General features: G+C 51.1%; 8 protein-coding genes across 12 annotated transcripts; 4 read left to right on the top strand and 4 right to left on the bottom strand.

Moving 5' to 3' along the window:
- Nucleotides 1-4,927: 4,927 nt before the first annotated feature.
- On the bottom strand, nucleotides 4,928-40,660 carry CDC42 (cell division cycle 42). Of its 3 annotated transcripts, none has more exons than XM_068414598.1 (6): nucleotides 40,587-40,660; nucleotides 20,869-21,010; nucleotides 15,085-15,157; nucleotides 12,491-12,600; nucleotides 12,188-12,385; nucleotides 4,928-6,346 (listed from the first exon to the last, which is right to left on the bottom strand). In XM_068414598.1, the coding sequence occupies exons 2-6, from the start codon at nucleotides 20,971-20,973 to the stop codon at nucleotides 6,257-6,259; spliced, it is 576 nt and encodes a 191-aa protein (XP_068270699.1). In that variant the 5' UTR covers nucleotides 20,974-21,010; nucleotides 40,587-40,660; the 3' UTR covers nucleotides 4,928-6,256. The 3 variants fall into 3 exon arrangements, with proteins under 3 accessions (XP_068270699.1, XP_068270700.1, XP_068270701.1); XM_068414599.1 differs by lacking the exon at nucleotides 40,587-40,660 and adding an exon at nucleotides 40,454-40,526; XM_068414600.1 differs by lacking the exon at nucleotides 4,928-6,346 and adding an exon at nucleotides 7,693-7,849.
- Nucleotides 40,661-46,014: 5,354 nt separating this feature from the next.
- On the bottom strand, nucleotides 46,015-50,554 carry C17H1orf50 (chromosome 17 C1orf50 homolog). The gene is made up of 4 exons (XM_068414603.1): nucleotides 50,417-50,554; nucleotides 49,305-49,391; nucleotides 48,213-48,344; nucleotides 46,015-46,944 (listed from the first exon to the last, which is right to left on the bottom strand). The coding sequence occupies exons 1-4, from the start codon at nucleotides 50,540-50,542 to the stop codon at nucleotides 46,762-46,764; spliced, it is 528 nt and encodes a 175-aa protein (XP_068270704.1). The 5' UTR covers nucleotides 50,543-50,554; the 3' UTR covers nucleotides 46,015-46,761.
- Nucleotides 50,555-50,806: 252 nt separating this feature from the next.
- Nucleotides 50,807-59,201, top strand: P3H1 (prolyl 3-hydroxylase 1). The gene is made up of 15 exons (XM_068414570.1): nucleotides 50,807-51,271; nucleotides 51,769-51,921; nucleotides 52,138-52,327; nucleotides 52,819-52,950; nucleotides 54,501-54,640; nucleotides 56,013-56,102; nucleotides 56,214-56,266; nucleotides 56,636-56,757; nucleotides 56,940-57,067; nucleotides 57,174-57,269; nucleotides 57,393-57,543; nucleotides 58,031-58,148; nucleotides 58,358-58,433; nucleotides 58,613-58,753; nucleotides 58,834-59,201. Exons 1-15 carry the CDS (start codon nucleotides 50,807-50,809, stop codon nucleotides 58,972-58,974), a joined length of 2,196 nt encoding a protein of 731 aa, XP_068270671.1. The 3' UTR covers nucleotides 58,975-59,201.
- A 2,391-nt stretch (nucleotides 59,202-61,592) lies between these two features.
- CLDN19 (claudin 19) lies at nucleotides 61,593-66,528 on the top strand. The gene is made up of 5 exons (XM_068414595.1): nucleotides 61,593-61,815; nucleotides 62,731-62,895; nucleotides 63,024-63,111; nucleotides 63,732-63,878; nucleotides 66,271-66,528. The coding sequence occupies exons 1-5, from the start codon at nucleotides 61,593-61,595 to the stop codon at nucleotides 66,317-66,319; spliced, it is 672 nt and encodes a 223-aa protein (XP_068270696.1). The 3' UTR covers nucleotides 66,320-66,528.
- A 5,697-nt stretch (nucleotides 66,529-72,225) lies between these two features.
- Nucleotides 72,226-75,018, top strand: LOC137671185 (claudin-16-like). Its single transcript, XM_068414596.1, has 5 exons — nucleotides 72,226-72,339; nucleotides 72,695-72,797; nucleotides 73,829-73,993; nucleotides 74,144-74,335; nucleotides 74,927-75,018. Exons 1-5 carry the CDS (start codon nucleotides 72,226-72,228, stop codon nucleotides 75,016-75,018), a joined length of 666 nt encoding a protein of 221 aa, XP_068270697.1.
- A 2,404-nt stretch (nucleotides 75,019-77,422) lies between these two features.
- Nucleotides 77,423-87,540, bottom strand: YBX1 (Y-box binding protein 1). 3 transcript variants are annotated; one of them, XM_068414593.1, is made up of 8 exons: nucleotides 87,243-87,540; nucleotides 86,817-86,880; nucleotides 83,283-83,316; nucleotides 80,856-80,945; nucleotides 80,328-80,630; nucleotides 79,839-79,921; nucleotides 79,466-79,743; nucleotides 77,423-77,800 (listed from the first exon to the last, which is right to left on the bottom strand). In XM_068414593.1, the coding sequence occupies exons 1-7, from the start codon at nucleotides 87,391-87,393 to the stop codon at nucleotides 79,497-79,499; spliced, it is 972 nt and encodes a 323-aa protein (XP_068270694.1). In that variant the 5' UTR covers nucleotides 87,394-87,540; the 3' UTR covers nucleotides 77,423-77,800; nucleotides 79,466-79,496. The 3 variants fall into 3 exon arrangements, with proteins under 3 accessions (XP_068270694.1, XP_068270693.1, XP_068270695.1); XM_068414592.1 differs by having other exon boundaries at nucleotides 77,423-77,805; XM_068414594.1 differs by having other exon boundaries at nucleotides 77,423-77,805; nucleotides 79,466-79,731; nucleotides 87,243-87,539.
- Nucleotides 87,541-91,425: 3,885 nt separating this feature from the next.
- PPIH (peptidylprolyl isomerase H) lies at nucleotides 91,426-101,551 on the bottom strand. The gene is made up of 10 exons (XM_068414601.1): nucleotides 101,467-101,551; nucleotides 100,820-100,884; nucleotides 100,140-100,163; nucleotides 99,585-99,629; nucleotides 99,117-99,159; nucleotides 97,042-97,134; nucleotides 95,401-95,488; nucleotides 94,564-94,604; nucleotides 93,182-93,270; nucleotides 91,426-91,561 (listed from the first exon to the last, which is right to left on the bottom strand). Exons 1-9 carry the CDS (start codon nucleotides 101,530-101,532, stop codon nucleotides 93,202-93,204), a joined length of 534 nt encoding a protein of 177 aa, XP_068270702.1. The 5' UTR covers nucleotides 101,533-101,551; the 3' UTR covers nucleotides 91,426-91,561; nucleotides 93,182-93,201.
- A 14,356-nt stretch (nucleotides 101,552-115,907) lies between these two features.
- LOC137671476 (coiled-coil domain-containing protein 30-like) lies at nucleotides 115,908-127,705 on the top strand. The gene is made up of 9 exons (XM_068415075.1): nucleotides 115,908-116,057; nucleotides 116,294-116,776; nucleotides 121,137-121,280; nucleotides 122,487-122,629; nucleotides 123,998-124,145; nucleotides 124,749-124,861; nucleotides 126,505-126,646; nucleotides 127,143-127,279; nucleotides 127,579-127,705. Exons 1-9 carry the CDS (start codon nucleotides 115,908-115,910, stop codon nucleotides 127,703-127,705), a joined length of 1,587 nt encoding a protein of 528 aa, XP_068271176.1.
- The last annotated feature ends 10,850 nt before the right edge of the window (nucleotides 127,706-138,555 follow it).

Below are 138,555 nucleotides of genomic sequence, written 5' to 3' on the forward strand. Positions count from 1 at the left end.
CCATGATAAATGATATTTTATTTCACCTCACTATAGTGAGCAGGAGTTGGTTGGTTGATATCAGCTTACAAGGGAAGAGGGAGGAGGTCCTGGACTTGCTAGTGCGTTATCCCTAGTTAAGATAACCTCGCCGTTGAGCTCAAGCCTGTGCCCTGCTACCAGTTTCTTGTGCAATCCTGGACAAGTCATTTAGGGCAGGAGTTTACAGGAGAGCTCCAGCCAACCGATGACTCCCTGCTCATGGTTTCTTTTTTCTCAGGCTGGGTTTCGGGAACTGTGAAAGGGACAGATCACCACCGGGACTAAGGTAACAAAACCAGCAGAAATACACTGCCAGGAGCAGGGGCCAGCTAGAACTCGTTTATCCGTAATCACTTTAGGATTCTTCTTTACAGTTTTTGAAGGAATACTCTCCTCTTTCATGCTTGATCTTCTCTATCTGTTTTACAACCCACTAGCAGGAAGCTCTCTGGGCACCCAAATGGTGACTTGCAGTCCTCAGACAGGAGACCAGGGGTTGAAGAGGGACCAACAGTGCAGAATGTTTCTCAGAGGCAGCAGAGAAGAGCATGGGCAGCAAGGGAAAGCGAAGCACTGCACCTCCCCAGCACAGGACCCCAGAAGCACCCCACATAAAATAGCTGTGCGGTGAGAGAGGCTGGTTCGTGTAAGTTAAGGCAACAGGAAGGCTGGGTCAGGGGCAGTGCTGACACAACAGCTCTCGCAAGTCCCACTCAAAAGTCTGTTTTTAAAAGGAGGCAGCTGCTACCAGCTGCAAAATGAGACCTAGATGGTGGCCAAGTAACAAGAGGACACTGCTGCCTCTTGGGAACACGCCAAAATCATCAGTCTGTTTTTAGCTGCATCTACAGCAGCAAACGGCAGAGACAGCAGGAGCAGATCTGCCAAGTGAAACCATACCCAACAGCAACACTGCACGCTCCTCAGGGGCCCTTCAAACCGACTCCAGCCGCGTCCCAGAGACCTAAACTCCATTCGCTGCTGGAGGACAATATCCGTTTACGTGCACATTCCAAAAACACCCAGGGATGTGAAATAGAGCACGTCGAGTGTGGACAGCTTGGAGAGTTGCACATCGATCTGACCTAACACACAAAAGTAGCTGCACCTTACCAAATTATTGCAGTCTACAACTACCTGAAGGGAGGTTGTAGCAGGGTGGGAGTCGGCCTCTTCTCCCAGGCAACTAGCGATAGGACAAGAGGACACAGCCTCAGGCTTCGCCAGGGGAGGTTCAGGTTGGACATTAGGAAGCATTTCTTCTCAGCAAGGGTCATTAGCCATTGGAAGGGGCTGCCCAGGGAGGTGGTGGAGTCACCATCTCTGGAGGGGTTTAAGACAAGACTGGACATGGCACTTAGTGCCCTGGTCTAGTTGCCATGGTGGTGTCAGGGCAATGGTTGGACTCGATGATCCCAGAGGGCTCTTCCAACCTGAGTGATTCTGTGATTCTGTGAAATCTCTCTTGTGGGAGTCCCCTAAGAAAGGAAGAGCAGACAGACATAACCCAAACAGAGGGAGTAAAAAAAAAACAGGACCATCCCCAGGTCAGATGAGACAGCACACTGCTTGGAAAGCCTCTGAGGCAACTGGCAGCGTTTGCCCACTGGTATATCACAGTTTGGGCAATGCCACGCAACAAACTGCTAAGGAGCCTGGGTGACTCAGCGGTGCTGGTAAACATGCAGTTGCTCCAAAAAGCTCTTCTCTCAGAGGTCTTATCAAATGTGCTCGTCTTTCCTTACACGATACCCTACGCTCACTTTAATGAGGGCCACACCTAGGTAAGTATAATGCACAGCGCTGACGGCAAGAACCAGCACATTACTGGGAAGCAGAGAGAAGAGAGGAGTAAAGAATATGGCTGAGCAAATGAACTCCCTCCTGGGAAAGCCGCAGAGCTCTGTCTGTCTCACTGATCTCCCAAACACGTTAAGAAAAGACGACCCCAGCTGCATGTCTTGTTCAGCAGCACCACTTCTTCCAAGGCATGACATAGTTCCCCTTTGCCCCACAGGGAAACAGGCATGGGAGAGCCAAGAAGCAGCTCATGTCTCCAACATGTTCCCGATAGCACAGCACAGGGAACCTTAGAGAGGGGGAAAACAGACAACCACTAGCTTAATACAATCTTAGCACCAGTCTGAGTTATAGCAGCTACGCAGAGACCATGCCTGCACCAGGAGCTACAGCAATAGCAGGGTTAGTTAGATCAGCTTATGCACAGTGGGAAATTTCCACGTATTAACTAAATCAGCAAGGGAGGGACTGAGCCTAAGGGTGTGCTTAAGGTTATCTGCTGCTTGGGAAAGCAACTGCTGCCCTGGAGCACTCTTCCCACCAGTAATCAACCCTGGAGTCCAACCTCTTGGCTTGGATTTCTGATGCAAATATGTCCCTTACAAGAGAGGCAGGACTTTTCTCCACATCAAGTACTTGTCTATTTAGTCCTCAATTTCCATATTTCAACTCTGTTGACAACAGCACAGTGGAAAAACAAACTGATTCATGCTATTTGTCACCACAGCATACATGTGTTTACCTGATACAGCTGAACTGGTCAGACTGTGTGCGCTCTCCCCACCTCCTCCCTAAGCCTCTACACCAGATCTGCTCTCCTGTCTCCTCCCTTGCAGTCTTTGGCATCAGCTTGACCATGAAAAACAGAGAGTTGAGTCCACTGGTTCAGCAGGAAAGTATCCTGCAAGATGTTATATTTTCCATGCAATTAGTGCATGTAATCATCTTCCCTGTACAGCTTAACGGAGCTAACGTGAAGGATGGTGTAGGAACATGCAGCCGAGGCAGGGAAAGGGGATGATCAGTGCTTCACAGACAACAAGCAGCTGGTAAAGATACAGAGCCACTTGTTCCGAGTAGCCACAGAAGCAAGAGCTCCACTCACTACCTGCTTTTAAGCAAAACTGGTTTAGTAATTAGGAACTAGAGGTTCACACAAAAGCCAACCAAAAACCAGAAATCACTAACCCGGTCATGCAGGGTAAGTGGCTGTTTAATAGGAGAGTTACACAAAAAACAATTTCATTAAGAGATTGCTGTGCATCCCAGCTATTAAAGCAAGAAGCTGCTCTTCAGTTTCCATGCAGCCTTCAGTCCTTGGAGCAACTTTCATATGCCTCTCAGATGCCTTCCCATCAGAGATTTCTGGCCCTTTACAAGAGACATCACTAACACATGCAGCAGTTGGCTGAGGCAGCCACCCCCGACCCTCATGTACCTTTTGTGCTAGTGAGGCTACTACAGGTACGTAAGAATCCTCACAGGTGAGAAAATACAGCACTGAGCTGTGCGTGCATCTTCAGATAGGCGAGTCCTCTATTGTAAAAGCAGTAACATGAGGCAATCCCAGCTCATACCACATACCAGCTTGCCACACCAATATCAAGGGAAGTGCCAAGTCTTCCCACCTGCCTCCAAGACCCTTGCTTTCAAGCCTGCTAGCTGAAAATGGCACTCCCAGGAGGGGAAGCAAGCTGTGGGTTGGCCTACTTTTGCCCCTGGGTGGTGGGTGCCTTCAGAGAGAGAGACCTCACTGCTGAGCGCCAGGGAGAAAGGGCATGGTGTTAAACAGCCCACAGGCTAAGCTGTTTGAGCTTGTTTAACCAACTCCAGCCTCTCGTCCTCTCTCCGGACTGGGACAGCTATGTCCTAGCAGGTTCATGGAGCTATCAGACAGACTTCTGCAAGCTGACGCAACACCGAGAGGAAGGAAGCAGCACCGCTCCTTGAAAAGGATGTTTTTCCATCACCCAGTGCCTCCAGGATTCCCTCTAGAGCAGAGTTTAACCTTGCGGCACCGATTTAACAGAATGGACTTTATTGCTTCGCTAAATGGACCTGTATGAAAGGACTGGCACAGGTCACTGCCAGAAAAATAGATGCAGAGGGACCGGATATCTATAGGCAAACCCCACGTAAGGATGCATTCAAGACAGAAGCAACCTGACAGGGTAACCCTGCTACTTAAAGCAGAAGTCCTAAAGGGTTCTCCCTCCACTTCAGAAGCAGTTTCCTGCCTGATTTCATGCAGGCAATTCCTTGGTCACCAGTCTTGCTGCTGGCTTTAGACATATGAATTAGGTTTAGGCAATTAGAAGGTGCAGGAAGCCCTTTTCAGTCTGCTGTAAGCACACAGAGCAGCCACCAAGCATTACAACTGGGAGCCACAGACCTACAGCCAAGCCTCCCCACACAAGACAGCAATTAAAAACTGAACTGCGAAGTTGAACAGCAGCACTAATCACTACAAAAAGTGAAAAGCACCCATTTTACACTAAACTTTTGGATTACAGCACCCACAAGTCAGCTTCTTAAAATAACAGTGACCTTTAATGAGGCTCTTTGGAATATGTTTTAATAATTAACACAAATTATGCATCAACAATGTAAGACTTCACCATTTCTTTGGAGAATTAACAAAAAAAGTGTAATAAATCCTGTGTGGTTTTGAGAGGGAGATAGGTATGATGTCATTTGTCCCTTTAGGGTTTGTGCTATCTGCCCATGAACAGGGAACAACAGGAAACTTCCACAAAGACCAGCTTCTTGACAGAAGAGGCGCAAGAGCCCAATAAGCCCCAAAAGCCAACTGTTAATATTTGGCAACATGCACAACAAGTATTCCCTTCGTTAAGAACCACCGTGCCCTCTCTTCAGAGTTGGGTATGACAGCAAAGAGTCTGCATCAAAGATCAGAGCAGTCTTGACAGAACCGAGGCCAGCAGCAGAGATGAGGGAAGACATGAACCGACAGGATTAAGCATTAAGGAAAGAACCAAACTAACTTAGCAAGGAGGAGAGCAGGGCTCGCAAGGGATAAAAGCCATATTTACAAGTCCTTCACACTCAAGAGAAAGGCACGGGAAATAACTACCCTCAGGCAGGCTTGTGAAGATATTTTATGTTTAATACATCTGAAAAGAATGCATATACAAAGAACTTAGACATGAAAAAGCATTGGTTCAACACTAATGAGTCTACAAGAAATTGGAATTTTGGAAGATGGAGAAGATTCCTTAAGTCTTAAAAAACTTTGAATTTGCAAGCCAAAATGTATTTTTGGTAAAACCCCTACGACACTGCAGTCAGTCTATGTAAAGACCCTGCACACAATGCTCAGCAGGCTGGAGGTCATCTTACAAGTTCAAGGTTACTTACAAGCAAAATGCAGAAAAAGGGGATTCCCTTAACTGGTCCCTATATGGTGCCACACTAACCACTAGAAACCCCTCCCTGCAGTTCCTTCCTACTGACACAGGTCTGTCTTTCCACCCCTCCCTGGAGGATGCCAAGCCATCCAGTAAGAAATGCACCACCAGGGCCAGCTCCAAAACTCGTTTTAACACACGCCAGGTCCTTTCAGAGTGTTCAAACCGCAGTGTATGTGCTGGTCGTTGTAAGCGTTTCTCTAATAATTAAGGATTTGCAGAAGATGGATCTGTTAAAAGCCAACTGAATCAGTTGGGCATGCTTTAAATGGTGCAGTTATTTCTTCATCACGGGGCAAAAGCTTATGACATCAAGGTTAAGGAAGAGCCTGGCAAGCTAGTTTCAAGTCTGATGGTGCATCCAGAGAAAAGGATTCTCCTATTCCTAAGGCTTCATAACTTAGAGGGTGGGGTAGAAATTTAGGACCTGCACAGTAGAAAGCGAGGGGAAGAGATACAAGGCAACTTCAGAGGAGATGCAGACACATTTTCTACACTCCTCCTTAGAGGAGCACCAGCTTGGGACATTTTACTTTCCTCTGTTTGTCTTTAGTACTAAAGTCTGCTCACACCAGGCTGCTGGCTGGCTGCGGAACAGCCCTAGAAGTTCTTGAAACCAGAACCAAGTCTTGCTAGACTGGCATAAGGGACAAGGCTTCAGTAAAACAGCCTAGAATTAGTCTGTTACAGAAAGTCATCACAAGCATGCCTGGATTTTAAACAAAAAATTAGAAACAGTAAACAAAATAAAAAACTAGTACTGATCAGTGTTTTCTGATAATATATAATTACTCAAAATTAACTAGTTTAACTGAATTGAGGGGGCACTGGGGAATAAACGCTAACATTCTCATCTCACACAGGGATCGTGTGGGGAGATGGGAGTGCAGGGCATTTGTCATTATTGCGAAAACAAATTTTAAAATTTGTATCTTTAGTTTGATTTAAACATTGCTTCTAGTATGACATCAAACACCAGCTTTGCAGAAGGGGCTCTGGAGGGACGTTCATAGCAGCACACACCTGCGAGTCTTCTTCGGCTCCGGAGGCTCCAGGGCAGCCAATATCGCTTCGTCAAATACATTCTTTAGGCCTTTCTGAAAAGGGGCAAAGAGAGAAAGGGGCGGTCTCATTTTTGAGTTGTCACACAAACAAAACCACAGAAAGCCAAGTGGCAGACAAACCCCTCTAATGAATCGAGGCTTGCCATCTACAACTCCCAGCGTCTCCTTTGCCAGGCTCCCTCCAAGCTGTGGTTAGCAGCTCCTCAGCACAGCATCTGATTGTCTGAACAGGAACACGAGTCCTTTGAGACCAGACCAGTATACTTCACAAGAAGCAAAACACACGTAAAGTCATTTCCTTAAGACCATTTTTATGATCAGTTGGCTACTAACACATTTCACATGCTAATGACAAAGCAGAAAGTGCTGCATTCAAATGGAAGAGCTCGATCTGGAGCACGCCGGGTACAGCAGTGCAGACACCCGTGTGTCAGGGGAGAGAAGAGACAAGGCAAGCATGCAACGATAAATCGGTCCGGTACACGCTCTGGTCAGGCTTCCACCCCAAAGACCTGATGGTCAGAAGCAGCCGGGTAGAGCCCAGAAGCTGTGCATGGTATCAGAGAAGTCACGATGGGAGGAGTACGAAGCGGGTACTGTACATTGCGTTTTAAGTGTTAAAGTGAAGCCAGAAAGTGCAAATCGGAATAAAGCTTCATCAGTCATTTATACAAAACAACTGCAATTTTTAATTTCGAAATTTAAAGACAAGCTACAATTGATGTTTTCTCCTTAAAACAATAAAAATCAGAAGCATGATAGTAAGAAGCAGCTTTACATCTTACAGTAACAGGCTTTAAGGGTCTATTATTGAAATGAAGACTACCATGTTAGTGAAAGCAAGAATTTTAACAGTTCATAAAGCAGTAGCAAGTACATTGATATTTCCTTCCCCCCAAGGACTGACAAATACTCCACTACAGCACAGACAGCCAAAGCAACAGCAACAGAAAAACATCTCACTGCACAAAGGAGAACCAGAAAACCCTTCACATTACAGCGAAACTTGCAGATCACCGTTTCATGTACTTTTGTCATGCAAATACAGTTAACAAGAGTCACAAGTAGAAATTGAAAAACACGCATCGTTTCTTCCAGTTGGATTCAGGAAGATCAAACATCACGTCTTATTCTTTTGATCTTTCTTTAAATAATGATGTAACCAGATCCTTTCCCACAACAGCCTGAATTATAAAGCTACCCACATCTGGCAACCCAAGCAGCAGAGAGTTAAGCGAGTCCAGTTCATGTTCCACGGTCACAACATTTTACTAAAGACCTTAAGCATTGTTTTCAGTCCAAGAGCTAATACAGAGGTTGCTCTAAGATGGTAAGCAGACACAACAGCTTTCAATCAACGTGGTTTTATTAATTTATTTTTTTTTTTAACCAGGTTTCTACAGTAGTGGGACAGAGGAAGCAGCAGCAAGAGGGGAAGGAGAAAGTTTAGAATATACAGCACTTCCTTTTGGGCTGAGTTTCCGGAGGCTCGAGGGCAGCTAGGATAGCCTCATCAAACACATTCTTCAGACCTCTCTACAAGACAGAGGGGAGGAGAAAAAACAGCAGCCAGGTTAGAGGATTAGAGAAAAACAAGCAGATACAAAGAGCATTCAGGATAGACCAGGCTGAATTCACAGAGGCAGTAAACAGATTTACTTTGCAAAAAAACCAAAGTAGATCCCAGGAGGAAATCTCATTTAGATGACCCAGAAGTCAATGTCAGAGACAGACAGAACATGTGACGGACCACGTTAGACAAAATGAACACCCAGAAGGGCAGAGGCACAAACACAGCGGCAATTGGCAAGAATATGGGGTGGGAGGGGCCACACAAATGATGGTGGTTTCCACTTAACTGCTGAATATACACTTAGGGAGTTTACAGGGGAATATCCACAGTGGAGAGCAGCTTGCCCCACCACAGAGATCCAAAAGGTCAGGCAAACCTTTTGTAGTCCCCCACTGTGGATAAGCAAGCACCTGAGATGCACAGACTTACTGCTCCCCCCTGGCAGCTAGTCCAGGGCAAAGGCTCCCAACAACTCCTCTGCTTTGTGAATTCAGCCCCTGAATAACTGAGGATCTCCAGATGGCTGCGAAAACAGGATCTGGGATCGCAGCAGTGCCGCTCTGGTAAGCCATCGCCACCTTCAGACATCGGCTATCAGTCTTTTGAGACGCGATGCAATACCTTACCAGTGCTGCTGTTCGGGAATTCAGCGTCAGCACGGAAACGGGGCATTTCAGTTATTCAGTTTAGTTATCAAAGCAAGTATAATCACTCAAGTCACAGGAAGCCAGAAACGGTGTTAGGATCGGAATAACTGAGCTCCAACACCAGACGAGCAGTCACAGAGCTGCAAGGAGCCTGCAGGGATTACACCGGAGCACCAGGCATGCGCCGCGTTTGCTGTAAGCACAGCAGGAACGCTGCAGCGTGGTACCACTCCCACACAACTCTGCCAAGTTACACATGCACACCAGAAGCGAAACCTGGCTCAGTTGATGCTAACTGGACTCGCCTAAATCTACTGTCATGAGTGCAACCTCCATAAATTCAGAAGAACTGCTTTATCCCAGCCAAAGAGAAAAGCTTAACTTACTTCCTGTAAACAACTGCAGTCTTTGCAAAATTAAGGTTATTTTTTTTTCTTTTGAATCATTCAAATGTAACTGGTTTCTCCCTCACAGGTTAGACTGGATGCGTCCCTTTTAGAAAGTCTTTAATCTTGTTTTCCTGAAGCATATACATGGGAGATCTCTAAGGCAATTCCATCTGGAAGCATTTAAGTCCATCATTTTACATGCAAGATCATACTTGAAAGAACAGAAGTTAAGGACATTACCATGTACAGTCATTCTGTACATCCTCCCCAGCAACTTTTTTTTTTTTTTTTTAAAATGAGTTGCAACCCAGGCTGACAAAAGAGTTAGAGACTTCAAATAAATAATGCCTATGTGAAGTCGGAGTACTAATTAGATTTTCTTTCTCCGCGAGAATAAGTCTGTAGTATAAATTCAATTATGGACTGTTAGATAGATTAAGAAACCAGGCAGGGCAAGAGTCAAGAAAATATGCTTCCTTAATTCTCCTACTGGGGGACTCTTCTTTTGTCTTCCCATTGCACATGAGAAATTAATTTAAGAGAATAGAATTTGGGATTTGTTTTAAAGGACCTAGCAAAAAACTGGGGTAAGGGAAGAAGAGAAAAAAAACAGGACAAGGAGAAAATTGTTGTGCAAATGGAACTGGGGTGACAGATGATACAAGAGTAACCCCGTGAAGGGAACTCTGTGCGATACCACTGGCACCCAGGCCTCCACACTCCAGCTAAAGTGACACGGCTCCTGTGCTGCACTGGGGAACAGGCTGAGCTCAGGCTCCCTTTACCCCCTCCATTCATGTACAGTTTAAGACACTTTATAAATCTGACTGTTTCAAAACCATCAACCCAGCATCAGGGGGAAAAAAGGAACTGAATTCAAAGTTCTGCCTTGTGTTAGGTGCTAGCATTGAGCTTCAGAAAGTCCGCTCAGACATTTAGCTCGTGAGTGTAACAGAAGCAACAGTCATTTTAGTTGTAATCTGTTCGTCAGTCACCCTTTCCTAACAGCAAAGTGTATTCCACTTCTTACAGTGGTATTGGGTGCTATTTTGTACAGAAAAGTTGAAGACAGACATTGAAAGTGCCTTCATCACAAAAAGGGATTCCACAGTCTGAGGAAAGGGGGGCTAGAACTGACTCCTCAGTACCACAGTCATCCAAACTCGGGGAGCAGAAGGTACTCTCTATTTCTTCTGTAAAGACTCAAACTCAGCCTCTTTTGGGCTCACCTAATACTTTCAGAACATCAACTCTTCCACACAAGCAAATTCTTCCTCCCAGGAAAAAAAAAAAACACGCTCTGGCTCCACGATTTTATGATTACTTGCTACTGTGGTGTCAAAGTCATTTGTAAATTAGTTGGAAAGGAAAAAAACCACCCTAGACTGCTGAGGTGAACTGTGTAGACAGAAGCCAAGGTAAAGAGAGACTGAACCACCCAGCTGAGTCTAGCTTCAGTTGAAACCAGCTACTACAACACTGCCTTGCAGGTAGGAAAACAACCCTCCTGGCTAGGAAAGCCAGCCAACTTCTGTGTTTAGCAAGCTGCCAGCTAGATCACTGCCGGGATCCTCAAACAACCCTTCGCAGATAATCTACATTTCTGTTTGGCAGCTATTACTGACAGACTGAGGAAAAGGTGTTTTGTGAGGGGAGTCAACAATAAATGAAGGAAGAAGAATAGAGCAGATGCAAACCAACTAGCCTTCCAGGTGAGAAAGCCTCTGAACCTTCCTCCCAGGTTACTCTTGATTCCTAAAACCATCAAGGGGTATACAAGCACTGGAAGAAATTCAGGCTGAGCTTCCAAGTGCATAAAGCTGTTCTCTGCAACAGATACAGTTTAGTCTATCTGGAAATAAAAAGATTGGATAAACATTGACATTTTTAATCATATCAGCTCTTACTCTGGTAATTCTGAGTGCTTCCATGCAGCTTGAGCAGACTAAACAAGGCAAGTTTAAAGCTACAGAGGAAAGGGTCTCAGTGGGCGACACAGGACAAAAAGTCCTGGTATGTATTTAATCAACTAGCAGGTTCTACAGCCTAGTTAGCAGCAGCATTCAGGATGTGCCAGACACCATTCAAAATGGTATTTCAGGACTGAACAGATCTAAGAACTACTGCTTAAGCACAAATAACCCTCAGCTTGTGTGTGGGCAATAAGGAAGCACAGCCAAGACCACCTTTTGATCAGGCATTCCCAGGATGAACTGCAGTGTGCACCACCTCCAGTGAGAGTGTCCTGCACAATTCCATCAAAAGCCTCTTCCTTCTCAGCAAGCACTCAGGCAAAGCTTTGTTACAAAAAAAAAAAAGTCTCAGGATCCCAAATGGAAGAGTCAACATGCAACCTGGGCAAAAAGGTGCAAGATAAGCAGAACTTCAGGCTTCATGAAGTTTAGCAATAAAGCTTTGTGCTCAAGATACTAGAGATGAATGCACAATAAAAATGAAGAGTGAGGGACTTGATAGTGTGCACCCCTACTTCCATGCACACCAGGCAGGGACAAATTCTTCACAGAGCAGCATTAAGGAAATTGTCAATTCTGCAAGAGTAGGCAGGCAAGGTTAAGTTCCCAGGGCATCCAAAGTCAAGGCAACCAATGGCTCCCATCCACCCCACCCTAGTACTCCTAACTTAAAGAGAAAGGATAATCGGGTTTCCTGGCCTCAAATCAGCTATTTTAGTTGGCTTTAGATTCATGTTCACCAGTTAGTTCGCACAACATCACCATGTTTATGTCTGAAGAACTATTTCATTGTTATTTTCTGTTTCAACAGAACTTCCACCTTAAGGCAGACACAGGAAAGATCCCTCACCACCGACTGCACAGGAAGAGAAAGCTCCTCTCAATTACGAAGGCTTCTAGTCTTAGAAGTACCAGAACTGACTTTTCTGAGAGGTTTTTTTCCTTTGCCTGCTCTCTTCAGTAGTGAGCTGCACTGTGTCCTAATCCACTTACTGTCCATTAACACACCATCTAAGTTTTCAATAGCTATTTTTCTCCAACTTAAAAGCAAACACAGCAAGCACATCTTCCTCCATCTCCCCTCTACACTATGCCTAATCTTCACAGGCTCATTTTCTTTGTACCACTGCCAACTCCTTGTGCCTTAGACCAACAGGACAAAGAGAAAGCTACAGTGTCAACAGCAGAAACAGAGCTTATGCCCTTTCACATCCATATTGAGCTGTTTTCCCCCTAACTGAAAAAAAAGTATGGAATATAAGCAAGCAAAAATGGTCAAGACCAACTCTTACCTGCGTAAGTGCAGAGCATTCCACGTATTTGACAGCCTTCAGGTCCCGGGCCAGTTTTTCAGCCGTCTCTGGAGTTATGGGCTTCTGCTTATTCTTGGCAAGTTTCTCAATTGTTGAGGGATCATCTCTTAGATCAATTTGGGTCCCAACAAGCAGGAAAGGAGTCTTTGGACAGTGGTGAGTAATTTCAGGTACCCACTAAAGACAGAGAAGACAATATTTGTTACTAACCACCTAAAGCAAATCCTGACATATTTCCAAGATCACTGCGGCAGCTCCCTTTTTACACAGAGTTCAACCAACCTTTTCTTTCACATTTTCAAACGAAGAAGGAGACACCACTGAAAAACAGACCAGAAACACATCTGTCTGTGGATAGCTGAGGGGTCGTAATCTATCATAGTCTTCCTGACCTAAAAGTGGAGAAAGTTAACGCAGTATTAGACCCAGACAATTAATTACTGCCCTTTACAGGTGGTTAAAATGCATATCCCAGCACAATAGCATTATTGTGATTAATCCTAACTCTTAAGCAAATAGACATGCCCCAAAGCCAAAAATTCAAAAATCCTAGTTTTTAAACCCAGAACTCATTCAGTTGCTACGTAACAACAAGCTGCTTAAAGTCACAGGAGAGCTGGGAAGTCTGATAGGAGTACGCTCTGATAAATTTTTAGATCAAACGCCCTCAGACTGTGTAACACTTTGCTCAGTTATAACGAAAAGTTGCAGAACGTGGATCCAGTTATAGATGAGGTCTTCTGCACCTAGTCCATTCATTAAAAGTATTATGCCATCAAACTTCATTACCCTGCAAAAACCCTGCGGTTTGGAGGGGGGGCGGCAGGCAGGAAAAGCAGTTTTGTTCACTAGAATGTTCTGACTTATGCTTGTGAACACTTGGTGAAGTGTCCTCCGAGCAGGAAGAGGAGAATGCTGCTGTTACAGGTGAGAGTGTTCAGGCTGTCCAGCAGCACTCCCCTAAAAACACACGAAAGTCCCAGCATGGGCTGTGCTTTGGAGGAAGCCAGGCTCTTCCCTTTGGGTCTGTAGGACAGCAATCAGTCCCTACAGGGCACCATTAGCGCTGACCCACCAGCCCAGCTCTGCCCGAGCTCATTCTTAAACTTTCTCCTGCTCAATTCAGTAGCACTCTGCTTTTACAGAACAAACTTGGCACTAAAGGAGCTGCTGTACTCACTGGCAATCAAATGGGAAACACTTGTACACAAAATGCCTCAGATTGTCCTGTATGATAGATGAGAGAGCATCAGTTGCAAAGACCTCTGAGATCTTGAAGGAGATGACTCAACACCTGGGACATCTCAGTAGAGGAAGATCTACAGTTTGAAGTCAGAGTTCTAAACAGCTTGTTACAGCTATCATGCTTGGCTGGACACAGAAGAGCTAAGCACGGACCAAAATCTTTGTCTTCACAGTACAAGTTCAACACAAAGACTTTTTTGGTTTGATTTGACATTTAGTAATAGAGGTTTTATCCATTGTTAAATTCTGTAACTTGTGGCTACTATTTAGCAAAAAGCAGGTGACCTTTAAAGAACAACAGCTTCCCACTTCAGAAGCCCAGCTCCGGAAGGAAGGCCTTTGTATTCACAAGTGCGTAGAGTTACCTACACGCACTAAAGCCACTTGGTTACGTTTTCAGAATTACTCGCTGGATTACTGCTCTCATGTTGATAGACAGCACATGAATATACATATCTACACACACAACAGTCTCCAGAGGACCTCAGCAGGAAAACAGGCAGAGAAGGACCTAACACAGCTTGTACCCGTGCAGGCACTAGAACGCTGTATTTGAGACCCATCTAAGCACTGGTCCCTACAGGAGCCTACACAATATGTGTCAGGAAGGAGCCTCTCTTCTCTACTTAACTCCTTATCCATGACCTAAGGAGTTTGCAATAACTAACACACAAATCACATTTGGGAGAAGAATGTGAAGAGCTAATTGAAGCTATAGCATTTCACTGGAAGCCTAAGATCATTTCATTAATCAAGACAGACATTAATGATGCATCTGTAAGAATACAGCTGGAAACAGTCAGATTAAGTTCTATCAAGACAATTTTCGGTAACAGCTTATCAACTAAGCTCTTTGGAAGGACTCTCTTGAAGGAGAGTTTACAAAACCAGATGCTGCCATACCCCTTTGGGATTATTACAGGTTGGGGACTGGGTAACTAGCAGTTGAACCAGTTTCTACCCTTTCTTGCTAAATTTTCACAAGTGCAAAGCAATGTGTGGAGCTGTTTAATCATTGTACGTTTCTCCAGCCAGAAACTGAGATACAATCTAATAACCATAAACAAAGAAGCCTGCAGATTTATTGCTAATTTTAAAAAGCCCACAGTGAGAGGGCTTATGAAACTCCACACATCCTGATTTCATCCATGTTAAGAATGCAGAGACGTGCGATATGCACATCTAAAATGTTCTAATGTTAGTCATTCTGTCTTGACATTTCGTCAAAAAATAGGCTATTTACTAAACAAAAACCACATACAACCCACATATTTTATTCAACACAATTTGCTCCTTTAATTTTGTTTGAAAACATGGAAACCCCTTATCTTTCAGGTATCACCTAGATAAGAGGTGAAAGTTTGAAAGCTGTCATCTGGTGTCACAAAATAAAACAGCTCTAAAAGAAGTGGAAGGTTTTCTTGTTTTGGTTTGGGGTTTTTTGTTGTGTTGTTTTGTTTTGTTTTTTAAATAAACTCAATTTAGCAACTCCCCAAAGGTCAGGAATGAAGAATCAAGAAAGATTTTCCCCTTTCATTACAAAAAAAAAAAAAAAACCTATGTCTTTATGTTCAACATCACCTCAGCTAAGTCTTGGGCAGTTACAATGACACAAGCACTTGGTTTCTCACCTGCAGTATCAAAGAGGCCTAGGGTGTAAGGCTCTCCTCCAATCATCACTGTTACAGCATAGTTATCGAAAACCTGTTAAGAAAAGAGAAACACATTTAAGAGGACGTGAATAAGCCATCTTTCAAAACCATCATCCTACTCACCTTGCCAGACCACCTCCGATTTGTACAAGAGTCATCTGCACAGGATACCAGAAGCCATTACAGTGCTGTTACCATTAAGGCTGTTAACAGGACAATTCAATTTGGAATAGGGATGCAAGAGCTGTTTCCATGAGGTACCTAAAGCACAGGCACACTAGGTCCACCACTGCATGTAACAGGGTAAAAGCCACTGAGCAAAGCACCTGCACCAGCTCTTGCCTGCAATTGCAAAGAGGTTTCCCACATTGCCACAGAAATGTCAACCTTCACACTTGGTCTGGCACAGTAAACACGTCCCCACAAAGACAGAACCGATAAACTTCAGCCCTGCCCTTGAGGGCACAGAGCTATGGGGCTGCTTCTCACAGGACCCGAGCTCTCTGAAGTGCATCTTCCTAAACATCTAGGGAATTCAATACATCTTTTCAACAGGAATTTATCCTCCATCTTTGGAGGAAGTAAGACAGTTGGTCAAAAATCAGTCTGTCAAATTCACTCTCAATCTAAATGAAGAATCTAGCTCCAGAAGACCGAGTTATATTGTCTCTGTGCAGCATCTGGCACAACAGTCCTGTCCTCAAGGGCAAACTCGCTGCACTAAAAGCTAACACTACCAAAAGCTAACACTACCAAAAATGCTTCCCCCAGTAACTTGTTTACAACAAAACTGAGCATGAGGACCTTCAACACCCACATACTCAGCACTAAGGAGTATACTGAGATCAGTATCCTTAATTTTAATAACCATTTTATCTTCAGAACCGCAATAGACAGAATTTCAGAAAGTACCTTTAGCAAAAAATACTTCCCCACTGTAAAAAAAAAACAAGCTTGTCCTTGCATACTGTGCTGCAAGGTTACTCAGAGACAGCTGAGATCTTTGAATAAGGATAGGGAAGCTCTGCTTCAACACAAAACTGAAGTGTGAGCAGCTCCCGCAGCTGAAGTAAACTTCAACATTAAAGAGGCTGGCAGTCATCTGAAAAGCTTTTCATGGAAGTGAGGGAGGGAGGGATGTGGAGAAATAAGCAGTCACATGCACCTATTACCAGGGCTTTAGTAAGAGCTTAGATCCTTGAAAAAAAATCCCACTAAAAACTGAGATAAGACCAGCAAGACAGCACTTCAAAGCTGAACTTCCAGGAGTTCAGATCTGTCTCCTTTCCACCTGACTGTCCTGGTTAAAGCAATACCTGACACCACACTGATTTTTTCAACTTTTCACAACTCACAGCGACTGAGAAAGCAGCCATGGCCACAGCATGCTTGCATATCCCCAGGAACATCAGATAGCAGCAGAAGTCCACCTCTCATACTATTTCGGATTAGCATTCAAGATTTTGCAGTACTGCAAGAGATTTCAACGCTCATGTCCATGACCTGCAGCCCAATCCTTTACACATTGCACGGAGTTTGCCTTACTGAACACCCCAGAAAGTGTCCAGCTACAAATAAGACCTTCAGGCTGGAGAAGGGTGAAAGGCAATTCACAGAGCATATTCGATACACCATGACTACTACTTCAAGACTCCAAAGGACAGGTCAGGATGAGAACTCATCTATTGCTAGGTACAGAACAAGAAACCAGCATGCTCCGTGCTGAAGGTCAGAGCACTGGGCCCCTCACTTCAAGAGAGATGTTGAGGTGTTGGAGCGGGTCCAGAGGAGGGCGACCAAGCTGGGGAAGGGTCTGGAGGGTCTGACCTATGAGGAATGGCTGAGGGAGCTGGGGGTGTTTAGCCTGGAGAAGAGGGGGCTCAGAGGTGACCTTATTGCAGTCTACAACTACCTGAAGGGAGGTTGTAGTGAAGTGGGAGTCGGTCTCTTCTCCTGGGCAACTAGAGATAGGACAAGAGCACACAGCCTCAAGCTTCGCCAGGGGAGGGTCAGGTTGGACATTAGGAAGCATTTCTTTTCAGAAAGGGTTATTAGCCATTGGAAGGGGCTGCCCAGGGAGGTGGTGGAGTCACCATCTCTGGAGGGGTTTAAGAAAAGACTGGACATGGCACTTAGCGCCATGGTCTAGTTAACATGGTGGTGTCAGGGCAACGGTTGGACTCGATGATCCCAGAGGGCTCTTCCAACCTGGTTGATTCTGTGATTTGCTTTCAGATGTCAGAAGACAGTTGGCAGCTTAGCTCCCCAAAGATATCCCCTCATTTTCACCCAGTGAACAGGAAGTCAATACTACTACTTGTAGCTGCCCTTTAGGAGGATTAGGATGCATTCTCCCTCATTAAGATTTTTTTTTTTAAGCTCCATATCTACAAAATGGGATTCTTTAATTTTTTTTTCTTTAAGGTACAGCTACTATTGAAAAGGTCTAGGGTTTAGCCCTAAGGCAGCCAGGGTTACAAGTCTTCAGACAAACCTGGCAACTAGAGTCTCATAGCATAATCCACAGACAATTTCACCCTCAATTGTGCCAAACAGCCTAAAGACCCGAGCAACAATTAGCCCAACAAGAAGTTTCAATTCCTGCCAGTGCCAGACAGCCCGTTACAGCAGCTGGCACGAGCTTCTATGTTACAGGACTCACCCCTGATCCGCCACTACCCAAATGTTGCCAGTGCCTTCCCACAGACATGTCCCTTGCTGCTTTTTCTGAGAAGAGCAATGACGTCAAAAACACGAGGTGACAAACCATGTGCAGTACCAGTATGAAACCCATCTCCCACTGGGAAATATCCTCAAAAAAGACAAACAGCTGCAAAACACAGAGACAAGTGAAAGAAACTCATCTATCAGTCTGAACTGGTGCATTCTCCATGGATGTTCTGGCCACCTCGCTGCACAAATACACAGGGCAACAGCACAGGCAGTGCACACCAGCCACCCCAGTGCCCACACACACAAAGCTCAGTTTGAAGCCAGATTATTACTACTTTGCTAAAGCATTCTACTAATTGCTTTGTGCCCTGTACCACTGGACACCCTCAAGGAAGAAGGGTGCCACCCTGTGAGAGAGACTTCACAGCAGCTGCTGCAGCTGGATTCCTGGTGTTTGTTGGTACACTGGCCTTGAGCTACCACCAGTACTTACCAGGTTCTCAAAATCAGAACTTTATCTCCAGGTTCTCTTCCTGCTTAAAGATTTTTGTTAAGCAGTTTGAGTCCTACCCACTCTAGGGTCCTTATTCAGCCACAGACAGATCTGAGGACATTAAGGTTTGTCATAGAATCGTGGTTGGAAAGGACCTTTAAGATCATCATGTCCAACCATTAACCTAACACTACTAGCCCACCACTAAACCATGTCCCTAAGCACCACATTTACATGGCTTTTAAATCCCTCCAGGGATGGTGAGTCCACTACTGCCCTGGGCAGCCTGTTCCAGTGCTTGACAACCCTTTCAGCAAAGAAATTGTTCCTGATCTTCAGTCTAAACCTCCCCTGGCACAACTTGAGGCCGTTTCCTCTCGTCCTATCACTTGTTACTTGGGAGAAGAGACCAACACCTGCCTCCACCCTCCTTTCAGGCAGTTGTAGAGAGCGAGAAGGTCTCCCCTCAGCCTCCTTTTCTCCAGACTAAACATCCCCAGTTCCCTCAGCCGCTCCTCATCACACTTGTGCTCCAGACCCTTCACCGGCTTTGGACTCTCTCCAGCACCTCCATGTCTTTCTTGTAGTGGCTCTCAGACAGCTTGCTTTCATTTTGGGAACGTATTTCTTTGCCCATTTATTACTAAAAAGTATTAGCTGGAATATCAGAGGTTACTTACCAGCTTCCAGAGTACAAAACATGCCTCCAGGCCATCCACAGAATTAGGAATAGGCCTGTGATATCCCCAGAACAGTGAGTTCCTCAAGCCATGAAGTTCACAGGTAAATACTATTCCAGAAACATGGGACAGTTTTAAAAGGCACTAGAAATAAGCCTTAGCATACCCTGAACACATTTTACTGGCAAGTCACTTACTTTTGAGCAGCTTTTCCACGTTGCTTCTTAGCAGGGATTTATAGACAGTACTACCATCCAGAGGACAGCAGACAAACTCTCAAGCTTTTAAAATACACATTTTAAGATTATAACATTTTTCAACATAATGAAGGGTCATTTCACTAGGGATAAGTATAGAAACACTCACTGCCTGAACTCACTGACCACTTTCATTTTGTCTTGACCATAAAGAATAGCTTAAATAGGGCAAGCAGACTTCCACAGGTTCAGCACAGGATGTGGTTGTCCTAGAAGGATCACAGCAGGATACTTGACACCACTCTCAAAAACTTGAGAACGGCAAAACGCAACTTCTTCTCTACCAGCCCATAAGAGAGGACCACCATGAGAGAGGCTGAACTTTGGGTCTCCGTACCTACAGCGCAACCCTCAGGTTCCTAACACGTGGCCACAGCATCCAACCTGAATACTCTCAGGTTTGGGAGTCCTTTCATCTTTAGTTCTTGATGTACAACTAAACACAGACAGTTTCATTCTGTGGAAGTCTGACTTATTCTCAACGAACCTCAAATTTGGCAAGTTGAAAATCTTTGGATAGTGTTCAAAGCCAATACCTCAAGAAGAGGCAATGATGTTCACTGCAACTCCTTTTCCACAAAGAGGACATCTTTATAAAGTAACTATTCCAAAACAGCTATCAGGCAGAGCCACCTGGCATCTCAGAGGAGCCATCTGTTCTTTTAGGTTGCTTTATAACAGCAGAAAAGATTGATCCTCTTACTGGCAGGTGTTCAACATCTTTGCAATGCATTTCCAGATCCAAATTTGTCTGATGTACCTAGGTAAACTCTTCGATTTGCATATGTGTAGAAGATGGCTTTTTCAGGTCCATAACAGAGAAAACTAGTAAAAAGAGCACCTATATGTCAAAGTCTCTTGCAGCAACCTCACTAAAAAACTGAACCACCTCAGTGTAAGTATGCTGATCCTGCATATGCAACATTAAGAAAAGCACTTTTCTATTAGAAAGATAATGCACATGCCTCAGGCAGTCAGCAAACTGCTCCCGACTTGATCTTTAGATAATTCAAGGGATTCAGTAGCTCAAAAAACTGAGTCTGTAAAGCTCAAGAAAAGGTTACTTAGAAATAGTCAAGGACTACACACAAAGCTGGCAAATCTTCGGAAGTACAAATGAATGAGACTGCACTGTCTAACTCCAAACATATTTCTCACGCGTAGCTGAAGTTAACTAGCCACACTCCACAGTTCACTGGACGACCTCTGGATCTTCAGAGTTGCAAAGCAACATAAAACACTGATTTCCCTAAAAATGAAGATGTAGCAAGAACTGAGAGAGCTAGCTGGAAAGCAGGTGTTCCTGCTGTGTGCTCTCCACTTAGCAGTCCTAACAACTGCAAATAATCTTGTTCACAGAATCCAGCTGGTGGCCATCAACAAACACTTCTGTTTGATTCTGCAGAGCAGTCAAGCAGCAAGAACTGACCAGAGAGAGGAAAGGCATCCCAGCACCACCAGGTAAGATGAAAGATAAGCAGCAGCAGTGCATCAGACTGATCATTACTTTTCCATGATGTATTAGTCAGTCTCCAACAGGAAAGCAGGCTGTAAGAACAAGTATTAAGGCGTGCACACCACAAAGGTCAGTTAGGAAGGAAACTCATGCTGCCCTATCCCATCATGCCCAAAGAACAGCTGGAGCCATTCTCACACTTACCGTTGGTACGTATTCCGATGGGAATTTATTTGTTGTATAAGAAATTAAGAGACAGGTTTTACCAACAGCACCATCACCCACGACTACACACTTGATCGTCTGCATAGCTGAAGTCTACTAGAATATCAACTCCAATGAAAACCTAGAAGAAAGAAAAAAAAGAGATAAAGATATTTAGATGTTTCTCATACTCACTAGATAGCAGTACGTGTCACTGATGAGCTTTGACTGGAGCCCAAGCCACTAACAGCACGTTTGGGATCTGAAAACAAGACATTCCTAAATTAGCTGGGTAGATCTGTTCCCTCCATCACACACACAACAGGGAGCTGCTCATTTTCATAAATGCAAATAACTCCTCCCTACAGCTAGACCCCTCCCACTGCATACAATTGCCAAACACCACCTAAGAATATGTTTGGCGTGGTCACTTTTCTACACTGGGAAGAAGGACTAGGTAAATTCGGTCACTGTAATATACAGCGTGATTTTTGGCTAGTTACCTAGAGGTGGGCAAAAAGGGTCTTTAGGCTTTTCCAGACTGTTTTTAATGCTTGGAAGCATCCAGCCTCAGATGCACTGAAAACTGGAAATGTAAGCTTGGGTCTTGATAGCTGCTAAGTAACACACATGCCTCCCAAGAGATCTCCCCTCTGGAGAGCACTTCAGTAAAGAAAGCTCAGCAGGAAACACAGTACTAAGAGCTTCGAAACTAGTTTGTGGGATAAAAATAAGCGGGTACAGACAGAAGCAAATATGATTAATTCCTCCTCCCCTCACCTTTTTTAAGGCCTAAGTACAGTTCTACAACCTTTTAGTTAAAGTTGTTCCTTAAAATGTACCTTTATCCCCACTTTGAAGTGGTTAACCACACTGAGCAGCTCAGCAGGGCATCTGGTTCCCAAGGAATCCTATCACTCTCCAGACATTACAAAATCACAGTGCACCCACCTACTTCAACACTGTCCCAGCACAGACTTTAGCACATGAACTAAATCAGTATTTGCCATCAATAACTCCTCCAAATGTTACCTACCTCCAGTGCCAGACACAGCTGCCCTTCATTAATATATTACTTTAATTAGAAAAGTACCTCTGGCCATTCATTCACACACAGGTGTGAAATCCCCACCCCAGCAAGCCTAGTGGCAAAGCTCCCACTGACTTTCAACACTTCCATATTATTGGAAGTACTTTTATTTACAGCAACAAAGACTTGCAAACTGAGTCACCCACTTCCAGGGTCTGGGGGGAGAGGACAAGAGACATCCACTGCAGCAAATTTACCCTCAGAACGGTGGCGATGCTTTAGCCTAGCAAGGATGTTGCCATGGCAGTTCTGAGTAAGTGCGTTAAAAAAACACAAATTGACCCCTACTGAACTCTGCATTTGCTGGGGATTTCACTTCTTGGAGTGATGTGGAAGAAATACAACGCAATTGCAGGTTTTTGAGCTCTCTGGTCACAGCTAGCAACATTATTTCATCCTGCACATCACATCGCCACACTTGCAAGGAAAGGTAACTGTTAGCAACTCAAAACAAACCTTGTATCACTAACTTTTCTTCACATGCTGCAAGGACGCTCAACGATTTGGACAGATCTTGATAATAATTGATATTTTGATAATTTGGACAGATTACCTTGATAATAAACATCCTCAAAAGTTCCTAAAAACCGTACTTGTAGGGGAATAGTAATCACCATCATTCCCACAAGCCACAGAGATCCACAAGCAGTCAATTTTAGGAAATGACAGCAGACTCTTTCTCAGAGCAGGACACCAGCCAGCATTAGGTACGTCACGCACTCAGGACGCTGCTATCTATCCATCTTCATCTATACATCTGCTTTCAACATATACAGAGGTGATGAAGGATTTGCGAGGGCATCAGGCATTATCACCAGTCCTCTACTTGGTGCCATATTTCAATATCAAAATAACAGAATCTGTTGATTTACGCAGCAGACCTCAGTTTCACACAGCAATGTGCACAGCGAAGCCGTTATCAACAGGCTCTTCATTAATACTACAAAAAGCTCTGAAATTTGGCCCTGAAGCAAACACACATTTACTCAGAAGGACAAAGCAGTCGTTTCCATTTCAAAAGACATCTTCTGTATTCAGGTCAGCTCAACTGTTTATATCTAAGTAATATTATGCCTCACCTGCTAAGGTGCTCACATAGTTCTGCCTTGCCACACTGGTGGCACTGATCACAAATTAAAAGTTACATTTTAGAATAAAAATAAAGTCACCAGAAAGAAAGCAGGCGATGGAACAGAGCAGCTCAGTCCCAAATTAAGAAAGGCTTCATGCTCAAAAAAAAGGTGGAAAGGGATGAGTCACTTGTTATGTAGATTTTAAAAGGAAAACACATAAAACCAGGTATCAGGCCCAGCTAACCAACTCAAGAGCTCCAGCTAAAACCAGCCTAAATTACCAGCGTGCCTCCCTAGCTCGCCAGCCTTACCCATGCACTAAGGCACCAGCATCTGCCTTTTGGGTTGGGATTTACAAACACAGGCACTCAGCTGCGTCGCTGCACAGCACAGGTAGCAGCCTTCGTGAATCCCTTTCACAGTTAATAAATTTAGTACAAAACAACTCTCCAGACTGCGTTTTCCAGCCACATCTTGTATGCTTTTTCAGTTTCGACTGGAATTCATCACACTGCCCACCCAGCCTCAGGAAATCTCTGCTCCAGCTGTCCTGACTCACCTCAAGTGCTATCACAAGAGGACCAGCCCATCCATCTCCAGGTTAACAGCACTGTGAAACCTAACCTCACTTTCCACCCTGCCCTCCCACTGGCAGACACCTCCTCCTCCCTCTGCATTCCTCCCCTCCCTTCCTGCTCTATCTCCTCCTCTATCTCCTCCTCTACCCTCTTGCCCCAATTATTTGTATTTCCTTGTTTACCCATAATTCGCAGGTTACACATCTGCTTCAAGACAGCCTTTTTCCAGAACCTGGAATCATAGAATCACAGAATGGTTTCAACTGGAAGGGACCTTAAAGACCATCTAGTTCCAACCCCCCTGCCACGGGCAGGGACACCTTCCACTAGACCAGGTTGCTCCAAGCCCCATCCAACCTGGCCTTGAACACTGCCAGGGAGGGGGCAGCCACAGCTTCTCTGCGCAACCTGGGCCAGGGTCTCACCACCCTCACAGCAAAGAATTTCTTCCTAATATCTCATCTCAATCTCCCCTCTTTCAGTTTAAAACCGTTCCCCCTCGTCCCATCACTCCATGCCCTTGTCATAAGCCCCTCTCCAGCTTTCCTGTAGCCCCTTCATGCATTGGAAGGTGCTAGAAGGTCTCCCTGGAGCCTTCTCTTCTCCAGGCTGAACAGCCCCAGCTCTCTCAGCCTGTCTCCACAGCAGAGGGGCTCCAGCCCTCTGAGCATCTTCGTGGCCTCCTCTGGACTCGCTCCAACAGCTCCACACTGTAGGAAAGCACACTAGAGGAAAAATCCAGACTCCGAAGCACTTCCTATGCATTGCAACAACCAATCTACGAGTAATTATAAATCTTAAAACGCTGTATATGCACTCGTACAAGAAAAGTTCACATATGCCTTTGTAGAAAAAAAAAAAAAAAGGAAGTTTTTTTACTACTTTACTCTTTAAAACTCACTACTCCAGAGAGTATCAAGCAAGCAACAAAATGAAAACACAGTATCAGAAAACACATCAGATCACATGGCTGTACTGCAAACCCTTGGTTTTTTCCTTAGACACAGACACGTCCCCACACTGGCTCTGGGAGAGAAGCTGCTGTACTCCAGTAAGGGCTCAGGTCAAAGACTCCAGCTAAGATAAAGCACAAGCTGTACACACACGCCTTGCACACAGATTGCATTATTCCTGCAACAGCCCATTCTGATTCCTGCAGTGAACTATCAACTCTATCTACGTAACTACTCTGTACAGCAGAGAACACCAGCAGTTCAAATTAAGAGTATTTCCTACAAAAGTACTGCTTACTCTCACCCTGCACCTCATTCACTCCTAAAATAAAGGGTTAGCACGGTCCCCATCACCGATGCAAACGTGTACCACCCTGCACTGGGGTGTTAGCGTGAGGCAAAGGCTCTGAACTCAAACCACACACTGCCTTTTCCTACCAGCTGACCAAATCTCGGAGCTTTCTGGCAGTGGGAACAAAACAGAGTGCAAATAAACGGAGGTCTCACTCTGGAGCATAAAGCAGAACCTGAACTGCACAACAGGGGACCGGGAAAAGCCTGAGGGGGTTCATTTTGGTTTTTTTTTTTCCTAAATGAAGTAATTAACAAAATTTACCACGAAAAACATTGAATTGGCCCACTCTTAAGTTCTCTATGTACCAAGTGACTACCACAGCTCTCACACAGTTGCCCCCCCCACCCCATGAGACACTTCAGGATTACATCTTTAAATGACCAAAAAGCATTCGAGCACATCTTTAGGTAAAGGGATCCCCTCACCCTTTTCTTTTTTAAATGGATACATAACTTCATCTTTAAATACTGCAATAAGATAGCCTAAGTTTTAAACAGATTGAGAGTCTTAAGCACAGGCCCCCAAAGTCTTACCAGTGGGAAAGTGGAATGGTTGAATAAGTTATTTTACTTGGATTAGTAGGCTTTCTAGATTAGCTGGATGAGCTACTTTATGTTTTCCGCTTCTAAGAGGTCCACAGAACACAGCTGAAAACAAGCTCATTCTTAAGGAGCTTAAATGCACTATCCTGGGACTTACTCTTCCATAGGAAAAGCTTTAAAGACACGTACATCATTGACATGGTTTAAAAGTCATTTACTCCAACATGAGATATGACTAGAGAGTAACTCATCCCCGGAATGCAACGCCAAGGGAGGGAGAGACAAAGAAGTTAGAAGGGATTTGGGTTTGTTCCCCCTCCACAGTGGCCTAATAAAAGGCAGTCGACACACACAACACCCAGCAGGCCTAGAAAACACTCCAAGGTGTTGTAAGTATCTGAGGGAATTGAAACAAGACTGGCAAGCACTGAAGTCATCCCAGTCTGAGTGCAGCGAGTGGCTTTTGAGCCATGTATGTCATCGTGAGCCATCTGGCCAAGCCCAGAGAGGAGAGCTGATAAAGACCTGGGAATGTAACGCAAGTCAGTATGACTTAGTTCTGTTCAACGAGATCTAAAGATTTCTTTTAAAGAAGACTGAATTAATTTTTTCAAGCCTCTTTGCATTCTAATCATAAAAACTCCAGTGCTTCAGTAAAGTACATGTTAACCGATCATACTTTCAATATTTGTTGGATTTTAACCTGTTCAGCACATGATGACACCAGCAGGATTTCACAGTATTCTGGAGAGCTAGGATCAAGCATCCTGGAAACCAGAGATTACAAAGCCTTGTAAACTTTGTCCTATTCATCAGATGGCCCTTTTCCAGACTCAACAGGCTCATTTTACAGAATTTTGCTTTAAAGCTCGGTTACATTTTTTTATAAAAAAGACATCTGACCTGCATTTAGGATTAATCCCAAAAAGTAGTTACTGGGAAATGCAAGTGTTGCATTGAACAGTTAACTGAAGTCTCCAGTGGGATGTTGTGCATAGGCAATCCCTCCTAGTGCAAAGGAAAATGGGAAATTCCACAGTTTTTCCACACAGGCCTGTACACACACCAGAAGACACCGACAGATCACAAAAGGCTGAAGAAATCCATGGTGCCTATGGCGGGTTCCCATTTACTAAGCACAAGTTGCAAGAAATGCTGTCCCAAAGGCATCCCAACACTGAGGACTGCAGCCCCTCTTGTGCAAAACTAATTTTCCCATTTTAACAGCAAGCGTATGAAATGTGCTGTTCCTATGGGAGCTCCTTAGTTTTAAAAACTGCCTGTAATGCAGAGTAGTCACAATATATTCTAGCAGCACCCTGACTGTGAAGAATTAAGTGAAATTTTGTGGGTCTTTGTACACAATCAGTGTTCTCTCCTAATCCAAGAGGTAAGAACCTGCAGGATCTTGCCTTCACTCTTGCCGTACAAGCAATTTGATACAGAAACCACAAGCCTTCAAGCTTGCTAAGATTCCTTTTATTTTTAAGCTACTGAAGTCTGTTTTCAGGTTAAAATGTGTACATTCTCCTAGCCAAAGGAAACCGAGCTGTCAAATCTGTCTACACATCCTGCACCAGTTTCCTGTCGAGCCTCAGCAGCACCACGACTTCCTCTTTCAGGCGGGACTGAAACTGCTGCCATTTCATCACAGGTACCTGCTACACGCAGCCTGCTGCAAGCAACTGCCGGCTGATGACCAAGAACCATTTCACGATGCTCTTTAGTACACTCCATTAACTCACGAGCCGAAGCTTAACCAGCCCGTCACAGCCTGAGATCTGTTTGAGTGCCTGCTCCACACTGCAAGAAAACAGCCATTTCTGAAGATTAAAATTAAGACTATTTTTTTTTCCCCTCAAACAATGTAATTGTACAGTAAACAGGTTATTCACCTAACTCCTGTGGGCTCAAAGCACTCAGGAGTCCCCAGTGAAAGGAACAATATTCACAGGATTTTAATCATGCTGATCTCTGTTAACTGCTTCTACCCTTCCACGCTACTTTCATTTCACAACTTACAAAACCCACACATTTCTAAATCAAGTATTTGCTAGTATTTGATAATTTGTTTCTAGGTTAATTACATCCATTTAAAGGCACCCTTGCTCTACCATTTCAAGCTACTTGCCCTCTGCCACCTCCTCTATCCCTACTACAAACTAACACTTTTGCTTTTCAAATTGACATGTCTCCCCAGTCAAGGGCACCTAAGACAGATAATCAGCTACTATAAACCAAGCAATGGTGTTTTCCCCACCAGAGATACCTACCAGCACTAATTGCACACCGGGATCACAAACCTGGCACAGCAAACACTTCATTGCAAAGATCTCTGCACGCAACCCCCCAGTTCTCTGTAAAGATCGCAAACCACTAATGAAGAGACCGCACGAGGTCAGCTGTCAAGCTTGGAGTTAAACGACCTTAGACCTCTTGGTACACTGATATTGTCACACACATGACGCAAAACACCCAGCAGAAACCGCTCTCTGATTAAGAGATGAACTCCAGAAAGAGCAGCAGGCACAGAAGGCAAAACTGGTTTCAAGAGCAGTGTTACCATGGCCAGTATTCTCCTCTGCAGCCACACAGCAGCCATTTACGGACGTTACTTACATCTTCCAGCCCAAAGGCCCCCTTTCAACCCGCTAGGAAGCTTCTCCATGGAGATCTCACCCCAGAACTAAACACATCTGCCAGCAATGTGGTAAATGAAATTTAAAAGAATATATTACGCTTTAAACCACCTAATGGCCAAGATCACCTGCCTGTCTTGCCCGCAGCTCAAACTACTGCGGGCACACAAGCGATATACACAAATGTGTTTGCTCCCAAAGTTTCAAGTTGAGCTTAAGGCCTGGGTATTTAATTTCTTAAGGAGAGCTTAAAAAGGCTGTTAAACTTCAAACCAGCACAGCAGTTGCACTCCCTTAGAATCAGGCAAAACCTGCAAAAAGCAGAGGGATGGACTCAAGAAACAATTTTGTACCACATCAGTTCAGGATCTTGAAAAAGAGATTTCTTTTTAAGTGTTGTTTTATTTTTTTTAACTGCCACTAACAATTCAGACAATCCTTTAAACCCTACCTCAGAATTTGCACTCCGCAAGGAAGACAGGCTCCAGAAAAGTGTTGCTATTTGGTTTATATGGAAGGTGTCTAATTATGAGATGTACGGCCAAAAACAGCTTCGTTGTGCTAAGCTGGTGTCAAGATGAACACAAGAATTCAGGTGAAGATCCAGCTCTGCAGCCGGCAGGTCTCACTCTGAAGTTGAAGAGACTCCCAGCAGCCTGCCCACACTCACAGTCTCAACCTGGTGCTGGATGCAAGAATGAGAACCATCTAGGCAGGCCCACACGAGCAAGCTGTATGAAGAGGCACGGGATCACCATCACCAACACACCGGGACCAGCGCCATGACAGACCTAATTTAGCTCTCGGGCTGATGTCGTTCTTGAAACCCACAAAATTTGCTACCATTATGGGAATCCTTGTTCGAGATACAGTATGTGTCTGGGATCTTGGAGCATCCCTAAGTCTGCCACTCAACAGAGCCTGTGTGTCCCAACACTTATGTGGTTTTGAAGCACCTGTTTCTGGACAAGACACTATGAATTACCAAGGCAGCAGTACAAGATCTCTTCTCAAAATGCAACTGAGATGAACTGATATCTCCTACACTTAATGCAACTTTCTTTTTCTAATTATGTGAGAATGGACAGCTACTTTGCACATCTTTGTAAAGGCTCCTCACAACAAACTGGTGAGGCAGAGACATACACAAGATAGGAAGTGAAGACAGCTGGGTGGGGGAATTTTAAAAGCCTGAACCTAAGCTTCCAGCAGTACATGTTTCAAGTTCTACAACTTCAAAAAAAAAAAAAAAGGGGAAAGCCATGTCCCAAGCAAGCTGCCCATGCAGCCCGGTCGGACAGAGACTATGACTCAGTGGGCCCTTTGCTGCCACACCAGTTACACCACGGCGCAGCCATGCCTACATCTGCCCACCTGCTTTAGCACCGGCATCGCCCGTCTATCCAACTTCACGGCCCAAAACAAGCACCTTAACTTTATGAACTCAACAGAAAAAAGCAAAAGTGTCACCTTCTCTGTTATCACTCTGGTTAAGGCCACAATGCCAAAACCAGCCGTCAGCACTAGGAAAACCTGCCCCAGATTAACCACTGGGAAGTATGCAGGGCTTACACGAAGTCCTTTTCCATCAAAGGCATTTTAATCTTACATTATTACTCTCCACTTTCAGACTCTACAGGAAGCTGTTTTACTCTGCCATGCAACAAAATCCTGTTCAGTATTTTAATACCACATTTAAAAACCTATCTTTCTTCGCTTAGTTTCATACTGTTAATATTTAAAAATACAAGCTGTACCTATACTCCTGTTTGCAAATACTTCCAAATCACGGCGCACACCAGCCTCGACGTTTCTCTCCCTATACCCACGGCCAACAACACTTAACAGTGGTAAAACACACACTGGCAGAAGTTCCTCTATTTTGAGGCACATTTTTGCATAATGGGAAGCACCCTGCGTGTGCATCAGTTGCAACAGATCACCCCTCATTCCTGTTATGCTCAGGGAATGGGACAGTTGTGGGTGCTCCATGCACACAGCCTGAAGGGTGCTTTGAGGATGTCGTGTGTTTGGGAGGGGGGGATATAGCTCAAGCCGAGTAGCAACATACTGTCTGAGGACTAAAGAGATGAAGCTTGGTTAAAAAAACATTCCCAAAGAGGCTTTTCCCAGCCACTGAGCTACCGTGGTGTTTCTATTCAAATTAATGAAGTGGCTGGAAAGCTCGCTCACACCAGGACTGAAGCGGGAGAGGTTGCCCTGCACTCACCAAACAGCAGCTGGAACCACCCTCCCTTGCACAGCAGAAGGCAGGCCGTGATCCTGGCCAAAGCAGCAGGATCAAGAGCCTGCTGGGCAACTGGCAGCTTCTCAGACGTAGGGAAATGGCAGAAGACACTCTAGAAGAAGTAACAGCCCCCACTCCAGGACATGGAGAAGGAGGATCCTTCCGAGAGGAACTAAGCCTTTAGCTCAGCAACACTTCACAAGCACAAAAAAAAAAAGTCACAGAATCACAGACTGGTTTGGGTTGGAAGGGACCTTAAAGATCATCTAGTTCCAACCCCCCTGCCACAGGCAGGGACACCTTCCACTAGACCAGGTTGCTCCAAGCCCCCTTCAACCTGGTCTTGAACACTGCCAGGGAGGGGGCAGCCACAGCTTCTCTGGGCAACCTGGGCCAGCGTCTCACCACCCTCACAGCAAAGAATTTCTTCCTAATATCTCATCTCAATCTCCCCTCTTTCAGTTTAAAACCGTTCCCCCTCGTCCTATCACTCCATGCCCTTGTCAAAAGCCCCTCTCCAGTTTTCCTGTAGGCCCACCTTCAGCTACTGGAAGGTGCTAGAAGGTCTCCCTGGAGCCTTCTCTTCTCCAGGCTGAACAGAATCACAGAATGTCAGGGATTGGAAGGGACCTCGAAAGATCATCTAGTCCAATCCCCTGCCGGAGCAGGATTGCCTAGACCATATCACACAGGAACGCGTCCAGGCGGGTTTTGAATGTCTCCAGAGAAGGAGACTCCACACCCTCTCTGGGCAGCCTGTGCCAGTGTTCAGTTACCCTCACTGTAAAGAAGTTTTTCCTCATATTTATGTGGAAACTCCTGTGTTCCAGCTTGCACCCGTTGCCCCTTGTCCTGTCAATGGATGTCACTGAGAAGAGCCTGGCTCCATCCTCATGACACTTGCCCTTTACATATTTATAAACATTAATGAGGTCACCCCTCAGTCTCCTCTTCTCTAAGCTAAAGAGACCCAGCTCCCTCAGCCTCTCCTCAGAAGGGAGATGTTCCACCCCCTTAAACATCTTCGTGGCTCTGCGCTGGACTCTCTCTAGCAGTTCCCTGTCCTTCTTGAACTGAGGGGCCCAGAACTGGACACAATATTCCAGATGCAGCCTCACCAGGGCAGAGTAGAGGGGGAGCACAACCTCTCTCGACCTGCTGACCACACCCCTTCTCATACACCCCAGGATGCCATTGGCCTTCTTGGCCACAAGGGCACACTGCTGGCTCATGGTCATCCTGTTGTCCACTAGGACCCCCAGGTCCCTTTCCCCTACGCTGCTCTCCAACAGCTCTGTCCCCAACTTGTACTGGTACATGGCGTTGTTCTTGCCCAGATGCAGGACTCTACACTTGCCCTTGTTATAGTTCATTACATTTCTCCCCGCCCAACTCTCCAGCCTGTCCAGGTCTCTCTGAATGGCTGCGCAGCCTTCCGTTGTGTCAGCCACTCCTCCCAGTTTTGTGTCATCAGCAAACTTGCTGACAGTGCACTCTATTCCCTCATCCAAGTCATTAATGAATATATTGACTAGAACTGGTCCCAGTACCGACCCTTGAGGGACTCCGCTAGACACAGGCCTCCAACTGGACTCAGTCCCATTGACCACTACTCTCTGGCTTCTTTCCTTCAGCCAGTTCACAATCCACCTCACTACCCGATCAGCCAGACCACACTTCCTCAGTTTAGCTGCGAGGATGCTGTGGGAGACCGTGTCAAACGCTTTACTGAAATCGAGACAGACCACATCCACAGCATTACCATCATCTATCCACCGGGTTACGTCCTCATAAAAGGCTATCAAGTTGGTTAAGCATGACTTCCCCTTGGTGAAGCCATGCTGAGTGCCCCTAATGATCACCCTATCCTTGATGTGCCTAGAGACAGCACCAAGGACAAGTTGTTCCATCACCTTTCCAGGGATGGAGGTGAGGCTGACCGGTCTATAGTTACCCGGGTCCTCCTTCTTGCCCTTTTTGAAGACTGGAGTGACATTCGCTTTCCTCCAGTCCTCAGGCACCTCTCCCGTTGCCCACGACTTAGCAAAGATGATGGAGAGTGGCAATGACTTCCGCCAGCTCCCTCAGCACCCGCGGATGCATCCCATCAGGGCCCATGGATTTATGGACGTCCAGATTGCTTAATTGGTCCCTGACCCAGCCCTCATCTACCAAGACAGATTCCTCCTCTATCCTGACTTCTTCTGGGGCCTCAGGGGTCCGGGGCTCCTCAGGACAGCCTCCAGCAGTATAGACAGAGGCAAAGAAGGCATTCAGTAACTCCGCCTTCTTTTTATCCTCTGTCTCCAGGGCCCCCACCTCATTCATCAGTGGGCCTACATTGCCTCTACTGTTGGCTTTACCTGCAATGTATTTGAAGAAGCCCTTTCTGTTGTCCTTGACCTCTCTTGCAAGGTTTAATTCCAAGGAGGTCTTAGCTTTCCTAGTTGCCTCCCTACATCCTCTGACAACAGACTTATATTCCTCCCAAGTGGCCAGCCCCTCCTTCCATGATCTGTACACCCTCTTCTTCCACTTGAGTTTGCCCAGCAGTTCCCTGTTCAACCATGCAGGTCTCCTGGTACCCTTCCTTGACTTCCTACCTGCTGGGATGCTCTGATCTTGAGCTCGGAAGAAGCAGTCCTTGAATGCAAACCAACTATCTTGGGCCCCCTTACCTTCTAGTACCCTGTCCCATGGCATTTCCCCTAGCAATTGCTTGAAAAGGCCAAAGTTGGCCCTCCTGCAGTCCAGGGTTGTGATTCTGCTAGCTATTCTGTTTCTGCCACATGAGATCCTGAACTCTACCATCTCGTGGTCACTACAACCAAGGCTGCCCTCAACCTTCACCTCTTCAACCAGACCCTCCTTGTTAGTGAGGATAAGATCCAGCAGTGCTCCTCTCCTAGTTGGCTCATCCACCATTTGCATCAGAAAGTTATCATCAATGCACTGGAGGAACCTCCTGGACTGAGGATGGCTGGCTGAGTAGGCCTCCCAGCAAATATCAGGGTAGTTGAAATCCCCCATGACAACCAGGCCCTGTAATTGTGAGACTGCTCTCAGCTGCCTGTACAAGGCCTCATCACCCTCCTCATCCTGATCCGGTGGCCTGTAACAGACACGCACAACAGTATCACCCCTGCCAGCCTGCCCCTTAATTCGCACCCACAAACTCTCAACTCGCTCCTGATCCGCCCCTGGATAGAACTCAATACATTCTAGCTGCTCACTCACAGAAAGAGCAACTCCACCACCTCTCCTTAGTGGCCGGTCTTTCCTGAACAAGACATAGCCATCCATGACCACATTCCAGTCATGCGAGGCGTCCCACCAAGTCTCTGTAATTGCCACTAGCTCACAGCCCCCCGACCGAACACGGATTTCCAACTCCTCCTGTTTATTCCCCATGCTGCGTGCATTGGTGTACAGGCATTTCAGGGAGCGAGCTGAGCACACCGATTTCACCCTGGGGGGATGGGAGGCCTCCTGGTCTACCTCAACACTAGAGCGTTGCCCCAGTGGTGCAAGCCCAGCTACTACCCCATCCCCCTTCGAATCTAGTTTAAAGCTCTCCGAATGAGCCCTGCTAATTCCTGTCCCAGAGCCCTTTTGCCCCTACAACATAAACCTTTCCCATGTCTTACTATCAGGCCTGGTGTCTTATAGAACCAGCCATTATCGAAATACCCAAAGCCCTGCCTGCAGCACCAGTCTCGTAGCCAGGCATTTATAGAGAGAATCCTACTATTCCATCCCACGTCATCACCTGAAAATGGAAGGAGGGAGGAGAAAACAACTTGTGCCCCAGACTCTTTCACCAGCCGTCCTAGGGCCTTGTAGTCTTTCTTCATCCCCCTCAGACTACGGGATGCAGCTTCTTCCCCACCTGTCTGGAAGATCAGCAGGGGGTAGTAGTCTGTGGCCTTCACCAGGTTGGGGAGTTTCCTGGTGATATCCCTGATTCGGGCTCCAGGCAGACTGCAGACCTCCCTGTGATGGGGGTCAGCTCTGCATATTGGGCCCTCAGATCCCTTTAGGAAGGAGTCTCCAACCACTAAAACTCTTCTCTTCTTCCTTGTGGAGGAGGTAGCTATACGCCTGTCAGGTTTTTCTGACTGTGGTGGGACCTCTGATATAGGTTGCCTCTCTACCACATCCCCATTGGACCGGCTGTATTCCACCAAGGCCTCATATCTATTTCTCAGAGGCACCTGGGGAGGTGAGGTGGGCAAGGACGGCACTCGCCTTTTGCCACGACCGTAAACCTGCCTCCACTCACTCCTTTCCTCTAGGTTATTGTTTTCCACCTGAGAGGGGCAGAGTACAGGGGCCCCTCGATCCTGGGAGCTCTCTGGCAGGTGCTCCCAGTTTTGTTGCAGGCAGGGCAGAGCCTGGCTCCACCAGTCTATCTCCATTTCAGCCTCACGAATGCTCCTAAGCCTTTCTACTTCGGCTTGAAGCCTTTCAACCTGGCTTTGCAGCTGTGCCGCTCAGCCGAGCAGATCATCTACCTGCTCACAGCGCACACAGCCCCCTGACACCACAGAGACGCTGTAGCATTCCCTGCAGCCTGCAACGTGCACCGTTGCCTCCTTCCGTGGGAGCTCTGTCTGGGTTCCCACATCCATTCTGGTCTTCTTCCGCCGGGTGGAGACCACTGTTCTTTCACTGAGCTGGTAACTCAGCTGAGCTGGTAACTACCTCCTGGTGACCCCCCTGGTTCACAGCTTCTTGGCACCTTCCTCGCCTTGTGCACTGGGAAGGAGTCAGCGCCCTCCCCAACGAGCTGCAAATGGCTGTGGCCTCCCCTGCCCCAGGACACACACAGTCACTGCCTACTCACCCTGTACCCTCTGGGCAGGGACTAGTCTCTGTCCTCCCAGAGGCTTTTTATCACCGGATCAAAGGGGGGTGGTGCCTCCGGCTACGCCCCCCTCCTCTCCTGATTCGTTGCCGGGAACTTCCGGGTCCAGACGGGACTCGGGGCTGCTGCTCGGGGGGGCCCAGAGTACAGAAACTGCCCGGTACAGCCCGATCTCGCCCTCGCCCCGCACTCACCTCAGTCGCGGCTGCCGCTGCTGTCGCTGCTGCCGACTGACTGTTTGTTACGGTTTCACCGCGTTTAAATCGCCCGCGGTGCCTCCGGCTACGCCCCCCTCCTCTCCTGATTCGTTGCTGGGAACTTCCGGGTCCAAACGGGACTCGGGGCTGCTGCTCGGGGGGGCCCAGAGTACAGAAACCGCCCGGTACAGCCCGATCTCGCCCTCGCCCCGCACTCACCTCAGTCGCTGCCACCGCCGCCGCCAACTGACTGTTTGTTACGGTTTCACCGCGTTTAAATCACCCACGGTGCCTCCAGCTACGCCCCCCTCCTCTCCTGATTCGTTGCCGGGAACTTCCGGGTCCAAACGGGACTCGGGGCTGCTGCTCGGGGGGGGCCCAGAGTACGGAAACTGCCCAGTACAGCCCGATCTCGCCCTCGCCCCGCACTCACCTCAGTCGCTGCCGCCAACTGACTGTTTGTTACGGTTTCACCGCGTTTAAATCGCCCGCGGTGCCTCCAGCTACACCCCCCTCCTCTCCTGATTCGTTGCCGGGAACTTCCGGGTCCAAACGGGACTCGGGGCTGCTGCTCGGGGGGGGCCCAGAGTATGGAAACCACCCGGTACAGCCCGATCTCGCCCTCGCCCCGCACTCACCTCAGTCGCTGCCGCCGCTGCCGCCAACTGACTGTTTGTTACGGTTTCACCGCATTTAAATCAACCGCGGTGCCTCCGGCTACGCCCCCCTCCTCTCCTGATTCGTTGCCGGGAACTTCCGGGTCCAAACGGGACTCGGGGCTGCTGCTCGGGGGGCCCAGAGTACGGAAACTGCCCGGTACAGCCCGATCTTGCCCTCGCCCCGCACTCACCTCAGTCGCTGCTGTCGCTGCTGCCAACTGACTGTTTGTTACGGTTTCACCGCGTTTAAATCGCCCGCGGTGCCTCCGGCTACGCCCCCCTCCTCTCCTGATTCGTTGGCAGGAACTTCCGGGTCCAAACGGGAGCTAACTGCTCCAACGCACCAAGGTGAACCGGAACACGCCCGTGTCAAACCCAGCCCAGCACACAGCCCTCCCACAACAAGCCCTTTCGCACTCAGCTGTTTACCAACCACAGCTGGCCCAAGGCAAACAGCCACATCAGTTGATGAAGTGGCAGATGCCTGCCTGCCATACATCCAAAGCTGCAGGAGCATTTTTGTCATTTTTTTTTTTCCCCCCCCAACACAGAACACTCATCATTGGCCAAAAACACAGCACAGCATCTTTCGACTTGAGAAGAGCTGAGCAATTCAAAACAGCTTGTCACAAACCAAGACAATTCTGGCAGCGCTCGCTGTTGCTGCGAGTCCGGCATCACAAGGGACAGCGATCCCCTCCCGCTGCACAGTCTGCCTCTGGGCCTCGACTAGTCCCACTCGACCACACAGTTTAAGGTTTGCTCTAACACTGTATTAGCTTGGTAAAAAACCTTCACCCTGCCATAGTTTAGTCTGCACTTGGAGAACACGCACTGATACCAGCAACCTGACCACAGGCACAGAAGTCTGATACAGATGAGCCGGTATCTGCACACCAGCTCCAGACAGAAGCGCTCAAAGGAAGCCCCTGCGTTACTTTTTAATAAAGGTTTTGTTCTGGTTTTTCACGAGACAAGAGAACAACACAGGGAACAACTCTCATGCTAGGAATTATGCCATAACATTCAAAAGTAATGGGGTGGATTAGCAACACGAGCTTAAAACAGAACAACAGGTTGTAAAAGTTTTTGCAAGACCTTCATTTTCTCTTTATAAAATCTTGTTTAGAAGTCAATGCATCTCAAGAAAAGGACAGCTGCTTCACTGCGGAGAAAACAGGCCAAACAGTATTTTGAAGTTTTAAAACTCTTTAAAACAGAAGTCACTATCTGAAACTCAAAAGGGAAGATTACAAATATCAATTACACGACACAACATTGAAACTCTGCTTTTCATATTCACTATTTTCAGTTTACTGCACACCCATGACTGGATAAACAAACCCAGTTCTTCCACCCAACAGCAGCCTAAAGGATCCATCACCAGAAGCTGGGAATACCTTGCCTTAATGCCATTTTTGTCACTTATCTCAGGCATTTACCTGCACACCATCAAAAAGATGCAGCAGGGGCTGGAAGAGGCAGCTAACCCCTGCATATGGATGGCCGTGCACACCCAGGGATAACTTTGTGCCAGGCTTTAGCCCTAGGAGATACTCTGGTGAAAGGGTTTTACCTGCCATTTCTAGGGCTAATCTTTCTAATGGATACCCTTAGCTAGTATGGTGTGAGTTATTTTAAACAGCACTTGAAGGAATCCATCTAATTAAACGATGATATGCTGCAGAAGTGTAAAATACTTTAAATTTCTTTAAAAACTTCAGCATAAAAGCTTCTACTCAATACATTTTATTTGTCATATATTAAATACTAAAAATAGAGCTTTTTTTATCTGCATTTAGCATGATGGGGTGAGAGGAGCCAAGGCAGAAGTCTACAATACACTAAGTGGTTAAGAAGAGCTTCTTGCTACCTGGAGTACCAGAAACCAATTTCACTTCCATTTAATTTGACAGCACCTTCATCTTCTAGAAAAAAAGGTGTTGTTCTTTCCTCGGGAACAAAGCCTCAAGAGCGAGGATAACTACACCCCCCCCACAATTTCTCCTTACAAGCTATTACTCTAGAAGCTGGGATCATTGGAATTCATATCATCAAGCCTAATGACAGCGTGGAAGCTCAGCTGACCGCAGAAGGAAGGCAGAGGAAGGAGAAGGCTAAAATACACAAGCCCACAGATTACTTTTAAAAGCTGTGAGCGCTCATATTAGCATAAAACAGATTACACGCACCTCAACTGCAACGATGCACGTTCGTTGACTGTACCAGTTCTCAGGAGCCAGGAGCACAGCTGGAACCCAGCTACATCGATACGCTGTATTAACTTTGAAGCTTGGAGGTAACAGATCGCTCTTGAAAAGACTTTAATTAAGATGTCCGGCTGTGCTCATAAGACTTGGAAGTTTATTTTAGTACTACAGCTGCATTTTGAGCAGAAGGAACTTTTACATCAGGATTAGCGGTCAGCTTCATGCTGCACTTCGCATCAGCCTTTCAATATGCTTTACAGGAAAGTAAGAAAAGCACAGCTGCTCACTCATCAGGGAAATCCCGAGGAGTTTCAGATAGGCTCCATTTCTCTTTACTATTGTTCTTTCAGTAGAAGATCTACGGTTTCCATTTTAGATACTCCAGACACTCTAGGACTTCCAGAACATTTCTATTTAATAGTAAAAACACATTAAACCTCCAAAACTGGCCAGCAGTTTCAGGCAAACAAATAACCCCCAAAGCAGGACATATAATGAACTAAGAGCATCAGTTGCAGGTCGTAAACAACCAAGTTCAAAGTATGCAAATCTAATGATTAAAATTTCTGCCTAGAACACGTTACTGCAAACATGTTTTATCTTGCATGGCAGTAGTTTTTATTCCTTGCCAAGATTTAAAAATCCTTTTCCTCATTGTTACTGAAGCATACAACAAGTGAACACTTTAAATACAACATCGTATCTACAGTTAGCAATATACTGATTCAAGTCTTACGTGCGCCCTTAAGACCTGCTTCAAATACACATTTGCCTCTATTGCCTTCCCCATAATCCTACACTAACAAGAAGGAACAGTTTACAAAGCAGAACAACTGATTCTCCACGTACAGCTAGCTGAATACAAAGGCTTTCTATCAAAACTTGGTTTTGCATAAGACCCTTTTGATAACTGAAAGGGAAAGCTTTAAGTGCTTTACTGAGTTATTCCGATTAGCAATACGAGGAGCCTGATCCAGGTTTTAAATACCCTTCCAAAGAAAAGGACATTTGGGGCACTGCGATTTAACACTTTTAATAAAGACAGCTAGCACCTCCTTTCCTAAGAGAGGAGAAACACAGATGAACACGAGACAAAGAATCACAGATGGCCAGACCGAACTACTTCTGAGTACACAGTTACCATCTAACATGGCCTCCTCGTTAAGGCCTCATCTTCCCAGTGCTATTGTCAAAAGAGGGTAGCAAAGCCGCTCTGGCTCCACCAGTTGCGGTACTCACACAGACACGGCAAGAGGAATTCTGACCATTTTGCAATTCTCCATTAAGCCCAGGTTTCACAACGTCGGTTGTTACGTTCGCAGCTACCTGGCTATACGAGTGTCTCCCACTGTTGCCACCACCTGCAAGTCCTACCCGCTTATAGGAACAAAGCGCTACTAAAGTCCTGATCAGTAAAACAAACCTTTAAAACACAGCGAGGCGACACGCCGCAGTAGTATATACAACCTGATGAGATTTCAAAGAGAAACTATGTCAACACCAGCCCTCGAAGCAGCACTGCCTCCTACCCTAGCCAAAACCAGCAACATCATTGGCACTGTGTCACGACAGCTACTGGACGGTCTTCAAGTAACTCAACGACCTGGCACCTGGGGAGGCAAAAGCCAAGAAGCGCCTCCCAACTCCTTCCCCTGTAGGAACTGACTTTCTGCAGCGCACGCAGCTTCAGCAGAGCCTTTCGCAGCGCCTGCACCCCCGCTGCGGCTCACGGCCACCGTGGGGCCCGGCGCTGCTCGCCTGGAAGCAGCCAGAGAGCCCAACCCGCAGCCCCACCAACACAAGCGGACCCCCGGGGTCTTCCCCACAGCCCTCGAGCGCAGCCGGGGAAGCCGCAACCGCCGCAGGCAGGACAGGGCAGGGCAGTGCCCGCGGGGAGCGAGGCCCGGGCCCCCGCCACGGCTGATGCGCCCAGCCCCGCAGCGGGAGCGCTTCCTGCCGCCGCTGCCCAGCGCCGAGGGGCCGGTCCCCGCCCGCCACGCCAGGAAACGGGGGAAGGGAGGAGAAGGCCCGGCACCGCCGCCCCCCGCCAGACCCGACCCCGCAAAGGCCGAGACCCCCCACAACAGTCACCGGGGGGGGCTCCGAGCGAGGCCGCACCCCGCGCCCCCCCCACACCCCGCTGGCGGCTGCCCGGGGAGGCCCCGCATACACACCCCGCAGGCCCCGGGAGGGCGGCTCCCGCACGGCGCGGACACCGCGATGCCGCGCCGGATGGCGGGGAAAAGGGGTGTTGGGGGGCTGGGGGCGTCTCGGCGGCCCCGCGCCCGCCCCGGCGTAACCGCTCACCTCAGAGTCTCCGCCGGGCGTTGGCAGCTCGCTGCGGGGTCTCCTCGGCTCGGGCACAGGGGCACGCCGCCGTGACGTCACCACGCACGGGCGCCGGGCGGGGCGGAGGCGAGGGGCGCGGCCGGCAGGGGGCGCTGCTCGGCTGTCACACCCCGCCCCACCGGGGCCGCGCGGGGCGGAGCGCGGGTGGCGGCCGGCCCGCACCGGGAGGATCCTCGGCCGGGGGGGGATCCATGGGCCGTGCCTGCAGCGGGGCCCGTGCAAGCATACACCGCCCTGCATGTACCCGGGGGCTGCAGGACCCCCCACCCCGCACCGCCCTGCACGTACCCGGGGCCTGCGGGACCCCCCGCACCGCCCTGCACGTACCCGGGGGCTGCGGGACCCCGCACCCAGCACCGCCCTGTATGTACCCCCGGGGGCTGCGGGATCCCCCGCCCCGCACCGCCCTGCACGTACCCGGGGACTGCGGGACCCCCCGCCCCGCACCGCCCTGCATGTACCTCCGGGGGCTGCGGGACCCCCCGCCCCGCCCCGCCCTGCGTACACCTTGGGGGCTGCAGGAGCACAGGGAGGGCACAAGGTCTCCCTTAAAGGGTGCACGTGCACCCCTGCATCACGGTTTCCAAATTCCCTCAATTTTTTCTTCCCTTTTTTTATTCTTTTTTTCCCTTCCTGGAGCTGAAGCAGAAACAAAAAGGGCCAAAGAGCCACCACTGCTCCTGTTGGGAGGCTCCTCCTGCCTGGGAGCCTCCGGGGTGCAGTGGGCACTCACGGGGGGTTATAACCAAATCCCCCTAAACTCCCTAAATAAATTAAAATCAACCCTTCAGGAACAAAAGCGTAAGAAGAAATTCTCCGGGCGTTGCCAATTTGAGAAGCAGCAGCCAAAATCTGGCCTGAAACAGAAAACTTTGTTTAGAATAATTCGATTTTTCAAAGCCAGGAAGACCTGTCGGTCTTGTAGCGCAGCTCAAGAAGGTGACGTGGAAGCAGCAGAAAGACCATGGTTGAAAATCCCTGCTGTGGGCAGCTGAAAACTATCGGAAAACCATCTCAAAAGGCTGAAAACCATCTGAAAAGGCTGAAAAAACCCTCTATATCATTTTTAATTTTGCCTGCAGTGCCTGGCCCTGGTTCGGTGCCTCGTCGTGCCATCGAGCCATTAATAAATCCATCTCTCAGGACCAGAGGAGGAAAAGAAGGGTCACAGCAGCCCTAAGAGTGAGCAAACATTGGCTCTGGGGACATGCAGGAGAGGGTCAGACGTTAAGAGCATCTTTCTGCTGACCCTTATAAACGAGCCCTGGTTTATCCGCACGTCCAAAGACGGAGCAAAAACCACTCTGCCCGACGTTAATGACGTCAGAAGCACAACTCTGTCTTCTCCTGCAAATATTGTCCATCCCTGGGGATTTCGGGGTGAGCCGTTGCCTTCAGACCAGGTTCATTGCTGCCCCGAGTGCTCACAAAAGGAATATTTTCAAAATGGATTTTCAAGATGAAACCGTGATGGAAACCAAATCTTGCAGGAGACAGCTGATTTTTAACAGTTTTTATCCAGAAAATGCATATGTACTGCAGCAGGAACAGCGGCCGCGAGCCCACAGCCTCTGGTCCTGCCTCGTTCACTCCTGACCTACCTGGTTGGCCCTGCAAGCAAAGCAGAGGGCACACACTCGCCTAAATGAAAGGCTTGAAAAACCCGTACCTCATCCATGGACAATCCCTATCCTCTGACACGGCAGCCTGGAGGAGAAGGACCTGGGAGTTCTGGTGGACACCAAGTTCACCATGAGCCAACAATGTGCCCTTGGGGCCAAGAAGGACAATGGTGTCCTGGGGTGCATGAGGAAGAGTGTGGCCAGCAGGTCGAGGGAGGTTACCCTACCCCTCTACACTGCCCTGGTGAGGCCACACCTGGAGTAACTGTGTGCAGTTCTGGGCCCCCCAGTTCAAGAAAGACAAGGAACTACTGGAGAGAGTCCAGCGGAGGGGTACGGAGATGGTCAGAGGGCTGGAGCATCTCTCTTATGGGGAGAGGCTGAGGGAGCTGGGGCTGTTCAGCCAGGAGAAGAGCGAGGGGGGATCTTATCAATACTTGCAAATACCTTTGGGGCGGATGTCAAGAGGATGGGGCCAGACCCTTCTCAGTGGTGCCCAGTGACAGGACAAGGGGCAACGGGCACCAACTGAAACACGGGAAGTTCCATCTGAATATGAGGAAAAACTTCTTTACTGTGAGGGTGCCAGAGCCCGGGCACAGGCTGCCCAGGGAGGGTGGGGAGTCTCCTTCTCTGGAGATATTCAAAACCCGCCTGGACACGACCCTGTGCAACATGCTGTGGGTGACCCTGCTTTGGCAGAGGGTTGGACTGGATGATCTCCAGAGGTCCCTTCCAACCCCAACCAGTCTGTGATTCTGTGTCCAAGTGACTCTTCCCAGATGATTTTTGGATGGAATCCCTGTGCTGTCAAGCCAAAAACCCATACAGGCAATGGCTCGGGAGAGGCTGAGCTGAGCAGACAAGATCATAAACCTGGAGGGGCTCGAGGAGTCCTCCTCCACCAAGCACCATCTCCTCGGTTCTCCGGAAACTCATCCTCACTGCAAGCATTGCAGGAGGCTCCAGCTCATAGAATCACAGAATCGTTTTGGTTGGAAAGGACCTTTAAGATCATCGAGTCCAACCGTTAACCCAGCACTGCCAAGCCCACCACTAACCCATGTCCCTCAGCACCACATCTACACGGCTTTTAAATCCCTCCAGGGATGGGGACTCCACCACTGCCCTGGGCAGCCTGTTCCAATGCTTGACAACCCTTTCAGGGAAGAATTTTTTGCTGATCTCCAATCTAAACCTCCCCTGGCGCAACTTGAGGCCATTTCCTCTCATCCTATCACTTGTTACCTGGGAGAAGAGACCAACCCCCACCTCGCTGCACCCTCCTTTCAGGCAGTTGTAGAGAGTGATAAGGTCACCCCTCAGCCTCCTTTTCTCCAGGCTAAACACCCCCCGTTCCCTCAGCTGCTCCTCATCAGACTTGTGCTCCAGACCCTTCACCAACTTCATTGCCCTTCTTTGGACTCTCTCTCATCTTTCTGCAACCAGCTCCATCCTTGCCCGTTTTCCACAGGACGGGTTGCTTGGCTCTGCAGCAGCACCTTCCAGTATTTCTGACGTTGCCTCAGCTCTTTGGGTTTAATTAGATCAAAAACCAGCTGTGATGGCAACACTGGGTGAGCTGTTTCGGGGGAACGGTTCCCCCTTTCCAGCATCACCTCCCAACACCACAGCAGCACCCTTCAGCAGCCTCATCCCGCGCAGTGCAGAGAGCACCAAGCATGAGCCCACCATCTCCATCTCTTGACTCTTGATACCTTCTGTGTATTTTCATACAAAGCTACGGCCATAGTGGTTTCGCTCTTTTGAGGAAAATCCAAGAAAAAGACTCGCCAACGCCGAGAGGAACTGCAGGACACCGGGGAGTTATGGGATACGGAGGGTCAGGGGTGTTTGCTGGAGGTGTAGGAAAGCAGGCGTGAAATCCCACCAAAGGCCAGTGCCAAAATCACAAGCTACGGAGGTCTATGAACATCCCCCCGATCCCCTTGAGCATGTCATCGTACAGATTTTAATGATGGGAAACAGGGATAAAACTGGGCCAGGAACCCCCTCTCCCTAGAGGAGAATAAATCAACACATGTGAAGATCTCTGATGTTGCTGTAATTAGCACCATGGCAAAGCCCATGCAGTAATTAACTTCCTCCCTTCCAAGTTAAGATTTAATAACATGCAGTAAAATAAGACCTGGGGCGATAAAACAAGCAGGGAAAAAAAACATCAAATTAGACACTTGTGACTCGATAACGAATTAATTATACCCTGGCCTAATAATAATAATATATTGCTTTTAATCTGCCCTTGTGCTCCAAGTGCAGGAGGGTGAGCCAGGAAAAGGTGCTTGAAATGTCCCACGTTGACTCCAAGGACCAGGTTTCTGCCAACCAGACGCTCAACCATGATGGGATGGGGATGAGCTGCTGCATCCGGCAGAGCTGGGAGAAGAAAATCTAGGACAAAAAAAATCCTGGGCTGCCAGGGACCTGTCTCAAACCTCCCACCCCTCTGCAATCCCAGCAGGGAACGGCTCATCCCATGGGGAATCGGTGCTGCCAGCAGCCTCGAGCATCTCTCAGGGCAGCTCCCAGGGTGTGCCAGGGGTGTGGGGACGAGAAGCGAGGGAGACTGGAGGCTGAAGGAGAGGCTGTGCCCTGCCAAAGGGGGAATAAACGGCAGCGGTGGCAAGACCCAGTGATGGTGCTGGTCCCCAAGGGTCTCTTGGGGATGCAAAGAGGTCCTCCCTCCCCTTGGCAGAGTCACTGCAGCACCTAACCCAAAGCAGTAGGTTCAGAAATCAAGATGGAGAGGCGTAAGTTGAGGGCGACCTGGGAGAACACGGTGCTGCAGCATCCTCCTTTACAGGACACTGGTGGGGCACCTAAACCCCTCCCAGCTGCAGGTGAGGGCCAGGAGGAGCAGGACACTTTGGGAACTCAGTGTAAGACGAACAAATCAATGCTAGAAAGGGAATAAGGCAGTTTAGAGGAGTTACGGAGATTATTTTGAGAGCGTACGCATGAACCAATCCAAGCCTGACAGACAGACTTAGCCCTGAATCGTGTCAGGCATCACCCAGCAGAGCTGAAGGCAGCGGTGTCTTCCTTGGCAGTGGGTAAGGAGAGATGGGGCAACACCTGGGAAGGTCACTTGAAGCTGAGTGATTGCCTGGAACAAGCAAGCCGCAGGAAGGTGAGGGACCACTGCACCCAAGGCCAGGCCATGGGGAACAGAGGACATCACTCTTCCACCACCACCACCACCTTGGAAGTCAGGAGAGCCGAACCACAAACGCAGGTGGAGGTGGCGCTTCTTGGTGGAGCCCACCAAGAAGCGCCACCTCCACCCTTGGTGGACCCAGACCTCGGGGTCACAATTCCCCTGCACAAATGGTCCCCCAACCCTCACACATCACCAGTGGAGGAGGAGGCTAAGGCCAATGTGCACGTGCAATGACTTGAGCAGCACATAAGATCACTACCTTGTCATCTCAGGGAGGTGAACAAGTCATGGGAGGATCCGACTAGATCTGACGTTACATGCCGGGATCCAACCTGGACACCTCCTTCTCCATCAGTACATTCCCACCTCGGCTCCTCGCTGAGCAGGCGAGCTCCTGGAGGAGCCCTGTGCACCTGGGCAGAGGAAGGACATCTCCTCAGCAGCTCTGATCTTTGCCTCTCCTGTTCTTGGTGGAAAAAGAGAAGCTGGAGATGTCCTACCAGCTCCAGGTGCCATCGGGTCTCCCTGGTAAAGCCAAAGGCATGCTTCCCATGCAGAGAGGACAGCAGGGCTGTCCCAGGGGTACATTTGAGATCAAGATTGATTTATTTTCTCCACTGCTCTGGCACAGAGGCATTCAGTGTCCCTACACATTCCTGTCTCACCCTGGCAGCTCAATCACTCGAAGCCAAGGGGAACACACGAGGACTGTGAAACACCCACCTTTTGAAGAGCACCTGAAGCCTGCATGGCACTTTTGAGGACACTATTCCCAGAGAAGAGAGCTCCAGGTCACCCCGTGTGACAGACTCAGGGGTTTGGACTAGCTGGGACAGAGACCAACACTCTGGTCACAACAGACCCTTCTGCGCAGGGTTTTGACCGCTCTTCCCAGGCCACAGAGCTTCCTAAATATGGGCATTTTAAGGAGGGGCAACATCCAGCCCTGAAATCATTACCTGCCACACGTAGTCACAGTGAGGGACACCAGAGCCGGACAGGTAGGACATATTTTACAGCATTATCACATCTGCCCCAAGCATTTTTGCTTTTTGCCCCAAGCCCTTTCAGAATTGACTCCACCTGATATCATCTGCCTCTCGCTACAGCTTGGCACAAGTCAAAGAAATAAATTACTCAATCACTAGAAAATCCAGTAAGACTGAACACAGAATTAGTCTCGTTAAAGCCCAGAGCAAGTACTGGCGGTATCAGCATTTTTGTTTCTTGGTCTCTTTCCTTGCTCTGCCTTTGGCAGCGTGTTCACACAGTGTCCTCACGTGTCCTCACGCAGGGACTCTGCGCACAGGGTCCCGTACGGTCACTTGTGTCACTTGGTCAGGCCCTGGAAGTTGGGCTCAGTACACGGGGGCAGCGCTGCCTGCCGGCTCAGCAGCTTGTCCAGGATGTTTATTTCAGCATCTCGTCTCTCGATGTCCTCAAACGGAGTCCAGGACATGTCGTGCTGGAGCTTATAGGCACCGAGAAATTCGTGGGGACTGGTGCCCCATTCCTGGAGGAGAAAGGAGAGATTCATATCACCGCTCAGTTTCACAGAATCACAAAATTGTTGGGGTTGGAAGGGACCCCTGGAGATCATCCAGTCCAACCCCCTGCCAAAGCAGGGTCACTCACAGCACGATGCACAGGGTCGTGTCCAGGTGGGTTTGAATATCTCCAGAGAAGGAGACTCCACACCCTCCCTGGGCAGCCTGTGCCAGGGCTCTGGCACTCTCAGAGTAAAGAAGTTTTTCCTCATATTGAGATGGAACTTCCTGTGTTTCAGTTTGTGCCCGTTGCCCCTTGTCCTGTCACTGGGCACCACTGAGAAAGGTCTGGCCCCATCCTCTTGACACCTGCCCCTAAGGTATTTGTAAGCATTGATAAGATCCCCCCTCAGTCTGCTCTTCTCCAGGCTGAACAGCCCCAGCTCCCTCAGCCTCTCCTTGTAGCAGAGATGCTCCAGCCCTCTGACCATCTCCGTACCCCTCCGCTGGACTCTCTCCAGTAGTTCCTTGTCTTTCTTGAACTGGGGGGCCCAGAACTGCACACAGTTACTCCAGGTGTGGCCTCACCAGGGCAGTGTAGAGGGAGAGGATAACTTGGACCTGGGCTGTGCTGTCCCTCAGCCCCAACCTCTGCCCATGCTGGATAGCCCTACCACCTTTGAAGCAGTCCCAGCTACGTGACCATCCCATCTTCTAACCTAAAAATAGGCTCAACTACCCTAAGTCTAAGACCAGCTCAAGCTACAGTGCTGCTGACGCAGGGACGCTTGGGGATACAAGACCTCCCTGGCCCGCACAGATCTCCTCTACGTGCTCGGTGCTTTGCTCTGAAGCCTTCACCCTGCACGTAAGAAAACGGTGGCCTGGAAGGAGGATACCTCCAAGACCACCCCTACCAAGGTGCAGACTGACACTCCCTGGGCTGAAGCACCTAGGGAGGCCATGCTGCTCAGAGAGCCACAGCGGACAGGGAAGGCCCAGGGCACGTTGGCAGTTCGTTACTTCCAGAGAAAGAACTGCCGGGACTGAAAGGCAGAATTGAGGTCCACACACCAAAGGTCTTCTTGCCCACCATCCACCAAGAGCTAAGAGAACTTCATAATACAGCTCTAACACCAGCAGAGTCGCTCAGACCAAGGACAAACGCCAACTGAGCAGGAGCCAACAAATGCCTCCATCAAGTTGGTGCTTTTGTCTGAGGTCCAGAAGTGCCCAACCACCGCAAACATGTTTTTTTCCCTTCCCTGCTTCCTCAGGGGCTGTTACCACCCACCTTGGGAGACAGGATGGAGAAGTATCGCTGGCCACTCTCCCGTCTGTACATGTAGTAGATGTTTCCTGGCTTTTTCACGAGGTTGCAGGCCACATGGTGCAGATCAGCATCTCTGTTAGCTTCATCCAAGACCTGAAAATCAATTTTAAAATTCCCACGCTTGAAATAAAATGACAGCACAGTATTGCCTCTCAGCCAGAGGCCAAGACACATCGCTTGACACACCCCTCGCGACGCCTCGTCCTCCTCGGCGCATGTTTGGCTTCACGTGGCGCACCTTTACTTGCCCCAGGAAGCAGATGTTTTCCAAAGAGACAAAGTTTTTTCCAAGTTTACCCTGTCAGCTGGACCTGCATCCCTCCACAGAGGTGGAGATACCTCCAAGTATCAAGGACCTCTTCACCACAGCCCCAGGTTCAGCTCTGTGCCTGACCCCACGACGTGCTGGACTCGTTCCTGGTCTCTGTACACAGCTGCTGGACCCTGGGGACTTCCCTGCTGCGGTCCCCAAGGGAAGGGACAGCAAACAAAGGGGAATTCATCTCCCCAGCTCCACCAGCTGACTGCTCCACAGCTCCGGCTCCACCAGTTAACGATTATATGACATAGTGGCCCCGATGGCAGCGGGCCAGTGGCAGTGACTGGCAGATCCTTTCCCACTCATGCTCTGAGATTTCACCCCCAAGGGTGAAGTCTGAACTGAAGAGGACAGCTGAGCCCCGCTGGGCTCGCTGCCGGAGCCACCAGGAAATGAGCTGGGACAAGCTGGAAAGCCAAGCCCATCGTGAGGTACCAGCTCATCTTCTCCCAGGGGCTCACATCCAGCCAGAGCACCGTCATCACCCCACTGCGCCGAGTCCTCCCGGGAGCACAGCGCACGTGCTATGGTGACAGGAGCTGCCTGTCCCAAAACCAGTCACCTCTCTGTCCTTCCTGATGCCTGCACTGGTTTTGACTAGCCACCCTCGTTCCTCTGCCTTCACAGAAGTCCTCCCCGATGTGCAGAGGACTCAGGGAAACCACCAAAAACAACCCTCCCGTGTCCCCAGCTGATACCAGACAACAAACCCTCGTTATTTTCCGCGTCCTCACCTTCCGTGCCTGCTCCTGCAAGTACCGAATCTGCTCAGCGATGACGGTCAATTTATTGCAGGCGTTCGCTCGGATGAAGTCGTCCGCCTGCAAGGAAGAACGAGGTCTGGTCAGGACGGGGAAGAGCCCGCGGCCCTTCGGACCCTGCCGTGCTGGGTGTGCGCTGGGGAAACGGGAGTCGTGGGCACCGTCGGGGCTTTAACGGGGCTGTGGGTGCCCTGCGGGGGGCTGGGGGGCAGCCGTGGCACCCCCAGGCGGGGGGGGTGACAGCTGTGGAGCAAGGACCAGGCACTGGGAGTGTCTGGACATGCTGGGTGGCAGTGGAAGGGAGCAGTAGGACATACTGGGAGGCACTGGGGTGGACCGAGAGGTGGTGGGATGCACTGGGAGGAGGCAGTAGGACTTACAGGGAAGCACTTAGGTGGACTGAGAAGCTGCTCTGGGGAACACACTGGACTAGGACGTAGTACTGGAAGGCACTAGGATGTACTAGGAGGCACTAGGGGGATAGTAGAACATTCTGGGAGGCACTGGGATAGACTGGGAGGCAGTGGGAGGAGCAGTAGGACATACCAGCAGGAGCTGGGGTGGGCTGAGAGGCACTGGGAGTCACTGAAGGGTGACTAGAGCACATCAGGAGGTACTGGGATGGACTGGGAGAGTGGGCGGTAGGACACACCTAGGCACACTGGGTTGGGCTAAAGGCAGTGGGACATACTGGGAGACAGCAGAGTGTACTGGGATGGACTGGGAGCTTAGTGGGATGTTCTGGGAGTCACTGGGGGGCAGCAAGGCACAGCGCGAGGCACTGAGGTGCGATGGGGGGTACTGGAGGCCTAAAGAGTGCGGCCCACTGCGGAACACGGGACGGTACCGGGGCATACTGGGACGGGACACTGGGACATGTTGGGAGGCACCGCGAACCACACCGGGAGACCGACGGGGACACCGGAGAGCAGCGGGACGTGTCGGGAGGCACCGCAGACGCCGCCGGCTGAGGAGGCCTCGGAGACAGCCGGGAGGCAGCGGGACAACGTGTACCCGCGCGGCCCCGGGCGCGGCCCGGGCGCGGCCCTGCCGCCGCCGTCCCGCCGCCGGGGCCCGGCCCTCACCTGCTGCACCTGCCGGGCCAGGGCCACCAGGTCCCCGGGGTCCCCGACGCGGGCGGCGCGGCCTGCGCTGCCCTCCACCAGGGCCAGGCCCGCTCCGCCTGGCTCCCCGCCGCCCTCCGCCGCCATTACCGGCCCGCCGAGCCCCGCCCCTTCCGCCCCTGGGGCGGAGCTTCCGACGCGGCGGGGCGTGACTACGGACGGCACCGGGGCGGGGCTACGGGCGGGGCGGCTGCGGGGGCGCTGATTGGCCGGCGGGCGGAGCGAGGCGGGAGGGGCGGGGCGTGGTGCTGCCCGGTGCCCGGTCCGGGGGCGGGGCGTCCGCCGGGGCGGGGCGGGACCGGGCGGAGTGGGGCGGGGCGCGGCCCCGAGGCGCGGCCCCGAGGCTCAGCCATGGCGCTGCCCGCGCTGCTGCCGGTGCTGGTGCTGCTGGCGCGGGCGGCGACGCCACCGGAGCCGGGACCAGGGCCGGTAGCGGTACCGGCCGACCCCCCGCTGCCCGCCCAGCCCCCGGACGCTCTGTTCGCCGCCGGGGCCGAGGCGTACTCTCGGGGTGACTGGCCCGCCGTGGTGCTGCATATGGAGCGGGCGCTCCGGGCCCGGGCGGCCGTGCGCTCCCGGTTAGCGCGGTGCCGCCTGCGCTGTGCCAACGCCACGGCCGGACCGGCAGAGGGGACCGAGCCCCAGCCCGAACCGGTGCTCCGCGACCTGCTGTTCTTCCGGGGGCTGCTGCGCCGCGCCGCCTGCCTGCGGGGCTGCGGGCCCGCCGCGCCCTCCCGGTACCGGCTGAGCGACGAGATGGACCGGGAGTTCAGCAAGCGCAGCCCCTACAACTACCTCCAGGTCGCCTATTTCAAGGTGCGGGACCGGCGGCAGGACCGGGACGGGGCGGGGGGGGGCAGGTTCCGGGGGCGGCGGGACCGGCAACGACCCCGGGAAGGGGACGGAGCTTGTCCCGGTGCAGCGGGATCCGGGATGGGGGGGGATGCCCGGAGGGATCCCGGGACCCGCGGCGGGAGGTGTGGGGGGAGGGGGTAGGAGCGAGAGAACCGGGTGGGGGCGATCCGGGGAGGGTGGTCCCGGGACCCGGGAGGGGTCCGGTTCCCCGCCCCGGCGCGGTGGGGGGTGTCGGACGGCGGCCCCGGGTTCTGCCCGTCCCTCCCCTTCCCCCCCCACCCCGCAGTGCCACGTCGGAGCTCGCTGGAGCCGCCCCCCGTCGCCTCCCTCCCTCCTTCCCGGCTGCGGGACCCCCTGGCCACCGTGATGCCCCGGGGACGGGGGTCCCCTCCGCACCCCGTGGGGGATTCACACCACGGGGCGGGCCCCTTTCTCACCCCCCACCCTGTCCCGTCCAGATGAACCGGCCGGCGCAGGCGGCGGCGGCAGCGCATACCTTCTTTGTGGCCAACCCCGGGCACCAGGAGATGAGGCAGAACCTGGAGTACTACCAAGCCATGGCGGGGGTCCGCGAGGACGACTTCACCGACCTGGAGGCCAAACCCCACTTGGTGAGACCCCCCACTGCCTTGGGCGACCCCTCCCAAAACACCCTTCCACTGCCAGACCTGGGGAGGTCACACCGCAGCTGTTGGCTTGGCAAGTTCATGAGGTGCCACCTTGGTGCTGGAGGTCCATCCCCATCCCATGGGGACAAGGCACCCCGGGTGCTCCACCGCAGGGAGCGGGGCGTTGAGCCCCCACCATCATCTCTCATCCCTCCACAGACCGAGTTTCGGCTGGGTGTCCGGTTTTACACGGAGGAGCAGCCGGCTGCCGCCATCCTGCACCTGGAGAAGGCACTGGAGGAGTATTTTGTGGCAGACGCCGAATGCCGCGCGCTTTGCGAGGGACCCTACGACTACGAGGGCTACAACTACCTGGAGTACAATGCAGACCTTTTCCAGGCCATCACAGGTAGGAGCCGCGTGTGCTGTGTCCTGTCTCAAGAGTTGGGGACAATCCTGGGAGGTGGTGGTCCCCAAAGAGGTCCCCAAAGACCTGGAGGGTGGTGGGTCCCCAAAGAGGGCAAACCCCGTCCTAGGTTTCACCAGGAGGAGGGTGGCCAGTAAGTGTCAGGAGACGTTTGCCCATGCTCAGTGCTGGGGGTTATGCCCAGGAACCCCCCAAATTCCAGAGGGATGTGGAGAAACAGGAGAGGGACCAGCAGAGGGTCACCAGGACACAAGGATGGGAGGCTGAGGATGGCCACTCTGTCCCCAGACAGCAGCACAGCCCCACCACCGGTCACGCAGAGGTGGGCGACCACCATCCTTGAGGGTTTCCACCACCAAAAAAGCTGTCAACAGCCCTGCTGCGAGCAGGAGGTTGAAGTGGAGACCCCTCAAGGTCCTGTCCACCACCCCTTGGGCGACCACTAGCAGCAACACAGGGTTTTTCTCCACCAGATCACTACATGCAGGTGCTAAGCTGCAAGCAGGGCTGTGTTACGGAGCTGGCCTCCCAGCCTGGCCGGGAGAAGCCCTTGGAGGATTTCCTGCCCTCGCACTTCAACTACCTCCAGTTTGCCTACTACAACAGTAAGTAGCTCATTGCCCTGTCCTCTGTTGGCCATTGGAGCTGGACATTGTGCTCTGCACAGGCTGTTCTTCACAGGCTGAAATCATAGACTCGCAGAATGGGTTGGGTTGGGAAGGGACCTTCAAAGATCATCTAGTCCAACCCAAGATGCAGGGGCATCTTGCACTAAATCAGGTTGCTCAAAGCCCCATCCGACCTGATCTTGAATGCTTCCAATGATGGGGCATCCACAACTTCTCTGGGCAACCTGCTCCAGTATCTCACCACCCTCATCATAAAAAATTTCTTCCTTGTGTCCAGCCTAAACCTGCCGTCTTTCTGTTTAAAACTGTTGCCCCTTGTCCTGTCACTACAAGCCTTGGTAAAAAGTTGTCTCGTTCTTTCTTGTAAGCCCCTGTTGTGTATGGAAAGGCTACAAGAAGGTCTCCCTGGACCCTTCTCATCTTCAGGCTCAACAACCCCAACTCAGTCTTTCTTCATAGAGGTGTTCCATCCTTCTAACCATTTTTGTGGCCTCCTCTGGAGTCGCTCCAACAGCTCCATGTCCTTCCTGTGCTGTGGACCCCAGAGCTGGCCGCAGCACTGCAGGTGGAGTCTCACCAGAGCAGAGTAGAGGGGTAGAATCCCCTCCCTTGACCTGCTGGCCACGCTTCCTTTGATGCAGCCCAGGATGTGGTTGGCCTTCTGGGCTGTGAGCGCACATTGCCGGCTCACGTCCAGTTTTTTGTCCACCAGTATCTCCAGCTCCTTCTCCACATGGCTGCTCTAAACCCATCCATTCCCCAGTCTTTACTGATACAAGTGCAAGACCTTCCATATGACCTTGTTGATCTTCATGAGGTTCACACCACCTCACTCCTCCAGCCTGCAACGTGCCACAGGAGAGCTGGATCTCGCTGCGCTTGGTTGCAGGAACCCTCAATGTCATGTTAGATGCTGGGTTCTGGGGCAGCTTCACTTTCCAAGTGAAATAACAGCCTAGAGAAGCATTTTTTTGTGTTTCCTGCCAGCTATCCACCTCTTGTTCCAAACCACAGAGGCATCCTCCCCCTCCAGAACAGTTAGTTGTAAACTTGGGTGTATTTGCCTGAGTTATTTTATTTTTCGTTCACCTCCTTAGAAAAATCTAAACTGTTTCTGTGCAAACTTCTCCAAAAGGAGGGAAAAAAAAAAATGAAGTCCAAGAAGATTGAAAGGCTGCAATCCTTTGCGTGAAAGTGGGTCAGGGTGCTTAAGTGGCTGAAAATTGCTGGTTAGCCTGGAAATGGGTGGGTCTTGCTGCCTGGAAATAGGCTTCAAGATGTTTTCCAAGCGAGAAAACTACCCAAGTAGTGGCCCTGATTTCTGGTCAGATGATTTCTGAAGGCAGGAGAGCACCTTGAACTCTTAATGCTGCCTTCATGGCAGCAGTTATCTTTGCTCCAGGGTATCTGCCCTACTTGGGAGACTCTTTGGAGAACAAGGACTTTCTTGTTTCTCCTCCATATCCGTGTTTGCTCTGTCCCTGATGCTCTTGGACGTGCCGTAACAGCCCCATTTCTCTTTGCAGGTGGGAATTACGAAAAAGCCATTGAATGCGCCAAAACGTATTTGCTCTTCTTCCCAAACGACGAGGTGATGAACCAGAATTTGGTGTATTACACCGCCGTCCTGGGGGAAAACCTGGCAGGACCCATCCAACCTCGAGAGGTGAGTGACCGGCTGGGATGAGCCATTGCAGGGACATCTTCTCCCCTCCTGGGGCTCGTAACCTTTGCAGAGGTTTTGGGGTCTGCTCTGGATGGGACTGCTCTGGTCCAGCCACCCCATGAGCCAACAATGTGCCCTTGGGGCCAGGAAGGCCAATGGTGTCCTGGGGTGCATGAGGAAGAGTGTGGCCAGCAGGTCGAGGGAGGTTCTCCTCCCTCTCTACACTGCCCTGGTGAGGCCACACCTGGAGTAACTGTGTGCAGTTCTGGGCCCCCCAGTTCAAGAAAGACAAGGAACTACTGGAGAGAGTCCAGCGGGGGGGTACGGAGATGGTCAGAGGGCTGGAGCATCTCTGCTACGAGGAGAGGCTGAGGGAGCTGGGGCTGTTCAGCCAGGAGAAGAGCAGACTGAGGGGGGATCTTATCAATGCTTACAGATACCTCAGGGGTGGGTGTCAAGGGGATGGGACCAGACTCTTCTCAGTGGTGCCCAGTGACAGGACAAGGGGCAACGGGCACAAACTGAAACATGGGAAGTTCCATCTGAATATGAGGAAAAACTTCTTTACTTTGAGGGTGCCAGAGCACTGGCACAGGCTGCCCAGGGAGGGTGGGGAGTCTCCTTCTCTGGAGATATTCAAAACCCACCTGGACACGACCCTGTGCAACGTGCTGTGGGTGACCCTGCTTTGGTAGGGGGTTGGACTGGATGATCTCCAGAGGTGCCTTCCAACCCCAACCAGTCGGTGATTCTGCAAGATGGAGAGGAATGGATGGATGCAAGACTTAACAAGGTGGAAAATAGCTGAGAGACTGGAAAACATCACTGACAAAATATCTTTGGCCAAGTGAAGGCTTGATGGCTTGCACAAATGGACCAGCTCTTGCAGGAGAGGTCTACGAGAGGCAGACGGACAGACTTTTTAGGAGGATCTGAGCCCACCTCTGCTACAGACTTCCACAACTGAAGTGAAATTGCTTAAAAAGGAGATGATTTGGCTTGAAAATAGCTGGATCTGGATGTTTGGGTGCTGCCTGGGAAGTGGTAGGCAGGGATGGAGGTCTCTGCCCCATGTCAGGTGGAGCAGGGAAGGGAATCTGGTTCTAAAGAGCTTCCTGCAGGAGGGATGTGCCTGTGCCTCTGTCTCCCCCGTCCTCTCCCCAGGGCTCATCCACACGGGACAGGGAAGTTCATGCAGGATGGGGAAAGCCACTTGCTCCCCAGCTGCCAGAGGGACCGGGAAACGAGGGCTGCGGGTCTGGAGCAAGGACCGCAGCAATGATGTAAACCCTGCACCCTCCTGCCCTCACTTGGGGTCTTTCCAGAGCCTTTGTGCTGCACCCTCACCCCATCCCTCTGCCCCTTGCCACAGGAGATCCAGGCATACCGCCAGCAAAGCCTGATGGAGAAGGAGCTGCTCTTCTTCAGTTACGATGTCTTCGGCATCCCCTTCGTGGACCCGGTGAGTGGTGCTGGATCAGGCTGGACGCGGTGGCCAGATGGTAAGGGAATAAGGGGTCTGCATCCCAGCCAGATCCTCGTCCAGCTCCTGATGTTGTTCTTCTGGCTGCAGGACACGTGGACACCTGAAGAGGTGATACCAAAAAGGCTGCGAGAGAAACAAAAGTGAGTGCCCTCCCAAGCTGATGGTCAAGCCTACCCAACGGGGGGACCGATGGGACGAACCCTTCTTCTTCCATGGGGTTTGGGCCAAAGGCCGTGACCATGGGCCTGCTGCCAGGGAGGGTTTTTGGGGCTGGAGCTGGAGGAGGCTGCTGGAGGGCAGAACTTCACTCCCTGTTGTCCCTTGGGGTGATGAGGATGGGTGGGTCATCCCAAGCAGCTCGGGGTGAGGGCTGCATTGAGATGACTCTCTCCAGCCCTGGGCTTTGTCACTGGCCCATGGAGACAACTTGTCCTGCCCTTGTCCTGGTGCCCCTTGTTCCTGACGTGGGGACAGTGGGGCGGTGGAGCTGATGGCTGCCACATGCCCAGGGTGGAGCGGGAGACGGCGGCACGCATCTCGGAGGAGATCGGCAACCTCATGAAGGAGATCGAGACGCTGGTGGAGGAGAAGGCCAAAGAGTCTGCCGATATGAGCAAGTTCATCCGAGAAGGTACGGAAGTCCAGGAGGGGAGGTGGGATGAAAACCTCCATGTCCCCACTGCCAGCTCGCAGGGGGTCCCTCCACATGGGTGGTGGCAGGAGCACATGGCAGGACCACGGCTTCCCTCAGCGCTGTACCCTAGGGTTGGTGGCACCCATCCCTGTGTCCTCCTGATCTCGTTTGTGCCACAGGTGGCCCCTTGGTGTACGAAGGAGCCAGTGTCACCATGAACTCCAAGACCCTGAACGGCTCCCAGCGTGTTGTGGTGGACGGGGTCCTTTCCGACGAGGAGTGCCGGGAGCTGCAGAAACTCACCAATGTAAGCGTGGGGACAGGAGGAGAAGGCAGGGATGGGGCAGGGGATGCTGAAGGGTCCCATCTTGTGGCTCAGAAGTTGGACCGGTAACACCAGTTGGGCTTTGCAGGCAGCTGCCTCGGCTGGGGACGGCTATCGTGGGAAGACATCTCCTCACACCCCCAGCGAGACCTTCTATGGCGTGACTGTCCTCAAGGCCCTCAAGGTTAGGGTGGCTGCAGGGAGAAACAGGCCGTGGAGGCAAGGGAGGGGGGGCTTGGAGCATGCAGCTGCCCATGCTTGCCCAACCCACCTAGGGCTGAGCCTGTGTCCCATCCATCCCCCACAGCTGGGCCAGGAGGGCAAGGTGCCCCTGCAGAGCGCCTACCTCTACTACAACGTGACGGAGAAGGTGCGGCACATGATGGAGTCCTACTTCTGCCTGGAGGTCCCGCTCCACTTCTCCTACTCGCACCTGGTGTGCCGCACAGCCATCGATGGTGAGCATGGCCTCGGAGGAACACAACCCGAGGAGAAGCAAGTCTCCTTCGGCCTCTTCTCCTATCTGGGTCCTCTCCAACAGCTAGGGTGGTCTGGTCTTGAACTTTTCCTTGGAGACCTCCTTGTAGCTCCCTAACCTGCTCCTTTTCCCAAAAGGAAGGTGTGGGGAGCTTGTCCCTAAGCCTGGTTTGGGAAGATGAGTAGATCTGTTGGTTGCCTCCAGCGGGGTAGGTGGCTTCATGCCCTAACGGATTTCAGCAACTGGAGGCATTTGGGATTGGGTGCTGGGAGAGGCTGTGTCTAGAGGGCCATGGAGATGCCATGGGACAAGTGCCATGTGCCTCTCATGGTCCACTCTCCAGTGAGCGGAAGGCTTTAGGCTACAGGTGACTTTCTCATCACCTCCGAGCACATGGCACTTGGGGACAGACCCCGGTCCTGCAGGGACAAAGGGATCCTGATGTGACAGGTCTCATTCCACCCTAGAGAAGCAAGAAGGCCGGAGTGACAACAGCCATGAGGTGCACGTGGACAACTGCATCCTCAATGCAGAGGCCCTGGTGTGCGTGAAGGAACCGCCAGCCTACACCTTCCGGGATTACAGGTATTGGTGGTGTCTATCAGCTAGAGCTTCCCCACCCGAGAGCACCACAGCTTGGTGGCATCTGGGTTGGGAGGAGCAGGGTGGGAGGACAACCCAGCCTGGGCTCTCCTGCCTCTGCCTCTTGCCATGGTCTTGGGGAAGCCCACAGTTGCTAGAGCTGTGGCCTGGGGTGATGGTCATCACCTCCTCTTGTCCCCTGCTTCCTTTAGTGCCATCCTCTACCTCAACGGGGACTTCGAAGGAGGAACTTTCTACTTCACTGAGCTGGATGCCAAGACGGAGACCGTAAGTAGCTCAGCTCCTTGAGGATCCACGTGCAGCACCAAACCCAGCTCCTGCCTGCTGGCCCCGTCCCCTGGGAAAGCCCCTCGAGCCACCACAAGGGATGAACTTGGGCTGGGGGAGACCAACCCACCCCCCTTCCCACCAAGTGTGTCCTGACCAGGGTCTCCCATCCATCGCAGGCCAAGGTTCAGCCGCAGTGTGGTCGTGCCGTGGGCTTCTCCTCCGGCTCGGAGAACCCCCACGGGGTGAAAGCCGTGACCAAGGGCCAGCGCTGCGCCATCGCCCTCTGGTTCACCCTGGACCCTCGACACAGTGAGCGGGTAAGCTCCCTCCTTGGCCGCGGGTGGGTGGTTTTGGGGGGGACAGTGGCCACGCTTATCCCCGTGGGTCTGCCCCACAGGAGCGCGTGCAGGCGGATGATCTGGTGAAGATGCTTTTCGGCACGGAAGAGGGGGAGTTGCTGCGAGAGCCAGAGACGGAGCAGGAACCACCGGAGCAGGAACCACCAGCTGCCATCACGGTGGGGAAGGATGAGCTGTGACGTCCCACGGGGACCAGGATGTCCCTGCCAGGACTGGTGACACCAGCGTTGCGGCCTCAGGCTGCTCAGCCGTGGGGCTGCCGGACGGGACCCCCCCTCTGCCCCCCACAGACGCGGGGTGGGGAGTTGGGGGATGCCCCGCACCCCCCCTGCGACACCCAGCCTTGCCCTGCGGAGCTGCCGCTGGGCCTGGGGCTATCACAGAGGCTCGGGGAGGGGGGGGGTGACATGGGGGACAAGGGTGGGATGCTCTTTTGGGGTGAGGACCCAGTGCCACACGTGCCTTTCCACTCGCTCGGCTGAACCTGCGGCTATTTAAGTGCCTTTAGGGGATGAATAAAGGTGGGTTTTTTCTAAGCTGTCGCTCGCTGAGCCGGGGGCTGGAGGCTGCCGTCCCCCCACCCCGCAACCCTTGGCCGTCGCCCGGTGTTGGGGCGCATCCTTCCCTCTGCAAACATCCACCTGAGGGTTTTGCAGCCGTGCAACCCCAGGAACGCGTTTGGGGGACAAGGGGGACTTTTAGGAGGGCGAGCAGGTCCCAGGAGCAACGCAACCCCTGGCTGAGCCCCGCAGCGTCCCCTGGACCCCGCTCCAGCAGCGTGGGAAGGGACCCGGGATTTCGGGGAGGAGGGAACCGTCCTTGAACAAGAAGGACATTGAGCACCGTGGCACCCCTGGAACAGGGCAGGGAATTGTTCCCTGGCCATTACCATAACCATCCGGGGAATGTGGGCAAATAAATCCTGCCCCACGCCACCGGGGCCGGGCACCCCCGTAATATTTGGAGAGGGCGTAAGGCAGGTCCCGTTCAGCATCAGGGTGGGAGACGGGGGGGTCGTGGGGGACAGTTTCTCCAGGATGAATGGATGGTCCATGGGTGGTTGCCCACCGTGCCGCTGTCCGACCCCGGCCGGCCGAGCGCGTGAGCGGACTGCTGATGAGGCCGGGGCGGTTAACGATTGCCAGGTCCCGGGGCTGCCACTGGTTTGGTGGCACCGGGGTGGTGGCATGTGCCCCCACGCACACCCCGTGTCCCCCTCCTGCCGGGGAGATGCCGCCATCAATGCCGGCTCTTGTTGGTGCCGCGGTGGCATGCCCGGATTCCCCCCACGGAGAGGCGAGGGTCAGGCCTGGGGGCGTGGGGGGCACGACCCCCTTCCCCGCTCCCGTGCTGAATTCCTAGAGCCACCCCCGGGGCCTCTGCGGCTGGAGGGGGGGTCCCAGCCCACAGTAGCGGTGCAGGGGGTCGCGGATGGGGTGGGGGCTCACTGCCCCCAGCCTGCCTTCCTGCCTCTCTTGGGGGGACCCCCATTTTCCCCATCTCCCTCCACTGTCACTTGGGGGTTCCCATCCCCCAAGACCCAAATCTCCCCCCATGCCCCAAATCCTCCCCCAAGTTTCAAATCTCCCCCTCCAGCTCCAAACCACCCCCCCTGAGACCCAAATCTCCCCCCACCAGGACCCAAATCTCTCCTCTCCAGGACACATATCTCCCCCTCTCCAGGCCCCAAATCTCCCCTTCCAGACCCAAATTGCTCCTCCTCAACCCCAAATCTTCCCCCCCCAGCCAGATCCAAATTCCCCTTGGGCCCCACATCTTCCCCCCCCAGACCCAAATCTTCTCCCCCTCCAGGCCCTAAATCTCCCCCCTGACCCCAAATCTCCACCCCAAGACCCAAATCCCCTCCCGAATTCAAATCTCCACCCCAAGACCCAAATCCCCCCAGAACCCAAATCTCCACTCCACCCCAACCCAAATCTTCCCCTGCCTTGACCCAAATCTCCCCCCCCTCAGACACAAATCTCCCCTTGGGCCCCAAATCTTCTCCCTCCAAGACCCAATTCTTCACCCCGCCAATGCAAATCTCCCCCCGCCTCCAGAACCCAAATCTCCCCAGTACTTCAATCCCCCCAGGACCCAAATCTCCATCCCCGAACCCAAATCTCCACCCAAGGCCCCACATCCCCCCAGGACCCAAATCTCTACCCACCCCCAACCCAAATCTTCCCCCCCTTGACACAAATCTCCCCCCCAGGCCCCAAATCTCTTGCCCTAGCCCCAAATCTCCCCCCACCTCCCCCATACCTGAATCCCCCCAGAACCCAAATCTCTACCCCAGTACCCAAATCCCCCCAGTACCCCAATCCCCCCCAGGACCCAAATCTCTACCCCCCCCCAACCCAAATCTTCCCCCCCCCCTTGACCCAAATCTCCCCCCCAGGCCCCAAATCTCCCCCCACCTCCCCCGTACCTGAATCCCCCCCAGTACCCCAATCCCCCCCCCCCGATCCAAATCTCCCCCCGAGGCCTCAAATCTGCTCCACCCGGCCCCAAATCCCCACAGAACCCAAATCTCCCCCCAAGGCCCCAAATCTCCCCCTCCCCGCACCCCAAACACCCCCTCCCCGCACCCCAATCTCCCCCCCGCCTCCCCAGTCCCCTCCACGTCCCCCCCAGTCCCCCCCCCCCCCGCCCCAAGGGCCTTCCCCCTCCTCCCAAGGCCCCCCCGGAGGGGGCGTGTCCGGGGCCGTGTCCAGCCGGGGCGGGGGCGTGGCTGGGCGTGGCGGCGGCGGCGGCGGCGCGGGGCTCGCGGGCGGGCAGGCGGGAGGCGGCGGCAATGGGCGGCGGGGCGCGGGAGCTGGCCGGGTACGTGGCGGCGCTGGGCGGGTGGGTGGCGGCGCTGGCGGCGGCCGCGGTGCCGCAGTGGAGGCAGAGCTCGTACGCGGGGGACGCCATCATCACGGCCGTGGGGCTGCACGAGGGGCTGTGGATGAGCTGCGCCGCGCAGAGCACCGGGCAGGTCCAGTGCCGCCTGCACGACTCGCTGCTCTCGCTCGACGGTGGGTACGGGGGGGGGCCCGTGGGGATCAGCCCCGCTTCCTTCCGTGGGGTGGACCCCCCTCCGTGGGGCTGAGCCCCTCTGTGGGTTTGACCCCCCCCCCAATATGGGTCTGAGCCCCTCTGGGGGTTTGACCCCCCCCCTTATGGGTCTGAGCCCCCCCTATGGGTTTGACGTCCCCCCTATGAGTTTGACACCCCCCCATATGGGTCTGAGTCCCCCCTATGGGTTTGACGTTCCCCCTATGAGTTTGACAGCCCCCCCCTTATGGGTCTGAGCCCCTCTGTGGGTTTGACACCCCCCCCATATGGGTCTGAGCCCCTCTAATGCCCCTCAGCCCCCCTCAAAAGTGTCTGAGCCCCCTTTGCCCCCACAAATGATCTGAGCCACAATGTGCGTCCAGGCTCCCCCCTCCACCCCATGGGCCTGAGCCCCTTTTGACCCCCAACCCCCACCCCAGGTCTGAGCCCCTTTTGGCCCCATGGGTTTGAGCCCCTTTGTGTGTCTGAGATCCCCACCCTACTCCAGCCCCTGCGGGTTTGAGCTCCGGGGTGGGCATCACGTTTGAGGAACGACAGTGCCCCATGGGGCCATCGCAGCCCCCGGGGCTGTGCGTCACCCCCGTGGCATTCGGGGACTGCGGGGCCACTGTGGCCAAGGTGTTTCCCAGCCTGGGCAATCACGGTGAGGATGAGTGTGGGAGGGAGGAAGGTCAGGGAAGGGATTGGGAGCGGTGACCTGAGTCAACCTGAGGTCTCCCCACCAGCCATGGTGACACAGGAGCCACGGAGCGAGGACAGGGTTAAGGCCAGGTTCATCCCCAGCGTGGGACGAGGTGACCTTGCTTTGGGAGAGACCGGCCGTGGCCGAGAGCACTGGCTGGCGAGCGAGCGGCTTTTCTTCCCCTCCCTTGCAGTTCACATCCAGACCTCCCGGGCTCTCATGGTGATTTCTCTCCTCCTGGGCTTCTTTGGCATCATCGTGAGCGTGGTGGGCATGAAATGCACCAAAGTTGGTGAAGAGGATCCCGTTACCAAGAGCCGCATCGCTGTTGCCGGTGGTGTCCTCTTCATCCTCTCCGGTAAGGCAGCTCCAGCCCTTGCACCTCTCTGATGTAGGACCTCAAGCACCTTTTAAAAGCTGTTTGATGGAAGAAAAGGGTGAGGAGCTGGGTTGGTGATGGGCTGATGTTCAACGTTTGATGTGCAGGTCTGTGCACGTTGGCCGCTGTGTCCTTGTACGCAACGCAGGTGACCTACGAGTTCTTCAGAGAGAGCACCGTCCCCATCAACGCCAGGTAAGAGCCCGGCTCGGCGGATGCTCTTCATCTGAATCTCGGCTTGTCCCTGCGCTTCCCGCAGGACCTTCCCTTGCCGGTTTTGGCCACGCGCGGGGTCGTAGGCAGATGTGCCGTGCGGAGTGGGACCGGTGCCGCCCCGCAGCTGCCGCGGTGCAGGAGGTCTCCCTGATGCTAAAGCTTTAGTCGGTACCACCGCTGGCTTTGCGCTGGGACGGCGTGAGAGCACTCACATGCAGTTTCAGCCCGAGGGAGTGTTAAAGCACGGGGAGGTTGCCCAGGGAGGGTGGGGAGTCTCCTTCTCTGGAGATATTCAAAACCCGCCTGGACGCGACCCTGTGCAACGTGCTGTGGGTGACCCTGCTTTGGCAGGGGGTTGGACTGGATGATCTCCAGAGGTGCCTTCCAACCCCAGCCAGGCTGGGATTGTGTGAAACCTGATAGCTGGATCTGGCCAACGTGAAAGATGGGGATGGCCAGAGAGAAGACAACCCAACGTCTGCCTTGATGTCACCCGTGGCCTCGTCAGGGCTTCGAGCGCCCTTGTGCCCGTCTCGGTTTGCACCTCAGCCTTTTCTGCCCCCCTCACTGATGCTGCCTCCCGCTCTCTCTCGCCGTAGGTACGAATTCGGCTCAGCTCTCTTCGTCGGCTGGGGGGCCGCCAGCCTCACCCTGCTGGGGGGGTCCCTCCTGTGCTGCTCCTGCCCGGCCAAGGAGCGGCGAGGACAGCAGTACTACCGGCAGGCGCAGCCTTCGACAGCTCGGGAGTACGTCTGACCCCTCACCCTGCCCTCCTGTCGCCCGGCGCCTCCCTCCCCTCCCAAAAACAGGCAAGACCCCAGCACTCCCACCCCGGCGTGCTCCCTGGGTGCCCCATGAGACCTTTCTTCTCCTCCTCATCTTCCAGGTTTCAGCGCTGTTTATAGAATCATAGAATTGTTTTGGTTCGGAAGGACCTGTAAGATCATCGAGTCCAACTGTTAACCCAGCACTGCCAAGCCCACCACTAACCCATGTCCCTCAGCACAACATCTACATGGCTTTTAAATCCCCCCAGGGATGGGGACTCCACCACTGCCCTGGGCAGCCTGTGCCAGTGCTTGACAACCCTTTCGGGGAAGAAATAGTGTAGCGCCATCCTCTAAAATAGAATCACAGACTGACAGGATGGTTTGGGTTGGAAGGGACCTTAAAGACCATCCAGTTCCAACCCCCCTGCCACAGGCAGGGACACCTTCCACCAGACCAGGTTGCTCCAAGCCCCATCCAACCTGGCCTTGAACACTGCCAGGGAGGGGGCAGCCACAGCTTCTCTGGGCAGCCTGGGCCAGGGTCTCACCACCCTCACAGCAAAGAATTTCTTCCTAATATCTCATCTCAATCTCCCTCTTTCCATTTAAAACCATTCCCCCTCATCCTGTCACTCCATGCCCTTGTAAAAGTCCCTCTCCAGCTTTCCTGTAGCCCCTTCAGGCACTGGAAGGTGCTAGAAGGTCTTTTAGGAGTTTTTTTGGGGTCGTAGCTCCCGTATCCATCATTGCCAGGTGGGTTGACCCCCCCCCCCGCCAAGGGTGGCCAGGGCCGTGGGTGGCCGGACTGCGTCCGTCTGTCACGTGGATGGTGCAGAGCGATGGCGATGCCGGTCCCCGCGGGGGCTGTGCTGCACAGAGGCACTTTGTGCTGGGACCCCCCCCGCTCTCTGCATCCTACAGCCCTGGTTTGGGGATGAAGCTGGTGCTTGGTTTTTGCCGGGATGAAGCTGCCGCCCACCTCCATCAGACCCAACCTGGGGCTGGAGCATCCCCGCGCCCCACTTTTGGCAGAGGGACGCTCTCGGGGTGTGAGCGTTTTCCCCCTCCTCAATGCTACCCTAAAAGCAACATATTTTTTTTTTTTTTTAATATATTATTATTAATTCTTGATTCGAGCAGGCGAGGAATTAGAACCCACCCGGTTGCTGGCACTCCAGCTGAGCTCTGCCAGCTCAAATCTGCCCTGGGTTTAGTTCTCACCAGGCGCAAGTATGTGACCTCGTTAAGCAGAAGAATAAATGTCGTCGGTCAAATTAAAGCAGCCAAAAAAGGGGCTTTGAACACAAAGCTGGGGCTTGTTTTGCCTTTCGGTGCCCAGCGCAGCTATTTCAGGTTGCCGACGGACAGACCCGTGGATCTGGATTCCTCCCCGCCGTGTCCAAATCCCTCTCCCCCCCCAGGATCCCCTCGGAGCAGGCGGTGAAGTCGTCAAACGCCAACGCACTAATTGCCTCCACCTCCTTGGACCTCGGCTCCACCGCTACTAACTGCCCTGCAACCGCCGCATCTCCCATTTCATCCGTGAATCCCCCCCAAACCCCCCGTATCTCCGTCCGTCCGTCCATGGTGCATGTGCTGTGCCAGCCAACCTGCAGGAAAAAACGGTGCAAATGATCCAAAGAGCTTGATTTTATATATATATATATATATATGTATTTTTTTTATCCCAATTAGCTGAAGTAGCTGATTTTTTTTATTTTATTTTACTCTATTTTATTTTACTTTATTTTATTTTACTCTATTTTGCTTTATTTTGCTCTATTTTTTTACCTTACTCTATTTTACTTTACTGATTTACTTTACTCTATATTTTACTTTATTTATTTTACTCTATTTTACTTTATTTTGTTTTATTTTACTCTGTTTTGTTTTATTTTACTCTATGTTACTTTATTTTATTTTACTTTATTTTGCTCTATTTTACTTTATATTTTGCTTTATTTTACTTTACTCTGTTTTACTTTATTTTACTCTACTTTGTTTTATTTTACTCTATTTTATTTTATTTTACTCTATTTTGGTTTCTTTTACTCTATTTTCTTTTATTTTACTCTATTTTACTCTATTTTATTTTACTTTACTCTGTTTTATTTTACTCTATTTTACTTTATATTTTACTTTATTTTACTTTATATTTTACTTTATTTTATTTTACTCTATTTTGTTTTATTTTGCTCTATCTTATTTTATTCCACTCTATTTTAATTCTTTTTTTTGTCTATTTTTTTTTTCCCCTCTATTCTCTTTTCTTTTCCTTTATTTTATTTTGTGCCCATGCGCTGCTTTAGCTCAGGGTGTGATTTCTTTTTCTCTCCACTAACAGCCTCTTTCTCTCTTTAAATCACAGACCCCCGGTGAAAGTGTCTTCACCCCTCAGGGGAGAGCAGTGCTTGTAGTCTGGCTTCACCCATCACGTGCTTGGGTGGCTGAACCCAACTTACGCCGTTCCCCTCCAAAAATACACACCAAACCCGCAGCAGTGAGGACTGAAGAGGAAAGTTGTGCTTTAAAAAAAAAAAATCAATCAAAAAAGCGTTTTTATATCAAGAGCGCAGCGTTGTGTGGAAGAATGTTTTTATCATTTTAATATAAAATTGCATTAACTTTTCTACGGGATGCGTGGCCGTGGGATGGGACCGGGTGGGATTTTTAAATGCTTTTTTTTTTTTTGGCTGATTGTACTAAAAATCGTGACTCAGTGGTATTAAAATATTTCCGATCATGGGCATCTTCCTAAAAATCGTCTCTTTGTTCTCCTCCCTTCCAAATCTGGGCCAGTCCTGTGCAAGTGAGCCCCGAGCCGGGTTGAAGACGCTTCTGCAGCGTGGTCCAGGCAGGAGATCCTCCCCCATGCTGGAGGGTTTTTGCCCTCCTGGGCAGGTGGTAGCTGAATATCTCAAGTTTTTTTCCGTGTGTCGCTTTTGAAGGAGGGGATGTGGCCTTAAAAATTCCTTAATTTAAGGCTAAACCCATGGGAAAGCCCAGATGTCCCACGCAGCGGGGTTGGATCACAGAATCACAGAATCACTCAGGTTGGAAGAGCCCTCTGGGATCGTCGAGTCCAACCATTGCCCTTGACACCACCATGGCAACTAGACCAGGGCACTAAGTGCCATGTTCAGTCTTAAACCCCTCCAGAGATGGTGACTCCACCACCTCCCTGGGCAGCCCCTTCCAATGGCTAATGACCCTTGCTGACAAGAAATGCTTCCTAATGTCTAACCTGAACCTCCCCTGGCGAAGCTTGAGGCTATGTCCTCTTGTCCTGTCGCTAGTTGCCCAGGAGAGGAGGCCGATTCCCACCCACTACAACCTCCCTTCAGGTAGTTGTAGACTGCAATAAGGTCACCTCTACTTGGTCCCTCTGCTGGGCTCTTCCCAAGGCTGAAATGCCACCAGCATCCTCCTCTTACAAACCCTCAAAGCCGGGCCCTCCCTTATTTTCTCCCATTTTTCCATGAATTCACAGAAATTTTCTTCACAGAAATTTTCTCCTCAGCAAGGGTCATTAGCCATTGGAAGGGGCTGCCCAGGGAGGTGGTGGAGTCACCATCCCTGGAGGTGTTTAAGAGAAGACTGGATGTGGCACTTAGTGCCATGGTCTAGTTGACACGGTGTTGGGTCAAAGGTTGGACTCAATGATCCCAGTGGTCTCTTCCAACCTAGTCGATTCTGTGAATTCTGTGAATTCAGAGCTGGCTCGTGCCTAATTGGGCACTTTGCTAATTAAAGCCGATTTTTGCTTCCCCCGCAGAGGCGCAGGACCCCTCGCCACGTGCTGCTGTGCGTGGTTTTCCTTGGGGGGATGATGCTTCCATCCAGGTTTCTGCACGGCCAGCATCTTGTCTCACCATCCTAATCCTGCCCTTGTCACCTGGTCCACAAATACACCCCATCCCATCCCCAAAAGTAGGGATTTGGGGTCCTTGGTGGCTTCCGTGCCATCTCCACGGGTCACCCAAGGGCTCCCTGGGGACACCCTCCTGGGCTGGAAGCACATCATGGCCGTGGGAGGGGGTGGGAAAATAGCTGAGTGCAATAACGTGTTTGGGGGTATAAAGGCCCCCAGTGTCCTCCGGACAACCCTCGTGTGTTTTGCACGGGGCAAAGCGGGATAAAATATGGGAACGGGATGCCGGGCTCGCTGCAGGGTGTGGGATCTGCCTCCGTCCGCATCGCATCCAGGCTACAACGTGGCTTTTCCCCCCTCCCCAGCACACTTCTTTTATTTAATAAAACCAGGATGAGGAATGATATTTAAGTTTCTGGTCATACCTCTCGCTTCCATCCAAAACACTGTGAAATAATATTCATTTCTAATTAGGCAGAAATGAGGGAAAAGGGAAAATGACGCCCTCCAGATCACAGCAAATCTCACCAAATTGCCACGGCACTGAAATTCCATGTAAATAATAGAGTAGGAAAAAAAATCACCTTTTTTCTTAAAAAAAATTAAATAAAATTATTAAAATAATTTAAAAATCCATTTCAACGTCCCTGGTTATATGTAGCACGACGATGTTTTTGCGGCAGGGCTGCCCATGGCTGGGGACCCGCGGCCGGTCCACACGCAGCTTTTCTCACGCCTCTGAGTTGTGACTGGTTTTATTCAATGGTGGTTTTATTAATTTCTATTCAATTTTATTAATTTTTATTAATATTATCTGTTGGCCTGCCCCACCGGCATCTCCAGAGTCCTCACCACCTCTATGAGATGGTCCCATGAAAGAAAACACCTTTATTTATTTTATTTTTTTTTTCCCTTCAGCCATAGCAGGTTTATGCTGCACAACGTACGCTAAAACACAAAGATTTGGGTCTCCGGTCAGCACCATTTTTTTTAACACATGGGTTTTACAAAGCTGGTGGGACGCAAGATGTGATTCTTGTTTTCACCTTCATTAACCAGGGAAATTATCTTAATTATTCAACTACTGATGTATCTGCCCCTCTGCCTGTATCTTTTCAACACTCCAAAAGGTTTCAATTCAGAGTCAACAAGTCAGATTGGTTTGATATATAATAAACCGTTTAGATGAGCAGAAAATAAAAATTAATCTATTTATAGGTGTCACCAGGGCATGCACCTACAGTTTTGTATTGCTTGGGGCCACACCAGAATTTCGTAGAACCACAGACCGGTTTGGGTTGGAAGGGACCTTAAAGACCCTCTAGTTCCACCCCCCTGACATGGGCAGGGACACCTTCCACCAGACCAGGTTGCTCCAAGACCCCTCCAACCTGGCCTTGAACACTGCCAGGGAGGGGGCAGCCACAGCTGCTCTGGGCAACCTGGGCCAGGGTCTCACCACCCTCACAGCAAAGAATTTCTTCCCAATATCTCATCTCAATCTCCCCTCTTGCAGTTTAAAACCATCCCCCCTCATCCTGTCACTCCATGCCCTTGTAAAAAGCCCCTCTCCAGCTTTCCTGTAGCCCCTTCAGGTACTGGAAGGTGCTAGAAGGTCTCCCCAGAGCCTTCTCTTCTCCAGGCTGACCAGCCCCAACTCTCTCAGCCTGTCTCCAGAGCAGAGGGGCTCCAGCCCTCTGAGCATCTCCGCGGCCTCCTCTGGACTCACTCCAACAGCTCCGTGTCCTTCTGTTGGGGGCCCCAGAGCTGGATGCAGCACTGCAGGGGGGGTCTCACGAGAGCAGAGCAGAGGGGCAGAATCACCATAGAAGTACCATAAATTCTTGAGATGTAATTGTTGGAAAACGAAGGCACACAAACCCTCCTGGACGTTTTCAGTACTAACGCCCAAGCGTTGAACCTGCCGTGGGCTGAAATCCTGGGAAAACAGGATAACCCCAAATAAAGCCTCAGCAATCGCACACAGCGAGCACCTGGGTGCCTCTGCGGGGCTGAAGCTCGAGGGTTTGCCAAGACCCTGGTGCGTTGCCAAAATCCCCACAGCTCAATGCTGCAGAGGATTATCTAAAGGAAAAAAAAAACACAAACCCAAAACAAACCTAAAAAAAGCCAAGTGCATCTCTTCAATATAACCCATGAAATGGAAACATGGCTGTTCTTTCCATGGGTCTGGGAGATGAGAGTGTAGGGATGCCTGAGAGCTGTGGGGCACAGCTGAGCCCAGGGACGCTCAGAGGATGCTGCGACAAGATGTTTTGCAAGAAAACAAGAGCAAAAGTGCTTTTTTTCCCGAATAATAGGGGATCAGGGAACAAACCTGCAGTCTTTAGGGCAGGTGCAAGTGCCAGGCAGCTGGGGTCCCACTTTCCAGGGTCACAAAAACCTCCTCGGGGCTGATGGGACACGTTACCTGAGCCATAACCACTGCAGTGGTTATCCCTTGTTTTCCACTTAATAGGGAAAAAAAAAAGGATCTTAATTATCAGCTGCACGTCTGGCCAAAGGGTTTTAATCACCCTCTTTGCATTTTACCTTCTTTCTCCAGCCACCTCCACCCCTCTGACTCTCTTGCACCAGTCCTGGAGACCCAAAATATCTTAGGCCACTCACTCCTAGGCAGTAATTAAAAGGTCTAATTAAAAAAATGTGGGATATTTGCCCGGGACACAGAGTCCCCCACCTAGGGAGTGTTCCCAGTGGGTTCCCACAGGTTTCTCCACATGATTTTTTTTTTGGGGGGGGGAGGCTCCATTTCCAACCTATTACCGCTTTAACCGCAGGGATGCCCATCACGCCGTGGAGCACAAAGCCCATCTGACGGGCCTTGGAAAAACCTTAAATAGCCCAGCGCAGGCTCCGGCAGGCGTTGCATTTCCCCCACTCCATCAGGTGGGCCACGATCACGTCCCATCGGCGCTTGAAAGCCTTCAAGATCCACGTCCCAGCCATCGGTGACAAAGAGCTTTTGCCATTGTCCCACCCCAGCGAGGATGAGCCTGCGGTGAAGGTAAGGCTCCCCTGTCAGCCCCTTTTTATAGCTAACAGTGTTCAGAGCTGGGTTTTGCCAGGGTTAAGGATTTCTTTCTTTTCTTTTTTTTTTTTTTTCTTGCTCATATGACTCAAATGGCTGAACAGATTTTCTTCAAAAGCTCCCAAACAGCCAGAGTCTAGTGGAAAAAAAATAAGGTTATGGAGACTTAGCTCAGAAGGGAGCCTGGGAAATTTAAAACAACTCTGTAAATTGGGGTCTAAGAGGCTGCCTGTTAATAACACACACCCTCAGAAGCTGATGGAAATGCCCAAAGAGACGGGGTGAGTGGCACCTCCACTCCCAGCGACATCCCACGAGGGGATGTGGTGGGAGATCTTGCACACAGGGTGCGGGAAGTGTGACCCTCCTTCCCACCTCTGCTCCACGGAGAAGCCTGTGACGTGCCAGGGTGGGCAGCATCTGGCTGAAGGTCACAAACCCTGTTGTGGTGAAGAGTCATCACCCTAAAATAATTAACCCATGAAGCTCAGAGACACAACCGGTCTCACTCATTAACCCACTCATGGGAACCCCTCTGCCCAAAGGCCTGACGCAGTGGTTGCAACTTCAGGCGCTAAAATATTCAGCGTCTTGAGTTGCAAAACACAGCAAAGCAGGATTCATGGCCAGGTTGTGGACATACGATGTCCTCTGCTCCGTACCTTGGGTACAGCTCCCCTCTCTGCAAAGTCCTTCCATCTCTGGCAAGGATGGAAAACAGATGGTCCCATCCCCTCTGGTCTTTGGAAAGCTTCGGCAGCACCCAAGGGCACCCATATCAAGCCCCAGAAGCCATCGTCCACTTCCATAATGGGAGACGCTTCCTTTGGGCTTGCTGGTTGAGAATAGGACATCTCCATGGGACACCTGCTTGTGCTCCAGCCTGGATGTTTCAACACTTCATTGCTTTTCTTCTTCAAAAAAAAAAAGTAAGAAAAGGCAGGTGATCTTCCCACCAAATCACATGGATGTGGGATGGAGGCATCAAGAAAAACCCCAGGATGTCAGGAGACACGTGCTCAGATCACAGGCTTTGTTGTTTCACGACATTTCTCCAGCAGCTCTTGATTCCCAAAGGGCAAGTACTAATGGCTGGCAACTTCAGATGGTCTATTTGGAAGAGAAGACATCTAGAGAGCAATCTAATATGGGTATGTCTCCAGCGCAAAATCAATGTATCTCTGGAGGCCCTGTCTACACACAAACCTGGTGGCCCAACCTCAGCCGAGGGTATTGAAGCATTTTGGCAGCACTGAGGACCATGAGATGGGCCCCAGATGACACATAGGAATCCAGAGGACACCCTGGCCTAGGTGGCACTTTGTCCTTGGTGGATCAGGTACCTGGGAAGTGGCCAGAACAGAGGTGGCAGATGTCTCTGTGCCCTTGCAGGTGACCCCATGAGCACAGCCTTGCAGATGACGGCGTTCGGTCTTGCTCTTCTCTCAACCCTCTTCCTACTCCTTGCCACGTGCACTGACTGCTGGATGGTGAACGCTGATGACAGCTTGGAGGTGAGCAGAGCAACCATTTTCAAGGTTAGAAGAGCAACCATCCTCAAGGTTAGCAGCTGGCAGCAAGGTGGGTGCCTCAACATCCATGGGGTTGCACCATGTCTCCATGGGCTTGGAAAGGGGACATGATGGGACCAACCCACTGCTTTCTGCAGGAGTTGGAGGATTAGAGGATTAGAGAGGGAAATGCTGGAGCAGGAGGAGACAGAGAGCAAGGCATGGGTAGGGAGTCACCGGGACATGTCCAGCTGGGGTGGTGAGAGTCTGAAGATCTGCCTTGCCGGGCTGGGATATCCCTGGGGATCTGGGGTGCTTTTTGATGCTTTTTGCTTGAGCGTCTTTCTCCTGCTTCCAGGTAAGTCACAAATGCCGGGGGCTTTGGAGGGAGTGTGTCACCAACATGCAGGACGGGGTCAGGACCTGTGACCAGTATGACTCCATTTTGGCAGACCATCCAGGTAAGATGGCATGGCCTGGAGACATTTTTTAAGTTCACAGCTAAGAGTTCTCCATCTTCCCTTTTTGAGAAGATGATCCTCGTTGCCAAGGGCTGACTTTCATCTGTCAGCAATGCAGGCCCAAGGCTTCTCTTGATCTCCTGCCCCATCAGCACAGCCTGGACAGCGACCCATGGTTCAGCCAGATCTGTCATGGGGGTCACCAAGCAGGAGAGAGGCCATGAAGCTGTGCCACCTCACAACAAAGGTGTTTTGGCACACAGAGCCCAGTCACAGCTCCTACCCTACCGTTGCATGGTGGGATTTGCAACACCATTGATGTTGCATGCAGGAGTGAGGAACATTCCCACTGACCAAGGACTTGCGTCCTCAGCTCAGGGACAGTCATATTGTGGTGTGGGGACTTCTTGCCTGCACAGGGCACGTCAGGCCTTGCCCAGGAGAACCCTTGTATAGGGTGATGACATGGGACAAGACAGATTCAGGCAGTGGAGAAGGGAACAAGAAGTCAGCATGGACTAAGTGAGGCTGTTGTGCTGCTCTGGGGAAAAAGCTCTGTAGGGAGAAGTCACATTGCACACAGCGGGGGATGTGAACCCTGCCAGCTCTCACATTTTTCACCGGTATGTTGACATTTGCTGTTCAAAACAGCAGCTACACAACTTGGAGGAAAAAAACAGACAGTCTGGACAGCAGCACCTTCTGTTCGAGCCTGTGCAAGAAGGTGTTGAGTAGGTGACCACATTCCAGGTGCTGATTGGTGCCAACCTTCAGTTGTTTGGGTTCTTGAGCTGGTCTAGTAACAGGCTCATTAAATCCTGTTGCAAGGTTTCAGACAAGCCTGGTGAGCACCTTGCCTACGGCACATGGCTGGCATGGGGTTGGTGGCTCCCAATCTAGACATCTACGAACATGCCCATTGGTGAGACGGATGACTCTAGAAGGGACACAGGCAGCAATCTGGAGTGGGGAGACCAGTTTCTCTGACCAGTTCCTCAGTCCCGTTTTTTTTTTTTTTTTCCCCTGCCCAGTGAAGATCGTGGTGACACGGACCCTGCTGATCACAGCGGACCTCCTGTCTGGCCTGGCTTTGGCTACGTTGCTCCTTGGGCTTGACTGCATCAAGTTCCTCAAGGAAGATCCTCATGTCAAACTGAAGATGTGCTACGGGGCCGGTGTCATCCTTGGCGTTGGGAGTGCGTAGCTGGGAGACCTCAGGGGCAGATGGACCTCGTGTCCCATGGGGAGCGGGGGGGATGCAGAGAGCTAGGGGCACCCCATCAGAGGGGCCTTGGGGAGCATGGGGGGTTGTATGGTTCTTTCTTAACCAGCCCTGTTCCTCCTAGGCATGCTGGGTCTTGTGGGCTCCGTGTGGTACGCGGTGGATGTCTACGTGGAGAGGACCATGCTGGTGTCTCACAATATATTCCTGGGAGTCCACTACGACTTCGGGTGGTCGTGCTGGCTGGGGATGGCTGGCTCCATGGGCTGCTTCGTGGCATCCGTCCTGCTGACCTGCTGCCTCTATGCCTGCGCAGGTCAGTCTGCCCTGTCCCACCCCATCCCACCTCCAGTAGCTTTTTGCCCTGCAAGGACGTACATGGGGTAAAGGACCAGCTCAGAGGGTGCAGGTACTTCTCGCAGGGTCCAGCCAAATCAAGGGGAACCTCTTCACATCTGACCTGTGCACCTTGGCTGGGGAGGCTGGGTCATGCCAGGCAGGACTGCGCTGAGTGAGGACCACTCAAACCCCGTAAGGGCATGGAGAGGGTGTAGAAATGCTCCATCCACGCCCACCACCACCTCGAGGCTCTGGTGAAGGTGTGTTGATGCCTACCCAAAGCAGTGGCCATGCTGGAGCCGTATCACTGCGACCAGCCAAAGCCTGAGCTGGTGGTCACAGGGAAATGGATGTGCTGGTGAAAATCTGGCCGTCTCACCATCAGGGACATGGGGCAGCTGATGCCAGCCATCATCTCCAGCCCTTATGCCTGGTCCCACTAGGTGGAGTTGACCCCACAGTGCTGGCTGTCCCGGTGAACTTCTCCTGCCCTGTCCCCATGCTGTGGCACCCCCTGAGCCCCCCTGCGATTGCCGGCCATGACACAACCCCAACTCTTTCCTGGCAGACCCCAGCAGCCACTGGCAACCTCAGAGGCTTCCCCAGCCCCGGGCTCGAACAGCCACCAGCAAGATGTACGCCATGGACTCCCGCGTGTGATGGGCAGCAGCACCTCCTGTACCCGGCCCCACTGTGAGGTGCTCTCCCCCCCAGCCTGACCCCATTAAAGCACCATCATCTGTACTGGGACATCTCTGTGATTGCTTTAAGGCTCCCGTTGCAGGATCTGGGCAAGCTGTAGGATCAGCGGCTGCAAAAAAAGCAGGGGTGCTGCAGAAGCCACCCACAGAGGAGTTGTTTTTTCTCTGCTTCCAGCCAGGTTTCATGAAAATAAATGCCAGAAAAGTGTTGCTTTAAGAAAAGATGCCCCCAAGTCTCCTGGGGAAACTGTTGGGACACGGAGGGCAAAGGAGCTCCTCCGACAAGGAATTTAGCGGAAAGCCTTTTCTGCACGGAGCAACACTGACTCCACGTGGCTGGTGGCCCCGATCGCTCGGGCACCAGCTCTGCTGGAAACCGCCCCTGCGCCCAGAAATGCGGCAGCGCAAGGTTTGCATTTAAAAACTGGGTGAAACTGGCAGCCCGGAGCATTTATTAATCTTAGCGTGGGGTTATCACTGGAGGAACGCTGTGGCCGTGCACGTCAGGCACAAGGAGGTGAGTCAGTCTGAAGCCTAATGGAGGTGCTCTACCTGCAAAGTTGAGGTTTTTAAGTCCACATGAAAAGGGAATTCTGTTTTCCAAGTGAATTATCACTTGCAAACCATTACAAAGACAAACTAGAAGCAGAAAACCCCAACAACCCCCCCTCCCATTGCTGAATGCTGCTTTTGTCCTTATTCCCTTGCTTCTCACCTGAAGGTTAGCACCCAGAAACCACGGTAGCGCAGGGGAACTGGGCAGAAAGCTCCCCGAAACGGGCTTTGTGACCCCGAAAGGCAGCAGACCGAGCCCCTGGCCTGAGCAGACGTTGCCACAGGGCTACAGACAGTCCCTGCAACAGAAAGGTGCAGAAGAGACCTGCAGTAACGCTTTTGTAGCTGTGGTAAAACACGTACAACCCCAAAACAGAAGTCACAGGGTCCTCCCCAGCCGTCTGTCCCCAGGGAGGACGGGGACATCATTTCTAATACCACACGGAGCTGAAAGGCAGCAAAGCCGGTGCTTCATTGCAGCAGCCGCTTTGGGTGCGACACAAAACCACCCCTGGTCAGCTGCGGTGTCCTGCAGCGCGGGCACCAGCCTGGCACTATCAGTAGCGTAGGTTAATTTATTGAACACCAACAATCTTTTTTGAAAGACTAATAGTTTTTCCCCAGGGACCTAAAAAAATTGAAGACAGCTGATCAATAGAGCTGTGTGACAGAAATAAAGAGCATGACTGACAGTTTGCTGTTCAAGAGCAGGATGTCTGCGGTCCAGAGGACGGAGAGCTGACATGTGACAGGCAGTCAGAGGTGGAGGAGAAGGTGTTTAGGGAGAGCAAAACCTAAAGCTGGCGCTTGAGCACTCAGGGGAACAATTAAAAAGAGAAGAATGTGCGTGATATGAGCGGAGAGTTCATCAGTGCATAGAAAGGAAAGCTCTTAGAAGGTGCCATCAGCCATACCCCACCCACGGGGGCTGACATGCTCGTTACCAGTAATTTCTAACTGGTGTTATCAGAGCCCAGCACCCCGAGCCACGGGGCTGGGCAAGGACCAGCGAGCAGCGACCAGAAGAAACATCTCCAGTGCTGGTGGAGCAGCCCCACGCTCCCCTGGCTCTCAGCACGAGGTCAGAGCGCAGCGAGAGCAGGTTTGGCTGTCAGGCTCCAGCAGCCCCAGCGTGACAGCAGACGCGGCCAGTCACAGCAGGGACAGGAGCCTGTCACCACCCCAAGAGGCTTCCAGGCAGCAGCCTGGGCTCCCCAACGCCTGCCTCCAGAGGCAAGTGATGGTTGAGCCAAACCCAGGCACACGCACGGCTGCTGGGGAGAGGCTCTGCATTTCCAACCCAGCTGAGAACCTCCATTTTCCCCCGGTTTTCCCTCAACTTCCCTTCCCACACACTACATGCAAGACACCAGCAACTCTTCCGGTGACTCGCTTGTAAAGACACCCCGTGTTGTAAGAAGTCAAGAGCAGCGATGCTCTGCACATCTCCAGTGACAAGATTTGGGTTTTGTTTTGGTTTTTTTTTTTCTTTTTTAGCACCCTCCCATCACCTCAGTTCTGCAACAGCCATATTCCAGCAGGGACACGGCCCAGCTGCTCCAGCAAACAGCTCCTGGGAACACCCTGGGCTGACACCAAGCACCTCCCAGAGCCTTCCCACCCACTCACAGCAGGGATTAATTACTTCTTAATTTTTTTTTTTTCCTACTTAAACTTTTTTTGTGTTTTACCCCAACAGCCTGTACGCTTAACAAATAAAGCAGTCATTTTTTCCCCCAACCTTTCATGAACACTTAACTTAAATGCTTTCATTCAAAAGTGGGTTTAAAACAACCAAGCACACAAGGTAATTCTTTAAGACCTTTATTAACAGATGCTTGCAGTTTGACTTGAAAAAAAATCAGGCGTATTACTTCATACAAATTAAAAATGAGCTTCTTAAAAATCTCAGCTTGACCAGATATGAAACAATTTAAAAACCTTTAAAGGTATATTGAGAAAAAACTGACTTTTAAAAAACGTGTTTATCGTTTCCAAAAGGAGACTTCTTTAGGTAAAAATAATAAAAACCCCATGCTGCATAGATAATGCAGATAGTTCTAGTAGTCTGGTCAACAGCAAAAAGCAAGCACTTAAGGTCTTCAGTTCCAATTCTTTTGTTCATTTCTTATTGCTGGAATTTCATTTTCTTTTCTTCTTCATTTCTTAAGTCTTTTCTTTGATGACTAAACTGAAAAAGAGAAAAAAAAAAAAAAAGGATGATCAGGCAGGTGTCAGAGGCTTACACAGGTGTCCTGTCCACCACACTCCCACCGTCACCGACCAAAACAGCCGTCTTCCACGCAAAGGGAACGCAAAGGGCTCCAGAAAGAGAAGACATTAAATTTAAAGACAAAGGAATCCCGCCTACACCTCTCCCCTCACTGGCCTCCAGCTTCAGCCCGCTTCGTGACAGCCTCCTGGGGAGAGCTGCTCCCGCTGGGCTCTGCAGACACACACAGCTCAGCGCTGCAGGACCAGGGCTGGCAAAGCCCGTCAGCCCCTGGGAAGGCACGAGGACAACTGCAGACTTCAGAAGACGGCTGAAGAGCAGATTTCTACCTGCGCCTAACAGGCAGCATGGCTTCAGCAAGCCGCTGCCCAGACCACAGAAGCCACAATTTATATTCTCCAATACTATCAAGTGTCATCTTGGCGTTCCCCTGAAGCCGGTGATATTAAGAATTCATCCAGCTTGTGTTAACCACTAAGATGACCGCCAGGATAGAACAAGGGTTCACATAAAGCGCACGGAAAACACCTCAGCAAGGCCTGAAGAGGTGTTAAGTAATCCACTTGCACGACACATCCAGCAGCACTCCAGCCCCCGAGGAATGAGTCCCTGAGCTCTCGTGGCTGCTGCCGACACCAAGCTACTCTCCACACCCAACTCCTGCATTCCCTGTTCGTCCCAGTCAAGTGACCATTCCTTACAACTCCCAGCAGAGCCTAAATGCATCTTTCCACTTGCCTGCCCTCCAGGCAAAGAGCGATGAGTGAGACACAACAAGAATGGGATATGAGCGCTGGCAAGAGAGGAAACACAGAAAGAGAGAGGACAAACACACAAGGAAGGTGCCAGGGAAAAGCAGAACAAGCAGAAAGAGTCCTGGCAATGAAAATATTCCCAATTTAGCAAAACTGTCCATCAGAAGACAGCACCAAACAAGCACCAAACCACAGCCAGTTTCCCCTGCAATGAAAACGTTTTAACATCAACCTTCACGCGATGCTCCCAAGCAGCCAGCCACGCCAGCACCGCAGCGCTCCAGCCGCACACACCTGGATGCTCCATAAAAGGGACCGTCTCTACCAGTTTTTCCAGCACTTTTTTGTTTAGATAAAAGCCTCCTACTGAAGACGCTCCTGCAAATTCTGTGTCAACTTTCTAGAAATTAATGCCTAGAGGTCTTAATGCTCTTCACTGCCCCGTTGGGGCCAAGCGATACAAGTTCAGGCACTTACAGAGCTGAGTAAATCCCAGTGCCCGTTTCTCCGAGCTACTTTCAAGTCACTACACCAGCACCGCTGGAATTACTATTTCTGGGTGGACGAAGGCTGCCGCAAGCCTGAACTACTGGGCACAGCCAAGATTTTAAGATTACTAGTATTCTAGGCAGTGACTCCATCAATGAAAATTAAAGCCTGGTAACTGAGTCCTCCCAAGTAGTCGGCATTTGTACAGCAGTTTGGTTCTGCAGACATTACTGAGCATGCTCACAAGTGCAGCCGGGTTGGTTACAACACGCAGGAGCAAGAATAGTCCAAACCTCGTACGGCAGAAATTAAAGCATCAAAAGAAAAAAAAGTCAGCCATGGACTCGTATTCTCAAGAACCTCCGGACACGCACCCGGATGATGGTAGAGATGGTAAGCCGGTATTTACTCAGCCCCGCCCTGCTCGGCCTCGGGAGTGGACGTGTTCTCAGCTGGTGGTTCGGCTGTCTTCGTCTCTTTGCCATCTTGTGGTTTAGGGTTCTCTGGGCGTCTGCGTCGGTAGTTGAAGTTACGACGGTACCGACGTTGAGGTGGCTGCTGACTTTGGGTCTCGTCCCCTTGGTTCTCTTTATCTTCTTCGTTCCCATCCTCTCTAGGCTGTCTTTGACGAGGAGGACCCCTGAAAGTCAAGCTAGGCTTTAACAATGCAGCATCTGACCTTCGCCATGTTCTGTCTCTGTTGCTAAAAGGCAAGGTTAAAAAAAAGCAAGCTGATCTGCAGCATACCTGCGAAACCGTGGTCTATAACCTCGATACATGTTCTGCCTGACTGGTCTGCCTTGATCTCCTGCACCCTGGCTGTCAGCACCCTGGAAGACATTAGGCAACAAACCATCTCAGCCACATGCAAAAGCTTATTAACACCACAACTAGTCAAGCCCTAAAGACGGCTGTAAGGGGCTGTCAGGTTAAGGCCGAGGCATGCAACAAGGTGGGCAGCGGTCCGAGGGCACCAGAGTACGCACCATTCGGATTTGTGTTTCTTCCAGTTAGTCAACTAGGAAGTTAACACAAATTTGAACATACTCTGTTTTTTTAAAAGCTGTAACATTAAGACCTTCAAGCTGATCAACATCCGCTCCAATGTTTCATCTTATTGCCAAACCATACCAAAACCATCTGGAGTATCTACAAAAAGCGGCAAAAAGCTGCGTCCCATCACCCTGCTCCAAAGCAATCAAGCCAGTGCAGCACCACACTCGAAGCAAACGTTACCTCCACTATCTCTCCCTGCACGGGAGGGTTGGAATATTGTGGTCGACGCCCGTAGGGCCTACGCATATAGTAAGGTGGGTACCGCCGCCTGCGATAGGGACGGCGTTGCTGGGCTTGACCTTCTGGTATGTTCTCTGCTCCTTCGTTCTTTTCCCCACTCTCACTATTCTGGTAGTTTTGCTGGTAGTTGCGTGGAGGACCCCTACGACGTGGATATCGTCTGTAATGGTTACGGTCTGCTGCGTATTTACTGCCTTGCACCGGAACTCCACCAGGACCTGTAACATTAGCTGCCTCCGCACCCTAAAGAGCAGGAACAGAGTCAGGTAGGTGAACAGTCAGCATCAAATCAGATACACCATAATATTATTCAGTACTGAGCAACGATTTACATCCACATTGTAAAGCAATGACAAACCATTCATCTCCTTGGATGTCATCAGGCATCAACTCAAACCACAGGCACCACACCAAAGCCTGCAGACCAAGTTTTCCATGCATACTCTAACACTCGAGAGACGTGTTTACCTTTTCTCCTTCAACCACATCAAACTCCACGGTCTCTCCATCTCCTACGCTGCGGAGGTACTTCCTGGGGTTATTCTTCTTTATGGCAGTCTAACAAGATAATATTGTGGAATTACATTTACAGGCACAGCGTGAAAATACTACTTAGCATATCTGAAGACTTTTGTTTGTTTGTTTGTGGTGGTTTTTTTTTTTTGTTTTTTGTTTTTTGTTTTTTGTTTTTTTTTTTTTAAGATTAAGGAATTTGATTATTTAGTATCTTAGGAGGAAGACCTGCACTCCTGAAAAAGCAATTAGAACACCATGAAAATCCAGGAAGCCATAAAAATTTACCTGTATTACTATAGTTCTGGCCCATCTGCAATGTGTAACAGCTGACTAGAAACATCTGTCAACATGCTGCCTGCTAGCTGAAAAAGCAGTTTGAAAACAAACACGCACACACCCCCACAACACACACTGGCCATACTATTCCTAACCAGAGTTTAGCATTAAACACCCCTGTAGTATTTACACATTCCTCAGAAGTATAATGCACTGATATATAAGCCTTTCCAATCACACACTCAGATCTCCAGCCCTCTACCATTCCCCACACCACCGCAGCGTGCAGTAGCCTACATGCAGATGAGGCTGTCCCAAGCTACAGAAACACGTCGATGGCCAGAAATGAAGAGATTTCTTTCTCTGAGGCTTCCAATACCATCGCTTCAGCCACGGTATTTACCAATTAATCACAAATCCATTCTAGCCGTGTATTATACACCAAGGATTAGCCCTTCCAAGGCGTCAGCACCAGACAAGCCTTTGTACTGGTGTCTGCCTGTTAAATGACGTTACTAGAAAACATCGAATTTTCTGTGCTATTCAGCAGTGGATTAAATTTTTGACTGATGAGTTAATACTCAATATGCACCACTCTCAGCCACGTTCTGCTTATCAAACACTTTAACTGAACAGTAATACAAGTGTAGCAACTTTACAAAAAATACCAGCAACAGAATTTACCTAGGATTTTTCCCTACATGGAACAAAAATCTATGGAAAAACAAGCCCACAAGGTCTCAGCCTATAAAGCAGTGATTTTGGGGAAACACAGGAAACCTTACCACAACAGCAACTGGGTGTAACAGCTCTTCATGACACTCAAGCTTGGTAATGGGGATGGGAAAAAGCATACACAGCTCTAACTCCTAAAACAAGCTGATTTCTTTCCGATTAGACCCCCTAAAACTGGTTTATCATGAAAATTATTACATTAAAACAAATCACAGCCAAACTGCGCTTTTAGGAACACAGACAGTAGTTACTTGACAAGTCCTGAAATCTGACATTAAGTCAAGGTCACTTACAGGTTACCCTACTTGCAAATTGAGTAATAAAGTCTGAAAGCTTTCCTTCAGGGTATATATTCCTGTCTCTGTACACAGAACCACAGCAGAGCCGCTCGGTCCTTTCTCCACTGCCCATTACAGAATAACCTTTTATAAATAAATGCCTCTACATTTTAATAGCAGGTAATTCAGACATAGCACAAGCAAGAAGCTGAGAGCTGGCAAATCAAACTCATCTCAAAACACTTTCCAGGGGTTACTTTTTCCTCCCTTTGTTTACAACATCAGCAGTGTATCCCTAACTCAAAACAAAAGAACAATCCAGGGACTCCTAAATGCCAGAAGTAAACCATGCTCCACTAAGAACTCTTTGTGGGCTGCTTCACAACAAGGGATCCTGAGACAGAAAGGGTAAAAACACAGAGCTGATCACACAGACTTACAAGTCAGACACAGAGGACTAAACTAATGCCAACCTGCTCCATGAAATAAACCACAGCTGCAGTGCGCAGTCTCACTCTGGTCTAGTTTCCAGAGGTTTACATGCTCCCCAGAAATAATATTTAAGTGTGCATATCTGTTTAATTGAAAAAGTATCTATTAAAATGTTTTCAGGCTTTCATTGAAAGCCTGGAGCTGTAAATTCCATAAAAGCTTTGCCTAAAAAAAAAAAAGAAAAAGAAAAATCTTCACTGGCACTTCATCCCTATTACAGCCCAATTAATTTCTCTCCCTGCTGTAAGCTTTTCATTTAACTTGATTTCCATATGCTTATTAACAACTATATGAATCCACAAGGCAACTTAACTGGACTTCAAACAGTTATCCTCCAGTCAGAGCATACCTGCAGACAGTGCAATTTTCATCGCTATACAGTATCAGCCTGCTCAACCCCACGTATCTCATGTCGACTGTATGTGGATATGCAAAACCCTCAACTGCAAGCAGGCTCTACTTGCAATCCAATAGTGAGAAACAGTTGTTTGTGTTCAAGTAACAGTTCTTGGAAAATGCGAGGCTTTCACAACTTCAATCCTACTGACGTAGGTCACGCACAGCAAGTTTCAGAGAGGTAACATGTTTCAGATCTTACCTGATGGACAAACACATCTTCCTTGGTGTCATTCCTGCAAGACAACAGGAAATGGGAATTCATGTATGAAATGCACAGGAAATTAGCCCAGTTTAAAAATTCAGTTGTATGGGGTGGGGACAAAACAGCCAACAGTCAAGACAACTACCTTTCAGCATCAGCCTTGCTCCTCAACAACCTACCCTCAACTAGTCCCCTACTAGCCTGCTGCTTGAAGTAAAGAGATCGTCAGGCAGTCCACGCAGGTTCAGAGCACAGGCTGAAGTCCAGTAAGCTGCATGTGAAAGCATTCTTCCTCCCTCCTGCACACCCCTCTGCCCTTCATGTCCCACCAATGGAGATGTTTGAAGAAGAAAGAGCACCTGACAGTGACCAGTCAATCATTTCTGGTAGTGCTCTGTGTGGGAGATGGGCTGTCGCAATTGTAGCAGGCTCTGATATCGCCACTCAAGCCTCGTGTGATCTCTCCAGAGTTAAATCCTCCCAGCCTCCATGTTTCCTTCCTTTAAGAAGCAACACCCCTAGCTGACCACTGAAAGCAGTAGGGTTAGTCAAGCTGCATTTGTGAGCACAGAGAGGGAAGAGCTTGGGTTTCTCCACTCACAAGAAACAGAAAACAGCTCAAGTCTGTGCCTACAAGAATCCAAAAGCATCCTTCAGCGTGATCATGATACAGTTTCCACAATTACCGTGCTGGACAATGACAATACTGTACCAGGTGAAGTCAGTAAAGTTTCTGCACTGCAACTAAATAAGAGGCACAGCTGAAACACCTTCTGCACCGGTTTGAGAGCTGTAGGTGCCGTTTCCATCACTCATAACAAACTTACAGCCCTACATCCAAGCTCGCATCGTACCAACTGAACCTCGCTGCGGTATTAGTTTCATTAGTCTGTGGAACGGTTTGAATCAATAGCAAAGTGGCTTTTATTTCCTAGAATGACTGGTTAAAGACAACGCAAAGCAAGCTTGTGTGAAAGTGTGCTCAGCACTGGAGAGCTTACAGGTAAGGGTGACAGAATAAAGAGGTTTTTTTTAAGATAAAGCCAAGTGTTCCTCACCACTGGCTTTAAAACACAAGGATGACAACTAAGACTTTTCCAAAAATTCAATCCAAGCTATGGCTATTCAGTCAGACAGCACCAGTAAAAATAAGTCACCTTGTTTCCTCACAGAATCGATGCCTACAAGCCTCAAAGATGACCGGAAAAAGGTAGTCAAAAGGCAACAAAGCAGAGCCAGTCTGATCATCATGAGGCAGCTTATCTCCAAGGCCTTGCGATGCAGCATCCAGAAACCTTTGCAGAGCCTGAGCCTAAATACTTTCTTCTTCGCAATGCAAAACCTCTTACAGATGCTCCAAAAGCTGAAAACCTTCAGAAGAGCCCAGTAACAGGTTTTCAGTTAAAAAAAAAAAAAAATGCTTAGCACCTTCCTTCACACTCAACTGAAAAATGGTGGTAGGAAGTGCTCATCAGCTGTGCTCTGCAAGTGTGGATGCTCTACGCTCTTGCCCAAGTTTGATTTTGGACAACCACACCAGGTGCTTGTTTGTAAAGTCCTTTTGAAAACACAGTTTCCCATTAAGGACATTGGAGTTTTAGATCGACAAACGACTGGGTTACACAGATACAGCTCAAGGTGTACACACGGTTAGTTAAAAAATATACTGGTGAATTTTGAAGCTCAGTGCCTGCCACATGACTCCTGATGGTGCTTTCCAGCAAGCACATCTTGAAGCAGCAAGCCTGCTGTCAGATTGGATGGTGTAACAGTAATAGCGATCACTTTCTCAAAGAAAACTTGAAATGGTACAAGAGAAACCCCCATTCTGAGGGCCTAACAAGCCCCTTAGCTTATCTTTGCATTGAACGATTCCCCCCTCCTTTAAAAATAAAAAAACCCCACAGGAATCAGACAAGCAGACAGACTAAGAAAACACCACTGTTAAGTCCAGCAGACCACTAAATACAAAGCCAGATATCGATGTGCAGCTCCAATTATGGTAAGAGGACCAAGCCAGTGGCCTGCACATCCATTTCTTATTTTGACATCTGTGAGAAACAACGGACAGACACTCAGAATTCAAACTAGTCTTTCAGAACAGAAATGCACTTTTAACATGAACAGAACACAGGAAATACTTGAAGTGAATGCTCACCTACATCAAAGCTAAATCGTAGTTCCAAAGCTACTCTGAGCTGCCAGCAGACCCGGCTGAAGCAAAGCCAAGCAAGGGCAGCAGCTCCCACAAACTCTCCCTTGCAGCCAGAGGTGCCAGAGTGGAGGCCATGTCCTCCAGTTCGGTTCTCAGGCTGCGCTCTCATCCCTTGCTAACATGAGATCACGCTGGGTTTCTCGTTAAAAACGGCAACCTCGGGGATTAAAAGCTGCCAAATGAAGAACCGAGGAAGCCACGCGGACATCTTAACTAGCTGCTGTTGCTTCCTTGCCTGACTCACATCACTGAGCGCTTCCACCACTGAGGGAAACAGGAAAAAAGCCTTCCCTAGAGGTAGAGTTTGTGGCCTATGACTTTAGCGTCTCTGGCTTTTGTAAACGCATATAAAGCTTACAACACCCACGACTATACGACACTGAACATGAAAATCTACGTGAGGAATGGAAACTTGGTAGAGTCGGGGTCAAAATTTTCAAGTTGCAGACACAGAACCCATGAAGGAGCTTGGCAGACACTTCAGATTGGGTCATAAGGTAACAAACGCTTAAAAAAAAGCAATATTTAAAACAAACCTAAAGAAAAGGTCCAATAAAAGCACCAGTATCTACACTTCAACTGCTTTGCAGAGCAATTCCAGGACTCCTCTACTACTGGCTAGCTGCACCAATATGCCAAGCTGAAATATTTACACAACTCTTTCAGCATTCCAGTTTTTCTTTAAAATCAACTACTGTCACAGAGAATTTTCTAGGCACTTGTTTCTTCAGACCCTTTTCCACACTACCGTCTTGTGATAGAAAAGAAATCTGAATTTTGCTCATCTCCCTGTACACTTAGGGTTTCCCCAAGAGAATGTGCTTTTAACTACCCAGCACTCAGGCTTGCATCAATGTGACTGAACTTGACGCAGGAGTTTAAACACATAAGTGTGTGTGTGTGCTAAAAGCCAGCAGACTTTTATGCCCTTAAGAGTAAAAAAGAAAACCCAAAACCCAAGCAAGCATCAAAAAATAATCTAAGAAATATTGCCATGAAAATAAATTCACTACGAGAGCAAGGCCCTTGCTGAGATGAAAAAAGCCAACCTGCTAAAAAGCGACGGGCAGAGGATCCTGGGGTGGTGGTAGGGCACAGCTTGCCACTTTCTTCTGCCCAGTGGCTCCCAGCAGCGTGACAGAGGTGCCAAAGGCGCTGCCCCACAGCCAGCAGCCACCCGCCCCGCTCCCGCCACCACCCGGCCCCCACAAGCACCCTCGATCGCGGCTCCAACACCCGCCAGGCCCCAGCACAGGCCACCCCCGCCCCTAGCCCCCTTCCCGCCGCTCCCCGGGGCGCGGCCGCCGGGCCCTCACCTGTTGATGAAGCCGTAACCGTTCCTCACGTTGAACCATTTCACCGTTCCCAAAACCTTCGTTGCTGAGGAAAAAAGGGGGGTGGGGAGAGAGCGGGGAGACGCGGCGGCGTCAGGGCGGCACGTGGCGGGGCGGCGCACACAAAGGCCCCGCGTGGCGGACATTTTGAGCCGCCCCGCCCCCACCCGCCGACACGCGGGGCCCGGCGGCGCGCGCGGAGCGGGGGGGGGCGCCAATGGCCGCCGCGAGCGCGGGCGAGGGGGCGCGCACGCCGGGACGGAGGATGAGGCGGCGGCGCGCACCGCCCCTCAGTGAGGGGGAACCTCGCGCCGCCCCTCATCGATGGCGGGGGGGGCGGGTTTGCGCGCCACCGCCCAGGCCTCGCAACAGCCGCGGACCACCCCCCAGCCCCCCCCCCGCTCTCACCGATGACCTTCTTGTCCCCGCCGGCGGGAGGCGCCGCCGAGGCCAGGCCGCTGCCTCCGGTCCCGGTCCCGCCGTTAGGCTTGGAGTCGGCGGGGGCGGTGGGGGCCGCCACGGGGGCGGCGGGCGGCTGGGTCTCGGCCTCGCTGCTCATGGCGGCGGCTGTTCGGTGCGGACGGTGGTGTTGACTGGCTGCTTGCGCCGCCTCCCGCGGGGTGATGGTGACTGAGGCCGGCCGGGGGGGGGGGGGGGCTGCTCCCTGCTCCGGGCTCGCTGAGCTCCGCTCTCCGCTCCCGATACCGATCGAACTGGCCACAATGGCGGCTCTCACCGGCTAGCCACCTCGCGCGCCCCGCCCGCTCAACACGCTATTGGTCGCTCGAACCGACCGTTAAGAGCCCAGCGAGCCCATTGGCTTTTCCCCGCCCGGCCACCGCCCCTCCCCAACGCCTACTGCCAACGCCTCCCCAACGGCGCCTGCCGTTCCCCGACGGCGGCTGCCGTCCCTCAGCTCCGCGCGCCCATTGGCTGCTCCGCCCGCGCCTGCCGGGCTCGCTGCTCTCACCGCTCTCCCCGCCCCCGCTCCCCCATTGGCCGCCGCTCCCGCCCACAGCGGGCCCCGCCCACAGCGGAACAGCCCGCGGCCGCTCCGGCCCCGCCCGCCCCGGTACCGCCCGGTTCCTCCCGCCGGGGCCTGGCGCTCCCCGTTCACCCGCCCGAGCGGCCGCCCCTGCCCCCGACCCCATGGCTGGGGGCAGCCCCCGCGGAGAAAGATGTAATTAAGGGCCGCGACCGCAGCGCCACCGGCCCCCGGGGACACGGCTGCTGCGGGGAGGGCTGCGCTGGGCGGAATGGACGGGCCCGAGGGCCGCTGGCGGTGCCGGCAGCGGGGTGGAGGCCTGACACCCACCCCGGGGAGCGGGCGGCCTGGTCAACCCCCGCAGGGCGCAGGCCGCACGCAGAGGCCCCGAGCCCTGTGCCAGCCCCCCGGTGAGGAGGGGAAAGGGTCTGGGCTTCACCTATGCAAATGTGGGACCCGGCTGAGGCGCTCCTCGAGCCCCTCCGCGCTGCAGGCACACGGCACTGGGCTCTGCTCCCTCTCCTTGTGCTTGCCTTGCTCCCCAAGGAGCTCCTCGGGTTGCATCTGCCTAGGTAGTTACTCAAGATAAATGCCTCCTAATTGAGCCATTTAAGAGGCAGGCTGTAGCCCCGGGTCAGAGGTCTCCTAAAGGGCTTGTCTTTAATTAGCCTTTTCCTAAGCATCCCATCCTTCCCTTCCCAGTGGAGCTTCTCTGCAAGAGGGGTGGGGGGAGACAGTGTGGGGCAGCTCCCCTTACCCTGAGCCCTTCTCCCCACCCAGGCAATCTGGAAAGCATCACCGGTAGGTTTTTTTTATCTCGATTGAGCTTTTCTCTAATGACCACCTTTCATCTCCTCTTTGCCTCCATCCCCTGTCTTCACCTCACAGCGTTTCAGAGAGATCCAAGAAGACCTCTGCTGGTTTCCCCAGAGGGAAGGTCCAAGGGAAACCCAGCGTTCTTGTCTACCAAGTTATTTTCCTTGGGCACTTGAAAAATGTGGATGTTGGCCACAGATTCACAACCCTGCCCTTGGCTACGTGATTCCTCCCACACAAGAGGAGGAATCACATAGCCACCAGCAACCACCAAGAAGGTCTCTGTGAGCTGATCCATCACTCCACCATCTTTGCGACCAACATGCATCCCCTTGGGATCAGCCCCTACACCACCACACACAAATTACTGTTGATTTCCCCGTCCTAGTGTGAAAAACAGAAGCCAGGGACCCAGTTCCCCACATTACATCATGGCCAGGTGAGGGGCTCAGACAAGGCCAAGGTCAACCCACCACAACAACCGACACAGGTTTACAGACATAGGTCTTTTCAAGCTATCTTGTTAACTTTTCCATGAGATCTCAAACTCAGCTAACAAAGGAAAGAACTTTAAAACAATAATACAATCCCACAAGGGATCTGCATCAGCATCGTGACCTTGAAACCAGAACAATACCAAAACTGGATGATGCTCAGTAAGTCCATTGAAAAATAACTCTTAAAATATAATGGCAAATAGGGAATCCACCATGCAAGAGACCCTAGAGGGAGAAAATTGGGGTGAAAACATCAAATCTTGGTGATGAAGCCTCTGAGAACATCAGGGCCATCCACCTACAGAAAAAAATGTAGGCCACCCACGAGCTAACAACATCTTTTTGGGGGGTAACACTGTGGGCCCCAGAGGCTGATCCTCAGATGAATAAAGAGGCAATCAGAAACACTGTCTTCAGTTGCAGCATCCACAGCTGGAGGAAGATGCTGGAGCTCAGAGAGAGAAGATCCATCTCCCCCACAGCAGGAGATCCCAAGACTTGCTACATGCAACATAACTGATGGGAGACTTCATTACAAGGGAATTAAACCCAAAAATGTGGTATTTGAGAAAACTTCCAGCCAGCAGATAAGGAACAGCAAGATACCTAAGCTGGAGAGCTGAAACACTGCACATTCAGCGTCGAAGAGAAAGCTAACGGGATATAATTAGCCATTGGAACAATTTTCAAAGAGGTTGTAATGGATTTGCTGCTGTTAATTAATTTGGGGATGCCCTGTGACCCCTGCTATGTGGGAAGTGAGACTAGCTGATCGCAGTGACATAAACACATCAGGCTGAGAAAGTGCTGCTGAGCCTGGACCCAGAAATAAGCTGGTTTCCCTGGTGGAAAAGTACAGTGAATTTGGGTACCCGCAGCCAGAACTGCAAACCTCAGCGCTTCAGCTGGCAGGCAGAGCTCCCCCGAGCCGTCTGGAGCCAAGCTCCTGCCTAAACCCCATTGGGAAGGGGCATCTGGACACATTTCCTGAGCAGGACCAGCAGCTGAGTTTCTCTCTTTTTGGTCACCTCTATCTCACAGCTGTCACCTGGGTCCATTTTTCTCCTCCCTATTGGGAATCTTCAACCCTCATCTCACAGGAAAAAGCCCTCTGCAGTCTTTTTGGGGCTGGAGAGGAAAGGGATGGCGTGCTTTGTGTTTCTTTCATCCCCTGATGTTCTGCAGGTACAAGAAGGTGAGATGCCTCAGGCTGGAGAGAAGTGACCACGAGTGTCCTCGGCAGCCATGCAATCCCAGGAATGGAGACCTGGAAATCCTGAGAGCCAGAGCCTGCACCAAGGACTTTAAATAGCCATGAGATTAAAAGAGCACACCACAGCACGCCTGCAGGATCTGTCCTCCAGTACGTCAGCACCTGCTGTCTAGCACTGGGTAACGCACAAGCTAAGCGTGCGGACTGCACCTCCCAAAGACGGCCCCACACAATACACTCCTGCTGCCCAAGGAGTGATGGGACTTACCGGATGGGATGAAGCACCTGCACGTGACAGAACAGACTTTGTCCCAACCCCTTTACGTCTGCTGAATGAGAAATCTCACGCTGTAGCCCAGCCCCCATGAGGGGTACTTTATAGCCCCCCAGCAGGTAGGTGACTTCGCAAACCGATTCTGGGAGAAGAAAGTCAGTTTTTCCACCAACCTGCAGCCTCATCTGTGCTCTTTGTAACCACGCAAGATAAGGAACCCCAATTTCTACTCCTCCAGCATAATCATTCTCTGCTTCCCAGACCAAAGCCCTGCCCTAACACCCTTGCAGCACCCAGGTAAATTCCTGTAACACCCATGGCACATAGCAGCCCCATGGCCTAGCACCGCAATGTGCCAGGGGAGGTTTTACAAAAGCTCATTTACAACATAACTCAGCAAACTCACAGTGATGGAAATCTTTGTACCTTACCAATTTCTTGTGCATCAATGAGGCTGCACGTAGAAAGGTTCTGGAGATTCCCCAAGAACCTCTCTGCCACGCAGCCTTATTTACCTGCCGAGTAAAGGAGCTGGTGTAGCACGGCACTGCCATGCTCTGCCATGCTCCTTTCACCCCTTCTTTCCCATTTTCAAATGCCCAGCAGCAATGCCCCTCAATACCACGCACAGTAAATGCTCCCTACTGAACCAGCTAGGGATAACGCATGTTGCTGAGCCCGCTATAACCCTTCTCACCTGAAGAATCCGTTCCCAAGCATGTTAACTGATGCGCACTACATACATATTCGACAAAAGTCTTTATTCACATTTCAAAATGTAAAAAAAAAAAAAAAAAAAAGATGGATGCCAATTATTAAATAATTTCAGAAGAATGTCAAGAGCGCAGATCTGGCCTGTGGAGAGGACTGGGGCAGTGGGGGTACTGGCTGGAGTTGGAACTGCATGGAGCCCACACAGGCCTAATGAGCAGCAAAGGAGCACTGAAACGAAGGAAAAACAGGTCTGAAATGCTGGACAGCCATTCCCAACTCATCCTACAACAGCAGGACTGTGCAGCGACACTGGGTGCCCCTATAGTGATTTTCAAGTGTGTGCTACTTGCTGCATGCACTAGCTCACGTCAGCCCTGAGCTAGAGAACTCAGGAGTCCTCCTGGGTCTCCATCTGCATCTGCATCTACCTCCGAACTTAAAACCAACAGTGCCTGTTTCCCCTGGCTGATTTTAAAGGACCTTGACAAAAAACTGATTTAGCCGTCTGAAGTTGGGCAAGACAAATGCCATTCTTGTCTACAGGCAGCTGAGAGGCAGCAGGGTGCAGAAAGGCAGTTCGTAAGACCTGGCTGGGAAGTAAGCAAGGTGGCACCAGCCTCGTACCTAGAAACAAAAAGCTTCCAGCCTCAAGTTGGATGTTGGCCAGAGATCATGTACTCCAAACAAAAATAATTGACAAGTCTGGGCCTGAGGACAACCCTAAAGGGAACCTGACCCATCAACACTGGTCTGCCCGTCTGCAAGAAAGCCTAATAACAAGGTTGTCCCTATCTTCAAAAGCCTATAAATGCCACCAGAAGTACCAGGGAAATGAAAGAATGATTACATTCCCTGTTGTCACTTCATCAAAGAGGAGGAGCTCCTGAGAGTCTGAAGAACTGCAGATCTCAGACTTTTTAATGGAAGTGGGGATGCGTCCTCGTGGGCAATTCCAGATGTCTTTGGAAATCATTGAATGGAAGGCCAAAAATGGTGGGGATTTGCTTTTGTCAGTGCCTGCCTGCCGAAATTTGAAAAAATCAGCAACCAAAAGGCTACTACAGCAGATTTTTGACAAACTGCAGCCTGACACATTGAAATCTGGAGAGATTTCTTTAAATGCTTGTGTTTTTTATGGTGAAATGGGTGGACAAATGGGAACAGAACATTGTACGTTAGCCTGAGCTCTGTCTTGACCTATTGCTTCAAGCAACACGAAGTCTGAATAATAGTAAATGCTGGAACCATCTCCCTTCAGATGAGGACAGGGGTATTTTTTGAAGTTAAAGTTAAGACTAGGTATCATGAGAACTCCTTGGCCCCTTCGCAGTCTTATGGCTATACTGAGCAACAAGGCTCAAGTCCTCTCTTTCACCTCTTCTTTGCTTGATCCCTGCCTGCCCCACACATGGACGCTCTGCTTTCTGTAGCAACAGGAAAGTTCACCGACCTGCAGGTCAAAGGGAAGCCCCCCATCCCCAGACTGCCTGGGTAACACCACCTGGATTCCTGCGGCAGTTCCCTTTCAGCCACTGGTTTCTAAAGCCAAGGCTTCAAGGCAGCCTAACCCCATCCAAGGCAGAGCTCCCCCAAGCCCATCTTCACTGCAGCTGCAAGATCTTATCACTCCAGCGCTGCCTTTGGTGCTAGCGTGGCTCGGAGGGAAGCCAGCTCAGGGCGTCGAGCTGGGAAAAAACTAACGCTTAGAGAGGCATTTTCTGGGGTTTCGCTGAGCTGAGTCGGCTCTCTGCAGACCCAAATGAATGTGAAAAGAAGTCAAGAGAAAAGTAAGGAGCAGAGCAGCTCATGGTTCAATTGCACTGGGTGCCTGTGAAGACTGAGACTTACCACATTTCTGGTTCATTGCTTTACATTTCCCCACACTGAGAGATCACAACTGGCAGCTTGGGTTTGTTATTTGGACCCGTAGGCACATTCTGGGGACAAACAAATCGATAATGTTAAATGTTAGAAAAGCACAGCAAATCCAGTGAGTGACAGGTACCTGAAGACTGGTTAAGAGGTGTCTGTGCCACACCAGGAACAGGGAATTCTAGACACAGCTCTGAGTAACACAGAAGCACCGTCCTGCATGTTGGCACCGGCCATAAGCCAGTGAACTCCCTCTCTGCGCAGAGGTTTGGGATACAGACCAGACCCCGATCCTTTGAATGGGAGGGAAGGAAAAGAGCAAAAGCTGGAGAGCTCCTCCTGAGATACAGCAGGCATCATGTCACTTGAGGCTGCACTGGCTTCCATCTTTCAAGTTACTAATTACAGCTGCAACAAGCAAAGCAAACTTGCATTTGTACAGAAGGAGAATCCAAAGAAGGGACAGTACAAAGCAACCCTCCTTCAGAACCTCTCGTTCTGCTGGACTCACCTGCTCTTTCATCAGTCTCTTCCTTATTTCCTTGAATTTGTCCCTCAGTGCAGTGATGCACAAAGCAGGCACACCACATCCCTTCCATCAGTGCTTGTGGCAAAGAGGGCTAGCAACACATGGACTGTATCATGCCATACAGCTCCTTGCACGCGACCTTTTCTCAATACCTAACAGCTGTCAGCTCTGTTAGCACCCCGCTTTTTGGATTCACTGACGGCAGAGGCCCTTGTGCACACTATCCCATGCGTGTGCCGTGAAGTCGGCACCGTCTGCCTCAAAGAACACACTACTGTTTGTTAAAGCTACTCACTATCCTGCCCTGACACCCAGTCACAACGTTGGTAGCGACCACCCCCCCACTCAGCATATTCCTCTTCAGCTCCTGGAAGCCCCTCAGAAGATTTGTTTAATTTTTCTTACTAAACATGCTGATCACGGATCAGCAGAACTGATGATTTAGCACCCACTGAATAATCCCAGGCAATGGCACAGAAGTGATCTGCTTTACTCTTGTCTGAGTTGCTGATGGAACAGCTTTTCCATTCAGCTTCCTGAACAAATGCAAAGCATTGCAAATAAAGCCACAAGAATACAATCCCCGCTCAAAGACTAACCAGCAGCCACGAGAGCGTAACATTTCTAAAGTCAATCTATATGACAGCCTTTGCCTCAACAGATTTCCTCCTATTTTATAATGATGACAACCGATAATACCAGTTATCAACACTGGTATTCCCTGGTATCCTGTAAACAGACAGCGGGAGAGAACAGGACAACCCTTGTTAATCCTCTACATGACCTTCCAACAGGGACATTCACAGAGAAAGAGGCGAATTCAACTTACTTCAATTTTTCTCATGACCAACAGCCCATCGACAATTTTACCTAGAATGAGAAAATGTATCCATTTCAATATGGCCGGTTTTCACCTTTGCTCCCCCCGAACTCATCACAGGTACATGCATTTTTGCTCCTCCTGAAAAGCCTTGTGCAGCGTATAGCTATTGGGCACTTCAGGGTTTGTTACTGATCTCTAAACTGATAAAGGAAACAATTCCTCTTCAGACATTTTCCATATTCAGAACAGATGAAGTGCATTTTCCCATTGCAGTGGTGGCACAGGTAGAAATCTAGGTTTTGAGACCTACCGCCACCAGCTGTGCTAAAATACAGTATGAACTACCTCTCTATCAACACAACCTTTGTCATGATGCAAGAACGGCAAGGAATGGTATCAGTGTTACTTGGAGGAAGTAGTAAGTAGGACCATCAGCTTAAAGGCTGGCCTTGAAATCCTACAGCTGTGGCAGTACATGAAAAGTGAGCAGATGTGGTTTCATGGAATTACTATCTAAAAACTCTGCTGAAAGCTCAGTCCTGCTCTCTGACAGTGGAGAAGAAAGGTATCCCTTCACTTATCTGTCTGTCCCTTCTGCACTGGCACAAGAATTTATGTAGTAACACCATACACCGGTCAAGGAACTGGTCTAGATTAAAGCTAACCTGTGAAAAAAAAAGTTTCGTTTCAACAGTGATGCATCTTAGTATGTGGCTGCACAGATACCTCTGCTGGCACAAGCGAGGGGGGAAGAACAAGCTGTCCGTGGCTGTTTATTTTAGCAGCTGTGCCACAGGCAGTGTCCGTGAGCAGGTACGCCAGGCCTCCGCTGCAGGGACTCACCGAACACCACGTGTTTTCCATCCAGCCAGTCACACTTGGAGCACGTAATGAAAAACTGACAGCCGTTGGTGCTTGGGCCACTGTTTGCCTGAGGAGTTGAGAATGGCAAACTATGAAAAGTGTACAAATTAGGATTTCCCAAAACAGAAGGCAGACGCATCTCACATAGGAAAGAGCTGTTGCTCTAAACCTAGCCTAGCTTATTTTTAGCTTACTGCTACACAAACCAAAGGAAGGAAGATACACATCTGCAGGAGAGTACCCTGTGCTGGACGTGGCACACCACCAAATCTGGTTGTGCCAGCACACACAAGAGCCTCATCACCCACTCTTTATTATACATCTATGAAGGCACGTTCAGCACAAGACTCTGCTGAAATCTGGGCTCTAGAGCATGCTCCTGAAAAAAGGCTAAAATTTTTGGGGATGAGTACTTACTGCTGCAGTACTGTCCTGCGGAAAACTGAAAGCCAGGCACCAGGTCAGAAAAAAAGAAGCTGATTTCTGCTATTTGGAAGGTTTCATCAGAATAAAAGAAACCCAGGTGTTCGTTCTGATGATCAGGATGAAAGAGGTAACGATCATATTGGCACAGGGTTCACAGGAACGGTGTCACGCAGATGTGAAACTTCATTCACACCCAAGCACAACACTCAGAGCATTTGCGCTCTGCTAAGAAAACACCTCTGCAACGCTTAAGTCTGTTTCAGTTTTCCAAAGCTCTTTTGACAACCAGGAGGTACTAAAGCACATTTCTGTGCTGACAAGTGAAACTAGGCAAGTTTTGCGGCTGCAGGACTGCACAGGACACGATCACATTGGATCTTGTACTCATTGCTAGCCAGGTTCGGAAGGATCCAGCTGGGATGGACCACGGTTTGGCCCAGCAGAGCAACTCCAGAGCTGTGCCACTTTAACAAAAAGCTGGTCATACCAGCATGGGATCCTTTCTCCCTCACCTCAGTACACCGTTGGCTTAGCTGTGTCATGACACCTCTTTTGGGGGCATGTTTTGGACTGGATGAATAACTAATCCAAATGATGAATGCCCAAAGCAAGTGGTTTTAAGGGCAGGGCAACTGAAGGAGCTGGAGAAGAAGCCACTGCGGGCACGAACACTGAAGCACTGGCTCCGCTTGCTTTCTACTGCAAAAGCCAGTCTGTTGTTCCTACTAGAAAACGTGCAATGGTTGCAGTTTTTCCTACAACGTTGAACAGGAAGCGTATGTTAGAAAAGACACCATGGTAACGCTGCTATTGCTTCCAAACTCCCAAATCTCTTTGTTTCATCCTTGCTGAGGTCAGTGTTTGATAACAGTATCAGGGAAGGAAAAACACCACCACTTGCTACTGTACGGAAACGGTAAGAATCAAGCTCTTCTGAAAGCTCATCAAACAAAGCTTGCCCCAGCACTCCAACAGGGAAAAAAGAAAGGATGCTGCAGGATCCGGACTTTTCTGCTACTCAACACATTAACCCGCGAGTAGCCTTCTGATGAGTAGCGACAAAGCAGGTCTTTCAGACCTTGTAGCTAATGGTGGGGATTTCTAATCTGGCAAAGAATGTCTACACTTAGGAAGAGAGCACCGAGAAAGTACCGAAAGCTTTTTAGTCTTGTAATGGCATTATTTTATACTCACCATAGAGAGCAGCCCAGGAGCAGAGTGTTTCAGCTTGAAGTTTTCATCTGCAAAAGGACCCCTATATATACTGGCTACTCCAGTGCCATCTCCCTGTGCGAGAGAGGTGCCCAGTGAGCCACAGCATTTGTTCTCTAGCAATTGCTAAATTTAAAATCCCCAAGCAAAAGGACAGGGTTAAACTCAGCCCCAAACAGATGCTGTACTGCCTTTTACGTACACCAGCAGTTTCATTTCTGGAAAGGATTAGCCACTGCTTTCTAACTACACACTCCATCATTTGCCACCCCAATGTTGGCAGAAACCCACGGAGATGGCAAGGATTCAGTCCAAACCTCCCCGAGTGAGACAGAGGCGCCAGATTGCTTGCTATGGCCCACTCGGACTTCGTAGGGAAAAGGGAGGGGACACAGAAGTACGGGCTGGTGTGACAAGGAAAGCACAAGTGTTGTGTGGAAAAAGTTGGCTGATGACATGCTTACTTACTTCACCTTCTTTACTGGGACTTTACTGGAAACAGGGAAGTCATCTCTGTTCAGCAAGGACAGTTTCTAAAAGATGGAGTTGCTAATTTTTGCTGTATTTTCTCCCAAGTCGAGACATCTTGTACTTAACTACAAGCCCTAGCACTCAGATTTCAAGACGCTTATAAACTAAAGCCCGTAACAGCTGCACATTGCAAACCTGGACTGCTCACAAGTTCCAAACTTTGCAGAAGCCTGACACATGGTCTACGTAAGACACGTAACTTGTGGGACTGCTGAAAGGCCACCCTGCCCTTTGGTCCAGCGCTGCAGACACTCTCCTCTATGATGCCTAAAGGACTGAGCAGGGACCCTTCAACAGAACAGCCTTAAAGATGCTGCAGCGAGGAACCCTCCAGAGGAAGCTGCAGAAGCAATGCTTACAGGTACCTCTGGCACGGTCAGTTGAATTTACTATTCTGACAGTAATTTCTCTTTCTGTGTTGATTTGCGTGTTGATTTTCCCTTTCTCTGTCGCTTCAGCCCCATTTCTTCTGCCTTGCTGTCTCCCTTCATTGCCTTTCTACTTAACACAGACATTCTTTATTAGGCTAAGCTTAACACGAAAATAAGATGCCACTAATATACCACGTGCAGCTCCGCTTGCCTACCCCTTGCTTCTTTTCCTCCTGTTCTCTGTGGTTTACTTAAACTCTCAGCCCCGAGACAGCGACATAGACCCTATCTTAGTGGTTGGTGTGACCGTTCTTGTTCCCAAGTGGCTTTGGAATAAGTGTAATTTATAAATGACAAATACTGCTGCAATCTGTAATGCTTGTTGAGCTTCAGTGGAAGTAATAAAGCCCACCGGGACATTTGAGCAGCACCACAACTAGTGACTACCTAAAGGTCCGGTGCGGCCGAGCCACCCGCTGTGTGGTCACTTCTCTCAGGGACTTTCAGGCAACCAAATTTTATAAATTTTGTATTAAAAAACCTTTATCACCCCCCCTCAGACTTTGAAACTCTTTCAGAAATGAAAGAATTTTACTGGGTCCTAGGACAGGGAAGAGACCCTGCGGTCCTCCAGCCTTCCCCATATACTCTGCTTCTCCCCAAGTCAGAGCATGACCACCACTGCGGGCACAACATCTTTCCTATTTTGAGACAATGCACTCACAAAAGTTAAGTTTTCATTTAAACTATCTCTTGCACTAGATACTTGGTTCTGTACTTAGGGTGTCTCTCCACAAAGCTAATAGAAATTCACAGGGTTTCTTGTTTGGGGGGACAGGAGAAGGGGGAAGGACAACAGGGTAAAAAAAAAAATCTTTGCAAGTTTGAAAAGCCTCTGGCTGTGCTGCCATGCTTTCTTTAGAGAGGAAATATTTTGGGAAGGAGAAGGTGTGTTCACCAAGGGCTCCAGGTTTGTTTTCAAGTACATTATACTCTGTGGCAGCAAGATGGCAGCAACGCTATGAGGAAACCTCCAGTTACTACTGGGTACCTCAAAAGAGACCCACCAGATCCCATAAATCAGCACGGACCCCTGGAAACAGCTGCATGTTGTACCATGGAGGAAAAGTACAAAAAGAATACAGAAGTACATACGTTTACAAAGTCACCTCCTTGGATCATGAAATCCTTTATTACCCTAAAGAAGCAAAACAATCCTTAGTTCTCACCACACAAATGTCTCAAGAAGCTTAACGTGTGGCAAAAAGGAGTTACAAGGAAAGTTATCAGGGTCTCCAAATGCTACAGTCTAAAACCTACAACAAACAGTAACTACTGGTTGCTATACGGTAATTTGGGACCCACTGCTGTCCGACCAGGGATAGTCATTAGGTGACAGATGCCAGAAAACGATCTCTGACCTGGCACAGCAGGAATGGGGGATCCCTCCCAGTGACCCCAGTACACATCAGACAGCACCCCAAAGCCCCAAAAGCTACAGAAGGACCATATTAGCCATGACCTACAAATGCCTCTCAGACCAATAATGCCTCGAGGCAGGTCTCAAAACCACAACGAGCTCAGACTGCTACTGAAGTGCCCAGACAAAAGCAGGCAAATTACCTGTGGAAAGTGCTTCCTTTATAACCTATAGGGACACCATCTTTCCTGCAAGGAAACAAAAAGGGAAATCATTGCAACTTACTGGATATCCCAAGACAAAACCCTCCCAGGAATTCAGAGTCCCAAAGGGCTGCCCTGTACCTTAGTACCTGCCTTGATCTACAACCAGACACCCACCTGCTGGGGCCTGGCTCTCAGTGGGTGCTGTCAGAGGCCAAGGGAAACCTCGAGCGGGCTCTACACAGGGAACGCTTCCCTACAACATCCACCCCATCGTCTTAACGAGACCCCACTGCCATTTGCAGCACGAGAAGGCAGGATTTGCAGGCGGGGCTTTTTAGGGCAACCTGAGCACCAACAAAGACACGCCCAAAAGGGAAGGTGTGCCATGACCGCCACCGACTGAGCCCATCACAACTGCCTCAGAGCAGACTTCTCTAACTCTTTCATTTTGTACTGGCACAGGAAAGAAAACTTCCATGTGAGCCTTCTTCTTACTCACCCAGCCCTGCTTCTCCGAGCACGCTACTTACAAGGACACTGTAAGCCACTTACCTGAATTCGCCCGTACAAAACTGCCTGGAAAACAAGGAAGAGCAGAGCGTGAGCCACACGTGAACTCCGAGGACACAGAGGGCTGCGTTCAGCGAACGCGCGCTGACTGTTGCGCAGGACTTTCCTTATGCATCGGGGATATCCCCAATGAAATGGGAACAGGCAGCAACTCCTCCCCGCTCCCGTTCCCGAACAGACTTCTGTGCTTTCTGCAGTTGAGGAGGTCACATATGTAACAGCTAGGCTGTAAGAGACTGAACGTGGAGCAGGCACCGTGTCTCACGGAGAACAGGGTCTATTCGTTTCTCCCGTGGCAACGGGATGTCCAAGCGGTACATCCTTCAGCAGCAGCAGAGCGCTCGAACGTGACGTTAAGGTACTGCCTTTTACAAACGCACCGAGCGTACGAGAAGCTCCGCAGAGAGGGAGCAGAGAGGGACGGGAGCCCTTCACCTTCCAGCCAGATGGGCTCCCCTGAGGGATCAGGATGCATGCTGCACAGTCACAGCTCTCGGGGAACAGAGAGAGGAGCAAAGCAGGCGCAGCAGTTCTGGGGGGCACGTACTTACTCTGCCACCACGGACATTCCTGCACCCTGAAGCCTTTAACAAAGCCTTTGCAGCCCGGCTCCAGGCTGAGCTGCAGGAACACCGGCCGTGGGAACGCCGGCTGCTCCTTACCTGAAGTTCTCCGCCGTTTTGGGTACCACGTCGGCGAACAGCTCGATCTTCATGCGGCCGACCTCCTGGGGAGACGCTGGCCACATCAGCCTTCTGGGCCCCGCTAACACACACCCCAGCCGCCCCACCTCAGCACCCGGGCAACTCCCACAAGTTCAGCCTCCTGCCGCACCCCCAGCCCTGCAAGCCCCCTCCTGAGGCAGCCCTGCTCCCCTACACCCGCCCCTGCAGCACTGCTGCCAGCCCTTTCCAACGCGCCCCTGGAACCCTACAGCCCCCGACGCTCCCCTGCAACTCCCTCCCGCTGCCTCCCTCCGAGCGCTCTCAGCCGCACCGCCGCGACACCCACGACGACTCCTTGGACCCCCCGCCCGCGGGGCACCCCCACCAGCCCCCTTTGCGCTCCTACACCCCCCGTTAACCCCTCCCCGCAGGCCCCCCGCCCTGCTCCCCCCTCCGCAGCACCACCGCGAGCCCTCCCCGCTCCCCGCCCCGGCTGCACCCCCGCACGCCCCCCTCTCCGCTGCCCCCCTCCCACCGCCCCCTCCCTCCCGCTGCACCCCCACAGGCCCCTCCCGGAGCAGCCCCCGGCCTCCGCCGCGCAGCGCCGGGGCCGGGGCCGGGGCGGCGGCAGCACCCTCGCCCACCTGCCCGCCGATGGCGACATCGAAGAAGACCACGGGGTTGTTGGGGTTGGCCGCCAGCACCGCCATGGAGGCCGCTCTCCCGGAAGCGGAAGCGGCACCGGAAGCGGAAGCGGCAGGGGGCGGGTGGCGGGGCCGGGCCTTCCCTCAGCTGCTCGCGGCAGGAAGGCGGCGGTCCCGGCTTGGCAAAGGAAGCAGGGATTTGAGTATCCTTAGCTGAACTACCTTCATTATGCTACTAAAAATCACACCCACAGGCCAAAAAGACCCTTGCCCAGGTGAAGACCCTTCCCCTGAGCATGCGTAGGTTGTATAAGAATGACTGAGCATTTATATTAATTGTAATCAGATATATGAACCAATGAAAAGTGTGGTATGCAAACAGAAGGATGATTTGGGCCCCCCAACAGAAGAAGGACACGGAGCTGTTGGAGCGAGTCCAGAGGAGGCCACGAAGATGCTCAGAGGGCTGGAGCCCCTCTGCTCTGGAGACAGGCTGGGAGAGCTGGGGCTGTTCAGCCTGGAGAAGAGAAGGCTCCGGGGAGACCTTCTAGCACCTTCCAGTGCCTGAAGGGGCTAAGGAAAGCTGGAGAGCAATTTTTTACAAGGGCATGGAGTGACAGGACAGTCACATGACAGTGACAGTCCTGACGAGCCTGCATGGCTCCAAGGACTCTCGAGCTAGCAAAACGCTGACCTCTGTGCTTGTCCTGGCAGGCAAGAGTTGTCTGGACAAGCGCTCACTCTGCATTTGCACCATCCCCACCGAGGAGTCTACCCTTGTGGGGGATCTCGTGGGAATGATTATTAGTCCTGCAGTTTTAAAGGGCTTAAAGGAGCTAGGAGCAGGCCAGCTTCTCCTCCCAATTACAGTTCCTGCAGACCCTTTTGCAAAATCCAAGTCTTGGCACTCACAGCCACTCTGCTCCGCTGCCAGCCAGCACGGCATTCAGCAGCCTTTCCCTCCAGCTCCTTACGCTCAGCAGAAAGTTTGTGCTGGTTTTCTTATTTCGAAACCACCAAGGTGGCTTCCCCTCTGCCCGAGCTGGGCTTTCACTGCATGAGGCAGCAGAGCAAGTGGGGACACTCGAAGGAGATGAAGTCCAGCTGCAGATGAAGTCCAGCTTCACCTGTACCCAGCATACCCCGTACCCATACAAGCAACTTCCATCGCCCCGCTCGTACAGCTGAGTGCATGGTGAAGCAGATCAGATGCCTTATGCCTTTCTCACCCTCCTTTCTTTGCACTTATTTGGAGATTATTTTCACTCCTTTCCAAACGGGAAGCCAAAGCCCAAGAAGTGCCAAGTCTCTGCCGATCCCAGGCCATTTAAAGCGGTTAAAAGCAGCACGTCAAAGCCCAGGAGCTTTGCTTTCGCTGACAGGCTTCAGGCACAAGAAGCTCCCAGCAGGGAACTCTCTCTCATAGAGGAAAGCTGCTGTGATACTGTTTTTTGAGACAGTTGATGTTGCCCAACCTAGGCGTTAAAAGCAAACTGGTGGGGTGAAACACCCCCAGCCTCTTACAGAAAAGCTGGAGGGCATGACTAGATGATCATTTGGAGTTCAACAAGACTTTGGAGCTCTTGAAGGGATCTCAAAAGCAAAACACACCTGCCCTCCCCACCTCCCAGCCAACCTTTGGTCATGAAGTTGATACCCAGCTATGCATTTCCATCATTTTGCTTATTCTTCCTCCAAGCTGCCAACTTTTAAGCATTTAAGTTGCACACATAAGACCCGTGCCAACGGCAGAACAATACTCACACTGTATCCTGGTGCCCGCGTTCTGAGTCAGTGGCCTAATCAGCCAAGATTTTTGTAGGCGTGCCAAACCAGAAAACACTTCCAAGTCCTTCTCACATGGGGCAGGCTGGCAAACACCCAGCAGTGCTGCTTTGTCCAGGCTCCAGTGCACCTGCCTTCGTGCAGTCCTTCCCTCATTACCTCCAAGGCACCCAAAAGCCCCTTGGAGATGAAGGGTGCAGCTCTGCAGCCCTCCATGGGAGCAGATGCTGCATCTAACCGAGAGTTAACCCACCTCCTCTTCCATCCCGCAATCTGCCCGTCTCTCCTCCACTGCCCTGCACGCCTAATTCCTGTCTCTTTTTCAGCTATAGCCGCTGCCAAGCTCATGCCAGCCGAAATGCCTTGCATCTCCTCGGCTACTCGGTGCTCCCTGCTGCGTTCACCCTGCGTCCCCCAAAGCAGCGTTCCCAGGGATCTGTTTAACAACGCACTGAGAGAAGAAGGGGTTTCTCCAAACTGGAAACGCATCTTGTTTGATTTGTGAAGGGTTGTTTTTATTCTGCTTCAGTGAGAAAGAGGGAAACGTTTTAGTGTGTGTGCTGAACAAACCCTGATTTAAACAAAAGCACAGTCATGGTGAACAGACCGTTTGCCATTCCCGTCAGAGAGCCTGCCCTTGGCTCCTCAGCTACACACCTAGAAACATGATGTCTGCTGGCATCCTTCATTAAGAGATCTGAACATGCCTTCAGTCTGTATTTAGGGACTTTTCCCTCACAGCCAGAGGCTACTGACAACTAATTCATCTTTTCTTCCTTGAAACTATTCATCTTGCAGACGTGTGGCTACTTCAGCAGCCACATGGGATATGCCTTCACACTTGTACTATCTCCTACACCATGTTTTAACACAACAGCAAGTGTATGGACATGTCCAAGCACCGCTCACTCCTGATTGAAAACCTCGGTGTGCCCTTCCTTCTCACATGAGAAACCAAAGGTCCTCGACCGACTGGTCCTGCTGCCTGGCAATCCAGGAGCATGACCACTGTAGAGAGCATCTCTTAACCACAGACGGAGGGGAGAGGGCACCTCAGCCCAAGGAAGGAAGAGCTTTTGGCCAAGCAGCAGGGCTTCAGCCAAAGGAAAAGACCTCTTCCGCTAGCCTTTTTGGGGAGAAGCGCACCTACCCATCCAGCAAGACCAACTTCCGGCTTCCTCTGTTATAAATTCTTCAGCTGCCCTCTCTTGTAAGGCATCACACACCCTGGTAGTGATGCTGCACAAATGCTGCAAACGGTATTTTCCCTGGGGGCAAGCAGTCACAAACCAGTCCGTAAGCGCAGATGCACCTCACGGATCTACCTGAAGTTAAGCTTCAGCAATAACTTAATCCTTGCTCAAAATGCAGACAGAGATGGCTCTGCAGGTGTTGCAAGGAGACCTCTAATATTGCCACGGTTCTGGTAAACCAGATAGTCAACATAGTGCTTGCTCACCTCCACAATTCCCCCGAGGTTCCCTGTCACATATAAATGAGTGGAAACAACAAAGACTTTCTATCAACCTCCTAAAGTCAAAGGATGATCTTAGTGGACTCGTCCTATTAACAGGAAAAGATCCAGATTGCCCTGGGATGAGGGTGCCCAAAATCAAGTAGGACATGGGTTAGGAAGAGACCGGTGAGGTCACATCTCGATCAAGATTGAGCAGAGCTTCTCCAGATGGATCAGCTATCACAGCTCTTCAAAAAGACGTGTCCAGCCAGGCCTGCCATTCAACAGCAGATGCTGCACCAAGAGATAGCAGGTGATGAGAGAAACTCTCTGTCCCCTCAAATGCGGTATTCTCAGCAGGGATGTTCCCAGGCAGTGCAGATCCTGGCCCCCCACACCCAGAAGTGCCTCAGTATTTGCCACACGTGCTGACAGGTCTCCAAGACTCAGTGCTTGGGGAAAAGCCAAAAGTGCCATCTTTTGTCACCAGCATGATTAACTGGTGACTTCCTGGGATCAAGGAACATCAGTCTTCCACACTGACCATTTTCATCTGTTGGACAGGTCTGGAGAGGGGTTAGTGATTCAAGTCAAAGCCTGGACTTGTGCCACGGGTGCCAGCTTAAGGGACAACTCATGGGCTTCAGAAAAACCTCTTGCCTCTCTTCTGAGCCTCAAAAGGACTTGGGGCTTCCTGGAACTTGCTCTTCAGCAGGAACTGCAGGCAGAAGAGACAACCACCCAACAAGGAAAAGCAGTGCCTGCAGGAGACCAACGCTGAAGTCCGTCAGGAGCACTGATGCCATCTCGAACAGTCTCTCAGGGGAAATCAGAGCTTCTAAGCTACAAAAGCTTCGGAAGAAATAGCTCCAGAGAAAAAGAGGCAACTTGAATTTCAAACAAAAAGGCTTTGCTTCAGCTCAGCCAAGAAACTGCAGGGTGCACAACCCACATGTACAGAAAGGCTGTACAGGAAGGGAGTGTTGCCTGGTCGCACTCCTGTGGACGCAGGAGGTACGTTAGCTAGTTAACTCTGCTTGTCCAAGCACCAAGGAGGGGGGACAGGAGCTGGAAACGACAATGCTGCTGTGACACTGGGGGAATCTGCACCTCCAAGCAAGCGTCATTTACTCACTGATGGAATTTTTTTCCTTCTTTTCCCCTTTTTCTGAAACCGGCACACCTGCACAGGATGCACTCACGCATATGTAGAAAGGAAACCACAAGCATTGCTGCACTACAAGGCCTGCCTCTTCATTTATGGCATGGGGCTGAAACGCAGAGGGAGGCCCGTTCACTCAGTTTGCTTCCTAGAATGGCAACCAAAAAGCCATTGAAAATACCTGCAGCAAGCACGCTACGACTTCTTCGGTCTCGGCTGGCGCAGGCAATGGAGGTCCTTGCTTCTCGCTCTTCTGAGACTCGCAGATCTCCTCTTTGAGCTGTTCAACCTTCAAAAGGAAAACGTTTTTATTTTTGGTGAATGGTCATCTTGCTGTCTTAGACAATCAAGATTCCCCTTAAATTTGCTGTAGATAAACTGCAGATTTATTAATATGAACCCCTCAGCTTGAGGGAGCGGTTGAGAACATGTGGCTGCTCCAACTGGGCGGCCTTGGACCATTCTGAGAGGTAAAGGGCAGTAAAAGGGGGAATGCCGCGCTGCGTTAAAGGGTAAGCGATTTTTCTTCATTTATTTCAATTACTGATCATGCACATGTTGTACATTCCCTTTCACCGAGCGGGACTGAGTGCAGAGGGGTAGACAGATGACAGCCACTATTTCTGAGGACACCTTTCAGTCTTTGCTGTTATCTATAGGATCAATATAACATTATTATTGTTAGCAGGTAACTGTGCACACCGCACAGTCACTTACCCACTCGTACACTCACTCTTGGCTACCGGTTGGAGCAGTAGCTGGGAGGCCAACCCCAGCCCTTTGCTCGGAAGCGCAGGGTCACACCGCGGTGGCTTCTGGACGGGTGTTCATGGAGCCCTGCAGCCAGTGCTCACCTTCATCAGGTGCAGACATAATCCTGTACTCTTCAAGGGTGCCCGACAGCACACATGGATGCCATCGGAGCCTCACGCAGTCGATGCCAGGGACCTCACACGGGTTCAGCGGACCACTGGTGTCCCAGGTTTACCATTTTTGGCAGATTTAACAGCGCTGCTAGTCCCCGGAGCTATCAGACCCTGCAAAGCTTTCACACACCACCTTCTCAGCATGCACTTTTCCTTTCTTTAGCCTCCATCCACACCCACAGGCACCTGCAGAGCCCACTCACACGGACTCACTCACACCACACAGACACTGGATCCTGCACAGTCAAGGCTCAATACTCTGCCTTGTCCTTGGCAGGGACGAGGTCAGTGTCCCACAGGCCACCAAACCAGAGCCAACTGGCCAGCCTGCTCCTCACCCTGCGTCCATAACTCACAGGCAGAAAAAGAAAGACTTCAGGATGTAGAACTCCTGTGGCTCATAGTAAAGTACGCTTTCAGCTTGTACAACGAAAAATCGGGGGGTTCTAACTTTTATGCCAACAGTTAAACCTCATTCCTAAGGAATAAAGGCAACTTGCTTTTCGCTTAACAAAGTGGTTGGTTGGAAGTGATCTCAGTCTGGCTACATTTTTTTTCTGTACAGAGAAGACAATACCTTACATGTATCTGTATATTTTTTGTGTATATGTATTTCTTTTTTTAATATATATTAAAAATATATATATATACACACAGAGACATATGTATACATAGTGACTGAAAGAAGCAATGTCCTAAAGCAAAGAAAATGTTATTTGGAATAAAAAAAAAGGTAAACTGAGGAATATGAACTAAATAATATTTTTTTGCAGACCCAGAAACAGACTGTCCTCTAAATACAAGGTTTGAGATTGCTCAGAATCACAGAATCACAGAATGTCAGGGATCGGAAGGGACCTCGAAAGATCATCTAGTCCAATCCCCCGCCGGAGCAGGACAACCTAGATCATGTCACACAGGAACGCATCCAGGCGGGTTTTGAACGTCTCCAGAGAAGGAGACTCCACAACCTCTCTGGGAGCCTGTGCCAGTGTTCAGTTACCCTCACTGTAAAGAAGTTCCTCCTCATATTTATGTGGAACCTCCTGTGTTCCAGCTTGCACCCGTTGCCCCTTGTCCTGTCAATGGATGTCACTGAGAAGAGCCTGGCCTCATCCTCATGACACTTGTCCTTTACATATTTATAAACATTAATGAGGTCACCCCTCAGTCTCTTCTTCTCCAAGCTAAAGAGACCCATCTCCCTCAGCCTCTCCTCAGAAGGGAGATGTTCCACCCCCTTAATCATCTTCGTGGCTCTGCGCTGGACTCTCTCTAGCAGTTCCCTGTCCTTCTTGAACTGAGGGGCCCAGAGCTGGACACAATACTCCAGATGCAGCCTCACCAGGGCAGAGTAGAGGGGGAGCAGAACCTTGTACTCATACACGGCGTTGTTCTTGCCCAGGTGCAGGACTCTACACTTGCCCTTGTTATAGTTCATTACATTTCTCCCCGCCCAACTCTCCAGCCTATCCTGGTCTCTCTGAATGGCAGCACAGCCTTCTGGTGTGTCAGTCACTCCTCCCAGTTTTGTGTCGTTTGGTACCATCCCGCACAACATCCTAGTCTCTAAAATGAAGAGACATGGATTGGACGGGTGGACCACTGGGTGGATAAGGAATTGGCTGTGTGGGCGCACTCAAAGAGCTGCGGTCAATGGCTCCATGTCTGGGTGGAGACCAGTGATGGGTGGTGTCCCACAAGCGTCCGTATTGGGACTGGTATTATTGAACATCTTTGTAGGGGACACGGACAGTAGGACTGAGTGCACCCGCAGCAAGTTGGCGGATGACACCAAGCTGAGCGGTGCGGTTGGTGGTCTAGAGGGCAGGGATGCCATCCAGAGGGACCCTGACAGGCTAGAGAGGTGGGCCTGTGAGAACCCCATGAGGTTCAACAAGGTCAAGTGCAAGGTCTTGCACGTGGGTCTCGGCAACCCCTGGTATCAATATAGGCTGGGGGATGAAGGGATAGAGAGCAGCCCTGCCGAGAAGGACTTGGGGGTGATGGGTGACGAGAAGCTCACCATGAGCCGGCAATGTGTGCTCGCAGACCAGAGTCCCTCAAGCAAGAAAGCTCCCGCTTCCGAGAGGACTTGGACAAGGGTAAGGCCAAGGTATACAAAGTCTGTAAACATGTGAATATATCTGAAGCCCTTCTTTTCCTTCAATGACCAGAGAGAAGAAAATATTCTGGGAACAGATACAGGAGAGATTTGTCTGAGGACATTACGAGCTTCAACATCACTAACATTTGTTTTCCAGACTAGAGGGTGCTTTTAGCTCCTTTCTCCTCCTTGCCTCCTCCCCTCTCGCCTTGAAAAACTCAGCCGGCTCTTCAGGGAGCTCGTTTCCAGGCTGAGGGGCAAAGCAGTGCGTTGGGGCCAGCATGTGGGTGAGGAAGAACGAAGCAGCTGTGCTCTGTTGAGACTCGCTTCTGTTCCGACACCGTCCGAAAGGTGTGGCCGTGATATGGTACCGCAAGCCACGCGCTCCCAAATGTCTCTGGCCTTGGTTGCTTTCTCTGCAAGGTTTTTTTTCGCTCAGTCTCTGCGCAAACACAGTGTCCGGTTCCCTGGTAGTGGTGTTTTTGGGAAGGGAAGTACCCTTTTTTTTGCCCTCGTCCCGTAAGCCAGGCTTCACCCTCCCTCTAAGGAAAGCCTTGAACCTCTTATCTCTTCCCCCCGCACTGTCCGCCCCAGGCATCAGCACAGGGGTGTGCATATGAGAAGGAATGGGGCAGAACAGGAGTGCGGTGGAAGCAAAATGAAATGCAAAAGAGCATCTTCACAGGCACGGACACTGTATGATGCTGTAGAAGGAGTCGAGTGTCCTTGCCATGGAAAGGCGGGGCGGATGGAAGCTGGAGCAGTCTTTTTGGCAAGGTCTTGAAAGGCAAATTTACTGTCAGAAATCCAAGCGGCTTTTCCCTGGGCTGAAATACAAACTCGGTGGATTAGAGCTATGATCTTGATCCGAGCATTTGACTGAGCTTCACAGAGCTGTTAGACCCCTCTGCTGGAGGCAGGTTGTTTTTTCCCCGCGTACAGGTGTGCGAACTCTCCGCGCAGCTGCAGTTGGTGTCCCCAAAATCTCTGTGGCTCCAGGCTGTAAATCAAGAGATTCAAGGGCTGGTGGCTCTTGGGCCACATCACCTGACGACTCCTGGCGTGGGTCATACCACCACAGCTGCAAAAGGCTGCACCAAAGTGCTTCTGTGTGTGTGCTGGGACCTGTGTGTATGTGAAAAACATGCAGCCTTTTCCTCCTCCTCCTCTGTATAGTGGTGTAGGCTGTTTAATACTAGCTTTCGTATAAAAATGGCAGAAAGAGCAGGTTTTTTGAGAGGGGTGGGCATTGTCTTTTTCTTCCCATTTCTTGAAGTGGCATCTTCTGCTTTAGACACAGGCAGCTGCTCAAGCTGGAACAGAAGAGTTCAACACCACTGATGCCTCTGGGAGAACAGAGCTGGAGGAGAGAATGAGAGCTCTGGAATTGGAGCTGAAGAGAGAACAGTGCAAGGAGGAGGAGCACAGGTCTCATCAACTGGCATTTGAGCAGGCAGAAATGAAAGGCTTCATGGAGCTTCAAAGACTGGGCATGGAAATTAGTAGAAGCCTCACAGAGAGAACTGAAGCTCTGGAATTGGAGCTGAAGAGCGCATGGCGCAAGGAGGTGGAACACAGGTCTTGGCAACTGGCACGTGAGCAGGAACATATGAAATGCTGGGAGGAGCTTCTTAGGATGGGCATGGAAATTAGAAGTTGCCACACGGAGAGAATTGTAGCTCTGGAACTGGAGCTGAAGAGAGCATGGAGCATGCAGGAGAAACCATCTGTCATGATTTAAAGCTGGGCCGACTATTAAACCTGTGGCAGATGCTCTCTGTTAACCCTCCCCCCCACCAGAAGGGAAAGGGAAAAGGGAAAAGGGAGAGAGACTTACGGGTTGGAAAGTTAAAACAGTTTTAATAAACTATAATAATGGAAAAGAATATAATAATAATATTGGAATAATCAAATATATACAAATATATAGAAAACCAACATCGAGCTCCCCCGATATTGGTCACGTCACCACCGGCACTGCAGGGCAGGCTCCGGGAAGGCTCAAGCTGGGCCCAGGGAAGGACAGGAACTGGATTCAGGAATGCACGGATCGGGATTGGGGGCAGCAGGAAAACAGACAGAGTCCTCTTTGGACACCGGCCAGAGCAGAATTGCGAGAAGGGAGAAGAAAGGGCCCAAGGCTCAAGCAGGCTGAAGGCTCAAGCAGACCGAGACCCTCGTGATCCCCCTGCTTTATACTGAGAATGACGTGTATGGGATGGAATACCTTCGTTGGTCAATTTTGGGTCACCTGCCCTGTCCGCTCCTCCCTGCAGGTGCAACACCCCCTGCGGCTCTTCACTCGTAAGCACTGAGGAATTTAGCAGTGACCTTGGTTTCTCTAAGAATAAGGACAGCAGGAGCCTTTCTGCATAACATCCCTACCCGTGCCTCAGTGATAGCTACAAACTTCGAGCGTTATCATCAGTCCTAGAAGTAGACACTGTCTGCAAAACATGCGGGAAGTTTCAGAAAGTGGAGTTACTTAGAAGAGACTTAGCTGAAAGTAAAAATCACTGAAAGGAAAATTGGCCTGGTTTAGGCCAAACCAGGACACCATCGCAACTGGCATGTGCGCAGGCAGAAATAAAAAGCTCCCAAAAGCCTAGATGCCTCACAAAGAAATCAGAAAAGTCCAAACGTTTTCTTTTTTCCCCCACGTAACACATTATGACCCTTTTCATGGTACCTTTTCCATCCCACTTCCCTTCCTTGGATCTGGTCCGCAGTGTGCGTGCACCTTCAAGGCAGCAAACTTCTCAAAAGACTACACCTGGGGCTCTCCCATGACGGAGGCCTCTTTTCCTTTCTCTTTACTGACCCTGGAGTAACACAACTAATCAATCAGGCCTGTCTGGAGGATGTTTTAGTTTGTTTCCTTTGAACAGTTTTCTGTAGCCAGCTTCTCCTTCTGCATGTGTGGTGGAAAAGAGGAGCTTCCTTTCTGCTGCTCTTCTCCTCCAGCTCAGGACACACTTGAAAAGGCAGAAAGGACAGAACAGGAGCCTGTGAGGCAAAAAGAGTCGATTCAGCTGCCATTATGATGGCGCATCTTCAGCTTGAGTTTAGGGCCTTTAGGAAAGGCCCTACAAAGCCGTAACGCAGATTGCTCGGAAGCCTGAGGAGCAGGCTCGGGCATCTGTATGCATGAGTCCAACAGTGTGGTGTCACACTTGGGGAACATCTTTGTGCCAATCTGAGCAACGGTCGTTCTTGCACACTCCTGCCTTTTTCACAGGGCTAATGAGATGCCAGCAGAAGGCAGTGCTAAGAGCCCTCAGGAGCGACGCAGACAGACCAGGGGACAGAGCGGAAACCCGTCAGGCTCAGGGAAGCAGCTCCAGGCTGGATTCTTCAGTGGTCACATGGGTTAGGATTACGGTTGGGTTTTGCCTGTGATACTGAAATAGCAGCAGTCTTTTCTGTAGAATTCCTGGTCACGTGCAACTAGGGGAAAGAAGTTACTTGCTTATCCTGGACAGCATAAAGCAGGTCCTCTGTGAGGTGGAAGCCCAAAACCCGTAGCCAGTTCTCCAGAGAAGATTTGAACCTATACCGTGACAGTTGTTCCTCTGGAGTTCCGAGGTGCAATATCGCTGATTTGCTTTGGAGGCTTTGTCTGCATATGGCAGGTGTAGAAAGAGAGTGTTTGGGCAGGACAAGTTCTGACTGTGTCCAGCTGGGAAGGATGGATCTGTGCTGTGCTGGGAGATTTCCTTGGCCTGGCTTTGACAGAGAAGCTTTGCCTGTTCAAAGGCAGACGATCCGGTGTTTTGGTCAGCAGGAATGCAGAAGCTGGTGGAAAACCTTGTGCTCCAGAGAAGCCCTCTTTCGAACCTCCTAGGAAAATGGGGCCCTTGAAGGCAAAGAGCTCTCGGGGCTCTCAAGAGTAAGCAGGTGCCATTTGTGGGTTTAGTGTGAGTTTATTTGTTGTGCGCGGCCTCTGGAATTTCCTTCACGGCTTTAGAAAGCTCGTTGCCTGATCACAGAATCACAGAATCAGCTAGCCTGGAAGAGACCTCTGGGATCATCCAGTCCAACCTTTGACATAACACCACTGTGTCAACTAGACCATGGCACTAAGTGCCACATCTAGCTTTTTCTTAAACACCTCCAGAGATGGTGACTCCACCACCTCCCTGGGTAGCCCATTCCAATGCCTAATAACCCCTTCTGTGAAGAAATTTTTCCTGATGTCTAACCTGAGCCTCCCCTGGTGCAGCTTGAGGCTATGCCCTCTAGTCCTGTTGCTAGTTGCCTGGGAGAAGAGGCCAACCCCCACCACACTACGACTTCCTTTCGGGTAGTTGTAGAGAGCAATAAGGTCTCCCCTCAGCCAGGCTAAACAATCCCAGTTCCCCCAGCCGCTCCTCATAGGACATACTCGAGGTGCAGCCTCACCAGTGCCGAGTACAGGGGGACAATTACTTCCCTAGTCCTGCTGGCCACGCTATTCATGATACAAGCCAGGATGCTGTTGACCTTCTTGGCTACCTGGGGACACTGCTGGCTCATGTTCAGCCGGCTGTCCAACAATACCCCCAGGTCCTTTTCCACTGGGCCGCTTTCCAACCACTCTTCCCCCAGCCTGTAGCACTGTATGGGCTTTTTGTGGCTAACACAGCACTTGGCCTTATTGAACTTCATGCCATTGGTCTCAGCCCATCTATCTAACCGGTTCAGATCCCTCTGCAGAGCCTTCCTACCCACAGGCAGAAAGAGAAAAGAGAGCAAAGGCAGCCATGGAGGCCTGTAGATAAAAGGGTTCTGCCAGAGGCGGAGATGAGAGAAGCCACCTCTCCCGGCATCGTTTTTGCACCTCAGCCACCCACGGACCCCTTGTGGGTGAGCGGTCAGGAGGAACCCCAGAGCGCAGCCCTGTTGACCTTGCTCCCGCCACCCATTGGTGGAGTGGTCTCAAGATCTGCACCCTTGAGGGAGCTTGACTATCACCCGTGGGTCTGCCCTGCTTGCCCTGCTTGGTCCTTGTGGGCTGGGCCCTGAACGGTGAGGCCACCGGCTCTGCTGGCCTTGTTATTGCGCTCCTCTCCCAGGCCAGAGGGAGAAGCCGTTCCTCGCTGCTCCCCGACACTGGGTGGGAAACAGGGTGTAGCGTGCCCAGCTCCAAGGGTGGTCGATAGTATTACAAGGCTCAACTGGCAAAGGTCACATCTTTTGAGCGTCGATAGTGGCGCCAATACTGTTTAACATCTTTGTTAACCACTGGGATAATGGGGAGGAAACCACTCTAGAGAGTTTTCTGATGACCGCAAATTGAGGGGGAGCTGCTGATCTGCTGCAGGGCAGGACTTGTGTACAGGGTCCTGTGGCTGCTGAAGGTGCTCAGGGAGTACGTGCAGCATGATGCAGACCACGACATGACCCCCTCTGCAGTCTCCCTTCCCCGTGTGCCCCGCTGGGTCCCCACTGCATCTCCCGGCAGGGAAGAGCCCTTGCGTGCATGCGTATGGCATTTAACGCTTTACCCCAGGGTGACTCCATCCGGGACCGTCTTTCATTTCCTGACTCCCAGCTCCCAGCCCATCCCCATCCTCTGTCTCCACCGGACCCTGACAACGGGGCCCCAAATCCACTCTTCAGACACTCCCTGAGGAGAGTCCTGAAAAATAACGAATGAGCCTGGAGGGCACCTGAGCGTGCCTGGAGGGGGACGGAGGGGACCTGAACTGGCACAGAGGGCCACGGTGGGGATACGAGCAGTCCCCAGTGGGAAGAGAGCAGATCTCCCAAGGGAGGGGACAGAGGGTCTCTGAGGAGAATTAAGAGGATCTGAGCACACAGTCTGAGTTGAAGTTTGTTCAAAGCCTGCTTGGCTCCAACCACAATGCCAAAAAAATTTCTTTTCCAATCTGCCGTGCTCTTTTGTATCCATGATGAGATCCAGCATTAAAGATATTTGCATGGAATTTGTCGTCTTGCTCTCCACTCAGGCGACTTTTTATACCCATCTCAAAACAATTTCAACCAACCTTTTCCCAAGGCATGTGGTCCCCTGCATCTAGAGGTTCTCCACTTGTGCGACTTTTGAGCAAGGACTCCTGAAAGTGAAGTGATCTTTGAGTTTTTATTTTCAAGTTGTGTGAGTCCAGAGTCACCAGAAGGGCACATCCAGGGTTTGGAGATGCCCTGAAACACGCGCAGCGAGGGCTCTGAGGACGCACTCAAATGCACAACGTGAAGCTCGGGCAATGCTGATGTGCACCCTGTGGGGTGTGGGGAGGAGCCAAAAGGCACATCCGGGGGTCTGTGACACACAGAAAATCAGATTGATAGATGCCGTGTCCCCCGAAAAGCACATTGAGGCGTGTAGGGAGACCCAACAGCCACACCAGGGGCCCAGACTGCGCCAAAAGGCCCACTCAGGGGGACTGGGCATACCAGAAAGCAGGCCAAGGCATAGGGGCATCCTGAAAAGGGCAGCGGGGGCTTGATGTGCCCTCCAAGGGACACCCAGGGGTGCAGAGAGGGGCACACCGAGGGCTCCAGGGTGCCCCAAAATGCACACTGAGAGCCCAGGAAGCACAACAAGGCACACGGGGGTGTCCAGCCACCGTTCCTCATGCTCCCGTGTGTGCGCAGGGAGGTGCTGAGCACACGGGGACCCCCTGCCCCTCCGGCCTCTGCCCCCGGCCCCGTCCAGCCCCCAGTGCTTTATGATGTCACCGAGCCATTCATGACGTCATTACGCGCGTTTGCTAGACCTGGGACGCTGGCACAGGCCCTGCACACACAGTACCTGGTGGTGCTGGTGCTGGTGGTGCTGTGCCAGTGGTGCTGGTGGTGCTGGTGCTCTGCCAGTGGTGCTGGTGCTGGTGCTGGTGGTGCCGGTGGCGGCTCAGCCCGTCAGCAGATGCCTGGGCCCCACCGCTCCTCCGGGCTCGGCTCCTCAGCTCGACCCGGCGACCTGGCAGCGCCCGCCAAGTCCTGCCGGCCCCCACTCCCTGGGCAGAGGCGAGGCGGGGCAGGGCCCGTTCCTGCGGGGCCATGAAGAAGATCTGGAGGTGTCTGCGGCGCAGGGGGGCGCAGGATGGGCCCGTGGCCTCCGGGAGCAACGGTGGCCATGAGCTCCAGCCAGAGGGCAGGGGTGAGCTGCGTCTAGAAGGCATCGGGGTGATCAAAAACTCTGGGGGAGAGGTATGTCAAAAGAAAGATTTTCATTTAGAGTCTTCGTTCTAGAATGATATTGCGAGCTAATGCGAAATAAGACTTTTCCACGAATAACGCCAAACGCAGAGGTGTTGAAAACTCTTTTATAATCTGCCGTCAAGTTACTGTCAGTCCTCTTCTGGTTCTATGAAATGCTGCCGCTATCTCCTGTTTCGAGCTGATTTCCCAAGTTCTGTCAATTTTTATTCTTTAACTTTGAACAGGCAGGAAACATCAGAGCCCAAATACCAATGGCGGGGTCGGATTCATCCCCTTCCCACCTGGGCGCTGGCAGTCGTCAGCCATCGGAAAGCATCAACTTGCAGAGCGAAGCTGAGCAATGGCTTCGAGCGCCAGTAATGCTCAATGAGGACAGGATTGCAATGCGAGAAACCAACGAGCGCTTCTCTCAGTGGATGAGCAAAGGCAAAAAACAAGCTGGCAGGCTGGGAGGGGAAGTGGAGCAACTGAAAAAAGCCCTCAGGAAAAAGACATGGGCTTTAGCCATGGCAGAAAGAGAATTGCGTCAGACGCAGAGGGAGGCAGAGGAGCAGCATGCTCTACACCTCGAGAAAGATCAAGAGAGAAAAGATGCCATCGAGAAGGCAAAAGAGCTGCAGGAACAACTGGCCCAGCTCCAAATGGAAAACCTTTCACTCCACCAGCAGCTGGAAGACACGCAGAAGAAAAACGCCCAAGCACAAACGGTGAGTGACGCCTTTATGTGAGAGGGTGACAAGGTGGAAAAAAGGAGGTGAGGTGAGCACCGACCAGTTTTATGCTGGTTTTGTTGGAAGTGCAGAAGGTTCTGGCAAGCCTTGAGACATGCTTATACATCTATATGTGCCTGTATGTATCTACTGTCATCTACCTGGACTTGTGCAAAGCATTTCACAGAATCACAGAATGTCAGGGGTTGGAAGGGACCTCGAAAGATCATCTAGTCCAATCCCCCTGCCAGAGCAGGACCACCTAGATCATATCACACAGGAACACGTCCAGGCGGGTTTTGAATGTCTCCAGAGAAGGAGACTGTGTGAGCCGACACAGGCAGGACGCAGGAACAGCCACAAGACCACGGATAAAATGCAAAGAGCAAATTTATTCCCATTACCTCGCAAACTGGGGGACCTCCGAAGCAGCACCCGGGTCAAAGGCACGCAAGCGGGGACGCAGGCACCGCGGAGCTCAGTTCCTGCTAGAGAGAGAGCGAGAGATTCCAGGCCTGCTGCTTTCGCCTGTAGATTAGGGGTTACTTGCAGGCAGCAGTTTTCCACTGTGCTTTGATCTTTCTCACAGCAGGGCAGGAACCTCAGGCATGAACAATTAGGTGCCCCTGAGTCTATCACAGGCCTATGTTATCTGAATGCAGATGTTCTACTTGTCCAGCACACAAGACTAAACAACAGTTACTAGTATGATATATGTGGTTTTTGACACCCCAGGTGCAAGTCACTTGAGCGTGTTTACAATCGTCCTCGCCAATCTTCCGTTATATTCCCACAGAGGCTCCACAACCTCTCTGGGCAGCCTGTGCCAGTGTTCAGTTACCCTCACTGTAAAGAAGTTCCTCCTCATATTTATGTGGAACCTCCTGTGTTCCAGCTTGCACCCGTTGCCCCTTGTCCTGTCAATGGATGTCACTGAGAAGAGCCTGGCTCCATCCTCATGACACTTGCCCTTTACATATTTATAAACATTAATGAGGTCACCCCTCAGTCTCCTCTTCTCCAAGCTAAAGAGACCCAGCTCCCTCAGCCTCTCCTCAGAAGGGAGATGTTCCACCCCCTTAAACATCTTCGTGGCTCTGCGCTGGACTCTCTCTAGCAGTTCCCTGTCCTTCTTGAACTGAGGGGCCCAGAACTGGACACAATATTCCAGATGCGGCCTCACCAGGGCAGAGTAGAGGGGGAGGAGAACCTCTCTTGCCCTACTAACCACACCCCTTCTCATACACCCCAGGATGCCATTGGCCTTCTTGGCCACGAGGGCACATTACTGGCTCATGGTCATCCTGCTGTCCCCTAGGACCCCCCAGGTCCCTTTCCCCTACGCTGCTCTCCAACAGGTCTGTCCCCAGCTTGTACTCATAAATGGCAATGTTCTTGCACAGATGCGGGACTCTTGTTATAGTTCATTACATTTCTCCCCGCCCAACTCTCCAGCCTATCCTGGTCTCTCTGAATGGCAGCACAGCCTTCTGGTGTGTCAGCCACACCTCCCAGTTTTGTGTCGTTTGGTACCGACCCACACAACATCCTAGTCTCTAAAATGAAGAGACATGGATTGGACGGGTGGACCACTGGGTGGATAAGGAATTGGCTGTGTGGGCGCACTCAAAGAGCTACAGTCAATGGCTCGATGTCTGGGTGGAGAACAGTGACGAGTGGTGTCCCACAGGGGTCCGTATTGGGACCAGTATTATTGAACATCTTTGTAGGGGACACGGACAGTAGGACTGAGTGCACCCGCAGCAAGTCGGCGGATGACACCAAGCTGAGCGGTGTAGTTGGTGGTCTAGAGGGCAGGGATGCCATCCAGGGGGACCCTGACAGGCTAGAGAGGTGGGCCATGAGAACCCCATGAGGTTCAACAAGGCCAAGTGCAAGGTCTTGCACGTGGGTCTCGGCAACCCCTGGTATCAATATAGGCTGGGGGATGAAGGGATAGAGAGCAGCCCTGAAGAGAAATACTTGGGGGTGATGGTGGACGAGAAGTTCACCATGAGCCGGCAATGTGAGCTGGCAGCCCAGAAAGCCAACGGTGTCCTGGGCTGCATCCCCAGCAGCGTGGCCAGCAGGGCGAGGGAGGGGATTCTGCCCCTCTGCTCCGCTCTCGTGAGACCCCCTCTGCAGTGCTGCGTCCAGCTCTGGGGTCCCCAACAGAAGAAGGACACGGAGCTGTTGGAGCGAGTCCAGAGGAGGCCACGGAGATGTTCAGAGGGCTGGAGCACCTCTGCTATGGAGACAGGCTGAGAGAGTTGGGGTTGTTCAGCCTGGAGAAGGCTCCGGGAAGACCTTCTAGCACCTTCCAGTGCCTGAAGGCGCTACAGGAAATCTGGAGAGGAATTTTTTACAAGGGCATGGAGTGACAGGATGAGGGAGGAACGGTTTTAAACTGAAAGAGGGAGATTGAGATGAGATATTACGGAGAAATTCTATACTGTGAGGGTGGTGAGATCCTGGCCCAGGTTGCCCAGAGAAGCTGTGGCTGCCCCCTCCCTGGCAGTGTTCAAAGCCAGGTTGGAGGGGGCTTGGAGCAACCTGGTCTGGTGGAAGGTGTCCCTGCCTCTGGCAGGGGGGTTGGAACTGTGGATGGTCTTTAAGGTCCCTTCCAATTCAAACCAGTCTGTGATTCTATGCTTCCCTTCTGTTGTATTTTTGGACGTAGTGGGAACTTGGATAAACTGAATGGCCCCCTTAGTGCACATGAAAGAAATAAGTTAAACAGTCCATAGATGATGTTTGAAACCTTTTGGAGTGTTTTCTCAGTTCCTTGTTGGAATATGAGCAATGGATCTGGCTTGCCATTCCCAAAATGGTCTTGCTCTTGCTGTAGGCAGAAGCTGTTCCTCTTCCCCACTCCTCTTTGCGATTTTCTGCTTTTACACTCCAATGCTTGAACTCATCCCGTAACTGCTGCCCCACATCGACAGCTCACAAGGAGCTGGGTTTTGCTGCAGCCCTGTGGCCCTGTCTCAGTTCCTGCTCTCCAATTGCTCTGCCAGCTGGCAGGCAAGACCCATATTTATCACTAGGTTTAGCTGTGTTATAAATGCAATTCGTTCACCCTTCTTACCGTGTGACCTGAAAAATAAAGGGAAGAGCATCTAGCCCTGCTACAAGGGGAAGAAATGATGAAGGTACCCAGGATGGGGAGTCTGAGGAGGAGCAAGGATTATATGGAAGGGTTTGGAAGAGGGGAGGAAGGGGAGAGGGAGAGGGAGAGGGAGAGGGAGAGGGAGAGGGAGAGGAGAGGAGAGGAGAGGAGAGGAGAGGAGAGGAGAGGAGAGGAGAGGAGAGGAGAGGAGAGGAGAGGAGAGGAGAGGAGAGGAGAGGAGAGGAGAGGAGAGGAGAGGAGAGGAGAGGAGAGGAGAGGAGAGGAGAAGAGAGGAGAGGAGAGAAGGTGGCCTGTAGGCAGCAGTGGGAGTGGAAAGGAGAGGATCAGAGTCGTCCTGATACCAAGAAGCAGCAAATCTGTATGGTTAGGGCAGACCAAAGCAAGATAGAAGGTGTAGAGGGGATGCTGAAAAGGATCTCGATAGAAGCAGATGGGGAAAAAAACCCACAAAACCTCACTGATCCTAAGGACAAATGACATTGTCAGATCCCACAGTGCTGGATCAAGACTTCCCAGCTTGGGAATTTGTCTGGGGATTTATCTGAGAAGGGAAGCTTGATCTTCAGTGGATTTTGTCTGGTCCCAAGAACAGAGGGTGAAGATGCAAAGCAGGAAGGCACATCAGCAGATGGCTGAAAGTGATGAAGGGTTTTGGTACACCAAACGTGGGAAGAGCTTTTAATCTGTGTACAAGGCACTTACAAGAAGATGGGTGAACCACAGAGCTCAATTATCTTCTGAAAGCCATCATAGACCTCGATGACCACCTCATGGTGTCCAGGCCGCTGTCCTGTTGTGCCAGTGTTTCTGTTCCTGTGCCTCTGCCAGGACTTGCCTTGTTCCTGCTGCTGCCTCTGGGAGTTGTGGCTGGATGTGCCACTCCTGATGAGTTGCCTTAGCAAGACTCTGGCACAAGAGTTAAGAGCAACCTGGGTGGTTTTGCTTTTGTTTGACAGGTTAGTCTTAACAGGGATTTGTTCCCTCATCCAGGTTATTGCATCTTCTCCCTCAACCTCAAGAGCTGGATCGGCTTCTCTGAGGGGATGGATAGGGTAGGGAGCAGGACATAGTGTGGGGGCAGAAGAAAAGTTTGCCTGGCTTTACCCATCTTCCTACTTAAATGCCTTTAAATCCTACTGGCATACCTCTACCTTTCTTAATTACCAGTCTTTATCTTTCCTTGCATTTAATTTCCATATAACCTTTGTCGTTTTGCTGTTCCTGCAGAGTCTGTCCGACGAGAGATTCCAGCAGCAGGAGGAAAAAGTGCAGCAATTGTGCGGCTCGGCCGAGAGGGAGCTGAGATACGAAAGGGAGAAGAACGTCGACTTACAAAAGCAAAACCTCTTGCTCCAACAAGAATGCACCAAGGTAGGAACAGGGCAGGGAGAACTGTTTGAAGACATCATTTTACAAGCTATGGGAGGTCTGAGGTGCTGATTTCAACAGACCGGACCTCATTTACGTGTGACTGTACAGTACCTGGGGCTCTCAAGCGTGCTCTGGCTCAGCTTCGTGGAAATTGCACCGCCTCCAAATAAAGCTTTGTGTGTGCTCTATTTCTCCCCCTATTTCTCCTTTATTCTCCTTCACTCTCTGGTAATCCTGTTGCCCCTTTCCTAATGAAGACATTTCAGATGATACATGTTGAAGTGCAAACTTGATTTCTTCTTTTGAAACTCAGGTCAAAGCTGAGCTGAAGCAAGCCCGGGCAAAACTCTCAGACACAACTGAAACATGCTCCTCTCTCTCAGCGCAGTGGGAAAAAAGCCAGCAGAAGGTCAAAGAACTCGAAGAAGAGCTCTTGAAGTGCTCCCAGGCTGGTAAACTGCAGAGCAGTCTGCAAGAGAAACTTGCACAGGAGAAATCCAAAGTATGCGAAGCACAAAAAAAGGTAACTCGTCAGTGTGAGTTAAGTTAACAGGAGGTAGGTTTTGAGCAGTTTTGTGCAACTGTAGTTCAGAAAGAAAGAAGCACTAGGAGCTCATGAATTGGTTCCCTGAAGCCCATATTGCTAGTCCGTTTTGAGATCACTTGGCCAAATATTTTAGGAAAAATATCTTGTTAGTGGGAGCATAATCAAGGCAACACAAGCCAAATCTGATGGCTCAACTCCTGCCTCTAAAGCTCAAATCTCTGAAAATACTGGTAGTAGGGCTGGCAGGCACAGGAGCCCAGACCACTTCTTGCCGAGGAGATTTGCTGCTGTTTGCAGTCTGGTGAACTGCAAAAGCTTGTGTTTTGCATTGCACCGATTCTGCCATGTTCCTGCACTAATCGTTGGATTCAGTTTTGAAACGTGCGGGATCAAATTAGGTGCAGAAAGAATTGTTGCTAATTCATGACATAGTGTCTGATCCAAAATCTAGTGGCTGTTGGAAAGGTTTTGCTCTTAATGGACCTTGACACAAAGACAGGCAGAAGTACTTTGGAGTAGAAGCAAGCAAATCTTTCATTCCCATGACTCAGATACTGAGGGATCAAAGGGGTCTGAATCCCTTGGGTTCAGATACTGGCTGATAAATTCAGAAAGTTTAATCCGTGTCCAATTTTTAATCCGAGATTTCAAAACTCCAGCAAAAGCTGAAAGATTCACAACACCAGCTCCTGCTGGCAGAGGCCTGTGTTTCAGACAAGAAACTCCTGGAGCAGGGATTGAAGGAGGCCCAAGAAAATGAAGCTCGTGTGCAGCAAGAACTTCACGAGGAGCAGCTGAAAAGGTACCTGGAGCTGGGTAAGGCCTGTGCTGCGTGCAGAGGGGAGGTGTGTGCCAGCAAGTGCTGCTGTACCAGCCTGCAGTTACCTCCTGCAGCTCCATGGCTGGCCCTAGGCGGGCTTGAGGGGTCACTGCACCACTGGTTTTACCTACTATGTCTCCTTTTGACCTGCCAGAGCTCCATAGGATCCCCTCTTTATGAGATTTAAAAGATATTTGGAGACTTTGGCTGCCTCAGAAGGTGTGTGGCCCTTCCTGCCAGCCCAGCGATTTGGTTTGCCCTCTAGATGCCAGCAGTCCCCTTTCTTGTGCAGCTGGGATTGATGATCCCAGATACATCATGCACCCTTTCCTGGGCCACTGGGACATGGGGACAACCAGGACGTACTGATTTCATAGAATCACAAACTGGTTTGGGTTGGAAGGACCTTAAAGACCATCTAGTTCCAACCCCCTGCCACGGGCAGGGACACCTTCCACCAGACCAGGTTGCTCCAAGCCCCCTCCAACCTGGCCTTGAACACTGCCAGGGAGGGGGCAGCCACAGCTTCTCTGGGCAACCTGGGCCAGTGTCTCACCACCCTCACAGCAAAGAATTTCTTCCTAATATCTCATCTCAATCTCCCCTCTTTCAGTTTAAAACCATTCCCCCTCGTCCTATCACTCCATGCCCTTGTAAAAAGCCCCTCTCCAGCTTTTCTGTAGCCCTTCAGGTGCTGGAAGGCTGCTAGAAGTTTTCCCCAGAGCCTTCTCTTCTCCAGGCTGAACAACCCCAACTCTCTCAGCCTGTCTCCATAGCAGAGGTGCTCCAGCCCTCTGAGCATCTTCGTGGCCTCCTCTGGACTCGCTCCAACAGCTCCATGTCCTTCTGTTGGGGGCCCCAGAGCTGGACGCAGCACTGCAGGGGGGGTCTCATGAGAGCGGAGCAGAGGGGCAGAATCCCCTCCCTCGCCCTGCTGGCCACGCTGCTGGGGATGCAGCCCAGGATATGGTTGGCTTTCTGGGCTGCCAGCGCACGTTGCCAGCTCATGGTGAGCTTCTCATCAACCATCACCTCCAAGTCCTTCTCCTCAGGGCTGCTCTCAATCCATTCTCCGCCCAGCCTGGATTTGTGCTTGGGATTGCCCTGACCCAGGTGCAGGACCTTGCACTTGGCCTTGTTGAACTTCATGGGGTTCTCACGGGCCCACCTCTCAAACCTGTGAAGGTCCCTCTGGATGGCAGAGGGACCTTTCTACCCTCAATGTTGCCCAGGGCAGGTGCAGAGCAGTGTGATGTTGCTTTTAGATCACAGCCAGCCTTGAATTCATGGTGCCACATCATGGGCTGGCCTCCACCTCAGTGTCTCACTGTCATACCAACGTGCTTTTAGGAAGCCGCTGGAGCAGCAGTTGGAGGAGCTGCGGCAGCAGCTCCGGCATTCGCGGGAGACAGAGGCATCGCTGGCCAAGATGCACATGGAGCTGCAGGCCAAAACTCTGCACGTCCTAGAAGATGAGAGGAAAACTGACTCGAGCGAGGTGAGCTGCAGCACGGATGGGTCCTCATCACCCAAGGGGATGCTGTGGTGGTGTCTGACTCCAGATCAGACCGCTGAGCTCTAGGGGTCAACACGACCATCCCAGTGTGAAAAGTGTACCTGGGAACTGCTGAAATAGGGTCAAATCCAGCCAGGTGCTGAGCCCTTGCAGATCCCACTGATTTAAACAGGAGCTGGAGGAGAAGCACCATCCCATCTCACATAGGTTTCCTGGGGATGCAGCTCTGAGGGCAGAGGAGCTGGACTTGAAGGGAGGGGGGAAGAGGCCGTCCCCTTTTCTTGCAGAGCATGGAGCTTTTTGTGGGAAAATTTTGGCAGAGTCCGCTGTCTGGGAGGATGCATTACCTCTCTCTGCCCTGTTGAAGCCTACAGCTCCTCCAGCAGCACAGAAATCCACACTCCCCCTTTTTTAAGGGGAGGAGGCAGTGGCCTTGTGGGGCAGAATGGGAGGATATTATCTGTAGTGGGAACCACTGGGATTTATGACAGAAGCTTTGGAGACCAGGCTGAAAGGAGGCAGAGGGGCCCCTGCAGCTGAGGACACACACACAAATAAAAACTAGATGTTTTCCAGCACTTGCAGTGTCAGAAGGAGAACCAGAAGCTTTCACAGCAACTTTCACTGCTGAAGGAGGAAAACAAAGCCCTTTACGAGGAAGGAGTCCGTCTCCTGAACGAGAAGCATCTGTATGTCAGGTAATGACTGAAGCAGCAGGCAGGGGATGTGTAGACACAGAAACACCTACCCATGAATTGCTTTTTATGTGCCTGGCAGTGACACTGGATTTCACCATTCTGTAACCTTTCTTGTCTCTCCTGTTCAAAGCTTTTAGCACAGAGAGATCTGCCTTAACCTGACACCCCTGCATGCCGTTATCTTATGCATCACGTGTCCGCTGTCACGTTCTCCTTGGCAGCTGAAGGCAGCACAGAAAATGAGGGGGTGCCTAGGGAGGGCTGTGGGTGCTGCTGGTTAGGTTTGGCATCGGCAGAGATGCTCCATGGAGCCGCTCCTTTCTCCCCGGAGCACTTTTGATCTAATTTGAAGCACAGTAGCCTTTTTGTCATGAGTTTTGAGCAAACGTGGGCAATATCCCTTATATTGTAGAGTTTTATCTTTTTTTTTGACATTCTTTTCCCTTCTATCCCAACTAGATAAAAACAAACAAGAACACTGCCTAAATGGGAGATGTTTGAGGGGAAGAGCAACAATCACAAGTCTCAGTAGAGACAAATATTTAACCCCAGCGTCACAGCTCTAAGGAGCACCCACTGAAGTAGCTCTTTCTGCAGCCTGTTTGCCTGATCCTTGTTGTTTAGGATTCTTCTTTGTCTGCCTTTTTCCCCCATACACAAGTACACAGAATCACAGAATCATTTTGGTTGGGAAGAACGTTTAAGATCATCAAGTCCAACCATTAACCTCACACTGCCAAGACCACCACTAATCCATGTCCCTCAGCACCACATCTACTCGTCTTTTAAATTCCTCCAGGGATGGTGACTCCACCACTTCCCTGGGCAGCCTGTTCCACTGCTTGACAACCCTTTTGGGGAAGAAATTGTTCCTGATCTCCAATCTAAACCTCCCCTGGCACAACTTGAGGCCGTTTCCTCTTGTCCTTTTGCTTGTCACTTGGGAGAAGAGACCACCACCTGCCTCGCTACAACTTCCTTTCAGGCAGTTGTAGAGAGCGATAAGGTCTCCCCTGAGCCTCCTTTTCTCCAGACTAAACATCCTCAGTTCCCTCAGCCGCTCCTCATCACACTTGTGCTCCAGACCCTTCACCAGCTCCGTTGCCCTTCTCTGGACTTGCTCCAGCACCTCAAGGTTTTTCTTGTAGTGAGGGGCCCAAAACTGCACCCAGGATTCAAGGTGTGGCCTCACCAGTGCCGACTCCCCCTTAACCACCCACATCCCCCACCCAAATAACCAACTTACTCTTTCCCAGTTACTTCCAGTTTTGGTGACTTTATACCCCTGTTTGGTATAAAGAGCTGAGAGGGGCGAGCACAAGGATTTGTAAAGCTGGGAGTCAGTTTTGGGAATGCTTTGGGTCCCTTTCCCTCAATCAATTTCCATTTGGTTGACACTTAACAACATAACCTTTGCAACAAAAAAAAAAACAAACCCCAAACTAATCAGCGAAAAGACGTAGTCTGGAAAGTCAGTGTGCGCATTCTGCTGTTAGCTGCACACCCAAAAGGAGCTGGGCAGATGGCGGAGGCTCCCAGTTGAGGCTTTGAAGAGCCTGAATAGATACAGGATATCTGCCTTACTCTTGACCCAGAACACAAAAGCATTTCACAGCCTGGTGTTTGTCTCTCTGCCTCCTCAGGAAATATAGCGAAACGCAGCTCCGTCACAAAGAGAAGATCCGCAGAGCCAAGGAGATCTTTATCCACGAGGTGAAACAAAGGGACAGCAGAATTAAGCAGCTTGAAAATGAGCTGAGCAAGTCAAAGCTCCAAATGGAAAAGGTGAGAGAATATATCAAGGGTTTGTCCCGCGAGGGAAGGCAGGGGAGCAGCCTACAGCGCATCTGCAGGAACATCCCTTCTTCCAAAACCAAATGCAGTTTAGGAAAAAAGGAAATGAGATTTAGGAACAGCTGGTTTGCAGGCAATGGGATTGCGCTGTTAACCAACCAGGCAGCCGGAGCACGGAGAGCGCTGCCTGATGTGCTGCTCGTGGGAAAGAGCTGGCAGTGCCAAGGGGCTCCAGCCCGCCCTTGTAGGAACAAAAAGCCAAAAGGAAATTCCTGGCTCAGGTTTGCCCTTGGGGGAACCCATGTCCTCAAATCCCATTCAGAAACTGCCATCTTCTTTTGCCTCAGAAATATTGCTGCTGGTAGTATCACTTCTTGGAGTGAACGTGCTTGATGGCGACCCCTTTGGTAACGCGCTCTAAGGTTTACAGAGGACAAAGAGCGAAGCGTAACCGCTGGTTGTTATTTCTTTCTGCAACACCACTCAGGGGGAGATGCTGATTGCACAGATCACTGCTGAGAATGAAAAATTACTCCAGGAAACAAGACAGCTCCTCCAGAAGGTAACTGACCAAGAGGAGACCCTTTGGAGCAACCGCTCTATGATTGCCACCCTGCAGAGCAGGTAAGCACTTAATGATGTCCGTACCTCTGGGAGCCTGCCTCTCCTCAGCGCTTCTCTGGTTTTATGCCTATTGCTCTTAAGAAGTCCAGAGGAAAGCCTGAACTGTGCCCCAGTCCCTAGTGCTGTGCCTGTTAATTGCTGTGGGATGTAGTTGGCTCCTTTCCCTATCGAAGCCTTTGGCATACAACTGAAGGCTGTGGAAGCCAAAGGGTCTGAGTTTGGAAAAGAAAATGCCTCTTTGAAAATGTGGCGTGGCCGGAAGGAAAATAACTTGTGCCTTGTATGTGTGATGTGCTCAGAGTGAAGATCCTGGACGAGGAGAACGTACGGCTGCATGAGAGCAAACTCCAGCTCTCCGTCCACGTGCCCACCTTGCAGTGTGTGCCAAGGAGCATCCGTGCTCCCAACATGCAGGTGAGACTCTGAGAGGGCTTGGTCTCAGCAGGCGGGTTGCAGGAGGTGATGTCTCTTGTGAATGAATCACAGAATCATAGAATATGTCAAGTTGGAAGGGTCTTAGGATCCTGCAATAATGATCCTTCATAAGGATCATCAAGTCCAACTCCCTGCTCCTCACAGGACTTCCTAAAACTTAAACCATATGACTGTCATCCAGATGCTCCTTGAACTCTTGAATGAAGGTTGGTGTTTATAGATGCAGCTGAGGGTGCTGGAGAAGAGCTGAATCCATCCTTTGGTTTGGATGGAAAGGGGCACCAAACACACAGTAGGTTGCAATGGCTTTGTTGGTGAGGAGGGACTTTGTGGGGAGCTGAAAGCTCAAACACTTGCCACACCAGCCCCATCCCCAAGCTGCTCTAAAATTAGGAGAAATAACCCAGAGCAGTGTGGTTGGGAATGTTACTCCTGTAAGCCAAAAAAAACCTCAGACTAAGCTGACCGATAACATCAACTCCATTGAACTGAATGAAGATATGCCTTCCCTACAAACTCAGTTTTGCATTGACCAAATTAGTGAAGAACTTTGAGGGGAGAAACGGAGAAAAATCCCAGAAAGTCAAAGATGGTGTTTCAACAACTCTTCAAATAGAAGAGGTGGATTTGGAAGTTTATTGGTACATTTTGAACTTTGGAGGGAACCCAGTTTGGTTGGAAATGAGCTGTTAAGGGTGAAAGTGCTGTTTGGGGCTGGGCAGAAAAAGCTGTTTGTGTGTTCCATTGTGTTTTATTTCTTCCTGTTCATTTCACCTCGGCTAGTTGGGGTTTTTTTTTTTTTTAGTTTAAATTCAGACCCCAAAGACAAATCTGTGATTAGTACCTCTGTGACGCTGGAGTTATTGGGGAGAACCGGCAGTGGAGCTGGGGGCACTTTGAAGAGCAAGACTGTAGGTGGAAATTTGGGGTCTGACATGCAGGTCCTCTTTCGAAAGTCTCTGTTCCTCCTTCCAGGACTCGAAGAGTGTTAACTTCTCCCAGCGCCAACTACAGAATAAGGTGTTGACATCTCCCCGTACCAGGTACTGTGGGGAAAAAGGAGGAGGCAGAGAATGCCTGTCTGCATGTGGTGAGGGAGAAGTTGAGCATTTTGGCTGCTCCACCTTCTGCTTCCACCTCCAAGGGTCTTTTTTTTCTTTTTTTTTTTTTTTCCCCCTGGTCAAATTATAGGGAAACTGGTATTAAAAAGACTCTGAAAGTAATGGGATGGAGAAGTCAAATTTTCTAAATACGTTGGGGAATGCTGTGGAATTGAGAAATCAGCCTGGTGCCCTGTGGTTTTGGAGGAGTGTCTTTACACAAGAGGTTATGAGGCTTAGAGGACCACTACTGCCTGGAGCTGTATGACCCCCATCCCTGGCTACCGGGCAGGAGGGAGCTGGAGCTATTTCGCCACTGGTGTAACCAGTAGCACCACAACATGTGCCAGAACGGGCAAGCGGAAGGCAGAGAGACCCCGGAACTCTGGTCTCTGCTGCTGGAGACCCAGCACAGCGGGCTTGTTTCCAGCCTTTGCGTGCTAGTGAGGGTGACAGACAGTCTGAGTAGGTTCTGGGGTAGATGAGGGCTGTCAGCTGCTTGGCTGGAGGAAGGGTACCAGAGCCTTAGTCCAAGTGAAAGGCATTGACCCCTGTGGTGCCTCGCAGAGATACTGGGAGGAGCGTTGGGGCTGTGCAGGTGGCAGAGGGTCAGATTGAGTTTGCAGAATGCCTTAAGAGAGGAAATTTGTTTTCAGCTTCCCATCACGAGAACCACCAGACTCGCTCAGCACCCCGAAGGCCACGCAAGACACGAAGCTTGAAGGAGAAGCTGAAAGCCAAGACTCATGCTTTGCATATCCCCCTCTCAACCTTCTGAGATCGGGTACTTAAATGTAGCTTCGCCTGGAGACACCACAGCCTCCCAGCTGCAGGAGGAGAGTCAGAGCATCAGCTCTGAGAACTTCTAAATGAGGAAAGCTCGTTGTGAAATAGTAGCTGGACTGCAAGGTTTTGGGCTCCTGTTGCAGTGGGATGACAAGAACTGCAAGGGGAGAATTGCCAAGTGGACTGACCTGGTGATTTCTGTGATATATTTTAAGCAAATTATTCAACAGCTTTTTTTCAACATACCCAACTGTAAATGTGTGTTTGTGTGTCATCCCAGATCCACCTGGAGGCTTGGCATTTGTAGATAAAGTCAGTGAAGTGGAAGAGGGGTGGGGTGAAGCATATCTTCCCCTGAACCCTAATTCCTTGTCCAGTCAAAACCTCCAAGCTGTGTAAATAAAACTCGGAGAAGTTCCCTTGGCACTCTCTGATCCCCACCACTCCCTACCACGTGCCCACTTTTCTCTGTTCCCCTCGGTCTGTGCACATGAAGGGAGATGGAGGGGAGAAATGGGCCAGGAGCGTGCGTGGAGAAGGAGGGGACCTGAACATCCAGAGAAGGAAAGAGGGTAGATCTTGAATGCTTACTAAGAGTGATGGAGGGCCTCTGAGGATGCTTGGGTGGGAGTAGAAGGAATGAGCTCATGCAGAACAGGGGTGTAGAGGGGATCTGTGTATGCCAAGAGGGAAGCAGAAAGAATCAGAGTGTGACGTGTGGGAAGGAGAAGGGGTGTGAACGCACGTGAGTGGGAATGGAAGAGATGTGTGCGTAGTCGGGAGGACGTGGGATGAAATGGAATCACACTTTGCACGAGGGGGAACAAAGGAAATCTGAGTGCTCGGCAGAGGAAGAGGAGAGGTCCTCAAAAATAATGAATGAGCCTGGAGGGCACCTGAGCGTGCCTGGAGGGGGATGGAGGGGACCTGAACTGGCAGAAAGGGCCACGGTGGGGATACGAGCAGTCCCCAGTGGGAAGAGAGCAGATCTCCCAAGGGAAGGAACAGAGGGTCTGTGGGGAGAATAAAGAGGATCTGAGCACACAGTCTGAGTCGAGGTTTGTTCAAAACCTACTTGGCTCCAACCACAATTCCCCCAAAAGAATCTTTTTCCCACTCTGCCGTTCTCTTTTGTATCCGTGAAAACACCGTCCCCTCAGCTGGGGACACCACGGCCAGAGTAAGTGTGAGGCAGCTCCCGGCACGGCCGGGGAGAGTCAAGTGGCAGAGACTGCCGATCTGTGGGGTCAGGGGCCCAATTTCCCCCACCACGAGCATGCCCGGGGTTAGCCCCGATGGCCGGTGTCTCTGGGCAGCCCCAGCCTGGGCACAGGCGCCAGCGCAGGATGTGAGAGGGAATTTGTCCCTGCCGCCGTTGCAGCATCTGGTCACCACAAGCAAGGCAGGTCCTGACAGACCTGGAGCCGTACAGATCCCACCAGGAGAAGTGGAGGAGGACTGTGGAGCTCAACAGGCTGTGGGCAACGGTCCCCAAGCAGTTGCTCTGGTAAATATCTCCAAGCACGGGCAGCATTTTCCCGCTGTGGCACCTTCCTCCCTTGCTTGGCAGCAGTGCCTGGGCAAGACTGTCTGCACTGACAGCCGGGTGGCAGGAGAGCAGCTGGCTCCTGAGGCTGTGCCCCTCAGTCAGACCTGCCCCAGCCCCAGGGAGATGTCTGCAGGCAGAACGGGGGCAGATGGGGACGGGGTGGGTTGCTCTGGGGTTTGGCTCTGCCTTTCCACCCCACAGAGGCTGTCCCTCCTCTGCCAGGGCATCTGCACCCAGACACCTTGCCCGCAGTGCCGTACCTGTCCTCTCCCAGGTCTCAGCCCTGAGTCGATGGGCCTGGCCCTGGGGAGCGGGGGTGTCTCAGAGACCACAGAAGGCCTCCAGGACCAGACCTGGTGGGCAGGAGGTCTCTGCCCTCCTCCCTGTACCTCTAACTGAACACCTTCTAGCGTTGCAAAGACAACAGAGTTCCACGACCCCAGAGAAAAACACGAGGCCAGTCCGGCAGCGCGTGGGACGTGTGCACAGCATAGCCAACTTCCACTATGCAGACCTGCACCCCGGCACTGAGGAGCAAAGCCTGAGGGTCCCAGTGAAGCCCCAAGGTTGGACGCGTCAGGGCCGAGCGCAGGCGTGTTGGTGCAGGAGCTCCCACCCTTGCTGCAGCGCTGCCTCCTCTGCAGCAGCAGAGCCCTTAGCAGAGCGGGACCTTTCCAAATGCTGTGCTCCTCCCGGAGATGCCAAATAAGGATGCTGGGGGCCTGCTCCCAGGTGTGGTCACCAGCCTGTGCCTGGCAGGACATTCATCGGCATGGCTTTGGAAAGGACGGGCAGTGAACGATCCCGTGCGCTGGCCCATCCTCGCACAAAAGCAACCTGCGTGCACAGTGCCTCCGGTCCCCAGCACCCCTCGGAGTGACTGTGCACACACAGCTCAGCTCAGACTTGCCCAAAGTTGGAGCATGGAGGGGAGGAGAGGAGATGGGGGTGTGCAGGAACAGGAGAGGAGGGGAGGGCAGCGCCCAGCAAGGTGGACGAGGGGCATCTGAGCGCCCGGGGATGGGAATCGAGCAGGAGATGGAACCGTGCCTGGAGGGAAAGAAGGGACCCTGAGCCTCCCAGGAGGGGAAGGGAGGGCACCTGAATGCCGGGGATGGGGCTGAAGGGGAAGTGCGCGTGGACTGAGGGGAAAGAGGAGGCTCAGAGCCTGCAGCCAGGGTCATGGAGGAGCTGTGAAGGGACACCATGGGGAATGGAGGGGCGCCAAGTACTCGCAGAGGGGAACAAAGTGCACGGCAGCGCCCTCGGAGGGGAACCGAGGGTGTCTGAGTGCCGGCGGAGGAAGGCGAAGGATCCGGGCACTCGTGGGGAGCACGCAGATTGCACTGGGGGGCACTGAAAGACACACTGGGGGCCTGGGGTGCCCCAAAAGGCACATCCAGCAGTCTGGGGATCGCAGAAAGGCACACCCAGGAAGTCCGTGGACAGCTCTCAACTGTGACAGGAGACTGTAAAGACCTGGAGAGACTGAAGCCCACCAGAGGAAACAAAGGATGAAAGGGACACGCGCAAAGGGAGAAATCAGATTTTCTGTGTCTGACCATGACCCGCAAGCCCTCGCCAGCCAATCAGGCGAGGAGGGGGCACTGCCAGGAGCAACCGCAGGAGATTTAAACGCGGAAAGATCAAAACAAACAGTCAGGCGGCAGCGGCAGCGACGACTGAGGGAGCGCGAGCGACCAAGAGCGCAGCGACCAGGACTGGCAAACAGGACGGGCGTGGCAGTTAGTGCGGACAGGGCAAGCAGGCAGGGCGCAGCCACCCTCCTGACTCCTGGGGTGAGCACACTTGGTGGCTGTCCAATTTGGAAGAGATCCAGTGATGGTCTCTACAAGGCTGAAAGCCGTGGCTAGCAGGAGTGTGGCAACCCAGACGGAACTCCCTAAACAGCATACAGCTGTCCAGGTCTGCAGCTGCAGGGAGTGCTCGAACCTGGCATTAGTATCAAGAGACAGCAGAGACGACACCTGTGTGCGGTGTGAACAGATGGTGGCAGAGCTTAAAGAAGAAGTAGAGAGGCTGGGGCGTATCGGGGAGTACGAAAGAGAAATTGACCGGTGCAGTCACACCCTTCCATCCCTGAGAGAAATGCAGCAGATGGAAACTCAGCAAGAGTCAGAGGAGCCCCGATCCTCTCGTCATCAGGAAGGAGGGGACCCAAAGGGTGAGGGTGAGTGGAAACAGGTCCCTGCTCGGGGGATAGGAAAATCCCCCCCGGGCCCCCTCACCTTCCCAAGTGCCCTTACAGAATAGGTATGAGGCTCTGGAACTTGAAGGTCAGGCAGATGTTAGTGGAGAAGAAGGTCCACCTGGGGGCTTGCCTAGAATAAGTCAGTCAACCAGACGGATCAGAACTACGGGTGTTAAAAAAGAAAGAAGGGTGATTGTAGTGGGGGACTCTATTCTGAGGGGAACTGAGGGCCCCGTATGCCGACCAGACCCATCTCACAGGGAGGTCTGCTGCCTCCCTGGGGCCCGGGTGGCAGGAGGATCCCTCGACTAATTCAACCATCTGATTCATTCACCCATTGCTGGTTGTTCAGGTTGGCAGTGATGAGGTTGATGAGAGAAGCCCTTAGGGCAATCAAGAAGGATTTCAAAGCACTGGGGTGACTGGTTGAAGGGTCAGGAGCACAGGTAGTGTTTTCCTCAATTCCTCTTGTAGCAGGCAAGAATGGCGAAAGGGACAGGAGAACCCACCTGATCAGCACGTGGCTTAAAGACTGATGCCATCAGTGGAATTTTGGCTTTTTCGATCACGGGGGTGGGTTGTACGGCACCAGGCCTGCTTGAGACGAATGGGGTTCACCTGTATAATAGGGGCAAAGGGATTCTAGCCTGGAAGTTGGCAGGGCTGATTGAGAGGGCTTTAAACTAGGCTTGAAGGGGGAGGGGGATAAGACCAGGCTTGCTGGAAATGAGCCTAGGGGTGGAATGTCAGAGTTGGGGGAGAAACCAATAGCCCAGCTGAAGTGCATCTACAGCAGCGCACGCAGCATGGGAAACAAACGGGAGGAGCGGAGGTCATTGTGCAGCAGGAAAGATATGACGTAGTCGCCGTCACGGAAACGTGGTGGCATGACTTGCATGACTGGGGTGCTGTAATGGGCAGCTACAAGCTTTTCAGAAGGGACAGGAGAGGAAGGAGAGGCGGTGGGGTGGCTCTTTACATTAGAGAGTGTTTCGATTGTGTAGAGCTTAAGGATAGTGATGATAAGGTTGAGTGCCTATGGGTAAGAATCAGGGGGAAGGCCAGCAAGGCAGATATCCTGGTGGGAGTCTGTTATAGACCACCCAACCAGGATGAAGAGGCAGATGAGCTCTTCTACAAGTAGCTGGCTGATGTTTCAAGCTGGCTAGCCCTTGTTCTAGTAGGAGACTTTAATTTGCCGGATGTCTGCTGGAAACTCAACTCAGCGAAAAGGAGGCAGTCTAGGAGGTTCTTGGAGCGTGTGGAAGATAACTTCCTAGCACACCTGGTTAGTGAGCCCACAAGGGGAGGTGCCCCGCTAGACCTGCTGTTTACAAACAGAGAAGGTCTGGTGGGAGATGTGGTGGTTGGAGGCTGTCTTGGGCACAGCGACCACAAAATGATAAGAGTTTTTGATTCTTGGGGTAAGAAGGAAGGGGTCCAACAAAACCTCTACCTTGGACTTCCGGAGGGCGCACTTTGGCCTATTTAGGTCACTGGTTCGGAGAGTCCCATGGGCAATAGTTCCTGATAACAAAGGGGTCCAGGAAAGCTGGACATATTTTAAGAAAGAAATCTGACAGGCACAGGATCAGGCCATCCCCACGAGCCGAAAGACGAGCCGTGGGGGAAGAATTCCTGCTTGATTGAACAGGGAGCTTTCACAGGAGCTTAGGGAAAAAAAGGTGTATGATCTTTGGAAAAAGGGGCAGGCAACTCAGGAAGAGTACAAGGATGTTGTTAGGTCACGTAGAAGGAAAATTAGTAAGGCAAAAGCTCAACTAGAACTCAATGTAGCCACTGCAGTAAGAGATAATACCAAGTGTTTTTATAAATGCGTAAACAACAAAAGGAGATCAAGGGAACGTCTCCATTCCTTATTGAATGCGGGGGGGAACATTGTGACCAGGGATGAGGAAAAGGCTGAGGTGCTTAATACCTTTTTTGCCTCAGTCTTTCACAGTAAGACCGGTTATCCTCAGGGCAACTGCCCCCCTGAGCCAGTAGACAGGGATGGGGAGCAGAATAGACCCCCTGTAATTCAGGAGGAAGTAGTTAGCGACTTGCTGTGCCACTTGGACGCTCACAAGTCTATGGGACTGGATGGTGTCCACCTAAGGGCACTGAGGGAGCTGGCGGAAGAGCTTGCTAAGCTGCTCTCCGTTATTTATTATCAGTCCTGGCTAACCGGGGAGGTCCCAGATGACTGGAGGCTGGCCAATGTGACGCCCATCCAGAAGAAGGGCTGGAAGGAGGATCCCAGGAACTCCAGGCCTGTCAGCCTGACCTCGGTGCCTGGCAAGGTCATGGAACAGATCATCTTGAGTGCTATTACACAGCACCTAGAGGACAACCAGGGGATGAGGCCTAGTCAGCATGGGTTTAGGAAAGGCAGGTCCTGCCTGACCTTACCTGATCTTACCCTGCAGGTGGTGACGTGACCGATATCGGGGGAGCTCGATGTTGGTTTTCTATATATTTGTATATATTTGATTATTCCAATATTATTATTATACTCTTTTTCATTATTATAGTTTATTAAAACTGTTTTAACTTTCCAACCCGTAAGCCTCTCTCCCTTTTCCCCTTCCCTTTCCTTTCTGGTGGGGGGGAGGGTTAAGAGAGAGCATCTGCCACAGGTTTAATAGCTGGGCCAGCTTTAAACCATGACAGATGGGTTCTCCTGCATGCTCTGTGCTCTCTTCAGCTCCAATTCCAGAGCTCCAGTTCTCTCTGTGTAGCATCTTCTAATTTCCATGCCAATCCTATGAAACTCCTCCATGCGTTCCATGTGTTCCTGCTCATGTGCCAGTTGCCGAGACCTGTGCTCCACCTCCTTGCGCTGTGCTCTCTTCAGCTCCAATTCCAGAGCTTCAGTTGTCTCTGTGAGGCTGCTACTAATTTCCATGCCCAGCCTTTGAAACACCATGAAGTCTTTCATTTCTGCCTGCTCAATTGCCAGTTGCTGAGACCTGTGCTCCTCCTCCTTGCACCGTTCTCTCTTCAGCTCCAATTCCAGAGCTCTAATTCTCTCCTCCAGCTCTGTTCTCCCAGAGGCATCAGTGGTGTTGAACTCTTCTGTTCCAGCTTGAGCAGCTGCCTGTGTCTAAAGCAGAAGATGCAACTTCAAGAAATGGGAAGAAAAAGACAATGCCCACCCCTCTCAAAAAAACAGCTCTTTCTACCATTTTTATACGAAAGCTAGTATTAAACAGCCTACACCGCTATACGGAGGAGGAGGAGGAAAAGGCTGCATGTTTTTCACATACACACAGGTCCCAGCACACACACAGAAGCACTTTGACGCAGCCTTTTGCAGCTGTGGTGGTATGACCCACGCCAGGAGTCGTCAAGTGATGTGGCCCAAGAGCCACCAGCCCTTGAAGCTCTTGATTTACAGCCTGGAGCCACAGAGATTTTGGGGACTCCAACTGCAGCTGCGCGGAGAGTTCACACACCTGTACGCGGGGAAAAAACAACCTGCCTCCAGCAGAGGGGTCTAACAGCTCTGTGAAGCTCAGTCAAATGCTCGGATCGAGATCATAGCTCTAATACACCGAGTTTGTATTTCAGCCCAGGGAAAAGCCACTTGGATTTCTGACAGTAAATTTGCCTTTCAAGACCTTGCCAAAAAGACTGCTCCAGCTTCCATCCGCCCCGCCTTTCCATGGCAAAGACACTCGACTCCTTCTACAGCATCATACAGCGTCCGTGCCTGTGAAGATGCTCTTTTGCATTTCATTTTGCTTCCACCGCACTCCTGTTCTGCCCCGTTCCTTCTCATATGCACACCCCTGTGCTGATGCCTGGGGCGGACAGTGTGGGGGGAAGAGATAAGAGGTTCAAGGCTTTCCTTAGAGGGAGGGTGAAGCCTGGCTTACGGGACGAGGGCAAACAAAAGGGTACTTCCCTTCCCAAAAACACCACTACCAGGGAACCGGACACTGTGTTTGCGCAGAGACCGAGCGAAAAAAACCTTGCAGAGAAAGCAACCAAGGCCAGAGACATTTGGGAGCGCGTGGCTTGCGGTACCATATCACGGCCACACCTTTCGGACGGTGTCGGAACAGAAGCGAGTCTCAACAGAGCACAGCTGCTTCGTTCTTCCTCACCCACATGCTGCCCCAACGCACTGCTTTGCCCCTCAGCCTGGAAACGAGCTCCCTGAAGAGCCGGCTGAGTTTTTCAAGGCGAGAGGGGAGGAGGCAAGGAGGAGAAAGGAGCTAAAAGCACCCTCTAGTCTGGAAAACAAATGTTAGTGATGTTGAAGCTCACAATGTCCTCAGACAAATCTCTCCTGTATCTGTTCCCAGAATATTTTCTTCCCTCTGGTCATTGAAGGAAAAGAAGGGCTTCAGATATATTCACATGTTTACAGACTTTGTATACCTTGGCCTTAGCCTTGTCCAAGTCCTCTAGGAAGCGGGAGCTTTCTTGCTTGAGGGACTATGGTCTGCGAGCACACATTGCCGGCTCATGGTGAGCTTCTCGTCACCCATCACCCCCAAGTCCTTCTCAGCAGGGCTGCTCTCTATCCCTTCATCCCCCAGCCTATATTGATACCAGGGGTTGCCACGACCCACGTGCAAGACCTTGCACTTGGCCTTATTGAACCTCATGGTGTTCTCACGGGCCCACCTCTCTAGCCTGTCAGGGTCCCCCTGGATGGCATCCCTGCCCTCTAGACCACCAACCGCACTGCTCAGCTTGGTGTCATCTGCTGACTTGCTGCAAGTGCCCTCAATCCTACTGTCCGTGTCCCCTACAAAGATGTTCAATAATACCGGTCCCAATACGGACCCCTGTGGGACACCACCCGTCACTGGTCTCCACCCAGACATGGAGCCATTGACCGCAGCTCTTTGAGTGCGCCCACACAGCCAATTCCTTATCCACCCAGTGGTCCACCCGTCCAATCCATGTCTCTCCATCTTATAGACTAGGATGTTGTGTGGGTCGGTACCAAAAGACACAAAACGGGGAGGAGTGGCTGACACCCCAGAAGGCTGTGCTGCCATTCAGAGAGACCTGGACAGGCTGGAGAGTTGGGCGGGGAGAAATGTAATGAACTATAACAAGGGCAAGTGTAGAGTCCTGCACCTGGGCAAGAACAACGCCATGTATGAGTACAAGCTGGGGACAGACCTGTTGGAGAGCAGCGTAGGGGAAAGGGACCTGGGGTCCTAGTGGACAG

The sequence above is a fragment of the Nyctibius grandis genome, chromosome 17 (genome assembly GCF_013368605.1).
Source record: "Nyctibius grandis isolate bNycGra1 chromosome 17, bNycGra1.pri, whole genome shotgun sequence".
NCBI classification, from domain to species: Eukaryota; Metazoa; Chordata; class Aves; order Nyctibiiformes; family Nyctibiidae; genus Nyctibius; species Nyctibius grandis.

Bases quoted from the DNA above. Each gene is read 5' to 3' on its own strand.
- CDC42 (XM_068414598.1), bottom strand. From the start codon at position 20,973: ATGCAGACGATCAAGTGTGTAGTCGTGGGTGATGGTGCTGTTGGTAAA. The intron at 12,386-12,490 runs GTTGGTTGAACT...CTCTGTCTTTAG, and splicing joins TTGAAAATGTGAAAGAAAAG to TGGGTACCTGAAATTACTCA. The intron at 6,347-12,187 runs GTAAGAGTTGGT...GCCCCTTTTCAG, and splicing joins AATGCTCTGCACTTACGCAG to AAAGGCCTAAAGAATGTATT.
- C17H1orf50 (XM_068414603.1), bottom strand. From the start codon at position 50,542: ATGGCGGCGGAGGGCGGCGGGGAGCCAGGCGGAGCGGGCCTGGCCCTG. The intron at 49,392-50,416 runs GTGAGGGCCGGG...TCTTCCTTGCAG, and splicing joins TGGCCCGGCAGGTGCAGCAG to GCGGACGACTTCATCCGAGC. The intron at 48,345-49,304 runs GTGAGGACGCGG...ATTGATTTTCAG, and splicing joins TGCAGGAGCAGGCACGGAAG to GTCTTGGATGAAGCTAACAG.
- P3H1 (XM_068414570.1), top strand. From the start codon at position 50,807: ATGGCGCTGCCCGCGCTGCTGCCGGTGCTGGTGCTGCTGGCGCGGGCG. The intron at 52,328-52,818 runs GTAGGAGCCGCG...TTTCTCCACCAG, and splicing joins CCTTTTCCAGGCCATCACAG to ATCACTACATGCAGGTGCTA. The intron at 56,267-56,635 runs GTGAGTGCCCTC...CCACATGCCCAG, and splicing joins AGGCTGCGAGAGAAACAAAA to GGTGGAGCGGGAGACGGCGG.
- CLDN19 (XM_068414595.1), top strand. From the start codon at position 61,593: ATGGGCGGCGGGGCGCGGGAGCTGGCCGGGTACGTGGCGGCGCTGGGC. The intron at 61,816-62,730 runs GTGGGTACGGGG...CCTCCCTTGCAG, and splicing joins CTCGCTGCTCTCGCTCGACG to TTCACATCCAGACCTCCCGG. The intron at 62,896-63,023 runs GTAAGGCAGCTC...TTTGATGTGCAG, and splicing joins TGTCCTCTTCATCCTCTCCG to GTCTGTGCACGTTGGCCGCT.
- LOC137671185 (XM_068414596.1), top strand. From the start codon at position 72,226: ATGAGCACAGCCTTGCAGATGACGGCGTTCGGTCTTGCTCTTCTCTCA. The intron at 72,798-73,828 runs GTAAGATGGCAT...TCCCCTGCCCAG, and splicing joins CATTTTGGCAGACCATCCAG to TGAAGATCGTGGTGACACGG. The intron at 74,336-74,926 runs GTCAGTCTGCCC...CTTTCCTGGCAG, and splicing joins CTGCCTCTATGCCTGCGCAG to ACCCCAGCAGCCACTGGCAA.
- YBX1 (XM_068414593.1), bottom strand. From the start codon at position 87,393: ATGAGCAGCGAGGCCGAGACCCAGCCGCCCGCCGCCCCCGTGGCGGCC. The intron at 86,881-87,242 runs GTGAGAGCGGGG...TTTTTTCCTCAG, and splicing joins CGGGGACAAGAAGGTCATCG to CAACGAAGGTTTTGGGAACG. The intron at 79,744-79,838 runs GTATGCTGCAGA...GTTAAAGCCTAG, and splicing joins TATAGACCACGGTTTCGCAG to CTTGACTTTCAGGGGTCCTC.
- PPIH (XM_068414601.1), bottom strand. From the start codon at position 101,532: ATGGCGGTGCTGGCGGCCAACCCCAACAACCCCGTGGTCTTCTTCGAT. The intron at 99,160-99,584 runs GTAATTTGCCTG...TTGCTTCTTTAG, and splicing joins AAAGGAAGCACTTTCCACAG to GGTAATAAAGGATTTCATGA. The intron at 93,271-94,563 runs GTAAGTTGAATT...GTTTGTCCCCAG, and splicing joins TGGTCATGAGAAAAATTGAA to AATGTGCCTACGGGTCCAAA.
- LOC137671476 (XM_068415075.1), top strand. From the start codon at position 115,908: ATGAAGAAGATCTGGAGGTGTCTGCGGCGCAGGGGGGCGCAGGATGGG. The intron at 121,281-122,486 runs GTAGGAACAGGG...TCAAAACTCCAG, and splicing joins TCCAACAAGAATGCACCAAG to CAAAAGCTGAAAGATTCACA. The intron at 124,862-126,504 runs GTAATGACTGAA...CTGCCTCCTCAG, and splicing joins GAGAAGCATCTGTATGTCAG to GAAATATAGCGAAACGCAGC.